The 144,179-nt window shown below is 41.9% G+C and overlaps 1 protein-coding gene across 1 annotated transcript; it reads right to left on the bottom strand.

The window, feature by feature from the left end:
• Window positions 1-24,563: 24,563 nt before the first annotated feature.
• On the bottom strand, window positions 24,564-124,959 carry LOC124719741. The gene is made up of 7 exons (XM_047244943.1): window positions 124,800-124,959; window positions 84,229-84,478; window positions 79,958-80,133; window positions 67,125-67,252; window positions 57,463-57,638; window positions 40,042-40,235; window positions 24,564-26,732 (listed from the first exon to the last, which is right to left on the bottom strand). The coding sequence occupies exons 1-7, from the start codon at window positions 124,957-124,959 to the stop codon at window positions 25,243-25,245; spliced, it is 2,574 nt and encodes an 857-aa protein (XP_047100899.1). The 3' UTR covers window positions 24,564-25,242.
• Between the last annotated feature and the right edge of the window lie 19,220 nt (window positions 124,960-144,179).

The following is a 144,179-nucleotide window of genomic DNA, read 5'->3' as shown; positions in this document are numbered from 1 at the left end:
ACGGATTTTGATGGGCTTCAAATATGTTGTAGAGGCACTTACCCTGAGTACCAGGCTATCCGGTTTTTTAGAGACGGGCCTTGGCTTCTGATAAAATTGGTTTTGAAGTTCTTTGCATGCTTTTTATACCTGTAACATAACTTGCATCCCCAGCAAGTCAGTGTAGCGCAGTGGTTAATGTGCATGGCTACCATGCTGGAGGCACCGTGTTCGAATCCTGCTCCCATACTTTTTTTTTATGTACGCAAGACCGTCCGGAAAATTTGATACTAATGTTCAAAAACGAGTAGACAAATTAACTGGGAAATACAGAAATGTAGTCGTGTCCTGAGTGAAATGCGGTAAGTTCACAAAACTGGTGTATGAAGAATTTTTGCATTCTGTAATTCTTCCATATGTGGGACAGAAAAAATTTTTGTACATTATCGATTCATGGGGAGGGCAAACCGATTCAACTTTATATGATATTCACTGATGAAAGGAAGGCCAGCACGTGCACCCTAAAAGTGGTCCCACCAAAGTGCACTCTTTATTGCCAGCCCAGCAATGTTTATTTTTAACAACAGGTGAAAATCTTCACGAAAATTATTCAGAATGCTCCTGACTTGATGAAAGACAATAGGACGATCGCTTCTAGGGAAGATTTGGTAAAATTATGTTCGCTAATCCTACTTCAATTCAGAGCATTTAATTTTAAAAGTATGATTAGATACACATGGTTTGCATCAAAATTTATTTATTTTATTTTATTTATTTATTTATTATCATCCCACATTAACAACTGTATAATATCTTCACAAAATTTTTATCTGTGCTGAATTCATATGAATCTATCTTATGTTTAATACAATGTACAACTAATAAGTGTTTTTATAAGATAATTTCTTATGCGCTTGACAAACATATTCACTGATTTAATTTCATTTGTCACATTAACTTAAACATATATTCTTATACAGTTGCGCAGAGATATTCACTTATGCTGTAACAACATTTGTCAAGCATGTCATTCTTTATAACAGTTTTAAACTTATCCTCATTTTTCAGCTCTTTGATATGTTTTGGTAGTGCATTAAAAGGTTTGATATCTTGATTACATACATATTTCTGACTTCGGGTCCTTGTTACAGCTTGTATGTGGAGATCTTTACATTTTTGTGTATCGTAATTATGGTAGTCTGTATTGGTTTTCATTTTGTCCTGATTTCTTTTGATCACCAACAGACATTTCAGAATGTATAATGATGGAATTGTTAAAATTTTCAATGCTTTAAAAAAGGGCCTACAATGTGTTTGAGGTGGGCTCTGGGTCATTATCTGAATAGCGTGTTTTTGTAATTTGAAAATTTCGTTTAGATGACAATTTGTTTTTCCCCAGAATACTATCCCATAGGATGCAATGGACTGAAAATAGTCAAAATATACTGATTTGGTACAGTCATTACTACAAACTCTTGAAATTATTCTAAGTACAAAACATGCTGAATTTAGTTTTAATGCTAAGCTCACCACATGGTCCTTCCAGTTAATCTTCTCATCAATGTGCATACCCATGAATTTTGCACACTGTACTCTTTCAAGTTGTTTGCCCTTCATGGTGGGATTTAGGTCATCATATTCACTTATTTTTCCATAATACACATAATTAGTTATCTTTGCATTCAGTGTTAGCTTGTTAGAACCAAACCATTTTTGTATATCTTGTAGGACATGGTCCACAGTACTGTGCCATGACTGCTACATATCACCAACTATTAAACTAGTATCATCAGCAAATAACATGATTCTAGCTTTTCTCTCTGACACCTGAATATCATTAATGTAAATGAGGAACAGCAAGGGGTCTAATACACTTCCTTGGGGTACTCCTACTGTGACCTCCCTTGGATATGATCTTAGTTTAATTTTTTGATTAATATTTGGTGCTGTAATTTCAACCACCTGCATCCTCTTTTCCAGATAAGACTCAAACAACTTTTTTACCGGTCCTCTGATACCTATAGCTTCAAGCTTTTCCAAAAGTATGCTGTGGTCAGAAGTGTCAAAGGCTTTTGACAAATCTAGATTTATCCCAACTACACTTTTTCCCTCTTCCAATTTAGTGATTATTTCTTTTGTGTATTCCAGTACAGCTGTTTTGGTACTTCTCCCAGCTTGAAATCCATGCTGATTACTGTTTATCAGATTGTGGATATTAAGATAATGTGTGACTCTATATTTCATTAGTATCTCTAAAACGTTAGAGAAAGTTTGTAGAAGTGAGACAGGTCTGTAGTTTTCTATTTTAAGCATATCACCCTTTTTCAACAGGGGAACGACTTTAGAAATTTTCAGTTTCTGTGGAAACACGCCCTCAGCCATTGACAAGTTCGCTATGTACGCCAATGGTTTTGCTATTTGATTAGCTGTTTTCTTTACCAGTATTTTTGGCACCTCATCTACTCCAGCTGACATCTTGGACTTGAGACTTTTAATCACTTTTAATACTTCCTTTTCATTTGTTGGAACTGCCATCATACTGCTGGCTGCCTTGGGTGCTGCTATCTTAATCTGCTCCCCAAAATTCCTGCTTAATGTCTAGGATATACTTAAAAAGTAATTATTTATATAATTAGGCATGGCATATTTATCTACCATTTTATTCTCTTCATCTTTTAGAATAATTTCCTTATCTTTTATAGGTACCCTGGTTTCTTTTATCACAATTTCCCATGCTATTTTAGTTATATTTCTGGACTGTTTTATTTCCATGTCATTACTTAGTAACTTTGCATTTTCAATTACTCTGCAGTATATTTTCCTATATCTTTTTACATATTCTATAGGATCAGTATCTGCACACTTCCTCAACTCTGAATTCAGTTTTTTCATGTTTTCACAAGTTTTCTTAATGCCAAGAGTTATCCAAGAACTTGACTTTATGTGTCCAGTAGACTTGATTCTGGTCAGTTTCTTTGGTAAACAATCTCAAAGTTCATTATATAAATCGATGCAAATACACTATATGCCTCATCTGTACTTGTTTGTTTCATAACATCTAACCAATTTTCATTTTCTAAGATACTTATGAACTGATGACAGCTATCCACAGATAAGTTTCTTTTTTAAATATTATTTACACCTTTATCTTCCTTTGACCTTAAAGGAATTTCAATGGTGAGAGCATTGTGGTCAGACAATCCTAAATCTATGTTTATTACCTGTATGTCTGACATATTTGAGAAAATGTTATTTATGAGGCTATTGGAGGTGTTTGTTATTCTAGTTGAATTGTTTATGTGTGGTGACATGTTAAAACTCTTTAATATGTCCAAACATTGCCTTTTTTTGTTGACTTTCAAGTAGAAGATTAATATTGAAATCACCACAAAGAATAATCACAGTTTCTTTTTTGTAAAAAGTATTTAGCAACAATTCTAATTTGTCAAAAAAGACTTCTATGTTTCCACATGGTGACCTATACACTGTTATAACTGTGACTTTTTTTGATCAGGCCATATAGCTGGACAGAACCTGCTTCAAAAAACTTTTCAATACTTAAGTTCTCTGCTTCATATCTCTTTTTAAATTCTAACTCTTGTCTAAGGTAAATACTGACTCCGCCATCTACTAATTTCATGGTCCTTACACCAATTTGTGCTGATGTCGCAGATAAACTGTGTGCCATTATGATGTTGCCCGCTACAGCAAATGTTGGCCTATGACAATTTTTTATAATTTACTCAATATGGCTGCCATGAATTCCATCACAGTCTACAGAGAAAATAACAAATGTGACAAAACACACGCGAAGCACCAAGATTTCATTAGTAATTTAGGTTTGAATCTCATAAATGAAAGTCAGACAAGAAAACATACATCTTCCAAGGGAAATTTGAAAGAGGATTGCTGATCAACTGGGAGAAACTTCATCACCAGTTCCAAAAAAAAAAAAATTGACTGGTAGTTATGTCAGGTGTGGAGAAAAAAGAGACAGGAAAACAAAAACATTGTTGTTCAAAGTGTGAGAAGCCAATATGTATGGAGCAGACGATTTTTATGCACGGAGAGTGTGTTGATTTATAGGTCTCATAAGACCTTTTATTTCCTTTTTCTCATTTATAATTAGAATATATCATTACGTTAATTATTCAAAGAAACTGTAATTTTGTTCACATTTTGTATGAAAAGATGTTAAACTTCTGAAACTTGTACTTTTTCTGAGAAAATATAGACACTTCATTATTTCACCCAGAGAAGGGGTTTTATACATTAAACATAATATTTTACTTACTCATCTTGTTTAATAGACACCATTATTAATATCCCAAGTGAAAAAATACTTATCACATGATTACATGATCAAAAATTCATCATCAGAGTTTCGGGTATCTCATACCCACCTCATAGCTGGTGTAAAAATTTCTCACCTCATTCATGCCAGGTTAATGGTGGTGATAATTTCTATGTAGGCTATGCATCCTTTCTAGGCTTCAGAGCAGAGTTTTCTATTTGGGTGCAAAAGGCTGTAATAGTTTGCCTCTGTACATCAGGCAGAAAATGGAAAATGCACAATTATTTGAAAACAACCTTGTTAGCCACTCCTTATACAATTTATCAGAATACTCAGGAATTTAAATTCTATCTAACTAAAATTTCTGCAAGATGGACCGATTCTAATTTCTTCCAGTATGCAGGGCGTCCCAGGAGGAATGGTCAATATTCACACACAACAGAAATGTACATTTGATGCAAAAAATGTCTAGTAAACATTTAGTTCTGAAATGGATACCTTACGAGCTATGGCCACTTTTTCATCTTCATTATTGCGAAACACTTCTTTTCTTTTGAACAAGTGCTTGTAGCTCTTACAGTATGACTTTGAGCCCATGTTCACAACACTTTTTCTCTTCTTATGGTCATTCCTGTCATAGCCCTGAATATTGGCCGTTTTTTCCTGGGACATACTATACAGGCAGCTAATAGTGGTTGTAAAATGTAAACTTTCATGGCTGGAATTGTCGCAACTAATAAAATATTCTGGGCTACTACGCTGTGGTCTAAAGGATTTCACTTCAAAACCTGACATTTCGCCCTCGTCTGCAGAGGACAATTTCAAGGGGGACTTTAGCTATGTTGAATGTCTGATTCACACCCTGGCTCGCTACTGTAGCGAATAGTCAGTAGCAAGCCAGGGTGTGAATCAGACAATCAACAAAGCTACGACTCCCCTTGAAAGTGTCCTCCATAAATGGGGATGAAACTTCGGGTTAGAGCACAGCATAATAGTCTGGAATATTTTATTAACTGGGCTAATAGTGGTCTCTGTACAGCTGAAACGCTTTTGTTTTGAAGTCTTAGATAATAACAGAACTGAGTGGTATAGGGTGGCTGCTTTCAAAGTGACTGTATTCTCCTATCATACATAGAAAATGTGATCACCATTTAATTACCAATGTGAATAGACAAGTACTTGCCATAATTTGTTGTTAGTATACATTACAAAAGTAAACAGAATTTCTTTATTCTGCCAGATAATATGTAACTTCATTCATTCCACTTACATGAAGGCTCTTGTTGTGATGGAACACAATGTGTGAAACAGTGAATGAATTACTGTTTGCAGTGTGTGGAACAGACACTACTGCAATCGACAGCCATAAGAAATCAAAAAATTGACAGTGTCAAACACAGGCACTGCAAAAATTTCCTGGCAGGTTGTGACAACAACAATAAAGTCTCTCCCTGTGTGGGAATCAGCAAATGTGGAAGTGCACGACATGGGCACTCAGTGACATATGGAGATTTTTTACAGGTTCTGGAGGCGTGCTCAGATATCAAAAGAGAATATGATGACTGCTTGTGTAAAGTGGGAAATCCAGGTTTGAGCACCTTGTCCAACACAAATTTTCATTTGTCACTAATAAATTGTGCAGCAACAGTCTAATTGTACTTGTAGTTTTGAGTACTAATCTTTCAATGAATGAACTGTTTCCCAAAATAGCAGTCATTAAAATTTCATTCAACAATAACAAACTGAACATATCACATGCTGCAGTGGAGAAAAGCAATCAAAGCAAATGATTTGGATCTAATGTTACAAAGGGCATATAGATATTGTATTATATGTTCACACACTTTAGAGCATATACAGTAGTTTAAAGTCACAGTATTCCGACCATAACACAAAAACCACTAAGACATGAATTACACTTGAATTAATAATTGATGTTGGATAATTGGAGACTGGCAAAAAGCCCCAGTAAGAAGATAGCAACAAAAACATTTCTATCAGGTTGATCCTTTGACACTGTTAAACAAGTAGCTGCCCCCATATGCCAGAACTATCCAACAAACAGATCTGTCTGTCGCTTGTGCCTTTATCCCAAGGTTGCACGGGATCAGCATGGTCAGGTATAGATTTGGCAATGTTAATGTTAAGGGGTTGCAAGATGCCTTCCTGCCGCCACCCCGTGAACGTGTTTCAAATGTGTACATATCCTGTAACTGAGGCGGGACATGGGGACTAGCCCAGTATTCACCTAGGGGGATGTGGAAAACTGCCTAAAAGCCACATCCGGGCTAGCCGGCACACCAGCCCTCATCGTTAATCCGGTGGGTGGATTCGATCTGGGGCCAGTGCACCTACCAGAGTCAGGAAGCAGCGCATTAGCGATCTTGGCTAACCTGGCAGGTTATCCAACAAATAGATATGGCAGTGTTAATCTGTCACACTATAGACCAAATGTAAATGTATATAAGGAAGACAAATTCGTCCATATCAAAGCAAAACACCTTACATTGGATTAAGAACAGTCTATGTGAAATGCCAAATAATGTAGGGGAGAGTTGCCTTTATTGCACTGGCTCCTAACTTGTGCTAGTGCTATATAGTTGACACCTCTTATATTGACCAAGATTTACTGTTGTCAGCATGGACTAAACACTTCTTGAAGTCATATTGTTAGCTATGAGCTCCGTGTGATGAGGAACAGATTGCCTGAAGGCAACATTTATTTTGTTGTAGTTTTCACCTAACTGTCAGTATGATGCAAAGAGAATTACTGTTATAATGTTAGTTGGCACACGGTGTTTTATTTATGAGTGAATAATAGATGAGATAGTCTTCAGATAGTCATGAATCTGTATTTGTTGTGGTTCATTTGAAAGAAACTGACAAAGAGAAAATGGCAACACTACCTACACTGTAACACTGCAAGTTTCTGACATTGTACCTGCACAATCAGAGAAACTTCCTTGTATAGTGAGCTTTAAGAATGCATTTAGTATTATTAGTGCAACATAATGTTTAGAAAGGATCTATTAATGAAATTATTGTTTTTTTATTGCAGTACACCAACAGAAAAGCTTTGTGGAAAGTGAGGCACAGAGGAATTGTATTTAGTTGTAATACTACAGCTGAATGACAATCATGGACAAAATGAATGTTCAAGAATAAAAAATGTGCCTAAGTCAACAACTATGAGGCTTGCTGAAAAGAAAAACGAGGAAGTTGACAACAAATTGAAAGAATATATTCTTGTATTTGAAGACATGATATTCAGATTATGCACATCAGAAAACCTGCATTCAACATTGCAGAATGAAATGGGTCACCCCATAATTTCAATGCAGAAGATGCCATGGCAAGCAAAAAGTGGCCTGACGGTGTCCATTCAAGAAATATCACTGAACCCAAGGGAAATGAAAGTCCCAGTCAAAACTTCCCAGATCTAACCAAGGAGATCATTGTCTAATGAACAGTCCATGCTAAAAAGAAAAAACTGACTGAAGCAATGGAGAAGAAACCTATAACTAGAGCATCACTGGTCAAAAGGAAGTGTTTTGGAGACTCTGTGAGAAAGCCACCACAAATTCATTCATAAAAGAGCAATTTTATAGCAAGTTGTGCAGAGAAGGTTCAATGAAGAAATGCTCAGTGACATGAAAAGCAAAATGTGGATTCATGCAAAATGTACAGTGGTGAAGAAAGAAGAGAGAAAAGATATTTTAATGTCTGCAAACAGTGATGCAATGTCTGCAAATAGTGATGCAAAGCTCAGTTGTTAGAGCACTTGCCCGCGAAAGGCAAAGGTCTCGAGTTCGAGTCTCGGTCCGGCACACAGTTTTAATCTGCCAGCAAGTTTAATATCAGTGCACATTCCACTGCGGAGTGAAAATCTCATTCTGAAATCATTCCCTAGGCTGTGGCTAAGCCATGTATCCACAGTATCCTTTCTTTCAGCAGTGCTAGTTGTGCAAGGTGCGCAGGAGAGCTTCTGTAAAGTTTGGGAAGTAGGAGACAAGGTACTGGCAGAAGTAAAGCTGTGAGGACGGGGCATGAGTTGTGCTTGGGTAGCTCAGTTGGTAGAGCACTTGCCCACGAAACGCAAAGGTCCCAAGTTCGAGTCTCGGTCTGGCACACAGTTTTAATCTGCCAGCAAGTTTCATATCAGTGCACACTCCGCTGCAGAGTGAAAATCTCATTCAGTGATGCAATAATTAAAATATGAAACACTTCCTGACTTGGATGAGTACATTTCTTTAAGCTCACTGACATAGTTTATAAGGGTAGTACAATTTATGCACCCACTGGTACAAATTAAAACCAGGTTCCCAATTTGTACCACATTCCGATGTTTAGTAAATTAAGAATTTTCAGTCAGATACTGAGAACAGAATCATGCAGTTGAGGATGGTATTGCTCAAATAATTTTGTAACTTACTGTTTAGGCTATGATAAATCATCGATAGTGCGCACACAAACTAGATACCTTTTGGATGAATCCTTTTCCAGCTAGAGTGAAAAAACACACACACACACACACACACACACACACACACACACACACACACACACACACGTGCTCACGTGCCTATTCAAATGCGAGCTCCTATATCTCTACATTGTGCTGGCTGGAAGAACAGTGACAGTCCCACATTTCAGAAGGTGGACTAACAAGGGGAGGCCATGGTGTTTGGAACATGGATTTACTGCAAACTTCGTACACTGGTAGTACTCCAGGAGGACAACAAAACGTGTAAGCAGTAGGGCGTACTCCTCAAGCGTTACTGAGAAAATCACAAGATAATTTCAGTCATCAAATATATTCCTGTGCGTGGCCATTTTTACCATGAAGCAGCTGCAGCCGAGTGGTGCCAGCACGGTCAGAGCATCAGCTTCCTTTTCTAATAAAAAGAACTGAGCGAACAGATCAACGAACAAACTGAATGGGTGTTATCAGACGTCTGCCCTGAACAAGTTCAACCAACAATATAGGACACAATGTTCTTATTTTAAAAAAAAAACGTGGTTGGCGTTCAAGCCGCTGGATTGAGTTCCGTTCGTCAGTTTGTTTTTTATTTTCAGCACAGTCATTTTCTTTACAATTTATATTACAATTGTTATAATGGGGAAAATACGTGTAATCAGATGAACTTTTATTAAATTTACAGTGTTATTTTGCAGTCTACTAATTTTTATTATCACAAATAATATAATATTCATAACTATTGACTAGTAAATGACCAAACGCATAACGTGATGCTGAAAATGTATGCTTGTCTGTGATTTGAGGAATCCCTCATACCTGGACGAAGCTCGAAATGACTTGTCACCTCCAAGTTTTGATCGGCACAGACGGCTTTCGAAAGATGTACAATTAATCGTCGCTTTCGACATTACGAGTACAAGTTGCAGGATGGTGTTTTCGTAAAATCATGGAAAACATGAAGTTAAACGGCACCAGCTGCATTGAATAAATGCTATTTTTCCACATACGCAAGGTCTTTTGACATTTTCCATGGAAAAACAAACCTCGGTAACATTTTCAAAAACCTCTCTTGTTTGGTAGCAAACAATGTATACCCCAATATTTCCTTGAAAATCAGCACTGATAATTGGTTATGCAGTATTGAGTGTATTTTAATAGCGTCTTCTGGGAAGCAATTTCTCATTCTCTTTTGATTAAATAAGAACAGTTTTGAAGACACAGACAAGCATACATTTTCAGCATCACTTTATGCGTTTGGTCGTTTACTAGTCGATAGTTATGAATATTATATTATTTGTGATAATAAAAATTAGTATACTGCCAAATAACATTGTAAATTTAATAAAAGTTCCTCAGATTACATGTATTTTTCTTATTATATCAATTGTAATATAAATAGTAAAGAAAATGACTGTGTTGAAAATAAAAAAGAAAAGGACGAATGGAACTCGAACCAGCGATCCAGCGGCTCAAACACCAACCACTTTCTTTTTTTTTTTTTAAAAAAAAAAAAAAAAAAACATTTTATTCTATATTGTTCACTGAATTTGTTCAAGGCAGACTCTGATAACACCCAATCAGTTTGTTCGTTGATCCGTTCACTGTTTTTTTTTTTTTTTTTTTTTTATTACAGAGGGCAGCTAACTCTGTGACCGAACACGCTGAGCTACTGTGCCAGCACCACTAGGCTGCAGCCGCTTCATGGTAAAAATGGCCACGCACAGGTATATAGTTGATGACCAAAATTATCTTGTGATTTTCTCAGTAACACTTGAGAAGTACGCGCTACTGCTTACACATTTTGTTGTCCTCGTGGAGTACTACGAGTGTACGAAGTTTACAGTAAATCCACGTTCCAAACGTTGTGGCCTCCCCTTATAAGTTGTGATGTGGACTGCATATTGGGTAGAGTGCAGGCGTGGCTCGTGGTTTCTATACTGGGGAAGGCTGCGATATTTATCGATCGGGTTACGCTACAGATTAGTCTGACAAACAACTAAGAATTCAGGGGGAGGGGGGGGGGGCATATCACTCTCTACCCATAATTTTACCTACTGTATCTTCTATAATCAGGTATTAAATATCATTAGAAGCTAACTTCGAGTTAAAATCTTTGGTTAGCGTTTTTAAACGTCATCATTACATTTTCTGACACTTTGCAGCAAATCATATGAAAAGACGCGTTTCGGAGAGATACATAATGCGATGAATGTTAACTTTGCGGCTGCTTAATATTTTAGGTGTTTTCAGTTCTAAACTTAAGGTGTTTATTGTGGTTTACCTCCAAAGTTCGAGGTTTACGAGTTTGCATGACGATACTGTGATGTTTTGGTGACGTCACATGTCTTGTGCAAGTAAAACTCACTAAAATCTTGCAAAATACACTCCGAACAAGAAACTTGCTAATATCACACGATATCAACAAAAGCAGTCAGCATCAGCAAGCAAGGAAAGTAAAGTAACGGGACAAATTTCGCGCGCTTTGTCCTCTAATCACTTATGAAGCTCTCACTAGATGGCAGTACTGTTATGTTACTGTAGTCTAGTGCACTCTGTCGGGATATTTGCGAACTTATTCTAAATGTAGATAAAATAGCCAATGGCAGAAACAAAACAACTACGTAAAACATTATCGAAACAATAATACTAAACGTCGATTAATGACACATCGAAGCGTAGTAGAGATTGGATAGCGAAGTTTCGGCCACTCTACATTCCTTTATTACATAGATAGTGGAACGTGAAAAACGTGTGGTGGTTGGTATAACACCCTTAGGCTGCAAGCTCTGAGCCTTCGGGTCGCCCATAAAGAGCAGTACTATGTAGAAGCCACGCCCCCAAACCGCTACTACATGCAGCTTACGGATGTTCCAAGGCGCAGCCTAAACACTACTAACCGTTCGGAAAACATCTATCCATACAAACAGTTCCAAAAACGTTGACCATCATTATTTTAATGGGAATGGGAATTATGCGAAATTCGTCCTGATAATTTAAATTATGTGATACGTTCTTGCGAAATTTACTTTAACATATATTTTGGGGCGGCTCCGCCTCAGAGCCTTTAATTACGAGCCGCACCTGGGGTGGTTGGAGGAAGAGAAGGCCGGGAGTCTATGAGAGATTGGGGTTGTGTGAGTAAAGGCTCAAAGGGAGGCAGCCATTTTGCCTGCTAGGAATGTAGTGAGGGAGGGCTGGTAGGTACACACACTAGGCATGTGATGCAGTTGTTGGAGCCAGTGGGGAGCATCACATCTGAAGGTGACAAGGGCAAATGAACTGGAACAGGGAGACAGGATGGAGAAAGAAGAAACTGTTGGGTAGAAGGGTGCTGGACAATGGCTTACTGCAGAATGAGGTGAGGACAATTATGGGACTGAAGGATGTATTACAAGAATAACTCTCATCTGCATAGGAGACTGAGGGAAAGATACCGATAGGCCAGATTGTGAAGCAGCCACTGAAATTAAACATGGGGTGCTCAGCTGCATGCTTTGCCACCAGTTGGTCAACTTAGTCCTTGGGCAGCAGTGGCCATTCATCATAGAGGACAGATGGTTGGTGGTCATACTGAGATAAAAGGATGTGCGATGTTTGCAACAGTACTGGTACGTGACACTGCTGGTGTCATAGCTGGCCTGGCCCAGCCACTAATGGGGTTGGGTACCACTTTGGGAGGGGTTGTGAGGACCTTGGGTAGGGTGTCTCAATTTAAGATATGATTAGAGAGAATGAATAAGCTGTTCTTGACCCACTACAGGCTATAGAGGCAGGCATCATTATCTATTCATTCATCATGTTTCATGTTCTGTAGATCGTACCCAGAAGAAAACCGTTCTGAGATATGGAATGAGTAAATATATACATTAATACAGGGTGAGTCAGGAGGAAAGTTCAGTGCTTTGAGGGGTGAAAGCATTAGTGATTCTGAAACCCACCAGGTTAGCTGAGAGCACTAATGCGCTGCTTCCTGGACTCGGGTAGGCGCACCGGCCCTGGATTGAATCCGCCCGGCGGATTACCGACGTCGACCAGTGTGTCGGACAGCCTGGATGTGGTTTTTAGGTGGCTTTGCACATCCCACTAGGTGAATACCGGGCTGGTCCCCACGTTCCGCCTCAGTTACATGACTCGCAGACATCTAAACATGCTCGCACTATTCCATGGATTACACTCGACGCAGACAGCTGGGTTACACTAATTCTGTCCCAGGGGGTACGGGGTGGCGGCAGGAAGAGCATCCGGCCACCTCTTATAACCAACCTTGCCAAATCCGTTCTTAACAGTGCCGACCCTGCGAAACTGCGGGACAAAGCACCAGCAAAAGAAAGTATTAGTGATTCTGAACAAAAAAACTTCATGAAAAATGCACCTCTCCCCCCCCCCCCCCCCCCCCCCCCAGCAAATACGTGTTGCAGTACAAAATTAAAAAACATTCAATTTCCTACAAAAAAGGTTCTAGTCATTTTTCTTTATGATCATCCGTTTGTGTGTGAGAGAGAGAGAGGATACTGAAGATCTTGCACGGAATGCATAAGCTGCAGCTTAGATAGATTTTGTATGCTAATTTTAGGTAATTTCCTGACTTGATAGCTCACAATTGTCCTATATCAAACTGTCTGTCTCAACTTTGTCTACATAATGTTGTAAACAATGACAATAGATTTATTTATAAATAAATAAATCTTCTGCTACCAGTCACAATTTTTCTTTATTTTAGGTTTTTGCACGACACGTTTCGAGAAATAATTCCCATTTTCAAGTGCGTTTTTTGTGTGTGTATTAAGCCATTTCTTTTGAAGTTGCCAGTGTGTGTGAGTCTGCTTCATTTTGTTGACTTTTACTGCAATTTCAAGTGCATTTTTTGTGTGTATTAAGCCATTTCTTTTTTTGAAGTTCTCAGTGTGTGTGAGTCTGCTTCATTTTGTTGACTTTTACTGCAATACATAAGAAGCACATGATTTTTTAGTTGGGTATCACTTCTTTTTGTGAAATTAGTGACAAAATTTAGAAGAATTTGTACTTACAGTTTTCTAATGGTCCATTTGTGCAGAGTCTCACACACACTAAACATCACACACAACTTGTTGTACACTTTACACATCTAAAATATCTTATATAAATAAAACAGTTACAAAGATCTTCTTACAAGTGGTCCACAGAGATAACATTATATGTCTTCAACAGATTATGATATGCTTTTGTACAGAGGTTATTTATCTTAACAATTTGGCTCATAAATTACTTTTATTGGTTTTACAATTGTGCTTATTTCTATGTTTTACTAATTTTATTTAATTATATTATCTGAAGAAATTCACTTTCAAGTTTTTCATTTAATATTTTATCTTCATATTTTCTGTAATGGGAATACATGCTCTATTTTTCCAAATGGGTGTTCTGTATTATGTATGTATATTGCTATTGCTGATGTAGTGTGTTTGTTGAGTGTGTATGCTCTAATGTGCTCTGTGTACCTGGTGTTAAAATTTCGGCCTGTTTGTCCTACATAGAACTTGGAGCACTCCTCAGCGCCATAGTATAGTTTGAAAACTTACATTTAGGGTGGAGCGCGCAGTTTATGAAGTAAAGCCACCATGGCCGCATGAACCCTTTTGCTGCTACAGAGATGTGCTCACCGCATTCCGCGATTTTGTCATCATTGCACTGCTCGCCTGTGCAGACTCATGATGTTTTCACTGTTTTGACACACTTTATCATTTGATTTCACAAAAACTATTTGTTCCAAAAATTTGATTTTTACACATCTTCTTGACTGATACCTTCCCCCCATAAATGACATAATTTTGTTTCGATGTTCAACGTAGTTATTGTGCAGCATTAGATGTAGTAAACCATTGCATGAAATTTTGAAGAGTTTGCAGAGGTAAAAGTCCACAGCATATACTTTCCGTATGGTTGATTTTAGTTGCCACTAGAAGTTCCAAAAAATTACATTCAAACGAATAAAATTCATGAAGTAAGACACTTCGATATTGTTTTTAAATAAAGAAAATATAAGCAGCAAACAAGGTTTGAACCCAGAACCTTTTGCTTAGTAGTCATAAGCTTTAACCATTACGCCATTTTTTATTTATTTATTTATTTTAATATCATTTTGTTCGTTATATTCGTTGTATCTGCTCAGGGCGGATGTCAAAAGACACCCATGTCAGTTCGTTGTTGATCCATTAACTGAGTTTTTTTTAGTACAGAGGGCAGCTAGCCCTCTGATCAAACATGCTTAGTTACCGCGCCGGCTAACGATAAGGCAGCTCGTCGTTCAATATATCCCCTGGAGGACTTTAAAATATCATGCAAAATATCAACAAACACTGTTGGTGTGACTATGAATTACTCACGTTTCATCAAAGTACAATAGGAAATAAACAATTACCGCTGTTCTTTATTGTGAAAAAGCAGTTAGTGAGAATGATACAAACACCTATCCTTGCTATCGCCTGAATTAGGAGGCTTATTGCTTGTTTGGTTTAATTAATTAATAGAATATGAAGCAATTGGCATAAAGAATGCTTTTTCCAAACTTTCTATAAAAGAAATTCTGCTATCAAGACGTTGCTTTCTTTCAGTTACTTTATTTCTGACTGAACGTTTCTAAAACTGAAGACACTCGTCCGTGCTCTGTACTGCAGTCGAGCTCTGGCAACGTCATTCTCTGTTCATTGGCTGACTGTGTTTTGTGGTGTCAGATGCACAGAACGAACCTAAACTCGGCCGCTGTCATAAATGATGAGCACTTTAATAGCAGTCACCACAGCTCTCCCTCATGCAAAGAGGGGCCCAGGTGATGGAGGATAGGCCAGTGGCGTGACAAGACACGTCCGTTGGATCCAAAGCTGTCGCAGCTGGTGCTGATGATGGGAGCGTGACAATGTGCCGGGCGGGCACCAGAATGTAGTGTCGGAAGGCACGCCAAAGAGCGGTGGATCCACGTGGTACCTGACAACAGCACTCAAGAGGAGGGTGCCACATCACCACCTCTGCTATGTCATCAACAGGCAGGTCGCGCTGTGGAGGAGATGGGGCTGGACCCCACTGGCAATTAAGTTTGAGGTGGTGACGATAAGGAAGCTGATGGAGGTGGCCTGACAGGCACAGCGGGCTGCAGCAATGGGCCTGAGCCCAGAGATGGACTAGCGCCTGGTGCTGTTCTTGAAATAAGATTGGTCAGGGCAGAAGCAGGAGAGTGAATGGCGTTAGCTAGTTCATAGTATCAAAACTCTGACGCAAACTCACACAGCTAAATGAAAGAATTCTGTGAATATTGAATCCGCAGCCTGGAATATTTGCGTGACCAACGGACTGAATTGCAGATTGTCTAGGAGTTGTGGAAGAAGCTTCCAGATGATTCCAAGAGGAACATAAGACAGTAGCTACAGAACAATTACTGCATTCTTAGAAAAGGTCATAGATGAATATAATTGGTGGAATAACCGTGAAAATTTTAAAAGTCGTGGTAAAAGCAACAATTACCACAACAACATCAATAATAACAACGACACTAATGGTAACCACCACCATGGTAATAACTCGCATCACTATAACAACAGTCATAGTGAGAACAACAACAGTAGAAATGACAGGCCAGTATCATGTGAATGTTATGCGGTTCTTAGCAGAATGTTAGCGGGCAGGAGCAAAATCAGCAATTTTGACTGACACATAGAAACGGGCCTGTCGTACTTAATCCGGGAAACCGTAAGCCATGCTGGTTTGGGAAGACCTTGGCAGCCCATAATAAAGCCTAGGCAACATTGCTGTGACAGATCCAAGTGGATAAATTGGCGATGGGAGAATTTGCAAGAAGACGAAGTGAGTAACGCACCCGCAGTAACAATATATGAATATGAAACGGCAGTCAACAAAGCGATCACTGTCCGTAATAAGAGTGAAAGTAGAGGCCGGTCATTAACGGAGAGGCTGCCACTGTTAAAGCAACAACGGTACCGCAGGCTCCCATACACTATGAGTCAATGGCAGAATTAAAGGAGCTGGTATCAAATGAAACTTCAGTTATCGCTCAGGGAAATGCGGAACGTGAGGAGGTGTGATTACGTCAGTTTGGGAGGATATACGATGAACTGAAGAACTACAGAGGATCAGATGGCAGGTGTACTAATGGGGAGAGCAGACAATAGCTCTGTAAGTAAGCTTAAAATGACTGTTTGTTGTTGCAAATACTTTTGATACGTGCTTTATTGCGAGCCATCTGTCATTACTGTGGTGAACTACTGCTGTGGTGACTTCATCTAAGAAACTGAATGTGACTAGATCACTGATGAGACAGTTATTTTAAGTAAATCACTATTTTTTGTTTGTTGGCATTGGGTGCACCTGCATGTAGTGATCTGTCTCCAGGTCTCCATATTGACACACTGTGCCTCTCTGTGCAGCTCGCCAGCCATTTCAGACAGCAGGCTCACTGCCAGCATCCACCGCCAGACCCACAGCTGCACCACCCACGACACCCACATTCACCCATCTGATGTTGCTGCTGTCTCTTGCATGTGCTGAGTTCCCTCACTACACACACACATACACACACACACATACACACACACATTTATTTATTTATTTATTTATATAACAAAAAGTTTTCGTACATTGTCAGGAAAATTTAGATTACATTACACATATACAGTAAAACAATTACACTCTTTCATAACAACACATGGATCAGATACATGTCCGTACACATTATTTTTCAAAAGGGCACTACAGGTAGATTCCTCTATTGTATAACACAATTTAGCTTATATTTATAATAGTACAGTACACATAATATGGTGTATAATTACATTCTTTCATACCACTGATAGATTGGAGACCTTGTCTATATACACTGTTTTCCAAGATGGCACTACAACTTAAAGCCCTCTATAGAGTAACAACACTTCTCTATTAATAATTGCTTCAGTCTACTCTTTAGCATATTTGGATTTACTTTCTTCAGTTCACAGGGTAGTGCACTGTAGAAAATTGCTCCCATTCTGTGTGGACTGTGGTCTGTTGCCTTTTTATTGGTCACAACTCTATTAAAATTTTCCCTTCCCCGTGTCATAGTTGTGTACATTACTGTTTCTCATATTAAATTCAGGATTTTGTTTCACGAGCATGACTGTCTGCAGTATATACATGGAGTACGCCGTAAGAATTTTATATTTTCCAAAGATGTCTCTACAAGGCTCTCTCTTATTTACCTTGGCTACCAATCTTACTGCCTTTTTTTGTAATCTAAAAAGTTTATCTATATGAACTGCTGATGCCCCACCCCATATCTCAATACCATACTGAAGGTGCAGATGAATTAACCCAAAATACATTTGCCTTAAAGTATCATGGTCCAAGAAGGCTGAGACCCGTTTCAGTAGATACACATTTCTACTGATTTTCTTGCAAATATTGTCTACATGGTCTTTCAATGATAAGTGTTCACCAACAGCAATGCCCTACATTACATGTAGGCAAGCTAAAATATCTGAAAGATAGATTTAATGCAGGTATAAAAAATGAAATCAAATGAAGATCGAGGTATATGGTCGGATGAAAAGTGGTGTGATATTCACAGGATGAGAAAATTGTATAACAAGAGAGAGGTTAGCTATGAATAAGGAGGTTGTGCAGATAGTGAGATATTATGAAGAGTTCGGTGATTTGTTCTCATCGGAATAAGCAAACCAGTGCCAACAATAATTCAGGCATATAAGCCAACGCCAAACCCAGAAAATCTAGTGACAGGAAGAGACAGTATGTGACAACAGCAAACAGGTAAATCGGCATGTGAAGCAAGATGAAGAGCTAATAATCATGGAGTACTGGAATCAGTTGTAGGAATGAGAGAAGAGAAATAATCTCAGAGTTCTTTATTAAACAACTATTAACAAGAAATACACTCTTCAAGAATAAAACAAGCAGAAATTGTCGATAGAGAAGGACTGTCCTACCTCAGGTCCTTGGGGTGTGAAACACTTTGGTCACCAAGCAAAGTGAAAACCATATCTCTGCCCACTGCAGATCAGTTTCAGTAACAGATTTACAATCTCATGTTGTCCTGCTGTATTTGCTTTCTTGTCAGCAGATTGGGTGGTGGGAGGTGGGGAGGCGGCAACCTCTTCACTTCACAGTAACACTTGCACACAGAGTTCTCAATTATTTGAAGGATGTATTCCTGTTTCCATCTTCTCCTACAGTTTTAACTCTCTCTCTCCCTCCAGTACTATGGAAGTTTTTTCCCTTATGTCATGACGCTTGTCCTATTATACTGCCTCTTCTCCTTCTCACAGTTATCCACATATTGCTATTCTTGCCAATTCTGCAGAGAACATCCACATTTCCTTTCCTCTGTTCACCTAATTTTCAACATAATTCTGTAGCAACACTTTTGGAACACCTCCATTCACTCCTTTTCCTGTTTTCCCACAATCCGTGACCCATTTTCCTACAATGCTGTGCTCCAAGCGTGCATTCTTAGATATTTATCCCTCAGGTTAGTAGATCATCAAATTGCTACTAGCCTTGTCTTGCAAGGGATAGCTTCTGTGCCTTTGCTAGTTTGCTTCTTATAACAATGTTGCTTCGTCCCTCATGCATAAGTTTGCTTGGGAGCAGAAGTCCTTAAACTGGTCTGCATAGTAGTCCCCAGTTTTTATGTTAAGCTCATTACCAATCTCATTTCTATTACTCCCCAATACTTTTGTCTTTCTTTTGTTTATAAATCTAAATTCTATGTGCATTAGGTAACTCATTCCATTCAACACCTCAGCTAATTCTTTTTCACTATCAGTGAGGCTAGCAGTGCCTTCAGCAAATCCTATTAATGAAATCCTCTCACTCTAAACTTTATTCCTATTTGTGAATGCTTCTATAGTTCCATCATCAGTTCTCCTATCTTCAGCTTGGAAGAATGACTGCATCTCTGTCTTAAACCTCTTGTAATCAGAGTACTTCTTTCTTCAATCTTACTATTCCTTGTTTATTATTGTACATTTTGTATACTACCTGCCTTTCCCTATATCATATGCATATTTTTTGTGAATTTCATTTCACTATTTCACGTCATCAAACACTTTTTAAAGGTAGCCTTATCTAACGAGGGTTCCTTCGTTTTTCTGTTTTTCTTAAATCCTGCCTCCACTATCAAATGCAAAGTCATAACGCTCTCTCCGGGGCCTTCAAATATCTGAAATACAAATTGATCATCCTCTAACAGATCTTCAACTTTCTTTTCCATTCTTCTGTATATTGTTCCCGTCACCAACTTGAATATAAGACATGCTGAGCTCTTTATGCAGAGTATCCTAGACTTATTTGCCCTAGCTTCTATCTCGAGATCCTGGATTATATTTTTCTGAAAGTGTGACTGTTAATTTTTAGTCTCATAGACGCTACAGACGAATATGAATAACTATTTGTTTGTCACCCTCTACAAGGATGATAGAAATTCTGAAGGAATATTATTATACCACCCTGCCTTGCTTGTGCAGAATTTTTCCAAAGCTTTGTTAAACTTTGGGTCTAGAACTGAATCCCCAATGTTTTCCAGTTCGACTTCCATTTCTTTGTCTGTCACATCATCTGCTATACTTCCATCCCTTCAGAATGGTCCTCAGGTCACCTTTTCCATCCATCCCTTCTTATCCTCTGCATTGAACTGAGAAATTCCCTTCAAGGTCCTTATGTTGCCACCCTTTATTTACTTTCACTGAAGGGAATTAACAGAGAAATTGATGCACAATTTAGTAAAATAGATGAAGAGAACAAATAAATCATGATAGTTAACAATAGCATTGGAGTCGTTAAGGAAGTAGATGAAATCAAGAAAGAAACAATTGCAATGAATTGTGTACTCGGTAATCTTGAGCAAGACATGACAGAGGTACAGTCGAAATAGGAAGCCTAAATAGGAAGACCGTTGGTCCATTATTGAAATGGTGGAATTAGTCAGGGAAAAGGTTACGAATTTGCATACTTTAGTATCAGACATAGATACTAGAGTGAAGAAACAGTTTATTACATGTGATGAGAAAAAGTGGGAAGTGGAAACATTAGCGATGACCACCTCCCAAGCTGTTACAAAAGTAACTGAACTAGAGAAGAGATTAGACAAAAAGCTGCGCTATGTCTCATGCCACGCACATAACATTGAAATCTTTGTGAATGAGGAGCATTTTGATCCCCTCAAAAAGCAGGGCTGACTTCATTAAAAACTGTAAAAGGGAATTGCCTGAACCGTGAACAGGTAAGAGAAAACTTAACGCGGTACTCGACGTGCTAGCAGGTGAGGCTAAGCGATGGGGCTTAAACCTCGATGCGAACTCGAGCTTTCAAGAATTTAAGAATTTGTTCTTGAAATAAGATTGGTCAGGGCAGAAGCAGGAGAGTGAATGACGCTAGCTAGTTCATAGTATCAAAACTCTATGATGCAAACTTGCACGGCTAAATGAAAGAATTCTGTGAATATTGGATCCGCAGCCTGGAATATTTGCATGACCGACGTACTGAATCGCAGATTGTCTAGGAGTTGGGGAAGAAGCTTCCAGATGATTCCAAGAGGAACATAGACAGTAGTTACAGAACAATTACTGCATTCTTAGAAAAGGTCATAGATGGAGATAATTGGTGGAATAACCGTAAAAATTTTAAAAGTTGTGGTAAAAGCAACAATTACCACAACAGTATCAATAATAACAACAATAACAATGGCACTAATGGTAGCCACCACCACGGTAATAACTCACATCAGTATAACGACAGGCATAGTGAGAACAATAATAGTAGAAATGACAGAGGTCAGTATCATGTGAATATTACACGGTTCTTAGCGGAATGTTAGAGAGTAGGAGCATAATAAGCAATTTTGACAGATGGGTAGAAACGGGCCTGTCGTACTTAATCAGGGTAACAATTAGCCGTGCTGGTCTGGAAAGACCTTGGTGGCCCATAATAAAGCCTAGGCAACATTGCTGTGACAGATCTGAGTGGATAAATTGGCAATGGGAGAATCTGCAAGAAGACAGAGTGAGTAACGCAGCCACAGTAACAATATATGAATATGAAACGGCAGCTGACAAAGTGATCACTGTCTGTAATAACAGTGAAAGTAGAGGCTGGTCACTAAGGAAGAGGCTGCTGATGTTAAAGCAACAACGGTACCTCAGGCTCCTGTACAGTATAATTCACTGGCATAATTAAAGAAGACGATATCAGATAAAACTTCCATTATCGCTCAGGGCAATTTTGAATGCGAGCAGGTGTGGTTAGGTCAGTTCGGGCAGATATACAACAGACTGAAGACTACAGAGGATTGGATGGCAGGTGTGCAAATGAGGAGAGCGGACGCTTCTCAATCCGCATGAAACTAGCGTTTATGAAGAAACAGTAAGCTCCGCACCGAAGTCGCAAGCTTGTCCAAATGTTCTAGTAATTGAAGCAGCAATCCCAAGGACACTGGTCCAAAAGAAAACCAAGGCAAAATTTCTGAAGAGGGGCAAGACGAGTTGGCTGATGATGACTGGGTACGAGTAATTGAAAGCCACGTAGATTTACATCTACGAGGTTAAGGCTGACGTCATACAGTCAGATGGGATTGGTGTGGGCTGCGTGAGTTTGAGAGAAGAATTAGAAGCAGAAACAGAGCACTTTTCTGCAAGCAATTTGGAAGATGACAGCCATCATTCTGAAGGAAATTTACCTGACTTGACAGTTAGCGAATTATTGGTAATACAAGGTTCGTTAACAGAAGAAATTGATGAAAAGTTTACAGTGTTGGGGTCAAAATTTAACAAACTCAGAACAGGAAGGAATTATAAATGTCCAATAATGGGAAATTAAAAAAACCACTAGATAAACTGCTTTCGGTGACAGAGCTGGACGAATTTTTCTCAAACGACTTTGATGTGGATGACGGTTTGTTATGAGAAAACGAATCTGAATGTGTACTGAAATTGTGCTACTTTCAAGATGCAGAAGGATGAAAGAAGATAGAATATTTGTAAAAGTACAAAGTGAGGAAATGTGCTTGAAAATAGTAAAGACCAAGTATGCCGAAAAGAATAAAGACAGAGTTATTATCAGTATTTAGAGTAGATTCTTCCTTCAGAAGGGCCTGTTGTACACTTTCCTCCTGCTAACTGGTATTATTTTCCTCCAGTAACTGTACCCTTACTGCCTGTCAAATTTCATTAGACATATGCGATCACGGCCAATTATATCGCACTCCAGTAGACCGATTAGGAAGGGGGAGTTTACAAGTGGCATCACAGTGATCGCATTCACACAAGACATACAGTGGCAACTCGAGGCCTTACAGTGTGGGGTGCCACTGGGTACATCCACAAACCTCAAACTACGGATGATGCATATCCAGGGCACTGATACCAGTGTGGCCTACGTGAATGACATTCTGCGACCTGTAGCCATACCCTTTCTGCACAAGACTCCAGAAGCCATTTTTCAGCAAGACAATGCACGACCACATGCAACACATGCCTTCTTGGTGTCACTGGATATCAGCCTTTTGCCGTCTCCCGCCAGATCACCAGATTTGTCGCCAGTCGCAAATGAGTGGGTTGTGTTGGAATGACAGCTGCAGTGCTATGATCCAGAACCAGGTGAATGGAGCATGGATTGCTATACCACAGGAAGCCTTTCACACCTTACATACATTGATCCCATCATGCATGGAACAAGTTATGAGGGCCAATGGCAGACCCTGTGCCTATCAGGGAATAGGACACATGCTGAACCGAGGTGACTGAATTGATAATCATTTCTGCAGAACATGTCCTGTGAATATGAAATTCCTATCTCCAGTCATTAACAGTGTTCTGTTTTTTCTGAACATGAGTATAGTTTGCACCTAGTGCTTGTCTGAGTAGTGTATTTGCTATAGTACCACCAAGTTAATACAACAACTGTGGAATTAATTTCTTCTAATATTACTTGCATCAGGAAACATGGGAGAGAAGTCTTTAATGTGTATAATCTTTCAAATATTCATGCATGCTACATTTGCTACGCACAAGTGATGTACATTGGTTGACTTGTACCATCAGTGTTTCTCTCTGATGAAAGACGTAGTCGAGCAGGCTTCACCTCTCACCCACCTCATGACATATGAGGATGGTGAGTGGTGACACAATCTGTGCTTCCGCTGTATCCAGTATGGCAACTCATGCTTCTTAAATATCACTAAATCGCTGTTGATATTACTACTGGCTGGCAAATGAGTGATGAGTGCTGTAATTAGACAATGCCTGAAAATCTAATCTATGTAGTAGCATTAATGGCAGGGTGTTCATTTGGTCTGGATATTAACATCACACAGACACCAGGTCCATTTGCATATATGTTAACATCTTCTGTACTTCCTTTTTGTGTCTCTCACTCACTCAACAAGCCACTGTCCCATCTCACAAACGACGCTACTTCAATCTGGTGTAACACTATCTTCAATACATTCACTTCAAAGAATATTTCACACTGACAGTTATTTTTTAGAGTTCTTTACTGTAAATATTTGTCCCATATTCTCAAATCAAACCACTAATCAGCATAGCAAAAGCTGTTACAAGTCCTTCCTCACACTGCTGCCCTTCAGTTGTCTCTTCCTGTTCCTCTAATTTTACGTTGCTGTTGATTTATGTTGCCATAGTACTTACATGAAAAATCATATACATGTATAATTTTATGCACATATCTATAATTTTCATATTTCACATACCATAAATAATAGTAATTAATGAAATATATAAATAAATAAACACGTAATGAAAACTTCCGTCTCAAGATGTAGTTTAATATGGTACAATCTGATAATTTTCAGGTACACGGAGTGTTGCCTGAGGTGAAACTCATTTAAAAGTTCCAGAAAAAGTGACAGCTTGTACAAGTCAAACATCACAACTCGTGCCGTTCCATTTACACCGAGACACAAGACGAGGCATAACTGTGCAGTTAATTGTGTACTAAATGATTATGCAGTTCTCAGTATAAGACAAATGCTGGTGTCTGCTAAAAGCTTCGTTTGAATCAGGAAATAACAAAAATTCCTGGAAATACTCTGTGAGAGTTCATTCTGCCAGTTTTGCTTTAGGAAACGATGGTTAAAATAATTTACAGAAGTCCTGTCATTGTTTTCGTCTTTCACCAATGTTAGATATATTAAATTGTTCTTAAACATATTCCGAGTAGAGGAAGTAGGACAAGAACTTTCTTCTTATTTTCATTCTGATTCAATTATAGTAATTAATTACTTGCTGTGCATAAAATATATAGAAAGAAGCTACCAAGTATAAATAAGCATGCAGTTATATATAAAGAACAAACTGGAAAACTGATGCACTTGTTGTACAATATCAGACGCAATTAATTTTGTCGTACTAGTTAGATACAATCCTTACAGCTGGTCACTCGCTTCAGTACGGTCTACAATGAAGACAGCCTTTTGAGAAGAATACTCGTGGACATTTTACAGTGAGGATTCTACAGTCAGAAACTGTTTGTTTCCCCTCAGCGCCAAATTTCTCTCAGCTGTCGAACACAGTTCTTGCTGCAGACTGATGATGTGTGGGTTCCAACACGCCAGTAGTCTGTTCTTGAGAAGGGGGAGCGTTGCTTTGTTACAAATGAAAAAAACGAACAGCAGTGGTCCCTGAACCATGGTAGCTATGTGCACGTAATATACGAACTGTGCTATGCCTTCAGCCTGGTGGAACCCAATTCTAATAATTATGCATACCCCACTTAAGATGATAGTCTTAACTGACACATAAAAAAGTTGTCTCTTGGAGCCAAATTTATCGTCACTATAAATTTTGAGTTGAGTCATGGATTTCTTATTACGTAGGTACATGTACCCCACTAGTCCGAGACAGGCCAAATTGTAACCTATAGACAGTGAAATGCCCACAAGAAATATTATCCGACTATGGACCAGGTAATATCTGCTCGTCTTTTCCAAAGCGATACTTGCTCCACATACTATGCTCCACGCTATTAATGCGTACAGCACCTGTCGGCGAAATGCCTTTCTCGCTTCAGCAGGTAGTAAGTCGTTAGGAAGCCTCAGGTGGCGAATGCATGCATACATTTGGTAGCAGAACGAGTTTAGCCAGATACAACTGAGGAGTGTGAGGGCACTATCGACCAGCACTGCCGTAGCCAAGTCGGGGACACCGGCCATGCGGTACATGACCTCAGAACACAGGATCTGGACTATACCCGTCACCTGGAATGACAAGAATATCATTCCGGGCAAATTACGTAACTGGGGAAGGTACGTGTACACTCCGGCAGTCAGAAAGCGGAAAATAATATTCACGGCTATAAATGAGATTTCTAAGGGTCTTAAGCTGTCAATTTTAAAATCCTTGTATTTCAAGGTGGCATTGCTTAGACTATCTTTGTAGATCAGTGTTCTTTCTGTTGCCTTTTCATACCTGTCTAGCCCCGATAACTTGTCCGTTGTAGAGTTCGATCCGTTTGTGTAAAGGTGGACACTGCATAGATCGAGACTCTTGTGGAAGGAAAAATCGTTACACTTCAACAACAGAATAGCTCTGGAAACGGAGCAGATGGCGTCTGTAGCATTCGACTCCAGACACGACCGGTCTTCAGGACTATCGAAATAGCAGCGAGCGTCGTGTACGGACTGCATCACACTGAAGGGGACGTCCTGACAAATGCCGAAAGAGTTCACTGTCATCCAGGCCAAGAGGCAGAGGTTGACGGTCACCCTCTGCGTGTAGGCCAGGTAGCTGGTGACGGGTATGTGGGGTGACCTCTGCACCATGTCATCCCACAGCTGTTCACGGCACTGCTGGCGCTGCTGGATGGTCTCTGGAGGCAGGTCTTCCAGTGGACACGTGGGGTGGTCCAGGGCGTTCGCCAACAGCTGCATGCAGTCGGTGTCCACAGAGAGCGTAGCGTTGCTTCTGTCCTCCAGCTGCCACTCCTCGTCTGCAAGATAGTCACAGCAAGTAGGCAGTGCTCACACAATGGAAGTAGCTGAAATCAGAGTCCCCTCTACACAATAAGACTAGGAGTTGTGGAACTGAATTATCGATGATCGATGGCTAGAGCAGGTCGCAACCAACAAACGCCCAGGAATTATTAACTCAAATGATGTAAGACGGGATGTTAACATAAATTCTAACATTTACAGAGTCATATAACAGATTTATTAAGGGGGGGTAGGATGTCAAATGGGCCGACTTGGAGCAGGAGAGGCACCACAGGACATTTTAATTTCCACTGTCTATACTTTTACAAATAAATTCATAAAACTTTAACAGCATGACCAGGAAGGATTCAGGATTCATGTTCATAGTAGTGGAAACTAAAAAATGTAACAAAACACTTTTTTTTTTTACATGTGAAATTTCATCATTTTTTCACTTACTACTGGCTGCATTTGTTGCTATAGGTACACTTTTCTTCCTAAGTAAAAGAGATTCTTCGATTACTTTTGCACAGCATACAAACCATAGTTACAGGTGTATGAAACTCTAGAAGTTATTTAGTTTATGAAAAAATGAATGAACTGTTACATTTTAAACTTCATGTTTAGAAAAAATTCAAGTTTTATAGTTAATTATCTCAATTTTTTCCATAGTTTTTTAATAGATCTGGAAAATTCTAGAGTTTCATATGCCTGTAACTACTGAAACTTCCTGGCAGATTAAAACTGTGTGCCTGACCGAAACTCAAACTCGGGATCTTTGCCTTTCACGGGAAAGTGCTCTACCGATGGTAGCTCAGATCTGCCAAGAAGTTTCATATCAGCACACACTCAGCTGCAGAGTGAAAATCTCATTCTGGAAACATCCCCCAGGCTGTGGCTAAGCCATGTCTCCGCAATATGCTTTCTTTCAGGAGTGCTAGTTCTGCAAGGTTCGCAGGAGAGCTTCTGTAAAGTTTGGAAGGTAGGAGATGAGATACTGGCAGAAGTAAAGCTGTGAGGATCGGGTGTGAGTCGTGTTTCAGTAGCTCAGATGGTAGAGCACTTGCCCGCGAAAGGCAAAGGTCCCGAGTTCGAGTCTTGGTCAGGCAGACAGTTTTAATCTGCCAGGAAGTTTCATATCAGCGCACACACCGCTGCAGAGAGAAAATCTCATTCTGGAAACCTGTAACTACTGTTTGTATGCTATGAAAAATTCATCGAAGAATCTCTCTTACTTAGGAAGAAAAGTGTACCTACAGCAACAAATGCTGCCAGTAATAAGAGGAAAAATGATGAAATTTCACAAAAAAAAAAAAGGTATTTTGCTACTTTTTTGAACTTCCACTGCGATGAGTGTGAGTCCTCAATCCTTCCTGGTCATAGTGACAAAGTCTTATGAATTTATTTGTAAAAGTATAGACAGTGGAAATTAAAATGTCCTGTGGTGACTCTCCTGCTCCAAGTCGGCCCATTTGACGTCCTACCCCCCTTAAATGAATGCTACACAAAATGATCATAAAGAGTTACAACTGCAAGAAACTTTTTTTAAGGTTACCAGTTTCAATCTGGTGCAGACCATCTTCAAGACCTCATACCATTATGGTAGGCAGTGCCGGTGCACGGAGCAGGTGCTACAGCTTCATGAACGCTAACTGCTCAAGTTGTAGCGCCTGCACCATTCACGGCCACCACCTACCACCATGGTGTGAGATCTGAAGATGGTCAAAAACAGACCGAAACCAGTAATCTCAAAAAAATGCATTGTTGGAGTTGTGTATCCATGGTGACAGAGTTACTCTGTAAATCTGCAAAGGTATGACGCAGTTAACAATGTTTAACCTCATTAAAACACACACTGAAATGAAAGGAGTTAGGCCAGTATTTGTGACTGATGTATCTAACAACAACATGGAGCAACGAGTTACATCTTGCTGCGCTTTGTTGGCAAATTTCTGTGTTGTCTCGCTCAAGAGTGTTAGCCACACAAAACTTAAAGTACCCTGACACATTGTTCTGCCTGTATGTGAATGTTAATCCCATGAACTACTGAGGGGACTTTGATACAGTAATACACCAATTCACGAGGAAGTCCACTGTATATGTAATTTACAAATATTTCTTGCATCATGGCTGAACTATAAACAATTAAAGTACCCTGCAGCTCGGAAAATGAAGCCATTGCCATCTTAAGGCGAATGGCAGAATTCCGTGAAATCATCCATAAATACATATTAGAAATGAAATTCTCCATTCTCATTTCCCTGTCTGTGTGCTAAGTCTAAGTTCAGAAACAGCAGTAGGCATTTGTTATGTGAATTCACTATTAGATAGACTTATTCTTGACCAATGTTGGTCTGTATAACTTGCAAATTGCTGGTCTGTAGATACATAGTGCTACCCATAAGAAGCTGTTGAGCAGATCGGTAGTAATGTAATAAATGTGTGGTACACTACTGGCCATTAAATCGTTACATCGCGAGGATGACGTGCTACAGACACAAAATTTAACCAACAGGAAGAAGATGCTGTGGTATTCCAATGATTTGCTTTTCAGAGCATTCACACAAGGTGGCGACACCTACAACGTGCTGACATGAGGAAAGTTTCCAACCGATTTCTCATACACAAACAGTAGTTGACCGGCGTTGCCTGGTGAAACGTTGTTGTGATGCCTTGTGTAAGGAGGAGAAATGTGTACCATCACGTTTCCGACTTTGATATAAGGTCGGATTGTAGCCTATCGTGATTGAGGTTTATCGTATCGCAACATTGCTGCTCACGTTCGTCGAGATCCAATGACTGTTAACAGAATATGGAATCGGTGGGTTCGGGAGGGTAATACGGAACATCGTGCTGGATCCCAACGGCCTCGTATCACTAGCAGTCGAGACGACAGGTATCTTATCCGCACGGCTGTAACAGATCGTGCAGCCACGTCTCGATCCCTGAGTCCACAGATGGGGACGTTTGCAAGACAACAACCATCTGCATGAACAGTTCGACAACGTTTGCAGCAGCATGGACTGTCAGCTTGGAGACGTTGACGCTGCATCCCAGACAGAAGCACCTGCGATGGTGTACTCGACGACCTGGGTGCACAAATGGAAAAACGTCATTCTGTTTACAGCATCACCATCGTCACATCCGTGTTTGGCGATATCTCGGTGAACGCGCATTGGAGCGTGTATTCGTCATTGCCATACTGGCATACCACCCGATGGTATGGGGTGCCATCGGTTACACGCCTCGGTCACCTCTTGTTTGCATTGATGCCACTTTGAACAGTGGACGTTACATTTCAGATGTGTTACGACCCGTGGCTCTACCCTTCATTCGATCCCTGCGAAACCCTACATTTCAGCAGGATAATGCACATTGCAGGTGCTGTACGGGCCTTTGAGGATACAGACAATGTTCGACTGATGCCCTGGCCAGCACATTCTCCAGATCTCTCACCAATTGAAAACGTCTGGCTCATCACAATATACCAGTCACTCATCTTGATGAACTGTGGTATCGTGTTGAAGCTGCATGGGCAGCTGTACCTGTACACGCCATCCAAGCTCTGTTTGACTCAATGCCCAGGCGTATCAAGGCCGTTATTACAGCCAGAGGTGGTAGTTCTGGGTACTGATTTGTCAGGATCTGTGCACCCAAATTGTGTGAAAATGTAATCACATGTCAGTTCTAGTATAATATATTTGTCCAATGAATACCCATTTATCATCCGCTTTTCTTCTTGGTGCAGCAATTTTAATGGCCAGTAGTGTATATCAAAGATCTCACAGGAAGAATATTATTTTCTGGACTAAGGAAAATGCCCATTACATGTAAGAGTTGGGAGGAAACCCTCACACATTATACATGTGTCACCACAGTAGCTGCTAGGACGGTAGTTTTTTGAACAGTGCATGAATGGAAACTGTTGTTAAACTGCTTCACAAACATGGTGTACACCTCAGCCTGAAGACAAGGTAATCATGAATCATGTATGGCTACAGTAGGATGGAGCTCCAGCACACTTTGGTATTAAGATGTGTCAGTTCCTTAATGACCAGTCTCACCCTGGATGGGGCATCATTCTGGAGCACCTCCAGTCCCATTAAAAAGAGTACAAGAAGTTCCAGTTCTTAGCATGTCAGCAACTCGTTATTAGGAATTATCAAGTCCTCAACAATTCAGTGTTAAAAAAACTGATGAAAACTTGTGTAAAAGTGCTGAAGAGTCCTTTTGAAGCTTAGAGTCAGGAACAATTTGCAGGATTCCAAGAAGACATGGAGGAACACTGTGCTCTATGTAACACAGGGGGTTCTATATACAAATCCCTTGAGTTGTTTGGCTATAGAGAACCTGGTGCAAAGTTCCAGTTTCTGCAATTAGTCAGCTCCAAAGTTGTGGTACTGTATGGCTTTCGGCAGGAAATTCAGAAATTGAATGTGGGTGGCAGTGAGAAATACAAAAAAATTGTAGGTAAATACAAATTAGACCTATCTCCCAATGCATAAAATAGTGGGAAATTTAAAAATTCGATTGGCAGATGACAAAAAATGCAAGAAATTGTGGAATAGCAGCAGTTTAAAAATTTGTAGGAAAAAGCCAACTTGCTTAGTTGTGATTTGTACCCCTTGCCTCGCTTCCTTCTATCTCCTCCTTCCTGTCTCCAGACAATAAGAAATGAAAGAATCAATCAAAAATTCCAAGATTTCATAACTGACACAATTTACTTAGTGGAAAATTAAAAGGCCTATCACTGACCCCCTCTTTCTGCCTCCAACAGATCGTGGCATGCTCTTTAAAATGAACAGCCAATTAAAAATACATTTGTGCTAGTAGAAAATTTGAAACATCTCTCCCCTTATCTTTCCAACAAATCACTGTGAACTATTAAAATGGGGCATCAGAATGTGCTTTAAATAAATAAATAAACCCAAGAAGACAGAACAAACCCAGTTGTGTTGATGGGGAAATAAAAAATCTCCCCTCCTCCCCTCTTCCCTTGATCAATTAAAAAAAATCCAAGATGAAGAAACTAACTCAATTGTGCTTTTGCCCCACCTTCTTCCTCCTCTTTCTAACCGACTGCAACAAAGTATTAAAATGAAATGATTCATCTGCTCAGAATGCGGTTAAAAAAAAGAGAGGAAGCTATCTAAATTGTACTTCATACAAAACACCCCCTCCCCCTGCTCTCCAGCCAATCAGAGTGCAGTATTTAAATAACGTGTAAAAATGAAGCCAAGTTGCATTATCTATGTTAAGTTGCATTATCTACACACACACACACACACACACACACACACACACACACACACACACACACACACACTGCATAATGAACCAGAAAGACGAAGTTAGACTGTAGCCCATCTGGCTTGTACTCAAAAGTATCCAAATGAAATGAATTATTTATCTAGAAATACATCAAACATTTAAAATGTGTGAATTGTGTAAAAATGTGGTCAATTATGATTTCATCACTTACTTACTCCCTGGCACTACACCCCATGCAGCACCTCGGCCTCCTAGACAATGCCTGCCATCTCTTCTCTGCTGGCTGCCTTAGCTCTCTATCTTCTAACCCCCATTCTTCTCAACTTGTCCTCCTCCTCGTTATCTAGCCATCTGGTCCTTGGTCTGCTCCTTATACGGTGTCCACCTGCTTTGCCATTGAATGCTCTCTTGTCTGTTTTGCTCTCCGTCATTTTTGTTTTATATGTCCCAACCAACGCATTCTATTAACCTTTATTTCTGTCACCATATCTGGTTTGTTATACAACACTCATATCTCCCTTACTATTTCTGATTCGCCAAAACCCACTATCATTCACTGGTCCATAGATTTTTCCTTAGTATCTTCCTTTCCACCTCTGCTAACAAATCCTCATCACTGTCCAAGTCTCTGAACCCTACATCACCACAGGTCTCACTAATGTGCAATACACAATCAACTTCAGATTCCTACTAAGGGTTCTTGATTTAAGTACTGCAATCGGTGCAAAGTAAATCCTGTTTCCAGCTGCAGTCCTTGCACATATTTCTTTTCTCGTATCATTATTCTCAGTTACCACTGACCCAAGATATTTAAAGCTCTCACAGTATTCGTGTTCTTTCCCATTCAAAGCCACACTTCTTTCTTCTTCGCCATACCTTTTTCTATATGTTAACATATACTCAGTCTCTGACTGATTAATCATCAGCCCTATCTCCACTCTATATCTTTCTACCTCCTGGATAACAAATCAGCATCGTATGCATATATGAGATCCTGCATTGCTCTATTACAGTGTTCCCTCAGGAACACATGTGAGTTTTTTAGGTTAGAGAATTCCCTCCTTAGGCTCGACAAGATGCCTCCTGAGACGCGACAAGGTAGTTGTAGGCAAAACGCAACAGGGAATAACAATATTAATGTGGTAATAGTAAACTGCAGGAGTGTCTATAGAAAGGTCCCAGAACTGCTCTCATTAAAAAACAGTCACAATGCCCACATAGTACTAGGGACAGAAAGTTGGCTGAAACCAGTTGTAAACACTAATGAAGTTCTAAACTCAGATTGGAATGTATACCGCACAGACAGGCTGGATAGTGAAGCGGGAGGCGTGTTTATAGCGATAAGAAGTGCAATAGTATCGAAGGAAATTGACAGAGATCTGAAATGTGAAATAATTTGGGTGAAGGTCACGGTTAAAGCAGGCTCAAACATGGTAATTGGATGTCTCTATAGGCCCCCTGGCTCAGCAGCTGTTGTGGCAAAGCACCTGAAGGAAAATTTGGAAAGTATTTTGAGTAGATTTCCTGACCATGTTGTAGTTCTGGGTGGAGATTTTAATTTGCCGGATATAGACTGGGAGACTAAAACATTTAGAACGAGTGGCAGGGACAAAGAATCCAGTGAAATTTTTTTAAGTGCATTATCTCAAACCTTCCTTGAGCAGTTATACAGAGAACTGACTCGTGGCGATAACATATTAGACCTTCTGGTGACAAACAGACCTGAACTATTTGAAACAGTTAACGCAGAACAGGGAATCAGTAATCATAAAGCGGTTACTGCATCGATGATTTATCATCTGCATTTCTTCAGTTTTAATGGCCAGTAGTGTAGTTTTTAGAGCAGGCATTTTGTAATGTTTCACAGAATGTCTTATCATGCCCACCACTAACAAAACTGTAATTTTCCCAATTATCTGTTGGATGATTAAAGCTTCTCCAGTGATTACAGTATGATTGGGGAACTAACATACAAGTGAACTGAGGTTTTCTTTCAAGTTACATCAGGAGATCAGTCTGGTGCATGATACATAATCCAATTATCATTTGATGCCCATGTCTCACGGTGAATCGTGGCCAAGCAGTCTCATACACAGCTCCAATTTCAGTCTCAGGGAATTTGAGTTCATGACTACTACAACAAATACACCACCCCTCCATTTCCCATTTGTCGAACCTCTTGATATACACTCAAATATTCCTCAAAAACTGCACTGCTATTGATTTCAGATTTCAGCCACCTTTCTGTACCTAGTATTATGTGAGCTTCATTGCTTTTCAGGGGCGCTACCTGCTCTGACACTTTGTTGCGAATGCCTCAGCGGCAGTTTATGATTTTAACACTCTTACCTGTGGGAGCCATTTCTTTTGATCTTTCACTGATACTTCTGAGTTTCTTACGGCTATCGGTATCTGGACTGGATAGAGTAACACCAATTCTAAGAAACCCTTGTGTGCACCCCACACACACAATCAGCTACTTGATTAGCAGCCTCTGATGTGTGGTGCACATCTGACCCATTTAGGGGGATCTTACAGTTCTCAACCCTATGGCGCAAATCCAGAAAGTTGCAGCCTAGCTCGTCACGGAACCTATGAAGTCTCTGGTTCAGTCCTTCCACTCAACTTAGATTCAAAGGGCCACAATCGGTTCTGGGAATAATGCTACAAAACATGAGCTCTACTGAAACTCCATGCACAAGGTTGGTCTTCTGAATCTGCTCTGCCAGCTGCTGGAATGACTCGAGAATGATCTCGGAGGTCAGATGACGAGCGTCATATGTCCCACCATGTGCCACAGTCTGCAGTTGGTTGCACTTTGTTCCCTGAATGGCTGGTGGAATAGCCTGTCCAGCATGCTGAATGAGGCCCACATGTGTACACGCTGAGTGCACCTGGTGCCCTTCCCTGTCCCTTGCTGCTATTTCCATAAGGGGTACCATGAGTCACCTTACATTTGAACTGCTGACGATTAATGAACCCCTACCTGTTGCGTTTGCCTCCTCTTGATACCAGACAACACAGTTTTCCCCAAAACAGGTGAAGTGAGTCCCACTAGCTCAGTTTCGTTTTCAATGAAAGAGCACCTAAGACTTGTTGGTTAGGGGGATTGGTATAACACCCTGAGTCCTCCCTGGTCCCCATCCACCCTACACAGGATGTGTAGATCTACCATCGACAAGCCACTCACAGGCAAGTGGATGATTAGTGACAGATTGTGTTCTTTCCTCATAGTAGTGAGGATCCGCATGATAGTACTAGAAGTACCTCTGGTAACAGTATCACTGGTACACGACTCTCGGAAGCTCTTCCGACACACCAGTTCGCAGCTGCCGCCAATTGTTTGACAGCAATCAGAGCAATTTCCAGCTGCTCAGAACGGCATCCCGTGTTGTATGTGTTATATGTAGCCTTCCATACACTTTTCATGCACAAAGGACCTTCAAATTAAATATTTCCACATCTAAGTTTTTCTATGATGATTGTCAAATGTTACAGTAGTATTTCCATTTCTAAAATACTTAAGGGATATTGTCATTTGAAGCTCAGAAAATATTATTGATGGTTCATAGAGCGACAAGTCATCTCCAATCGTGTCACCACATATACAGGGTGTTACAAAAAGTTATGGCCAAACTTTCAGGAAACATTCCTCACACACAAAGAAAGAAAATATGTTGTGTGGACATGTGTCCGCAAACGCTTACTTTCCATGTTAGAGCTCATTTTATTACTTCTCTTCAAATCACATTAATCATGGAATGGAAACTCACAGCAACAGAACATACCAGTGTGACTTCAAACACTTTGTTACAGGAAATGTTCAAAATGTCCTCCGTTAGCGAGGATACACGCATCCAGCCTCTGTCGCACGGAATCCCTGATGCGCTGTTGCAGCCCTGGAGAATGGCGTATTGTATCACAGCCTTCCACAATACGAGCATGAAGAGTCTCTACATTTGGTACCGGGGTTGCGTAGACAAGAGCTTTCAAATGCCCCCATAAATGAAAGTCGAGAGGGTTGAGGTCAGGAGAGCGTGGAGGCCACGGAATTGGTCCGCCTCTACCAATCCATCGGTCAGTGAATCTGTTGTTGAGAAGTGTACGAACACTTCAACTGAAATGTGCAGGAGCTCCATCATGCATGAACCACATGTTGTGTCGTACTTGTAAAGGCACATGTTCTAGCAGCACATGTAGAGTATCCCGTATGAAATCATGATAGCGTGCTCCATTGAGCATAGGTGGAAGAAACTAAAATGAGCTCTAACATGGAAATTAAGCATTTCCGGACACACGTCCACATAACATCTTTTCTTTATTTGTGTGTGAGGAATGTTTCCTGAAAGTTTGGCCGTACCTTTTTGTAACGCCCTGTATAATCACCACCACACACACTTGTTCAATTTTTTCATACTGAATTATGTATAGTTTCAAGTGTAATTCATATATGTGAATAACAAACCTGTTCATAAACGATTTTTGAATTTAGCAATGAAAAAATAGTTGACAGCATTTTTACACAATTCAGGTAAATTTTTAAGTGTGTGTTTATATATATATATATATATATATATAGGTAATTGAGATGTACAAGTACTTTTGAGCACAGTTTAGAAGAGGTTACATTGTAACTGGCTCTTTCAGTTTGATGGAGGCTAAATACTAACCTCTGATTGAAGGGGAGTTATGTCTTTATGCAATTTTATGTAAATAATGCAGCTTGTTGTCATTTTTATGCATCTTTTTAACATTCCACTCTGATTGGCTAGACAGGAGTGGAGAGGGTGTGGATGTATGAAGCACAATTGAGCTAGTTCCCTATCTTGGATTTTTTGAAATTTGTGTATTGAAGCTACGTTCTGATTGATTGCTCCACTCAAATTCTTCACTGTGGTTTGTTGGAAATAGGAATAGGAGGCTTTGGCATAAAGTACAGTTGAGGTAAGTCTCTTGTCTTGGATTTTTCAGATTGACTGGCAATAGCGAGGAGGGATGGATGTATCTGTCTGTGGGTGGAAGGGATGGAGTTTGTACAGGTCACACGGTTAGCACTTGACTTTCTTAAGATGAACGTTGATGAGGTGATGGTTCAACTCCCACTCAGTCTTAATTGTTAATCTGCATTTTTTCATCACTTGTCATATCATTTAATTTATATGGCATTTGAGATGTAATATCACTTTTAAAAAAACATGTATTTGCATGAAGTTTGACTACTTAATCTTTTTAATTAAATTAGAACAAACATATTTGGAGCCATCGACAAGTAAATGTAGAAAGCCATAGAGTTCTCCTGAAAATGTATCTCTGTTGCGACTTGCAAAATTCCTTATACATGCAGTCTGGTAAGGTACCCGGAACTACTTTGCACCTTGACGCTTCGAGCTGCAGACACAGAGGCAGGCCCCATTTGGCAGTTAAACAGCATAGGGGTGAGACATTGCTAATGTAAGAAGAACAAATAGTGTAGATTCAAATTTACTGAGTAACTTAGAATTTACCAAAATGAAGGCTTGAGCGGGAGATGAACCATCACCTCATACACTTTCACTTTACCCAGCTTGAGTGGTAACCACTTCACCACCATGAAGTCTTGCACTCAAGCACCTACATACAGGTATACCAGGTATATAATTAACATGTAAAACTTCTCTTGTGGTTTTCTTGGAATTGCCAGAGTACTGTATACTAAATGTGTGCAATGTTTGAAGTAAATTCATGATCTCAATGTCGTCGCTTTCCCTCGTGACTGACGGTGGAGAGTAGAGTGGACATCACTGTCGCCAGCAGTGAGCACCATGACCATGACTGAATGCAGTGAGATGTATTCAGCACATTGCAGCTACAGAGATAGAGGAGAGGTAAGAAACAAAATGAAAAGCAATTGCTCTGCAACGATCCACCAGAGGCCACATTGTACATTTGTGAGGTGGGAGGTTGTGTTTGTTGTTGGGCCTACCCTTGAGATGCAAAATTAAAATCTCCATAATCGGAAAATGAAGTAAAGCTCCCTATGCAATCAAGTGCATTTACTTTTGATAGGTAATGAAACAAGTCGTGTGGGATATAACGTCATATTAAATCAGAATTTAACAGGGGTAGACCCACCTCTGACATTCAATAGTCGTACACTAAATATACAGGTCAGCTACTACACGACACCACATATTAGTTGATGGAGGCATATAACAACTGAGTGAAAATGCATACTCATGTATTGAAATGCCAAAGAAACTGGTATAGGAATGTGTACTCATCAAATGCACAGATACGTTAACAGGCAGAATACGGCGCTGCGGTCGGCAACGCTTGTGTAAAACAACAAGTGTTTGGCGCAGTTGTTAGATCAGTTACTGCTAGTACAATGGCAGATTATCAAGACTTAAGTAAATTTGAACATGGTGCTATACTCGTCACATGAGCGATGGGACACAGCATCTCTGAGGTAGCGATGAAGTTGGGATTTTACCATCCAACCACTTTACGAGCGTACTGCGAATATCAAGAATCCGGTAAAACATCAAATCTGCAACATCACTGCGGCCGGAAAAGGATCTCGCAAAAGCAGGACCAATGACCATTCAACGTGACAGAAGAGCAACCCTTCCCCAAATTGCTGCAGATTTCAATGCTGGGCCATCAACAAGTGTCAGCACGCAAACCATACAACGAAACATCACCGATATGAGCTTTTGGAGCCGAAGGTCCACTCGTGGGCCCTTGACAACTGTGTGACACAAAGCTTTATGCCTCGCCTGGGCCTGTCAACAGCTACATTGTTGACCAAATCTGGGATGCCTTGCAATGTGCTGTTCAGAAGAGATCTCCACACCCTTGTACTTTTACGGATTTGTGGACAGCCCTGCAGGATTCACGGTGTCAGTCCCCTTGAGCACTACTTCAGACATTAGTCTGAGTCCATGTCATGTCGTGTTGCGGCACTTCTGAGTGCTCCCAAGGTCCTACAAGATAGCAGGCAGGTGTACCAGTTTCTTTGGCTCTTCAGCATAGAAGATGCTATTTGTTTCCCCTTTATGTCCGTTCAGGTGGGGAAACGTTCAACAAGATGACAAAAAATGCAAAGTCAAAGGAACAATAATGTTTCTATCTCCAATCTTGGCACCAAATTTGGGATCGCGTAATGCATATCACGATTGGTCAAGTGTAAAGCATATCAGAATGTGATAATCATAAGTGAGGAGCAAACACCGTTCAAAGATACGAAATGCATGCTGCAAATCATACAGCCAATTCGATCATCTAATGAAATGACGACTAACTCCGCAAAGTTACATACAGCGCTCAACCTGAACTATGTCATGGAAAACTATCACTGCCTGTATCTGACCAAGTAACTGCCGATACTCGTGTGTGCACGTGCGCCAGCTGTGTGCGGCAGTTAACACTGTTCAGAAGCCATCTTCGCTTGCGTGGTCCAAGAGGTTGCGGTAAGACTGCTGTTCTTGGAGGCAGAAGGCAGAGTGTGTCCTTACCAAAATTCTAAATTCAAATTTTAGGAAAGCTCCTAGTCATTCACCAATGACGGTAATGATTCCGAGTGCCATCCAATCTCCAGTCAAGTTTTGCCGAGATTGCGTCCGCCAGCCCAGTGAAATTTCAAGATTTCGACAGAGTGAGAGGGGGAATTTAGGTTTTATTTTTACGTGGAGTCAAGGGCAGAAACTAAGTCTTTCCAGCCATGTTCCTAAGTAGCCATTGAGGCAGTGTGTCACCATGCACCTGTGATATTTTTGTCACATAATTTTTTTTTCCTCCTCTAAACACTCCAAAATTTTGTATCTGTAGTTGTTTCGTATATTATATAGTATGGGTGTCGACGATACATTCTTATCTTATAACAGACCCAGATGGAAACTGTTGCAAAACTGACGATGGAAAGACGTAAGCAACTACTTTGCACGGCACTGTAAATCACGGGAGATCTATAACTGGATATACACAGAAGTTTTCAACCTGATTCCTCAAATTAGACTAGAGTCGATGTAGTCAGTACATAAACATGTAGTAGATGGGTCCCAGTATTAAACTTACCTACAATTCTGCCAACACCTGAAGTAAATATCTCGTAGAACAAGTTGAAACGATAGAGGGAGTGCAGTGCGTCCGCGAGGCCGAACATTTGTGATGCCTCCGGCTGTCGCTCCTCGCATAGCGCAGTGAAGCTGCTGCGAAAGGAGGGGTGCTCTTGGTGGAAGGTGAGAAGGTCTTCATTCAGTACAGGACGCCTGTAACATACAAGTGATTAGGTTCAAATTTTAAAAAAATTAAGTCGACGTGCTATATCGTGGACATTGTATGCTTTAATGTGAAAATACCCAGAATGAATTTACACTCAGCAGTGGAGTGTTCCCTGATTTGAAACTTCCTGGTAGGTAAAAACTATGTGCAAGATTGGGATTCGAACCCAGAACCTTTGCCTTTTTTTTTAGCTAAAAGTTTAGTGATGAATTGCACTAAAGAGCAATGTTATACAATTAGTAATGCAGAGCCTTACCTCCACTAACAGAAGCTTCAAAATATTTAGTTCATTCACAAATTTAAAAAGTTGACAGTACCAGTGTATATTCTGTATCAACAAGAAAATTGTGTGTATGTGAGGGAGAGGTGGGAGACAGAGAGAGAGAGAGAGAGAGAGAGAGAGAGAGAGAGAGAGAGAGAGAGAGAGAGAGAGAGAGAGACAGGGGTGGGGGGAGGGGGGGCAGAGAGAGGGAGAGAGAGAGAGGGAGGGAGAGAGAGACTTGTAGAACTTTTTTGACCTGCTGGAAGGGCAGTCAGCAGCAACCCACCTGCCATGCTGCAGCTGCACACACATCAGCAGAACGCGGCCCCAGCAGGGTTGCACCCGCTAGCAGTGTGGCTGACATGGGGGCACTCCCAAGTGTCACTGAGCAGTCTACATGAAATTGGGGGGCGGGAGGGAGGGGGGGGGGGGGGGGAAGTGTGTAGAGTAATCAAGATAATGCAATACATATCTTTTGTTTGTGCCCAATTTCACTTCTAAAGAGTAGTACACACCCCAGAAAGTAATTTGGGATATTACGTTTGGAGGAAATGTCTTCAAAACAACGACATATTAAAAATGTTTCCCTTATAAAAGTTGATATGTAATTAATATTCTTGAAAGATGCGTAATCGAATTTTGTAATAATTTCAACTTTCGCAAAATACTTCAACACCATTACACGCAATTTTGGTGCATAGATCCTGAGAAATCAGTACCCAGAACCACCACCTCTGGCCATAATAACGGCCTCGATACGCCTGGGCTTTGAGTCAAACAGAGCTTGGATGGTGTGTACAGGTACAGCTGCTGATGCAGCTTCAACACGATACCACAGTTCATTGAGAGTAGTGACTGGCGTATTGTGATGAGCCAGTTGCTCGGCCACCATTGACCAGACATTTTCAATTGGTGAGAGATCTGGAAAATGTGCTTGCCAGGGCAGCAGTTGAACATTTTCTGTATCCAGAAAGGCCCGTACAGGACCTGCAACATGCAATCGTCCATTATCCTGCTGAAATGTAGGATTTCACAGGGATCAAACGTAGGGTAGAGCCACGAGTCGTAACACATATGAAATGTAACATCCACTGTTCAAAGTACCGTCAATGCGAACAAGGGGTGACCGAGATGTGTAACCGATGGCACCCCATACCATTATGCCGGGTGATACGCCAGCATGGAGTGACGAATACACGTTTCCAATGTGTGTTAACCACGATGTTGCCAAGCACAGATGTGACCATCGTGATGCTGTAAACAGAACCTCAATTCATCCGAAAGAATGACGTTTTGCCATTCTTGCACCCAGGTTCGTCAATGAGTACACCATTGCAGGCGCTCCTGTCTGTGATGCAGCATCAAGGGTAACCGCAGCCACAGTCTCCGAGCTTATAGTCCTTGCTGCTGCAAACATTGTCGAACTGTTCATGCAGATGGTTGTTGTCTAGCAAACGTCCCCATCTATTGACTCAGGGATCGAGACGTGGCTGCACGATCCGTTACAGCCGTGCAGATAAGATGCCTGTCATCTCGACTGCTAGTGATACGAGGCCATTGGGATCCAGCACAGCATTCTGTATTACCCTCCTGAACCCACCGATTCCATATTCTGTTAACAGTCATTGGATCTCGACCAACGCGAGCAGCAATGTCGCGATAACATAAACCGAAATGGCGATAGGCTACAATCCGACCTTTATCAGAGTCAGAAACGTGATGGTACGCATTTCTCCTCCTTGAATGAGGCATCACAACAATGTTTCACCAGGCAACACCGGTCAACTGCTGTTTGTGTATGAGAAATCGGTTGGAAACTTTCCTCATGTCAGCACGTTGTAGGTGTCGCCACCAGTGCCAACCTTGTGTGACTGGTCTGAAAAGCTAATCATATGCATATCACAGCATCTTCTTCCTGTTGGTTAAATTTCACATCTGCAGCCCGTCATCTACATGGTGTAGCAATTTTAATGTCCAGTAGTGTATTTTGAAAAATGAAAATTTTTGCTACAGCATAAATTAAATCAAGCTACATACATTCAGGTGTAATAAAGCTGGTTTCTGAATTACCATTTTTGAAAAATAGACCGTACACAGTGTGCTGTCAGAGTATTTTCAACAAAGCTAGTTAAAATATCTGAACATTCATCATGTTGTTGTTGTGGTCTTCAGTCCAGAGACTGGTCTGATGCAGCACTCCATGCTACTCTATCCTGTGCAAGCTTCTTCATCTCCCAGTAACTACTGCAACCTACATCCTTCTGAATCTGCTGAGTGTATTCATCTCTTGGTCTCCCTCTACAATTTTTACCATCCACGCTACCCTCCAATACTAAATTGGTGATTCCTTGATGCCTCAGAGTATGCCCTACCAACCGATCTCTTCTTCTAGTCAAGTTGTGCTACAAATTTCTGTTCTCCCCAATTCTATTCAATACTTCCTCATTAATTATGTGGTCTACCCATCTAATCTTCAGCATTCTTCTGTAGCACCACATTTCAAAAGCTTCTATTCTCTTCTTGTCCAAACTATTTATCGTCCACTTTTCACTTCCATACATGGCTACACTCCATACAAATACTTTCAGAAATGGCTTCCTGACACTTAAATCTATACTCGATGTTAGCAAATTTCTTTTCTCCAGAAACATTCATCATTAGTCTAGTTATTTATTTTACTTACATTTGTTTTTTTTCTTTTCAATTGTTATTTTACATTCTCTTTTTTGTATTTTAGTTTTTTAGTCTACCATTTCATATACATGTATTTTGTTAACTGAAACATAGTAGTCACTACTATGCAAAAAATCTGCAAATAAATGCTTAAATTATAATCTTTTCTTACACCATGCACATAAAAAGAACAAAATTTCTTCACATGATATATACATCTGTGAACACAGTATCAGAAAAAAATTCAACAGGATTTCAAATTGTTACAGACGACCCTCTGAACATTCCAATTTGTATGAAGCATATCTCTTACATTGGTAAGCCTTGGTGAAGATGATTGATTATTTACTACTAAGTGCAGCTTCATTATATTGTTTCTCAAGTGGAGATTGAGATTATAATCATTCAACACAACTAGATACAAAAATCTTCTCACAAAAGTATTCGTTTTCCAAAATACATTAACGGTGGTGGGGTACTTTGCAAAATTTCAGATTATTACAAAAGTAGATTATACAGTTTCCACGTATCATTGTTTCAGAGGTATTCCCCCCCAAATCTAATAAGCTACATTAGCTGTTAGGGCATGTTTTAACACATAAAACTGAAACGGGGCACACAAAAAAATTGTGTGTTACTTTATTTTGCTCCCTCTACACACCCGCCAAGTTTCATCAAGATGGTTTACTGATGCTTGGAAATGTTGCCTTGTGAGAGTCAGCAGGTCTGTGACCAGACAGAGCCCAGCGCATATGAGCATTACATATCTCAGTTGCCTCCTAGTGGTAACCGTGCTCATCTTGTATAATTTATTTATAAATTTCAACAAGAAGTGTCATGTATTAATGTCAAATGCTTTGTATGTTTCGCTTATTAATGACATATTAATTATATTAGGTCTTTTAGACACTTCTTTACTGTTTTTTAATAATGCACAATATCAGTGTTTTCTCTCTCCCATCCCTCCTTTCTCCATTCCCTACCTGTCATTTATGGTGCACAGCTCCACATTTTGCATACTGGGTTCGACAGAATGCTAGATGCCACAGAATGCCTTCGAAAGCATACTTTTCTACTGTTATCATCGTTATGCAAATTTGGCTATGTTCTTCTGTTTGATGAATTATTATTTTTCATTACTTGTGGTTAGCTGGGTACTATTACATTTGAACTAATGGCAATCTATACAGTCAGAAAAATTGCAACACCCTCAGGGACAAGGTCATGTTATTGGCAAGCGAGGTGACACGTACGTCTTCTTATTGGCAAGTTAGATGACACGTACGTCGTCATTGTAGGAGTACATGAAAACAAATTAAGACCAAATTAAACACACATGTCACAGTAAAAGGCACCCAAACAATGTCATCATCATATTGCTTACACTCCTACCCGTTTGGTATGTATTTACACACACACTCACAAAGGTGCCGAATGGCATCTTGCGCTAAATTGTTCCAATTATCTTGCACCTTTTTGTTCAAATTCGTTAACAGTTCTGGCTAGCCATGGAGAACGAGCAAGTTCCCTCCTCAACAGGCCACATACACAGGGTGTATACGCGGACAAGGAAAAAAAATTCCCAGATTTTTCCTGGGTTTCCGGGTCAAAAACAAACTTTCTCCCAGGTAATAATACACTTTTTTCATGTTAAGTGACAGTATACTTTTCCTTGGAACTGTAAAACTTATCAAACCATTGAATCATGGTTTTATATACCAGGGTAGAATTTCTCATCACTTTAAAAAACGTAATTTAAGGGGGAAAAAAACACATTTTGAAAAGATCTGCAATGTGCAGCAATGTGTACGCTGCATATTTTTGTATTAAGAAAGTATAAATTTGAATTCCATCGAACACTGCGTGTTACTTTCCGAAGCATTGAAATCGATATTGCCAGCCACTCATAGCTCATGTCACGCGATCTCACCAGGTGATGACGGCGGATATTCAGAGCATAAGATCCGTGATGTAGTCAGTGAATAGCAACATCACTGTTTAGTAGCACGAACACACAAACAGGAAGAAGTTAATGGTTTCATCGTACATTCTCGCAAATAGTTCATCTTTTGTAAGAGGAAAAGGAAACTTACTTTGAAAGTAACGCTTTTTAATCCACCATTCGTAATATTTTCCCACGACCTGTTAGAAACGGGTTCATTTCAGCAGTTGGTACAGAATGCCAGATAACAGGCATCACCGCATTTGCGCACCTGCGAGGATGCGGGAAGCCCGTATGTTCATACGAGTAAAACATTAAAAGATCTTACATTATGTCATAAAAGAAACAAGACATAAGAGGATACTTCAGGAGCATCGAAATTTCGTGAATCATACTAAAATGCATAATTCAGCTTAAAGTGCACATTCGTACATCTGGATTCGGATGAATATTTTCTTGGAGCACCTGTACTGTATTATTCTCAAGTCTGGTTCTTTATTATGGCATAATGCGAGACAAGCTATAAGATGAAAATGTGCACTTGAAATGCAACAAACAGTTGAAACTAGGCCAACAGTGAGGAATTAAACATTTCATTTCAAATAAATGGACTGCCTCAGCGCAAAAGACTAATAAAACCTCAATTTCTATAGCAAACTGATAAAAATAGCTTCATAGTTCTGCAAGGCTATTTATACTAGACTGTCAGAGAGATGAAAATAAAATAAAATCTGAAACTAGTAACTTATTTAATCCTTGCATAATTATGTAAATGTATTTTAATTCATTTGATAGCTCCCGCCCACAGAAAACCGTTTTGTTTTCATTTGACGTGAGAGCAATAAACAAAGAGTGGAAACAGAAAAATCACTAAACGTAAACACGTGTCATGTGGAGACTACCCACCTCCCCATTACAACTCAAGATCAGTGTGTATCAGTCCAGGATCTACGATATTTCCGAACCGGAACAATTGTAGTCAGTAGCGCCTCCCTCCCGCCAGCGTTTGACGTAGGACGCCAACAATTAAATTGACTTTTCAAAAAATGTTCATCTTGTAACACATCTGTTTCTAAAGAGTCTAATACATAAAACATGTGTCTTTGAGGAAATGTAAGACATGTTATTTAGTCTTAAATGTGCCAAAGTGCAGTGCCACACCTCTTCACATAGCACCTTTCTATCGCACGTCACTGTATTTCGCTCTGTCGAATTCAAACGTGTGTATTTTGTAATGGGTGCCATTAAACTATATTCAAAACAGTGGAAATTAAAATGTTCTGTGGTGCCTTTCCTGCTCCCAGTCGACCCGCTTTCATCCCGCCCCTCTTAAAAGGAAAAACTTGCAATTGATACTGGATGGGATTATTTGTAACCGGAAAAACAAGAACTTTTCAGAAAATTTGCACTCTTTATTGCCTATTAGCTAGTAACTTGCTGTTTTGTGTGAGACAAAATTAGATATAAGATACATAAAACCAATAAAGATAAAGAGACAAGCAAGGCCGTGCACATTTCTTCAATCCTTAAGCATACCATTTTTTTCTCTATATCTTGCTGCAGCTTTACATGGCATGCTTTCCTTTCTGCGAAATAATCTATTACCTCATCAAAGTTTATCAAACGTTTTGCTACATGAAGAAAACGAAATGTCATTGAGAGAGCCAGTCCTGACAAAACTCTACCATCTGGTGAGCAAGATGTATGATACAGGCGAAATACCCTCAGACTTCAAGAAGAATATAATAATTCCAATCGCAAAGAAAGCAGGTGTTGACACATGTGAAAATTACCAAACCATCAGTTTAATAAGTCACAGCTGCAAAATAATAATGCGAATTCTTTACAGACGAATGGAAAAACTGGTAGAAGCCGACCTTGGAAAAATGAGTGTGGATTCCGTAGAAATGTTGGAAAATGTGAGGCAATACTGACCCTACGACTTGTCTTAGAAGAAAGATTAAGGAAAGGCAAACCTACGTTTCTAGCATTTGTAGACTTTGAAAAAGTTTTTGACAATATTGACTGGAATACTTACTTTCAAATTCTGAAGGTGGCAGGGGTAAAATACAGGGAGCGAAAGGCTATTTACAATTTGTACAGAAAACAGGTGGCAGTTATAAGAGTCGAGGGGCACAAAAGGGAAGCAGTGGTTGGGAAGGGAGTGTTACAGGGTTGTAGCCAATCCCCGATGCTATTCAATCTGTATATTGAGCAAGCAATAAAGGAAACAAAAGAAAAGTTCGGAGTAGGTATTAAAATCCATGGAGAAGAAATAAAAACTTTGAGGTTCGCCGATTACATTGTAATTCTGTCAGAGACAGCAAAGGACTTGGAAGAGCAGCTGAACGGAATGGACAGTGTCTTGAAAGGAGGATATAAGGTGAACATCAACAAAAACAAAATGAGAATAATGGAATGTTGTTGAATTAATTTGGGTAATGCTGAGGGAATTAGATTAGGAAATGAGACACTTAAAGTAGTGAAGGAGTTTTGCTATTTGAGGAGTAAAATAACTGACGATGGTCAAAGTAGAGAGGATAGAAGATGTAGACTGGCAATGACAAGGAAAGTGTTTCTGAAGAAGAGAAATTTGTTAACAACGAGTATAGATTTAAGTGTCAGGAAGTCGTTTCTGAATGTATGGAGTGTAGCCATGTATGGAAGTGAAACATGGACGATAAATAGTATAGACAAGAAAAGAATAGAAGCTTTCGAAATGTGGTACTACAGAAGAATGCTGAAGATTAGAGGGGTAGATCACATAACTAATGAGGAGGTATTGAATAGAATTGGGGAGAAGAGAAGTTTGTGGCACAACTTGACTAGAAGAAGGGACCGGCTGGTAGGACATGTTCTGAGACATCGAGGGATCACCAATTTGGAGGGCAGCGTGGAGGGCAAAAATCGTAGAGGGAGACCAAGAGATGAATACACTAAGCAGATTCAGAAGGATGTAGGCTGCAGTAGGTACTGGGAGATGAAGAAGCTTGCGCACGATAGAGTAGCATGGAGAGCTGCATCAAACCAGTCTCAGGACTGAAGACCACAACAACAACAACAACAACAACAACTCAAAACTTGTGGTTTCTCGAGCTGATTATGTGTATTGCGTCACTGTCTGCTCGATAAAACGAAATAGGCCTGTCTAACATTGCAGAAATTGCAATACACACTAAATAAACTAGACTGTTTTGGAACTAATGGTCATTTTTATGACATGACAGGATATAATTCATGAAGTACCAATATCAAATGTCTATTAGGCCTACTACAAGCAAAAAGCTTTATGTTAGGAAATGGTTTCAAGGATGAGATTGAAAAGTAGTAGCACGAAATTTTTATATAAATTTGGAATTGTCATATTCTTCCATAATTTGTGTGATGTCCCCATTTCTTCTCCTTCCTCGTTCTAACAAACAATCTTGTCATCACTAATTCTGTAACTATTCCTGCCGGTGTCAAAACTTATTCTCCGGTTAACTTCACTAACCGTGCCACAATCGCCTGTTTAGTTATTCCGCGTTTATTCTCTGGTTAGGCATTATTACATGTCCGTACAACATGTTTTCTGAGCGACTCCCAGAACAGAAACTAAGTGTGGACTGTACAACTGGCCCTTACCAGTAAAGCACTCTAGACAGAACTTTTCTGTCAAAATTTAATTTTCTTGGGTACACCGAGAAGATAACACGTAATCTTTCTTACCTGTTAGTCATTTATTTCTACTCTGTTAGTCTGAATCTATGGCTTTTGCTGGTAATTATAACAACACTGATCATTTGCACAGCCAGTCGGCGTTATTCTGCTCAGCTCGTATAGCCCCGTCCCCTCTCGTCTACAGGGAAGTTTATTTCTAGATGCAACGGGGTTCCCCTGGCAGACACCTTCACGCATTCAAAAATCAACTTATGATTCATTCATAAATCAACAGAATGCGCCCAAAAAATGTTCAAAAACCAACAGGGATGGGTTCCAGAATCATACAAATAATCGTTAGACCAACGTACGCTGGATGCTAGGCACTTTGTGAAACAAGGTTTTTCCTGTAAGAACATGAATTTGGCACTCCTCCCCCCTCCCCCTGAAACTGCCACCCAGGACTGATTATTGTCCACCCCCCCCCCCCCTTCCCGTCCCCTCCCGCCAAGATCCGGGCCTGTTGCACGATGTGTGAATCTGACTGCCTGGGTGTGCCACTAAAATCTTTCTGGGTAACGTCTCGCTGCTTGCTGCTACTGCTCATCCAGCTGACAGCCTCGCTTCTGTAGCCAGAAGTGGGAGAAGGTACTACACATACGCGACTCAAACACGCATGTGCATGAGTCCGCTCGCTACTGCTCATACATCTACATCTACATACATACTCCGCAATCCACCATACTGTGCATGGCAGAGGGTACCTCGTACCACAACTAGCATCTTCTCTCCCTGTTCCACTCCCAAACAGAACGAGGATAAAAATGACTGCCTATATGGCTCTGTACGAGCCCTAATCTCTCTTATCTTATCTTTGTGGTCTTTCTGAGAAATGTAAGTTGGCGGCAGTAAAATTGCACTGCAGTCAGCCTCAAATGCTGGTTCTCTAAATTTCCTCAGTAGCAATTCACGAAAAGAACGCCTCCTTTCCTCTAGAGACTCCCACCCGAGTTCATGAAGCATTTTCATAACACTCGCGTGATGATCAAACCTACCAGTAACAAATCTAGCATCCCGCCTCTGAATTGCTTCTATGTCCTCCCTCAATCCGACCTGATAGGGATCCCAAACACTCGAGCAGTACTCAAGAATAAGTCGTATTAGTGTTTTATATCCTCCCAAAATTCTACCAATGAACCGAAGACGACTATCCACCTTCCCCACAACTGTCATTACATGCTTGTCCCACTTCATATCGCTCTGCAATATTATGCCCAAATATTTAATCGACATGACTGTGTCAAGCGCTACACGACTATTGGAGTATTCAAACATTACGGGATTCTTTTTCCTATTCATCTGCATTAATTTACATTTATCTATATTTTGAGTTAGCTTCCATTCTTTATACCAATCACAAATCCTGTCCAAGTCATCTTGTATCATCCAACAGTCACTCAACGATGACACCTTCCCGTACACTACAGCATCATCAGCAAACAGCCGCACATTGCTATCCACTCTATCCAAAAGATCATTTATGTAGATAGAAAACAACAGCGGACCTACCACACTTCCCTGGGGCACTCCAGACGATACCCTCATCTCCGATGAACACTCACCATCGAGGACAATGTACTGGGTTCTATTACTTAATATGTCTTCGAGCCACTCACATACTTGGGAACCAATCCCACATGCTCGTACCTTAGTTAGGAGTCTGCAGTGGGGCACCGAGTCAAACACTCTCAGAAGTCAATGAATATGGCATCCGTCTGATACCCTTCATCCACAGTTCGCAAGATATCACGTGAAAAAAGGTCAAGTTGCATTTCGCAGGAGCGATGCTTTCTAAAGCCGTGCTGATGCTTGGACAGCAACATCTCTGTCTCAAGGAAATTCATTATACTTGAACTGAGAATATGTTCAAGAATCCTGCAACAAACCAATGTTAAGGATATTGGTCTGTAATTTTGTGGATCCGTCCTTCTACCCTTCTTATATACAGGGATCACGTGCACTTTTTTCCTGTCGCTCAGGACTTTACGTTGGGCAAGAGATTTGCGATAAATGCAAGCTAAGTAACGAGCCAGTGCAGTAGAGTACTCTATGTAAAATACGAATCTAATGTAAACAGTTTATTTCCTTTGTTAGAATATTGGTTCTTACGAGTCAAAATTAGAAAAATCTAACTGAAAACAAAAACAATGAAAAATTCCAGGATTTTCCCGGTTTTCTCCCAGATGAAAAAATTCCCAGGTTGTTCCCAAATTCCCCGGTTGTCCCGCGTCGTATACACCCTGCATACATGTCCAAATGTAGAGACATCTGGTGGTCTTGTTGGACAGTGGCTGCACACTAAAAACAGCATGTTAGTGGCAGCATCCGTATGTGGACATGTATCGTCTTGCTTGCCAATGGCCTCGGCGCATTAATAACACCGGTTCCCGTCAGATTACCGAAGGTAAACACTGTCGGGCTCAGCTAGCACTCGGATGGATCTCCGTTCAGGTCTGCCGAGTGCTGTCAGCAAGCAGAGGGCACTCAGCTCTTGTGCAGCCAATCGAGGAGCTATTCGATTCAGAAGTAGTGGCACTAGTCACAAAAACTGATAATGGCCAGGAGAGCAATGTGCTGACCACATGCCCCTCCATACCCACATCCGGTGATGCCTAAGGGCTGAGGATGACACAGCGGCTGATTGGTACTGTTGGACTTTCAGAAGCTGTTCGGGCAGTGGTTTTGGGGTTGTCTTTATATACATATGTAAACAAAGATGATGTAACTTACCAAACGAATTTTGTGTATGTGTTTGTGTTTGTTTGTGTGTCTATCATGATAGACACACAAACAAACACAAACACATACACAAAATTCAAGCTTTCGCAACCAACGGTTGCTTCGTCAGGAAAGAGGGAAGGAGAGGGAAAGACAAAAGGATGTTGGTTTTCAGGGAGAGGGTAAGGAGCAGAAAGAGTTACTTTAGGGGGAAAAAAGGACAGGTATACACTCGCACACACAAACATATCCATCCGCACATATACAGACACAAGCAGACATTTGTAAAGACAAAGAGATCTCTGCCTAAACTCTTTGACTTTACAAATGTCTGCTTGTGTCCATATATGTGTGGATGGATGTGTGTGTGTGTGTGTGTGTGTGTGTGTGTGTGTGTGTGTGTGTGTGTGTGTGTGCGCGAGTGTATACCTGTCCTTTTTTCCCCCAAGGTAAGTCTTTCCACTCCCGGGGTTGGAATGACTCTTACCCTCTCCCTTAAAACCCACATCCTTTCATCTTTCCCTCTCCTTTCCTCTTTCCTGACGAAGCAACCATTGGTTGCAAAAGCTTGAATTTTGTGTATGTGTTTGTGTTTGTTTGTGTGTCTATCAACATGCCAATGCTTTCGTTTGGTAAGTTACATCATCTTTGTTTTTAGATATATTTTTCCCAAGTGGAATGTTTCCCCCTGTCAAGGAAATGGAAATGGCAGTAGTATTGCACAACAGCATGTGCAACGTAGCAGACACTGGTTATTTTACATACAGGAACACCTAATGTGACAGTGAGTTGTAACACATGCCCCCACCCCTGTTTCACAACCCCTCATTCCCCCCCCAGAATGAACACTGAGTTGAGACCCATTGCCGTGGGCGAATCCACACTGGAGCAGGCAGTGCACGAGGTCTACGCTATAGGTGTGCAAGTCCATCACTTGCATGCAGACAAAACATACTCACATCAGTAAAGGCCACAGAATGCAATCTCACTCTCCACTCATCTCTTTCAGGCCACCAGAGAAGCCGTGCCTGGTGGTGTCGTGATGTCTGTGGTAGCCTGGCCAGATTCACATGTATTCTTAGTCCTGCTGCAAGCAGAATATTCCCTGTGGTCCCTGATGAGACAGCTGGTGCAACACGTGCCCAGATTTCGTCCCTGGATGATCCCGAGTCAGCCGCCACAGTTGGCACAGTGGTCTGATGTGCATCTGTACTACACGGATGTACAGAACCCGGTCTACAAATATAGGAATGTTCCATAGACCTCTGTTGAAAGCAGCAACACACCAGTGAGGTATTGTACCCGACACGGCAGCAGTGAGTCAGTACGTCCATCTGGCTTCCCGCACATCCACAGTGTGTCCCTAAACAAGTCTCTGAAACTGTGCAATGGTGGTCATTGGCGGAGCATGGTAATTATTATGTAATATTCTAAGTAGTGGCAGGTCTGTGTCTTCGTACGGAGAATTTCTGATTCCACTGTTCCCTGTCTTCAGCTTCTTCCTTCAGTCTGTTGTATCTCCTTCCATCTTTCATGTCGTCCAGATGTTGAATTCTTCTTCTTCCTCCTCCTGCGTTTCCTCTGAGTTTCCCTTCGATGACATCATGTATGAGTCCCTCATGTGTAAGTACATGTCCAATCCGGATGGCCTTTCTCTGAAGAATTGCATGCAGAATACTTCACTTCTCTCCTACTCTTCGCAGTACATCGTCATTTTTTATGTGATCTGTCCACTTGATCTTTTCCATTCTCCTCCAGCACCACATTTCAAAGCTCTCTAAGTATTTTTTCTCCTTCTTTCTCACGGTCCATGTCTCTGCTCCATACAGTGCAATGCCCCAAATGTAGCACTTTATCAGTTTTTTCCTCAATGCCATACTCAACTTGCTGGTCAGCAGAGATCTCTTCTTGTTGAAAGCAGCTTTGGCCATGGCGATTCTTGCTCGGATTTCGTTGGTGCAGTGGGCATCCTTCATGATAAAACTTCTAGGTACTTGAACTGATTCACATCTTCCAGTTCCCAATTGTCAACAGTTATCTTCAAGTGTTTCTCATGTTTTGATATGCACATCACTTTCGATTTTTCGATGTTACACCCTTGAATGAATGTTGCAAACACTGTTCACTTCTAATCTCAGCACAGTAACTGCCTGCAGAGTGAAAACACATCACCTCCTGAGCAACACCTCATGGCTGATGTCCCTCACAGATGAATTAATAACACTTCGACCGCTCAACATGCACATGTTATACCCTGGTACCACTGAATACAGTCCTAGTCAGTTGGCAAAAGTAGCCCCAACAAGAAGGTTGCTTCCCAACAATTAGTGGAATTCTTGAAACTGTTTTATCATTCAAGTAGGCCTCTGATACCAGTAGCTGAATTTGTGCAAATTTCAAATGGAACTTCAGCCTTAACAAAAAGAAAACCCCTAAAATTTCAGACTTTTCCTGTTTCTTTTCTTTTTTTTTTTTAATTCCTTAGAAACTGAACGTTTAATCAAAAAAAGCCAAGGTTGTCAGAAGGTAGAGAATTGAATTTAGATCGATAGAGTACCAAAACTTGGGTATTTGATTAATTTTTTCTACTTTCATTTCGAATAACACTCATGTCATTGCTATAAAACATGCAACCAATCTGACGTATAATTTTACAGTGGAGATGGTGTAGAAGTTTGAATTGTGTTTTCAAAAAGTCAAATAAGGCAATAATAAAACAAGCTGGCATGTAAGTTTTGTCATTATTCAATTATAAGCAAATCTCATGATTAACAACCAATGTCAGCTTTGTACTTTCATCTGAATGTTTTCTTCCAGAGTTCACAGCTCACTCTTGTTAATTTACTTTTCAGTACACTTTGTCTCTGCCTACGAAAGTATGCAAAAGACACAGAAACCCGTGTTTTGCAAGTTGTTTGATGCCTTTAAAGACTCAGTTCACTTCAAAAAGGCATAGTTCATAGTAGATGGAGGATTTCTGTTGCATAGAGTGGCATGTGATCAAAGGGAACTGTTTTCTTCCACAATTACAAAGCTCGTCAATGACTGGCTGGGCAGTTACCAAAAGAACTGTGCCGACCATTACATTTATGGAAACAATGTGAGCGACCGTGGCAAAAGGTTCATTTCCATCGAACGAATAAAATAAACAGTGCCTCATTTGTTTATTGATTGCACAACTTCAGGGTGAGCGCTTCAGTGTTAAGCAAGCCGCTGAGTACACCAACACTGCAGGTGTGGCCGCGACTGCTGACCCTGCCCAGTCGTTCGGGAGCATGCCGCCCTTATGACTGCTTCAGCCCCATTGTCCCCCAACAGGTTTTAGCTTCGCCCAGGTAAAGGCAGACGAAGTGACGCAGTCTACAGCCTCCTAAATTTCAAGTTGTCTCAAGTATCAAAAGACAACATTCTGCTCCTACACGCCATCAGTGGCTGAGAAACGAGTTCATCATTTTTCGACAAAGGTAAACTGAAACTCCTCAAGACACTGGAGACGAAAAGCCACCAGCGGAAAACAGCAGAGGTATTCAGCATTTCCACTGCTACTGCTGCTGACATTGATGAGGCTGGACAAAAGTTCATAGCAGCCCTGTACTGAGAAGATGACGCAACACTATTGAAAGTGTTTCGCTCTCGTATCTTGGAAAACTGTGTGTCAAGAATGTCTTTCAATCTCACCTTATTGTCTCCTAAACAAGCAACAGCTCAACCGAATTCCCCGAGAACGTATTTGAGGGTGGAAGATTGGGGAAAAAAAAAAAAACCACACACACACTAGGTACTCTGCAATGGGGCTGGACGGCTTCAGAATTCGGCCTCTTGCCAGTTCCCACCTGTGAAACTGTTGAAAGCAATTTGCAGAACATGCAATGGGGTACCCTGGAAGTTGTTGTTGCAGGAAAAACATCATTGCAAAGTCGAACATGCCACCCATCTTCCAACTGACATCCCTATTACTGACCTTGATGTCTGCGACACAGACAACAACATTTTGAAAGAAGGAAGGAGAGATCCCACCAAAGATATGAATATGGAACAAAGGGAAGAATTAGAGTTAACGCTATTTGGACCAAGATTTTAAACATGGCTGAAACAGTAAATGTTGAAATTCTTCACAGTAAATGATGACAGCCAAAACAGTTGCATGATAAAGATTTATTAAAATTCTTGACCACGGTTTCAATATATCTAAATATACCTTCATCAGAAGTAAAATACATAGAGTTCATAGGCAAAGTACTGATGCTGAGCTGTGTTCACATCGACCCTCTGTCCATAATCATGTTGTATAAATGGAGATGATGTTTTAACTACTGATGATGCCTTTGGCACAATTGTTTTATGAATCTCCATTGCAGGATGTGATTTTAGTGTATTTTACTTCTGATGAAGATATATTTAGATATACCAAAACTGTGGTCAATAATTTTAATAAATCTTTATCCTGCAACTGTTCTGGCTGTCATCATTTACCGTGAAGCTATTTGGACCCTTATTCTCCAAACATTTGGAGAAGTAACGCCATAAATTTTAGACAAAATTATTGTACTTAGGCAATGATAGAAGCTGAAGAAATGAATTAAAATTTGTGCCAGGGCCAGGACTAGAAACAGGTCTCCTACCTACAAAGCAGATATTCTAATAATTACAACACTGTAGCAGGATGACGAACACAGTTCTACGCAGTACGCTAGTACAGTGCTACCCCTAATGTGAACTTCAGTTCATGCCTTCACCCCATTTTTCCCTTCTTCAGTCATCAGTATTACACAGGCTCTCAGTTGGAATAGCACCCCAGCCTGTACCTCAGGCCTAGGGGATCTATTGATCTGTTGGGATTACATTTTGCTTGAGACACTGCTATGGTGGTGTAATGGTTAGCACATCGGTGTAGTGAGCAGGAAGCCTGGGTTTAATTCCTCGCTGTGGCACTAATCGTAATTCATTTCTTCAGCTTGTGTCATTACTGAAGATAATACTGAGACTCCTAAATCTCAAGGAAAATGTAATTACATCAGACTGTACTTAGTGACACAGTAATCTTTTACTCTAAGGTGTTTTGATTCACTGTATTACTTTAATATAATTTTAAACAATAATATTTAACCCAAATTATTGTTAACTAACTTAACCTTCTCTATTCCCAATAAAACAATAACAAACCTATCTTATTTCTTTTCAGTAATACACCTGTAAACAAATCTTTTGCCCTATCTATAATATTGAAATATTATATTACTGGGCTAATTTTACAGTATTTAGCACTATTACTTCAACAGCTTTATTTTAAGAACTATTTACCAGTGACAAAAATAGAAACTGAATGACAGAAAAATTCACTGAACAGAAAGCAGAAATCACTCAATGACTATTTTTGGACCCATTTTCAAATCATCATAACATTGTCAATAATAGTATTTCCCAAAAATGGAAAAAAGACATGTCAAACCACAGTTACAGCACATCCAGAGTTTTTTCAGTCATGTGTGCTCAGTTGCCTAGTTTTGTACCGTAGCACTGTGGTGGCGTCATGCCCAGTTTTAGTGTCAGGTACCACATTTTTTCCCAACTTATGAGTGTTACCACAAATTGAGAAATCTTGTATAGTAACTATCAACATCTGTATTTTATGTAGTCATTGTAGTAACACTGTTCACTGTAAAGGTTTGCTTTGATCATCTGCTGTCTAATATGTTAAGACAAAGGGCCAACCAAAGAACTGAAAAGTATACGTAATTCGAGCACTTTGTCATGAGCAGTTGTTGTAATATCTACTTCACTTTGACCCATAAGTCACATTTTTATACTCCAACCTGAATTAAACAATTGAAGTAGCTTTTATAATACTAAACAATATTTTCTAGCGAGAAATTAAAATGTAATGAGTTCGACAAGAGTTTGAAAGCACACAGGCTTATACCTGAGTATATACTTCCCAGGATTCTTCTGGTCTGCTTCCACCTTGTAGTTCGGTATCTGCTCGCTGAGTGAGCTCACATCGCGCACCCAACCCCTTAACTTGGTGAGCAGCATGTCTCTCACATGCTCCATGTCCTTAATCCACACATGGAGCTGCTGATCATTCGTGTGATCACCCTGAGACACACAGAAAATAGTTCAGATTACTTTCATGATATTCACAAACAGCAGGAAAAATTTTTGGTAGGTTCCTATGGGACTAAACTGCAGAGGTAATCTGTCCCTCGGCTTACACAGTACTTAATTTAACTAATTTATGCTAAGGACAACACACACACCCACGCCCCTGGGAGGACTGAAACCTCCTATGAGCAGGAGCCATGCGAACCGTGGCAAGGCACCTCGGACTACACTGCAAACAGCAGGTATTCTTAACTTAACACTTACAGCTACCGCTATTACATAACATTTATTGTCGGTGCATGACTACACTTTAAATTTTGTGCAGTTATTACAACATACACACAAAGAAAGTGTGTAGCAATGTGTTATCAAACATAAACAATTCTCTCCCTACAACGGCATTTACACAGCCGTGCACCTAAACGGGCTGCATTGTTAGCATTACCTTCACCCTCATAGTGCAACTGATCCATAAATGAGAGATAGCTCAAAATTCTTACACACAATTAGGGTCATTAGTCAAAGCGTTTCCCAAAAAATCATTGAGATATTTATAATATTTTGTTACTGACAATAATATTTATAATAGTATAAAAAACGGAACACTATTTCACTGTGGTACCATTTTCTTTGGACTCACTGACTGAACAGCTTAGAAAAAAAGTCAGAGAACAGACCACATTCACATAAGTGTTTTATGCCTCCAATTTCCTTCCCTGATGCTGATCTGTAAAAAATACGAGTAATTTATTTTACTACAACAAAAATATTTAAAAATGTAGATCAAATATCACTGACATCATCATCAAATTATAAATTTTTTTAGGAAATAGTAGGCAAGCGAGGTAGAGGAGATCATTTTAAACATCTGTACCAATTTTTATAAGTTTAACTTCAGTCATTTTGGAGAAAAGTGTACCTGAATGATAAAATTCAAGTATTTGGTAAATCGATAAAGAAGATTTACAGATATATTAACTTACCACTATGCTCATTTAGAACATTCCAGTTATATACTCCACTTGTCCTCCTGTTTCCTTATCCTCCATACTCTTTCACTTCATTCTTTTCTTTATCCTTGACTCCTTGGTAGCAGCTTCTGCAGCTTTCTCTGCATCGGTTACCCGCCGCTCATCAATAGCAGCTAGAGCTGAAGCCATATTGCTTCCATTCTGGCTGTTCAGTTTCTTCATACCATCGATCCTTGAAATTGTACCAACAGTGAATGTTGTTATTGCATCCACTGCACCAATCTTCCGCACTGTCAGCCCAATAAATACAGTTTTGGGTATTCTCTCCCACATACAGCTGTTGAAGTTTTCATTTGCATTCTGAGAGACACCACGAATACCTTTCCTAAGTAGATTTTTATTTACCAGATTATATATAGGCCTAGTTGCCTCCATTACAGCAAGTGGTAAGGAATGCTTGTGGGCATATTGTATGCCTGTAGCATTGCTCAGCCAGTACTTGCACCACGAATATTTCACTTTTGGACACAAACCATGTTGTGGGGTTTCATCTGTTGACACTCTGTGAAACCATATTGCCCAAACAGCTTGTCTCATGTTCTCCAAATCTCCTTATTGCTAGTCCTTAACATTGAGTCAAAGAATCAGTTTCATTTTTTGTAAGACGACCTGGAACACCTACGTGTTATCCATCTAGTTTTTTTTCCACTGAAGTCTTTACATAATTTTCTCAGCTGAGCACCCATTCTTTTTTGTACATGCCCAGCACACTTGAGCTTTGCTATCAGTGTGTCCCCATATGGTCTGTCATTAATAACAGTAGAGTGTCCTTTACAGTCTCCATCCCCAAGGTAGCTTCATATCTCACACGACGACTGACCTCTGATCTTCTAAAAATGTTTGGAACTCCTTTTGTTTCTATGTTTCCACTTGAGCCATTGAAGTTCTTTACTCAAACAAGGGTGCCAATAAATTTACTTGAACACCCCTGACAGTGCTTTGTTCAACATTCGCAATTTAGTATCTTACCAGTTCCAATAAGTGTGGCAGTTACAACCCCATTCAGAGAAGTATGACCTCTCTTCTGCCAAGATTCATCAAATGCTGCTACAATGTTTGTATTTTCAGACAAGGCTACTGCTTCTTCTGCTGCTCTTTACACTGAATGTTCACTTACACCACATAAAGCATTATGTATTCATTTATTGTATCTGTCAAACCTCAGTGGAGGTGGAGGCAAATCCATTACTGCACAAAAAGTCTGGGCAGCTCTCCTTCCCCTTCCAATACATCGCATTGCATAAGCAAGCTGAATATTTACACCGTAATGTCGACTATCAGTTACCTGCGACATCATAGGATCACTGTGTATCTTACACGAGTTCCAGCCAATCACTAACTGACTTGAAAGATCCTTCCTTGCTGAAATGTCCTCAGAGATGTCAATACTATCTTCACAATTGCAGTACTTACATTTCACAGCACTCTTCAAAAGTCTTTACAGCATATTTAGGTTCACAATAACATTTCCATCATTATTGCTACTCACAATACTACTAGGCTTGTTCTTATTACATTCAGAAAGCCAGAAAGTGTAAGTTTATGTTTAGAAACATTGCCTGTAGACACAGTTTCTGCAGGCGACTTTTGAAGCAACTGATGTGTATTATTCGGTTGAGTTTGGAACTGATTGCTGTGAAACTTTCATTTGGGGCTTAATTTTTTTACTCTTTACATTTGTAGCGTGCGCGTGCGTACGTGCACGCACACACACACACACACACACACACACACACACACACACACACACACACACAGAACAAAACAACACACAATAACTACAAAACCACACACATATGAAATTACGAAATCATATATTCTCAGATCTTTGTTTAAATTCGAGCTATAGCCTTCTAGACATGCTTGTACTCTGGTTCCAGGAGTCAGTACCTTCTAGAATACACTTATCTTAAAAATCCGTAACTAACAACAGAAAAAACAGAAGAACAAAATAATGCATACATATTCTGACGCACTTCAAACAGACAGATGGGCATGGCCTTTGTGCAACATTACATTCAACATCAATTTTAGAATGAACGGAAAATGATAATGAACATAAACGATACATTTTTGAAATCAGCATGAAATGCTCTTTTCTATAGTCCAAATTTTTGGTCATTTTCATGAGCATGTCCCCTCAGGAGAGCTGCAGTTTTTTTTCTAAGTGGTTACAGTACATACTTTTGGGTGTAATATGCATTCTGTAGTGGCAATATGTGTGGATGAAATGTCCTAAAATTGCCAGCCAAGTCAAGCATTTTTAGATGCTATCAATTTTTCACCTTAAAGGAACCACAAAATTAAGGGTTCAGATATTACCTCAAGCCTGTAGCACATCAAAACAGTATTCGTATACCACTCAAATTTCCCTTCCTTTCCAAGTAACAATGAGAATGTTCTTTTCTTATATGATGTTGCAAATTTGTTGAGCCCCTCCTGTTTTAATCATTCAAAGGAAATGGACCACTGTATTTCATTACTACAGCATTTCGTAAAATACTTCCAACCTCTGGGTGGTGGCATTCTGTAATACACCCAATGCCCGAGGACCACAGTGAGGAACTTCCACACGTTACATACACTCTTACCATCCAATAGCCACACCATGCAGCAATAGGAACATTAATGTCTCAGCAATGCTGGACCGATTCTTACGTTATGTGTTTGCTGCTAGCTTCTGAAGTCATCCTTGTTAAAATAGCACTGGTCGCTTTCCAAATTTTCTATAAGAACCCAGTATTTCAAAGCAACAGATTTTTTACAAATGAACATTATTCACGTGTGAAAAATGTTTTACTAAAAACTAAAATTTTAGTACTGCTGCTACAGCAAATTTCTATCTCAGTGTTTCATTCTGTTGTCAGTAAAAAATGGAAAAAAAAAATCTGTTATCATCGAGACCAAACAAATAACAAAAACTACTGGTTATTCAGAGTTAAAATACCTGTATCAGTTTGAACTGGTCAGTTTTTCCCATTCTTTGTGTGATCTACATCTCTAAATTTTGTGCCAAGTACACATCATTGGAAGTAAAACTGCTACAGTAACTAAGACGTTGAGAATAGTCTTGAAGATCGGTGAAACTCAAGAAAGTGTTAGTAAAGCTGTTAACATATTCTAAAAAGCAACTACCGTCTACTAAAAGATAGTTTTTTGCCAAATAGTTTCCTACCCATTTTAAGAGAATCTGTTAGTCTTCCTTTTTCGGAGACTTTTTTCCTCAGTAGCCAAGTCCTGAGTTATTTAATATCAATAGAATGTCCACTACCCATAAGTCAGGTGTGTTAATAAATTTAGGCTATTTGTTGGCAGTTAAACTAAAAAAAAAAAGCTGTGATGATGCCTTGTGTTTGCGATAGCAGCTGAATTTTCATTAAATTACATAAGCTCGTCAGAGCTGTGGTCTACAAGAATGTTCTTTACAGCATTTATACCAGCGCACAAAAATATATTCATCTCATACAGTATTACACATGCTAGGTAATCTCTGAGCCCTTTCCTCCTTTCCACTCCCTTGCAAGTAACAGATTACACATAAGGAAATTCACAGATGGTGAGATAAAATTTGATGTAGTGGAATCTAGACCTGTAAAATGTAACCTTTCACAGCCAGAGATGTCACAATTAATAAAATGTTCCAGACTATTATGCCACGGTTGAAGGGATGCCACCGTAAAACTCAGCGTTTTGTCCCCATCTGCGGAGGACATTTTCAAGGGGAACTGTAGCTACTTTGATCGTCGGTGATTCACACCCTGGCTCGCTACCCACTGCAGCAAAATTCTGCTTCCGTGAAGTGGCGTGACATCACCTGTTTTGAATGCACGTGCGGAATTGGCTGTTGTCGACTTCTGTTACACGCTGCTGCCATCACCCCACAGTTGAAGACCGGGACACGTCTTCTCCGGCACCAGAATCCAGATGTCATTACATTTCATGACCTCCTCCTTCTTACTGAAATTCCTGGGTCTTTTACAATTCTCTATGGACCCCCCCCCCCCCCCCCCCCCCCCCCCCCCCCCCCCCCCCCCCCCCCCCACTGTATAGCCATTCATGTTATCCATTTATGGTTGCCACAACTTGAGTCCCATCAAAGCGGATGTGTGGGTCTCCTGGCTGTAAAGCATGTTCCTCAACTGCTGATCCATCAGTATCCCCTCTCCTGCAACTGCCTTTGTTCTCTTCTAGTTTTCTTTGGCCATTCTTTTTGTAGTACCCACATACACCTCAGCACAACTACACAGCATCCTATAAATTGCAGCTTTTTACAGCCACTGGGGATCATCCTTGTCCGATTTTGGATGATCTTGTATCTTCCGTGAGGGAGTGTAGATTACGGCGCTGGCCGCGGTGGTCTCGCGGTTCTAGGCACGCAGTCCGGAACCGTGCGACTGCTACGGTCGCAGATTTGAATCCTGCCTTGGGCATGGATGTGTGTGGTGTCCTTAGGTTAGTTAGGTTTAAGTAGTTCTAAGTTCTAGGGGACTGATGACCACAGCAGTTGAGTCCCATAGTGCTCAGAGCCATTTGAACCATTTTTATAGATTACGGCGACGTTCCGCTTTTCCAGGATTTTCGCTATGCAGTCAGTAACACTGTTAATGAATGGCAGGAAAACTACTGATTTCACTGGCACTTGAGCATCGCTATGACATGAACCATGGACCTTGCCATTGGTGGGGAGGCTTGCATGCCTCAGCGATAGATAGCCGTACCGTAGGTGCAACCACAATGGAGAGGTATCTGTGGAGAGGCCAAACAAACGTGTGGTTCCTGAAGAGGGGCAGCAGCCTTTTCAGTAGTTGCAGGGGCAGCAGTCTGGATGACTGACTGATCTGGTCTTGTAACACAACCAAAACGGCCTTGCTGCGCTGGTACTGCGAACGGCTTAAAGCAATGGGAAACTACAGCCGTAATTTTTCCTGAGGGCATACAGCTTTACTGTATGGTTAAATGACGATGGCGTCCTTTTGGGTTATATTCTGTAGGTAAAATAGTCCCCCATTTGGATCTCTGGGTGGGGACTACTCAGGAGGACATTATCAGGAGAAAGAAAAAGCGTTCTATGGGTCAGAGTGTGGAATGTCAGATCCCTTAATCGGGCAGGTGGGTTAGAAAATTTAAGAAGGGAAATGGACAGGTTAATGTTAGATATAGTGGGAATTAGTGAAGTTCAGTGGCAGGAGGAACAAGACTTTTGGTCAGGTGAATAGAGGGTTATAAATACAAAATTTAATAGGAGTAATGCAGGAATAGTTTTAACAATGAATAAAAAAAATAGGAGTGCGAGTAAGCTACTAAAAACGGCATAGTGAATGCATTATTGTGGCCAAGATAGACATGAAGCCCATGTCTACTACAGTAGTACAAGTCTATATGCCAACTAGCTCTGCAGATGACATAGGAATTGAAGAAATGTATGATGAGATAAACAAAATTATTCAGATAGTGAAGGGAAACGAAAATTTAATCGTCATGGGTGACTGGAATTCAATAGTAAGGAAATGAAGAGAAGGAAACGTGGTAGGTGAATATGGAATAGGGTTAAGGAATGAAAGAGGAAGCCGCCTGGTAGAATTTTGCACAGAGCATAACTTAATCATAGCTAACACTTGGTTCAAGAATCATAAAACAAGGTTGTATACTTGGAACAAGCCTGGAGATACTGACAGGTTTCAGATAGATTATATAATTGTAAGACATGGGATTTAGGAACCAGGTTTTAAACTGTAAGACATTTCCAGGGGCAGATGTGGACTCTGACCACAAGCTATTGGTTATAACTGTAGATTAAAACTGAAGAAAATGCAAAAAGATGGGAATTTAAGGAGATGGGACCTGGATAAACTGAAAGAACCAGAGGTTGTACAGAGTTTCAGGAAGAGCATAAGGGAACAATTGACAGGAATTGGGGAAAGAAATACAGTAGAAGAAGAATGAGTAGCTTTGAGGAATGAAATAGTGAAGGCAGCAGAGGATCAAGTAGGTAAAAAGACGAGGGCTAGTAGAAATCCTTGGGTGACAGAAGAAATATTGAATTTAATTGATGAAAGGAGAAAATATAAAAATGCAGTAAATGAAGCAGGCAAAAAGGAATACAAACGTCTCAAAAATGAGATCGACAGGAAGTGCAAAATGGCTAAGCAGGGATGGCTAGAGGACAAATGTAAGGATGTAGAGGCTTACCTCATGAGGGGTAAGATAGATACTGCCTACAGGAAAATTAAAGACACCTTTGGAGAAAAGAGAACCACTTGTATGAATATCAAGAGCTCAGATGGAAACCCAGTTCTAAGCAAAGAAGGGAAAACTGAAAGGTGGAAGGAGTATATAAAGGGTCTATACAAGTGCGAAGTACTTGGGGACAATATTATGGAAATGAACGAGGATATAGATGAAGATGATACCGGAGATGTGTTACTACGTAAAGAGTTTGACAGAGCACTGAAAGACGTAAGTCGAAACAAGGCCCCGGGAATAGACAACATTCCATTAGAACTACTGATAGCCTTGGGAGAGCCAGCCATGACAAAACTCTACCATCTGGTGAGCAGGATGTATGAGACGGGTGAAATAACCTCAGACTTCAAGAAGAATATAATAATTCCATTCCCAAAGAAAGCAGGTGCTGACAGATGTGAAAATTGCCAAACTATCAGTTTAATAAGCCACAGCTGCAAAATACGAACACGAATTCTTTACAGACAAACGGAAAAAGTAATAGAAGTCGACCTCAGGGAAGATCAGTTTGGATTCTGTAGAAATGTTGGAACATGTGAGGCAATGCTGACCCTATGACTTATCTTAGAGAAAGCTTTTGACAATGTTGACTGGAATACTCTCTTTCAAATTCTGAAGGTGGCAGGGGTAAAATACAGGCAGCGAAAGGCTATTTACAATTTGTACCAGATCGCAGTTACAAGAGTCGAGGGGCATGAAAGGGAAGCAGTGGTTGGGAAGGGAGTGAGACAGGGTCGTAGCCTATCCCTGATGTTATTCAATCTGTATATTGAGCAAGCAATAAAGGAAACAAAAGAAAAATCCGGAGTAAGAATTAAAATTCATGGAGAAGAAATAAAAACTTTGAGGTTTGCCGATGACATTGTAATTCTGTCAGAGGCAGCAAAGGACCTGGAAGAGCAGCTAAATGGAATGGACAGTGTCTTGAAAGTAGGAAACAAGATGAACATCAACAAAAGCAAAATGAGGATAATGGAATGTAGTCGAGCTAACTCGGGTGATGCTGAGCGAATTAGATTAGGAAATGAGACACTTAAAGTAGTAAAGGAGTTATGCTATTTGGGGAGCAAAATAACTGATGATGGTCAAAGTAGAGAGGATATAAAATGTAGACTGACTATGGCAAGGAATGCGTTTCTGAAGAAGAGAATGTTGTTAACATCGAGTGTAGATTTAAGTGTCAGGAAGTCGTTTCTAAAAGTATTTGTATGGAGTGTAGCCATGTATGGAAGTGAAACGTGGATGATAAACAGTTTGGATGAGAAGAGAATAGAAGCTTTCAAAATGTGGTGCTAGAGAAGAATGCTGAAGATTAGATGGGTAGACCACATAACTATTGAGGAGGTATTGAACAGAATTGGGGAGAAGAGGAGTTTGTGGCACAGCTTGACTGGAAGAAGGGATCGGTTGGTAGGACATATTGTAAGGCATCAAGGGATCACCAAGTTAGTATTGGAGGGCGGTGTGGAGGGTAAAAATTGTAGAGGGAGACCAAAAGATGAATACACTAAACAGATTCAGAAGGATGTAGGTTGCAGTAGGTACTGGGAGATGAAGAAGCTTGCACAGGATAGAGTAGCATGGAGAGCTGCATCAAATCAGTCTCTGGACTGAAGACCACAACAACAACGATCTTAATACTCTCTTTCCACCACAGCGAACAAATAACTATTCTTGAGCAATGCATTAGTGAGGTGTATTAATCCTGCATCAAGGAGCTCTAAGTTTTAAGGTGAAATCAATTTGACAATGACATAACAGCCTGCAACGTTTTATTCATAGTGAGATAGTGAGAATCTAGACCTGCCCCCATGAAATACGAGTATGTAGCCAAGAGGCTCAGACTTCTAAAGCACGATGTTAAGCCAAATGTTTCCCAAATGTATTAAAGAAATCCGAGGGGGGGGGGGGGGGAAGGGGAAAGGTAATTAATTTCGACTATGTTCTCAATCCTAATCTGTTGTGAACTTGCACCCTTTGTCTAGAGACCCCACAAGATGACAGACGTGGAGGTGAGCTGGTTCAGGAGCCTCGGAGGGAGTCCGAGAGGGAGGCAGTGGTGGCGACAGTGTGGGTCAGCTGAACCAGGAAACAGGAGCCGAGAGCTGGCACTCAGGTGCGGCTTTTCCTGAGATTCTCTCACACCTCTTACACACGACATGCCTGAAAAGATGAAAAAAATAAAATAAAATAAAACGCCACTCACCGAGTGTTCAAATGCGAGGGGGACCAACAGCTGCGAGAGGTTCTCCACGCTGAGCGACAGCAGCTGCGCCGAGTCCCGCCAGTAGCTGGAGAGGCGTTCCAGGTAGGTCGCCACCTCGGCCTGGAGTTCTGGACAAAAAGACAGGTGACTTACTAGTGATCAGATTTCTGTAGAAGCACAGCTTTCACTTTCCGCCTTCACCCCAGCTTACAGGGTGTACGCAAGTATAACACACTTTTTGAAACTAGAACAATATACGCCGCCACTAATGGTTAGAGTCGCAGCAGGGACACCTCGATCGAACACTACCAAACTCGTACTCTAGTATTTTTACCTCGGCGGCATACGTCGATCAAAATTTCATCCCCATGCGTCTGTATTTTCTGTACACAAAAAAAACATTCCTACAGATGAAGAATGGTGTGAATGCACTAGCTGTTGTGGTTTTCGAATGCTACTGGAACTACTCAAGCCACACCACTACTATTCAGACCAGTTCATAACATTATACGATGAGTAAAGGATGTGTACACACTGTTTTGTCACCGTCTTTCTGCCTCTGGCAAAGGTCAGGTCTTTGGCAATGGGGACTCATCTACATCTACATACATACTCCGCAATCCACCATACGGTGCGTGGCGGAGGGTACCTCGTACCACAACTAGCATCTTCTCTCCCTGTTCCACTCCCAAACAGAACGAGGGAAAAATGACTGCCTATATGTCTCTGTATGAGCCCTAATCTCTCTTATCTTATCTTTGTGGTCTTTCCGCAAAATGTAAGTTGGCGGCAGTAAAATTGCACTGCAGTCAGCCTCAAATGCTGGTTCTCTAAATTTCCTCAGTAGCGATTCACGAAAAGAACACCTCCTTTCCTCCAGAGACTCCCACCTGAGTTCCTGAAGCATTTCCGTAACACTCGCGTGATGATCAAACCTACAAGTAACAAATCTAGCAGCCCGCCTCTGAATTGCTTCTATGTCCTCCCTCAATCCGACCAGATAGGGATCCCAAACGCTCCAGCACTACTCAAGAATAGGTCGTATTAGTGTTTTATAAGTGGTCTCCTTTACAGATGAACCACATCTTCCCAAAATTCTACCAATGAACCGAGGACGACTATCCGCCTTCCCCACAACTGCCATTATATGCTTGTCCCACCTCATATCGCTCTGCAATGTTACGCCCAAATATTTAATCGACGTGACTGTGCCAAGCGCTACACTACTAATGGAATATTCAAACATTACGGGATTCTTTTTTCTATTCATCTGCATTAATTTACATTTATCTATATTTAGAGTTAGCTGCCATTCTTTACACCAATCGCAAATCCTGTCCAAGTCATCTTGTATCCACCTACAGTCACTCAACGACGACACCTTCCCATACTTCACAGCATCATCAGCAAACAGCTGCACATTGCTATCCACCCTATCCAAAACATCATTTATGTAGACAGAAAACAACAGCGGACCTACCACACTTCCCTGGTGCACTCCAGATGATACCCTCACCTCCGATGAACACTCACCATCGAGGACAACGTACTGGGTTCAATTACGTAAGAAGTCTTCGAGGCACTCACATACTTGGGAACCAATCCCATATGCTCATACCTTAGTTAGGAGTCTGCAGTGGGGCACTGAGTCAAACATTTTCTGGAAGTCAACGAATATGGCATCCGTCTGATACCTTCATCCATGGTTCGCAAGATATGAGAAGAGAAGACCGTACTGACAGACGGCACAGACAGCTGGCTGCAGAAAGTGTGGTGAGAAGATGGGCTCAGGACAGGAATGTGGCAGGGGGAACACTGACAGTCAGGAAGAGGTTAATACAAGCTGAGTTGAGATGTGGATTTACCATGCGACGGTTACCACCGGCACCGTATTTGTGTGTGGTAGAATTGGAGTCAACTGCAGCAAGGAGAGGCATTCTGCACTGTTCAGCAGTTGATATCACTTCTCTCTGTGGTGGTCAGGTTGATGCTGCTTCGTGCCGGTCAATGTTTAAGGGAAGCAGTGATGCTGGCAATGCAAACCTCTACAACTAATGAAATCACAGTGTGAGGAGCTGTTGGACTGGCAAGAGAAATGAACTGTTGAAGGGGGACTGAACACTCAACAGTATATGCTAAGACTTTTGTCAAACCATTCATGCCCATGGTACCAGTAGGCATATTCCAGCAGACTAATGCACAACTTGACACACCATAATGCTGAGGAACATATGGATCAATGAGTGGCCAGCCCTGTTCCAAGATCTGTCAACCGTAGAGCATGTCTGGGAGACAATAGGAAGACGTATAGCAGCCTCCAGACAGCATCCGCCATGAACTGACACACCACGTATCAAGCATCAGAAGAAATTTTTCAAGACGACCTTCTGAGATCGTTTATTATGATGTACATAGCTTCTGAATGAAATGTAAACTTTGATTGTTTACCAGGTGTACCGGTATGAAATAAGCGTTCATTTCTTTTTCCTTCTTTTTTTTGTTAAAATGAAACACTAATTTTGAATTGAAAATTAAAAACATTTTATTCAAAGTACTGACCAATGCTTTCTATACATTTTGACCCCCTTTCTGGCAATTTGTGGACACCACGCCAATATAAATGTTCGTCTTTTGAAGCGAACCAATCAGACACCCAATTTTCGACTTCTTCGTAGGAATCGAAGTGTTCCTCAGCCAATGCGTGTCCCATTGATGAAAAAAAAAATGGTAGTCGGAAAGGGCCAAGTCTGGTGAATACGGCAGGTGGGGTAGCAGCTCCCAGCCAAGTGTTTTGATTGTATCCTGAACCAGTTTTGCTTTGTGTGCATGTGCACTGTCGTGTAAAAAAATTACTTTGCCATGTCTCCTAGCCCATTCTGTTCTTTTTTCGATCAATGCATAGTTCAAATTGATCATTTGTTGTCTGTAGCAATTAGTATTCACAGTTTCACCAGGTTTTAGAAGCTCGTGATACACCACACCTTTGATGCAAAACTGATTTTCTTTCATGTTTTTGAAGCAAAATTTGACAAATGGTTTTTCGGTTTTCCATCTGTCTTTCATTCAATTCATGTGGCACCCATTTTCCACACTTCTGGATCTTTCCCATAGCTTTCAAATGGTCAGAAATTGTTTCTTGCGCAACATTTAGCATTGCTGCCATTTGCTTCTGACTCAACGTATCATCTTCATCCAATATTGCTTGCAATTCGGCGTCTTCGAACTTTTTTGGTGGTCTTCCACGTTCTTCATTTCTTCCATCAAAAACATTATTTCTGAACTGTTGAAACCATCTTTGCATGTTGCTTCTGATAGAGCACGATCACCATATGCCTCGACAAGCATTCAATGCGACTCTGCAGGTTTTTTTTTTCTTTTTTTTTTCCCAAATGAAAACAAAAAATTAATGCTTTCCGCAAATTGTCACTTTCTGGTACAAAATTCGACATTGTTAACACGATGAAAACATATGATGTTGTTTGTTCCATGACTTGATGTATACTAAACACCTTTGACAGATGTTATACCAACCAAACAAAAAAAAATTAAGGCTCGTTCACAACAAATGTTCCCTATCGACACATTTGTATCTTAATGCTCATTTCATACCGGTACACCTGGTAATACCCGTCATTTGATGAACACCTCCACAAACTTTGCTAGACATACAAGGGTAATCCCAAAAGTAAGGTCTCTTACTTTTTTTATAAGTACATAGACCTGTTACTTTCTACATTGTTACACTTAAGGCCATCACGAGCAAGATAGTAAATCAGAGACATAGTGCAGAGAGCAGGCAAAAGCATTGACATTTAGGTTACCAGAGATAAATAGTAACACTAGAACTGTGCAAACTGCAGATGCTCTGAGAAGCTGTCTCAGGGGAAAGTTTCGCTTCAGAGAATTATGTGGTAACTCAGTCCATCACCTAGATGCTGTTTTAAGGAATCAAAGTGGAGGATGTCCACGAAAGGCACTTTTTAGCAGAGGCAGCAAGCTCAATACTTGCTCTTGACAGCTGCAATGTCAGTGGGTTGAAACAGGCTAGAGTGCTTCTACAACAGTCCCTACCCACAGAAGGACAGAGGGCGTGGCCAAGTGACATGAAACACTGTTGTTGCTGGCCATAAAAGGAGTGGTAGTGACGTTCAGCTGTTGGCAACAAACTTGGAGTTTGTTAATGTAAAATCCAGAAGCATCCCTACCTACCGAGGAAAAGGAGGCGAGGAATTTAAATGTGTTCAGCCAGAGGAGCCCTGGAGGTGCAGAGCGACTCGCCAAATTGGCCGAAGCTTTTTAAGCACCAGTGGAGTGGTGGGTCGACTATAGGAAGGAAGAAGTAGTGGGCTCTCAGGTTTGTAATTAACATGTTGCTAGTGTTCACTACTTCTGTTTAACACATACCCCGGTGACTACAGACACTGGCTTCTGCTGTGCACCAAAGTCCATCCTTTGTTCTTTCTAACATTTATAATCAGCCTTCAGTGTAGTAGTTAGTCTGATTGCAAATAAATAGCGTCAGTCAGACCCCTGAATTCGAGTCTCCTGTCGAGTCCCAGAATCCGCGCCTCTCGTAGTGCCCTGTGACAGAGTTTGGCGCTGATCCATGTCATCAGCCTGCTTCCAATGGGGATCTGTCTTCCTGCGTTTTCTCCTCACCTCTGCTAAATTGCAGTCTGACCCCAAACCCTTCAACTTCCCTCTATCCTGTGTCAGGACACGACATAAGTGCTTTTCCATCACTAGTATTGTGTGCACATTGGAAATTCAACTTTAATAACCATATCTCAGTATTCCTGCCTTGATGTAAGAGGTGGACATAAAACCCTCACCTGCTTAAATGCAAGCACTGTGGCCAAAGAATTAGTCACCTCTTGCTCTCCTGAAATGACCTCAATTTGGAGAGGAACAGAGTGCACAACATTCTCCAGGTAAGGCATAGTATGCTGTATCCCCACATTAATGATCATCATCATCATCATAAGACTTCAAGGGCTAGGCCTTTTGCTCTGTTCTGCATCGGAATCGTTCAGACCATCCTTTTAAGTGACTTCAGACATTTCTCTTTCCTTTTGATTTGTACTCCATTGCAGCTTTAATTAGCCTATCATTAGACGTAAGTTGGATGTACAGTCTGTAACATGAATTTAGCAGACTTATTCCTCGGTAATTTATGATTTGTCACCTTACTTGTACATAGGGCATACCAAAGCTTTATTTCATTTGTCTGTCACAAGTCTGCTCAACCAGCAAATAAAATTTAAAAGTCTATGCTTCAGTTCGTTAGTTGCATATTTAATCAGCTCCTTTTTCATATCATCAGCTGCCAGTAACATTTTGTTTATTAAAATGCTTTTTTATTTCAGTCTCTGATCACAATATGAATTCTTTAGACGATGACCGGTTTCAGTCTGTATTGACCATCCCCAGATCTTTTTTACACCATGTCCTAAAGTGATACGGCCATAATGGCATCATATTTTAGATCCATGTGACGATGCTACGCTGATTATATTTATATGTTTTGATGATGCCATTATGGCCATATCACTTTAGGACATGGTGTAAAAAAGATCTGAGGATGGTCAATACAGACTGTAACCAGTCATCATCTAAATAATTCATATTGTGATCAGAGACCGAAATAAAAAAGCATTTTACAGTATTGGGTCACTGTTTGTATATGCGATTATGTCGCAGTTGGTGATTTTGTTTATTGTTTCTTGGACCACATTTTGCAGTTCCATTGTTATTAAAACTACAGTCACTGGTATTCGTGTTTATTTTTGGTTCTTCTACATTATCAGTCCATAAATATTCAAAGTATTTTAAGCATTTGGATTTACATATAGTTGTAAAGTACATCTTTCTTGTTGACTGAAGTGCTTCATATTTTTGTATACGCTGCCTTGCCTTACGTTAGTATCGTGTTCTGTTTCACTCACAGATTGATTCCAACTTTCATGTTTAAGTTTTCGCATTCCTTTCTTTCCTACAGCAGATTTACTTTCACAAACCTCTCTGTATTTCGTAGCACTCCCCTTTTGTCTTTTATTAGTTTGCTAATACAGTTGTTCAAAAGCATTAATCCCCTTTTAGAATATTTCTTTTTGCTCGTTACTAATGCTTCAGCAGCTCCTTACACTGTACTTTCTTTAGTAGTATCCTGTTCTCCATTTATGTTGTTACTAACTGGTTTCATGTGACATTTCTCATTTAGTCCTTTTTTTATACTAGTTTCTTACTATATTCTTACAAGGGGTACCCTCAGTAGGTTGCTCCCTGACAAAGAGGAAACTCCTTTTGGTGAAAGAGGGGTTAAAATTAAGGAACACTTATTTTGTCTTAGGTGCCAACATTGAATAGTTTCTGAGTAAGTGACAAAGTTTTGACTCTACTTGATCAGTTAGGGCGAGCAGCATTCAACCAAACACGTCAGCAGTGTAGCAGCTAACAGAAAAGTTTCCAATTTATGTGCTCTCTGTTCTAATTCAATCCTATAACACTTTTTATCAAAGAAGTATGTGACATGAATGACATCAATATTTTTGTGACCTTGAGAAATAAAATATAATTATTTACAAATGAAATCAAATTGGCAAAAATTCCCTTCTGTACTGGAGACCAAGGTCCAAAATATAAAATCAGTTCCAGAACCGTATGACCAGTTTAACAAGGCTGTTAAGTAGAGTTCCAGTAACTATTACCCAGGGATGCCACACAAATTACATAGAGGGTCTCAATTCAGAAGTGACCTTGCAACTACAACATTACTACAATCTATTCGAACAGAGTCCACCGGGCAAGGAAATCATTGAAACAACACATGAACTAATTTCCTTAATAGATTCATCAGAAGGAGAGAGAGAGAGAGAGAGAGAGAGAGAGAGAGAGTTGGTCCAAACTGATGGAAGTATTGAATATGACACAGAGTAGCAAGGCCTAGAGACTGTTAAAGAAACTGATGTGACAGCCAATCGTATTGCCCATCAGCTTCTCATGAATGGCAGAATGAAACAAGAGGCTAAGCACAGGCAACCTATGTGGAAGATATCTGCACATGAAAATGTAGAAAGATCTGAATTCACGCAAAATTTTAACATGACGAAAAACAGTGCTGGTTTGGGATGGTACGTGGGTGGAACAAATAAAAAATTTTGGAAGCTCTACTAATTAATAGTTGCTACAGCTTGTGGTAACTGTCTAAGGTCATCCAAGATTCAAAAATTGTGAATGAGTGCTTATGAAATAGCTGTTTGCAAACCTGGAGAGGACAATAGAGAATGGAGGAACTGTAGACCAATATCTCTCCTGTGCCTGGTATATAAGATTTTCGAATCAGTGCTACTCAACAATTGCATTCAGACGTTTGGCCAACAACTCATTCAGTAGCAGGTAGACTAGACCATGCAAAAGTGTTCAATACATTCGGCAAAAATGTTCAACACATTTGGGATAGATTTGAAAACTGAGAGATCACAGAAGTAGCTTCCATTGAAATCAATGATTGACCAACTGTATACTGTTACAGAATATTTCTGAGGTCACGAAGGACTTCAAACTTACCAGATAGATGCCAATCAAGCTATGTAGTTGCACAGTTTACATTGATATTCAACAAAGTAAACGTATGTTAGAGGAATGGATTGCCACAACTTTTCAGTATTTACAGTAATGACTAATTACTCCACATCAACATAAGAAGTTTTATAGTTGCAGACAACATTGCACCAGCTTGCTGAAGAAGTAGAACTCACCTCTGAAGCTGCTCTGAAGGAATTTGACACATACTATGTGGCTCACCACTTAAAACCAAATCCATTAGAATACTAACATTGTGCTTTTTCACCTCAGGAATAGAGAGGCTTCATGGATAATACATGTCTCTTGGAATGAAACCCTGTTAGAAGATTCTTTCACCCTGAACTTACTAGGGATAGCACTGGATTGCAATTTCACTTTTAGAACACACTGCTCCAATATCACTCACAAAGTCAGTGCTAGAAATAACATCCTGAGGAAGTTAAGACATAAATTGGAGTGCAAAACCACATGTTCTTACAACCAAAACATTGACTCTATGCTACTCTGCTGGAGTGTTGTACAGGTCAACCCATGCCAAAACTGTGGATGTTGCCTTCAATGAAGCATGCACATCAACCAACAGATGCCTAAAACCAAACTCTGTTGAAAAGAGATACTGTCTTGCTGCTATTGCAACTACCAAGTGTTTGTTGAGATGGCGCTGCTGATTGAGAACAACTGAATGTTGAAGCTCATGCACCAACAGTCTCAGCCTAGGCTGAAATGAAGGAAAAGCTACTTCCAGACAGCAAAGCCTTAGGAAGTAACTCCAGATAAGACAAGACTTTCACTGAGAAAATCTAAGAACCAGAAATGGGTGGAGCATTGTGAACAACTCCCAGCTGGCTGCAAAGAAGACTGGACTGTTTGGTGGTCTGTAAACTGAGGAAAAATTAGTATCAGCACGGCAGGGTCATCACTTAAGTAACGGGGCTTCACATCAGATGACCGGAATTGCGAGTATGGTCAAGAACAAAGCCAACCATATGACCTCTCTCTGCATTTTCCCTCTCAGAAAAAGAACAACTGTTTGCCAGTGACAATGCTCTACTTGGGGCTCAGCTTTGGAGAAACATTATCTGAATGTAGATTTCGTCAAGTCCTTTATCTCATTATTTTATTCCTTGCAAACTATGTACATATGAGTATATCTATAATTGTTATATGCTCATGTATACACTTAACTGTATGTATTTGTCATTCGTCTGACAAGAGTAGATGAATAATAAATCTGTTTCACTCACTTGTGTCACCAGTAGCTCTCCTCCCACATAAAAATACCATCATTCCATAACAGCAATATTGGATCGACTATGTGCATCATCTTGGCTGTAACTTTGGACAACACTAATGCTTTCTCTGTTGATCTCTCCATTCCAGCCACACTGCTCTAGCAGAAACCACTCTGTAAACTACCTCTTATCCGAAATCACTCCGTCTTCAAGAGACGATTAAGGTGCATCAGTAATCATCAAATTATCCTGCCCGTCAGAATATTGCAGCTGTCTTCAGCCTATCCAACAGCGAACTAGTATTTCCACCTTACCTTCCATTTCCATCTACTAATCTTACCCTATCATTTCTAGCTCTTTCTCTAAACAGCTAGAATTATCATTATGTACACATGTTATGATGCTTAATCATTAAGGATGTGTGGTTAGATACAAGAAAGGGAATAAGCACTCTAATTTTACCAGGTGAAATAAATACATAAATAAATAAAACGTGCCAAATTCTGTTACGATTTGTAATCCACATTCACGTGGTCTATTCTCACTTTCCTTTGACTCACTGTGTATGTTACGCAGGGGTTGGCAGATCCTCGTGCCCTCAGTAACAAGTGTGTATCAGCGGGTCTCGATAAATTCCAGACGGGCCACTCAGGACACCAGATGGCCTCAAAACTCCAGAAATTTGGAAGAAACAGACGGCACTTCCCCGCATTTTCTCTGTTATGATAATGACAATTGGCAAAAGTCTTAAAAGGTAATATGTTGGAGCTTCGCGCAGATGTTTTGTGTACATGCAGCCAGGATTGGTTGAAGAAAGTTTTGCAAACAAGTGATTTATTATTTGGTGCCCCCTCCCCCCTTACACCCTTATGCTCATACATTTTCACCCACATTAGTATTCCATACTAATTGTAAAATGCACTGGTGCACGTGGGTGCTACTGGTGGCTGGTAGTATTGTGATACGTCACATATACAGAAATGTTCCAGTTGAAGCACAAACTGACATGTTTCGTCACTTGGGCCTTAAAATGGTCCTGCACGCAATCTAGACCGACATGTGGATATGTTCTACACATTCATTCTGAGTGTGCTTTGGACACTGCCGCCTCCAAGGGCAACTGCCACGTTCACAAGGCTGCATGGATATGGCTCCGGCCTAACCTCCGCTTAGGCACTGTTTCACGCCTTGACTATCCGACCTTTGCTGTTGTTGTTGTGGTCTTCAGTCCACAGACTGGTTTGTTGCAGCTCTCCATGCTACTCTATCCTGTGCAAGCCGCTTCATCTCCAAATAACCACTGCAACCTACATCCTTCTTAATCTGCTTAGTGTTTTCATCTCTCGGTCTCCCTCTTTGATTTTTGCCCTACACATTTCCCTCCAATACTAAACTGGTAATCCCTTGATGCCTCAGAACGTGTCCTACCAACCAATCCCTTCTTCTAATCAAGTTGTACCACAAATACCTCTTCTCCCCAATTCTATTCAGTACCTCTTCATTAGTTACGTGATCTACCCAACTAATCTTCAGCTATCTTCTGTAACACCACAGTTCAAAAGCTTCTGTTCTCTTCTTGTCTGAACTATTTATCATCCATGTTTCACTTCCATACATGGCTACGCTCCATACAAATACTTTCAGAAAAGACTTCCTGAGACTTAAATCTATACTCAATCTTAACAAATTTCACTTCTTCAGAAATGCTTTCCTTGCCATAGTCACTCTACATTTTACATCCACTCTACTACACCAATTATTTTGCTCCCCAAATAGCAAAACTCATCTACTCATTTCCCAATCTAATTGCCTCAGCATCACCTAATTTAATTTGACTACACCCCAATATCCTCATTTTGCTTTTGTTGATGTTCATCTTATATCCTCCTTTCAAGACACTGCCCATGCTGTTCAAGTGTTGTTCCAAGTCCTTTGCAGTGTCTGACAGAATTACAATGTCATCAGCAATCCTCAAGCCTATTATTTTTTCTCCCTGGATTCTTTCTCTAAGTCCACAAATGCTAGAAATGTGTCTTTTTACTAATAGAACCTTTTTCTCATAGAACCTCTATCTCATAGAAAATGTGTGAGACCAGTGTCTAAAACAGTTCAGTCAAACCCATACCACAGCCCCCTCCCCCCCCCCCCCCCCCCCCCTAGTCTTATACCTGTACACGATCTGATGAGTGACTTCAACTGGACATGTGAGGATGCTTGGCTAGCCGTCTGCTCCTTGCTGAACATGGCTATTACCAAGGCAAAGTGTGGTGTGTTTTACTGCACTGTGCTGTGTCAGCCTCTTCTCTCTCCTGGGTGGGCCCTAGCGGTGGTGCAGAGGTGGCCAGTAGTTCGTGTCACGAGCTTATCTGACATCAGATGAAACATTCACGATTCTCATTAAGTGAAATACATACCATAGCTGCAATCTGGTTATCAGTGGATACTGCTTTTTTCTTCTGTTATGGTTACTACGAGGGCCGTTCAGAAAGTAACCTCCGGTTGATTTAAAAAAATACACCAAGTTAAATAAAAATATTTTAATATATACATCTTACAACTACATCTTTGTACTATTTTTCTACATAGTCTCCATATGCGATTGAGGCACTTATCGTATCTCTTCACAAGCTTTGAAATTCCTTCTGCATAAAAATCACCCGCTTGTGCCTGGAGCCAGCCTGTGACCGCATCTTTGAGCTCCTCGTCGTCATCAAACCGCTGTGACCCGAGCCATTTCTTCAAATGCATGAAGAGGTGATAATCACTTGGCGCCAGGTCTGGGCTGTAAGGTGGATGGTTGATAACGTCCCACTTGAAGGACTCAAGAAGGGCCGTTGTTCTGCGAGCAGACTGAGGACGGGCGTTATCGTGCAAAAAAACGATACCGGAAGTCAGCATACCACGGCGTTTGTTGTGTATAGCCCGTCGTAACTTTTTTATTGTTTCACAGTACATGTCTTGATTAATGGTCGTACCACGTTCCATAAATTCAACCAACAACACCCCTTTGGCATCCCAAAACACCGTTGCCATCAGTTTTCTGGCAGAAAAATCTTGCGAGGCTTTTCTTGGTTTGGTAGGCGAATTTGAATGTGCCCACATCTTTGATTGTTCTTTTGTCTCAGGGTTCACGTACTTAATCCAGGTTTCATCACCGGTCACGATTCTGTTTAACAATGGTTCTCCTTCGCCCTCATAACGTGACAGAAAGTCTAATGCAGAGGCCATTCTTTGAGTTTTGTGGTGGTCGGTAAGAATTTTGGGCACCCTTCGTGCACAGAACTTACGGTAACCCAATCTTGCTGTCACTATCTCGTACAAGAGAGTCTTAGAAATCTGTGGAAAACCAGTAGACAACTCCAACATTGAGAAACGTCGATTTTCATGAACTTTTGCATCAACTGTCTGAACGAGTTCGTCAGTCACCAATGATGGTCTACCCCTCCTCTCTTCATCATGAACGTTTTCTCGTCCACTTTTAAATAAACGTACCCATTCACGGACAACTCCTTCACTCATAACTCTTGGTCTGTACACGGCACAAAGCTCACGATGCATAGCTGCTGCAGAATATCCTTTGGCTGTAAAAAACCTTATGACAGCACGCACTTCACATTTGGCGGGGTTTTCTATTGCAGCACACATTTCAAACTGCCACAAAAACTAAACTAGTGCAGGTACGACGTTCACTCGACCACGGCTTGATGCCGACTGACCTGTTGAGTGCGTGAACGCACAGATGGCGTCGCTACTCCCCCCCACAACCCGCACTATGACCAATCGGAGGTTACTTTCTGAACCGCCCTCGTATTTACTTCGACGTTTGTTGTTTGCCAAATACTTTGATCACGACACTGTTGTAAGCTTAAAAACAGCCAATCAGCTATGTTTTCATTATCGTAAAGATTTTCTCATTCGCATAAGTTAATGAGCAAATTATGCTTCATTTAATAACATACTTCTTCATTTAATAACATATTCTTCATTTAATAACATACTTCTAAGTAAGATACTCACCTGTTTCATTCAACCCTGATGACCGAACGAAAGACAATGTATTTCGCAAGGCGCATGGAAATCTGGCAGTTATGGCTCTTGTTATGCGCCGAGCAGCGTGCAGTAGCTCAGAGAGGATGGGATGCCTCACATGATCCATTGCCAGCACTTCCGCATTCCATTCCGTGTCGTTCAACCTTTAAAAATGAAATGGAGTCACCAACAGTAACAAATGATAGTCTGAAACTTGATAGTATTGTCTAGAACAGAATTATGAAAGCTAAACTCATGTTGCCGCTTATCCAGTTTCTATCTTTCCCTTTGACAGAGGTAGACAGGTCATAAGGGATCAGTCAAGGTATTAGTCTGAGATACTCTTGAGTAAATTACGAATGCGAGTCTGCTAACACATTTAGATCACATTTTGATTGCCAGTTTAACATTGCGGAAATGTATATCAGATAACAAAAAGCATAGGAAGTGTCAATCAATAGGTCCTAGTATCTCTGGGATGTGGTTGCTCAGAAGTAATGGTATCGTTCCCCACCACCATGTCAGCCACGCAGCTGTTTCGACACTCTTGCAGTGGTTTGGCCAGTCAACGGACATATTCTCTCAATCAGACTTGTTTGGTTCAGGTTACAGGTATTTCAATGTGGGAATGTAGCTTGTGTGTAATCTATTTTATTTCACCTTCGTTATTTCAAGCAAATGTTCATGAACCTCTTTTTGATTCTTTTACATAATTTTGTGTATTTATTGTAACTTGGTTGTGTGTCCTTTGTTCGATTTTGAACCACTATCACACATCTACTTGTAGCACCTATTTTTGACCTGTTTTGTACCTGTATTGATATTTCTATGTTAATTTGTAGTGTTGCTTATGTAGAGTGTTGTATCTGTCATGGAAATTCTTTGACTATGTATACATATTTCAGGAATGTGAACTTTTTGAACAATATTGTTTAAACTTTGCCTACGGATTTAAATAACTACTGGAGTGTTTGAAATTGAATTTAATGTTGTGTTGGCATTTGCAGAGTCAACTATATTTTGAGTAGATTAAAAGCACAATTGTTATTTTATGAGCTATAGTTTGTTGTGCTTTACTTAATTAATAATTATTCATGAGAATACTTGTCATTTCTCATACATCATTGTGTAGTTTTGTTGATGAGCATGGTTCTTCAACCATAAAAGTTTAAGGACCCTCATGTCCAAGGCTAGTTGGTTGATGAAGCAAAGCCAAGGCTGCTTCACAGCCAGTGTAGTTAGATTTGCATTCTGTTTAATTGCTTCAAACTGAGCTTAAGAGACAAATATTTACTGTGTTAGCCATTCCATTGCAAGTTCGTTAATGCACAGACATAGATACCCTGTACTAAGCAATGATGTTGAAGAGTATGATCATTAATAGACTCCTGTTTTAAGTCAGAATCATTTCATGCATTTCCCTGTTTAGTATTGCTATTAGTTTCATGTGTTTTGGTGACTGGTTCTATAAACTGCTGCATCTAGTTCATTTAAAGTATGTGTTGTTGAGAGGCATATGCTACTGTTTGCTGTCTCATTGGCCACTTGTTTGTCTGACTTCCAAGTTAGAAGACATTTATCTGCAAGGTTAGGTTATTGTGTTGTAGTGTGAACAGATATAAAAAATAAGTTTAGTGTGTGTGTCAAGGAAGGTTAGGTTAGCCTTAGCACTGCCTTCTGCTTTATTATATTGCTTGACACAAGAATGCCTAATTAGGCTGGCGAGAGATATTGATGCATAATATTAGAGCTTGTTTTTGTGCAGGGAAAACATCTTTTCCTGAGCCACCTGTTTACTGTTGGTTGTACTCGCTGGAGTGTTTCAGAAATGAATCCTAGTCTGATTGTTCTGTTCCCATTAGGTTATCTTACGGTCACAATTTTCTCACAGAGGTTTAACGTTAGCATTGATTGTCATTTAAGGTGGTCTGTGTTACTGTTACATACTTTGTCCAGTCAATAGGCACTGTGAGCTGTAATTTTTATTAACTTGTTTATATTACAGTTCACGAACCATATGATGAATATCATACACTCAATACTATTTTAAGTGGTAAATCTTTGTGTTCACTATCACCACCTTTGTCTGCTAGACCCTCACATGTTTGTAATTCCATAGTTTCCAGTTAAAGTTGTTAGGCATGCAACAGAGTGGGACCATATGCACTCAATAATTACCTGCATGCATTGAGACCTATCTTTCATTAAGTCCTTAATCCTTTCAACAAATTTTTGCAGCCACCTGTTTCTGACATGACTGATCCCCCTGTTCATTCTTTGATTTCCTTGGTGTGTGTAGATTGCACGACCAAATGTTGTCCTTTCTCTCCAACCATGAGAGTCATTCCACTCACAATAGTCAATCTTTCCTCTGAACCATGCAGTGATGTGTGTCGAGGGAGCCTCTTTTTAATAAACAGTTACAGAGTGCAATTGGACATTAGTTTGTGTTCGCCTGTTTGTGTCTTGAGAACCTTGTTTTATGAATGTTTTTTAAAGTGCTTTCGATGGCAGCTTTGTGTGATGTTGACACGCATTCTTTTTCCCATCCAATCAGAAGTACCTACCCATGCAAGATCAGTGTAAACTGGATGTGAATGAGCCTTCAAAGAAAATAGTATGCATATTGAGAGATGGGCAGTAAAATAAATCATCACCTTCTGTTACATGTTTGCTTAGGTTCGAGTAATCCGTTTCATGAAACCATTAATTGCATCTTTTTTGGGCCATATTCATTTATATAGTTATTTAGTGGTAAAAGCATAAGAAGCACTGAACATGACGTAGATGGAAGTGCATATCAATCACTTTTTCATTAATGGAGGCACATCAAGCGTAGCTTGAGAATAAATGACCCCTAAGCATCACCTGTTTTGTGGAAAGCCTGCATAGAGATCTTATTTCATTTAAACATCCTCTTTGTTGGTATTATGACAGAAATGAGGAGTGTAAAAACAGAAAACATTTACAGACACTACCTGGTTAGAGCATAATCGTTCATTTAACTCTTAAAGGTCCATATGTAGTCAGAAATTATAGCTCTGAAACACAGTACCTCATACACACCAAATTATTTTTTTTTTTACATTTCTCAATGTTATTTTCAGATTATAAGTACATATAGATTTTATTATTTTCTTGAAAGTCTAGTCCACTGAAATATTACAAAGTAAACTTATTAGAATTATTTCAAAGCAATGTCTTAAGGAATGTGATAAACACACTGGCAAAGTCAGGGTCTTTGCACTGTGTAATAATGACCTCGAACCAAAGATACTATTGGAATGGCAAACACTGATGGTATGTGAGAGTGCAGAAAGAGCCACAAGTTAACATCTGTCATCTGCCAGAGTGTGCAGTGCCAACAGTAAAATTTAGAAGCAGTGCTGTTGCGGTGTGGTCATGTTTTTCATTGATGGGGCTGCACCCCTTGTTGTTTTGAGTGGCATTATCACAGCACAGTTCTACACTGATGTTTTAAGCACCTTCTTGCTTCCCACTGTTGAAGAGCAATTTGGGGATGGTGACTGCATCTTTCAACACGCTCGAGCACCTGTTCATAACGCGCGGCCTGTGGCGGAATGGTTACACAACAATAACACCCCTGTAATGGAGTGGCCTACACAGAGTCCTGAGCTGAATCCTATAGAACACACATTTTGGAACGCTGTGCCAGGCCTCACTGACTCACATCGACACCTCTCCTCAGTGCAGCATTCCGTGAAGAATGGGCTACCATTCCCCAGCATTTGACTGAACGTATGCCTGCAAGAGTGGAAACTGTCATCGAGGCTAAGGGTGAGCCAACACTATACTGAATTCCAGCATTACCGATGGAGGCCAGGTGTCCAGATACTTTTGATCTCATAGTGGTATTGAGGACATTGCACATGCTCCGTTTGTGGTCAAATTCGACAGCACAACAATCCAGGGTAGCTAGCATCTGCATTCTGGTTCGAGCATGCGCTTCTCTCGGTGTTTCCGTACCTTCGACCAGCCCCTGTACATGAGGAAAGTTGTGGACTTCCTTCCTCACAGAATAGAGGCCATTATCACAGATAAAGGTGGTGCTGCAAGGCACCAGTTCGCTGTCTCCTACGGAGGGGGGGAGGGGCAGGTGGACCAGAGTCTTGTGTGGTGCACTTTGTAACAGATGATAGTCTCGGAAAGTAGGAAAGATAGGTGATAGTGCATAGAGGAAACTTAGGAAGGGAAGAACATGAACGGTTAATGGCCTGGGCCTCCAGTGGCGTACATACCCCCGTGCAGAGCACGAGCGGAAGCAACGGTCAGCGATGATGGAACACAGGTGCCAGGTTTGCAGCTGGTCTGGTGTGGACCTGGCGAGGCCGCGGACCACCTCCACGGCGCCCCCGCACCCCTCCTCCTCGTCGCCTACCGGCGGCCCGCAGGGGCTGCTACTGCTGCTCGGCACCAGCGCCGCCACTGCCGACACTACAGCGAACGGCGGCGCCAGCTCGTCGCACTTCACGTACACGTCGTAGCTTTCTGCAAAACACAAGAGGGCTGTACACTGACTGTGCTGTGCAGACAGGGTTTCATTGGCTACATCTACATCTACATTTATACTCCGCAAGCCACCCAACGGTGTGTGGCGGAGGGCACTTTACGTGCCACTGTCATTACCTCCCTTTCCTGTTCCAGTTGCGTATGGTTCGCGGGAAGAACGACTGCCGGAAAGCCTCCGTGCGCGCTATAATCTCTCTAATTTTACATTCGTGATCTCCTCGGGAGGTATAAGTAGGGGGAAGCAATATATTCGATACCTCATCCAGAAACGCACCCTCTCGAAACCTGGAGAGCAAGCTACACCGCGATGCAGAGTGCCTCTCTTGCAGAGTCTGCCACTTGAGTTTATTAAACATCTCCGTAACGCTATCATGGTTACCAAATAACCCTGTGACGAAACGCGCCGCTCTTCTTTGGATCTTCTCTATCTCCTCCGTCAACCCGATCTGGTACGGATCCCACACTGATGAGCAATACTCAAGTATAGGTCGAACGAGTGTTTTGTAAGCCACCTGCTTTGTTGATGGACTACATTTTCTAAGCACTCTCCCAATGAATCTCAACCTGGTACCCACCTTAACAACAATTAATTTTATATGATCATTCCACTTCAAATCGTTCCGCACGCATACTCCCAGATATTTTACAGAAGTAACTGCTACCAGTGTTTGTTCCGCTATCATATAATCATACCATAAAGGATCCTTCTTTCTATGTATTCGCAATACATTACATTTGTCTATGTTAAGGGTCAGTTGCTACTCCCTACACCAAGTGCCTATCCGCTGCAGATCTTCCTGCATTTCGCTGCAATTTTCTAATGCTGCAACTTCTCTGTATACTACAGCATCATCCGCGAAAAGCCGCATGGAACTTCCGACACTATCTACTAGGTCATTTATATATATTGTGAAAAGCAATGATCCCATAACACTCCCCTGAGGCACGTCTGTAGACGTCTCTCCATTGATAACAACATGCTGTGTTCTGTTTGCTAAAAACTCTCCAATCCAGCCACGCAGCTGGTCTGATATTCTGTAGGCTCTTACTTTGTTTATCAGGCGACAGTGTGGAACTGTATCGAACGCCTTCCGGAAGTCAAGAAAAATAGCATCTACCTGGGAGCCTGTATCTAATATTTTCTGGCTCTCATGAACAAATAAAGCGAGTTGGGTCTCACACGATCGCTGTTTCCGGAATCCATGTTGATTCCTACATAGTAGATTCTGGGTTTCCAAAAACGACATGATACTCGAGCAAAAAACATGTTCTAAAATTCTACAACAGATCGACGTCAGAGATATAGGTCTATAGTTTTGCGCATCTGCTCGATGACCCTTCTTGAAGACTGGGACTACCTGTGCTCTTTTCCAATTATTTGGAACCCTCCGTTCCTCTAGAGACTTGCGGTACACGGCTGTTAGAAGGGGGGCAAGCTCTTTCGCGTACTCTGTGTAGAATCGAATTGGTATCCCGTCAGGTCCAGTGGACTTTCCTCTGTTGAGTGATTCCAGTTGCTTTTCTATTCCTTGGACACTTATTTCGATGTCAGCCATTTTTTCGTTTGTGTGAGGATTTAGAGAAGGAACTGCAGTGCGGTCTGTGTCTGTGACGAAAGAATGACGAACTTTATGACTACTATAAGGAGGATGATGTGATTGAGTTCATAAAGCTGTGTGGATCGCGTTCATAAAGCTGTGTGGACTGAGATGGACTGGACACGTAATGTGACTCGATGAGACAGATCCCCCAAGGAAAGCCTGCTGCAGTGAACCTGGAGGAAGAAGAGGTCGAGTCGGAGTGGCGAGGTCGGAGAGGACGCTGTCCGAGTCAGTTGCCGTAATTGGGGGTCCACGGCAAAGTCCAGAGAGGAATGGCAGAAAATTATTGAGGAGGCCAAGTCTCACCCTTGATGTAGTGCCAATGGAACAAGATCTACATCCACACATCTCGCCACTGAAATGCCGACAATACGAAAGCAGCAATCCGTAAAGTCAACATGCTGACAAATGTAATACGGGCTTCAACAGGCAGATTGCCAGCATTTCAAATGGCTTTAAGCACTGTGGGACTTAACATGTGAGGTAATCAGTACCCTACACTTAGAACTACTTAAACCTAAGGACACCACACACATCCATGCCCGAGGCAGGATTCAAACCAGCCGTTCTGGACTGAAACGCCTAGAACCACTCAGCCACCGCGGCCAGCTGCCAGCATTTCAGCTATCGGCAAAAACTAATGCTGTGGGCTCCATTGATGTTGAAGCTGTAGTAACCAAAACCAACCACACGAACGCCTTGGGCTGTGGATCGGAGCCGCCAGGCGGGGAAGCCGCCAGCGGTGGAGCACGCACCACCGGGTAAACACAAGGACGAGTCGGACGACAGACCGACAACAACCGTCAACGACTATGACCGACACAACAAGGAAGAGATAAACAATGGGGCTTGTAGAAACCACGACACCAAACACCAACAGTAAATCCACTCAGAACCAGAGCCAGGCAAATGGCAACAACGAGCAACGACCAGAACGCAGGACCGCCGAGATAGAGACGCAATCCAGAGTGAGTACCAGACTGACTGGACTAGGGTTTTTTTTTTTTTTCTTTATTGATTTTCAATTCCCCCCGAAGGGGGCGGGCTGGCAGCAGCTTAGTACGCTGCTCTACAGCCTACAGACTTTTTTTTTAAAAAAAGGAAGAAGAAAGAAACAAGAAAAAACAGGCGATAAAATGGTGATTTAAAGTGGAAAATGGCGTAAGAATGCGGAAAGTTAAAGCAGAAAGCAAAAGGGGATGGCAATGTTGATAAAATACACAGGAATCTGACAAGTAGCATAGTAGACACACCATTAAAAAACATGGCGACAGTCTGGTTTCTGTTCGCAAGTGATAAAAAAAAAAAAAAAACAAAAAAAAGGCTCACCCAGCGGCAGTATGATGGCTGTTCGCTACACTTCCCAAAAGACACAACACGGAGCACGCACTGGAAAAACACACTGTAAAACACTGCACGAAAAAGGCAGCACAAAGATGGCACTCCCGATCCAAGGCAGATGGGGGGGGGGGGGGGGGGGGACACCTGGAGTAGGGGGGAAAAACAAGGAGGGAGGAGAGGAAAAAACGAAAAGGGGGAGGGAACCAAGGAGGGAGAGGACTAATAAAGGGGGAGAAGGGCAGGCACGAGACGGAATGAGAGGAGGCAGAGGAGGGAAATGTAAAAGGACTCGGAGGAGAGAAGGAGGCAAAGAGAGGGGAGGTGTGGAAGAAGGAGGGCGGAAGGGGGGAGAGGGAGCCCGGGAAAAGGACACAGGAAAGGAGGGGGCTGGACTAGGTCAGAGCGGGTCCCTATATACGAAACCGGAGGGAGCGGCTATTGGCTGTGGTCTGCACATGGTGTAGCAGTGGTGCCCTCGCTGCGTGAGAGCCGCTGCGCGGAATAGCCGCCGCAGATGCGGAGCCCTCTATGGGCTGACCACGTCCATTTGTTCTGGCGCGTGTTCGACTTCCGCGGCGGGAGGTACTAGAGAAGCAGAGAGAGGCGTGCCAGCAGTGGGGCACCCGATGAAGGTGCTGGACACAGGACTGGCAGAACATCACCTTCTGAGTCCCAGTTCCCATTACAACCTCGCGGTGGATAGATGCATTGTGGAGGCTCCAGATAGAGTGAAGGTTGCCAGGTTGCATTCGTCATTCTCACACACGGCCAGCATCTGACATCATAGAAAAGTGCACCATTTGGTACACAGTACATAGATGGTACTTCGCACAGCAGCCTTTATACAGGGCGATTATAAGTGAGTTAAACTTTCAAAGCGTTATAGATATAACACCACTGGTCAGAATGACGTCAAATTGCAGCGGAATATTATCAGAGAAGGGGAAAACATATGGCAGAAGAAGAAAAAAATACTATGAAAATTCCAGAATGAGATTTTCACTCTGCAGCGGAGTGTGTGCTGATATGAAACTTCTTGGCAGATTAAAACTGTGTGCCGGACCGAGACTCGAACTCGGGACCTTTGCCTTTCGCGGGCAAGTGCTCTACCAACTGAGCTACCCAAGCACGACTCATGCCCCATCCTCACAGCTTTACTTCTGCCAGTACCTCGTCTCCTACCTTCCAAACTTTACAGAAGCTCTCCTGCAAACCTTGCAGAACTAGCACTCCTGAAAGAAAGGATATTGCGGAGACATGGTTTAGCCACTTGCCCGCGAAAGGAAAAAGGTCCCGAGTTCGAGTCTCGGCCTGGCACACAGTTTTAATCTGCCAGGAAGTTTCATATCAGCGCACACTCCACTGCAGAGTGAAAATCTCATTCTGGAAACATCATCCACGCTGTGGCTAAGCCTTGTCTCCGCAATATCCTTTCTTTCAGGAGTGCTAGTTCTGCATGGTTCGCAGGAGAGCTTCTGTAAAGTTTGGAAGGTAGGAGACGAGGTACTGGCAGAAGTAAAGCAGTGAGGATGGGGCGTGAGGCGTGCTTGGGTAGCTCAGTTGATAGAGCACTTGCCCGCGAAAGGCAAAGGTCCCGAGTTCGAGTCTCGGTCGGGCACACAGTTTTAATCTGCCAGTAAGTACCACTATGAAAACTGATCAACATATGGAGCTATATGTCTCAGAATACGTGAATGAAAACACCTGTCATTCACATGACCCACTGACGGTATAATGATGTCGGGCACACAGGTTTTCCTCCTTTCGCATGTGCGACATTCACCATGACTGTCTCAATGCAGGATCGCACTCCATTTTTAAAGCTGTGTTACAAGCATGATGACTGTGCACACGTCGCTCTGCAGAAGTTCAGGACATTGAAGAGTTTGAAAAAAGGTGTCAGTCCGATAACTGCCGTGGGTCTGGAGTAAATGAATCGGAAATTTGAAAAGACGGGTTCTTCTGGTGCACAACCTGGCAGAGGGAGGAAAGGAATTGGTTCGACGTCAGTGGAAGCAGAAGCCACAGCAGTGCAAGAGGAGGCGAGTGGTGGAGTGCAAACGTGTGGTGCACGGAGAACTGTCCCAACGTTGGACATACCCGTGAGCACGGTGCGTAAAATCCTACGAAACATCCTTCTTTCCTATCCATTCAAAATTTCCCGTACGCACGAGTTGCACCCTGTTGACCTGCCAGCAAGAGAGACCTTTGCTGTAGAATTTCTTGCTCGCATGGAAGTGGACAACGACTGGCCGTGGAAGATTTTGCGGACAGATGAAGCCAACTTCCATCTGACAGGATACGTAAATTCACAGAATTGTTGAATATGAGCAACGAAAAATCCACAGGTAAATCAACTAGTACCACTTCATCCTGAAAAGGTTACTGTTTGGTGCAGGTTTACGGCATCATTTACCATAGGGTCATATTTTTTCGAAGAGACTGGTGCATCTGGTCCTGTTACCTGTACCGTCACTGGTAAGCGCTATGAGAGACTTTCACGCAACGTCATTCCAGCTCTCTAACAGCATGGATGGGATCATTTTTATGCAAGATGGTGCACCTCCGCACATTGAACATCCAGTTAAGCAGCTGCTGAAGTGACATTTCAGAAATGCTAGAATTATCAGCCGCCATTTCCCTACAGCCTGGCCGTGCCAATCACCTGACCTTAATTCTTGAGACTTTTGGCTGTGGGGCTATTTGAAAGATGTTGCATTAAGTGTTCCAATTGTAAACATAACTGCATTGAAGGCACACATTGCACAACACATTCTGAACATGACCCTGGAAACACTTCGATCAGTTGTGGAACGTGCCGTTTCTCGATTTCAACTTGCAGAAAACGATAGACAGCATATGGAACACGTTTTGCGCCAGTCACAAAGAAATTAATAATCTGATTTGATTTTGATTGATGCTTTTTATGCGGTTTTTGGCTTCAGGACAATCAAAAAGCCCATGTGAGTGATGCTTTTTTGTGGTTTTTGGCCTGAGGACAATTAAAAACTGATTTTTCCCATCTGATGTGATGTGACCTTGCTGTGGGGAATGGGCTTACATAACTAACAATATCATACTTGTACACCCATGCACACTGAGTAATACAATTTGTTTAACATCAAATGTAAACCTTAGACATTGTTGCTGCCACTAAAGTCTTTGGTCACTTACCAAATAGTATCAAAGGTCTAGCAGATAACCAACAAGTATTTAAGAAGAAATTAAAAGAATTTCTGAATGACAATTCCTTCTACACCATAGAGGAATTTTTAGATATAAATTAAGGGGGAAAAAAATTATTAAAAAAAAATAAAAAATAAACAAAAAGCAAAAAAAATCAAAAGTTGTTATATTAACTTAAGTATGTTGTTAAATTAACTTAATTATGTCATGTATTGGAAAATTTGACTCGTTCCACATCATTACAAAATATCGTATTCATGATCCATGGAACTAGTATTAATCTAATCTAATCTGATTCATTTGTCATTTGTAGTTGACCACTATTAAATTATGATGCTTACAGCGGCATCTATTGCTACATTTTGTAATTATTTATTTTTCTTTTGCCATACATCTTCCTCCTCCTCTGATAATATTCCATTGCAATTTTATGTCATTCTGACCAGTGATATTATTTCTACATGGTTTGAAAGTTTAATTATAATCACCCTGTATTTGTAATGTATTGAAACCTGTGGTTCTGCCTACCTCTGTAATCCCCGTGGCATCATCTTTCAACAAAATAATTCAAAACCACGCATTGTTCTAATGTACTCTGATATAGAGGGTTTTAACTGTCACCATCAACAGAACGTTCTCCAACTATATCATGCACTGTAAACATCTGGTTGGGGGTTGTCAAAAACCTGGCACACATCACTCTGTTGCCACTGAACTCTGGCACGTACTCGCAGCAGTACGGGATGACATAGCTGTATTGGCTGTCCGAGTTTAGTTCAGCTCGAAGCCCTGTCGGGTTAGAGCCATTGTTAAGGCCACAAATATGAGCAGCATCAGATGTGGCAGTGTGCTGTCATAACTGTGCACATGCTCAGTTTCATAATTGAATGAATTAAGCAATTTAGTGTAATAAACAGAGGTAAATAGCTGGAGAACGTGTTAACTGATGTGATATTTCATTACATTAAGACTGGTGAAAGCAGCATAACAACCAGAGTGTACATAGTGGAGATATTTGAGTTTGAACGAGCCTATCAGGATTTATTCGGAAGTGGCTGGGGTGCAAGGAGGCTGGATACCACATTCAGGGCCAGGGCAGCTGGCAGGCCCAAAATACTGCCAGTCAGCATTGCGGACTGAGGCAGTGGGATCTGGGATGTGTAGGAGCAGGTGCAGGGAATACAAAAACAAGACAAGGTAAAAGTTAATGCTTCTCTTCCCCTTCTCTTTGGTTCCTGCAGACAACTCCAACACCGGAGACAGCCCAAAGGAAAAAATAATCTGCTTCACATTTTGTTCTGGTGGACAGTAGAGAATTCACAGTGTTTATGAAAGTAGACTTGACCTGTGCGTCAGTAAATTGTAGAGAATGATATAATTACAAGCAGAGTTTATATTTGGTGAACTGTAGTGTCTGACCCCATTACCATCAAGAATCAACAGAGTGGGCAACACACCATAGTCAGAAGAGACGTGACTCAGAAGTCGAATTGGAAAGACATTTACTGAGTCACTGTGTCATGATTCCACAGTAAGCTTTGTTTGAGCACAGTCCGTGCTAATAAAGTTGTCCATGTAAAGTCACGCAGGCAGTGAACTTTATGACTGTGTTTTGAGTATATTTCTGCTGATAACAAAAGCTGAGGCTTAGATACGAGTAGTTAATGAGGCAAGCCTATTGTGTGTGTGTGTGTGTGTGTGTGTGTGTGTGTGTGTGTGTGATGCATCACTCTTGAGTGTAATGATAGGTCGCATCCAGCATGCTGGCCTGCAGTTGGGAACGAGTATTAACTGCATCTCCACAACATAGACTAGCTGAGTTTTGGCATTTATAAACCATAAACCCCTATGAAAACAAAGTTTCGTGTGTGCCTTTGTGCCACCAGTATCAGCACAATTTCAGTGAGCAAGCTCTGTGAATTCTGATAAGCGTCGTCTTTGATGTTTTTTATGTAATTTTAAATATCCAGCAGCTTATTCTGAGGACACTGGCCCTCTACAAGTTACCTAAGAAATCCCAATTTTAATATGAAGAATGGGCGCTTGACATCGAGGTCATCGGCATTTTAATATGACAAATAGTATTAATATGATTACAATGTCCATAGTGACAATGTAAGACTCACTAAGAACTAATAAAGTTAATACTTGCTGTACTTGTTTCTCTGTTGGTGCTGCCACTAATAGACATGATCATAACAACAATAATAATAATAATGTCAATCATCACTGGGAGATGTAAGAAGGATTTATAGGAGCACAAAATACATGTTTCATTACATAGTAAGTTCTGGGAAAAGGAAATTTAAGGAGACTACATGAGCTCAGAATACTGGAAAATTAGGAAGATCTGGTCAGAAAGAATGCATATGGCAACAATGCTAATCATTGTTTTTCCTTTAGTAGACATGTAATTAAATGTCTTCTGAAGCTGGAGATGTTATTCAGTTCCTTAATATACTACAGGAGGTTATTCAAGAGTGCTGCTACTGAGAAGGACTTTCAGAAAGTAATTAAACGATGGAGTGGGACAGAGAGGAGTTTCATCTGATGGGGATGTTGTTCCCACAAGACCATTAAGGCCAAGGGAGATGTAAGATACAGTGTATGTTGATAAGATGGAAGGTATCGAAATTTCTTCACTTGTATGCAGGCATACAGGTCAGCTGCAATGAAACTGAGGCTTCAGTTTGCACACAAGAGATGCTTTCATTGAACTGGAGCGTCCACGTGCTGCAGCAGAGTACAAGCTACTAACTCCGTGGGTATGAAACACAAATTAGATGGTAAAATTTAACACAAGCAGTTCACAAAGTCCTCAACACATTCATATATGATACACAAAACTAACTAAAACTGTACATCAATGCGACAGCATCACTCATCCGTGTCCACGCCAAGTTGCAGTTGCACAAAAGATATCGAATAAACTGAATCAATGAAATTACACTACTAGCCATTAAAATTGCTACACCGAGAGGAAATGCAGATGATGAACGGGTATTCATTGGACAAATATATTATACTAGAACTGACATGTGATTACATTTTCACGCAATTTGGGTGCATAGATCCTGAGAAATCAGTACCCAGAATGACCACCTCTGGCCATAATAACGGCCTTCATACACCTGGGCATTGAGTCAAACAGAGCTTGGATGGCGTGTTCAGGTACAGCTGTCCATGCAGCTTCAGCACGATACCACAGTTCATCAAGAGTAGTGACTGGCGTATTGTGACGAGCCAGTTGTTCGGCCACCATTGACCGGATGTTTTCAATTGGTGAGAGATCTGTAGAATGTGCTGGCCAGGGCAGCAGTTGAACATTTTCTGTATCCAGAAAGGCCCGTATAGGACCTGCAACATGCGGTTGTGCATTATCCTGCTGAAATGTAGGGTTTCGCAGGGATCGAATGAAGGGTAGGGCCACAGGTCGTAACACATCTGAAATGTAACGTCCACTGTTCAAAGTGCCGTCAATGCGAACAAGAGGTGACCGAGACGTGCAAGCAATGGCACCCCATACCATCACGCTGGGTGATACGCCAGTATGGCACACTTCCTATGTTCGTTTACCGCGATGTCATCAAACACGGATGTGCCCATCATGATGCTGAAAACAGAACCTGGATTCATCTGAAAAAATGACGTTTTGCCATTCGTGCACCCAGGTTCGTTGTCAGGTACACCATTGCAGACGCTCATGTCTGTGATGCGGCGTCAAGGCTAACCACAGTCACAGTCTCCAAACTGATACTCCATGCTGCTGTAAACATCGTCGAACTGTTTGTGCAGGTGGTTGTTGTCTTGCAAACGTCCCCATCTGTTGACTCAGGGATTGAGACGTGGCTGCACGATCCATTACAGCCATACAGATAAGATGCCTGTCATCTCGACTGCTAGTGAAGCGAGGCCGTTGGGATCCAGCACAGCGTTCTGTATTACCCTCCTGAACCCACCGATTCCATATTCTGCTAACAGTCATTGGATCTCAACCAACGCGAGCCGCAATGTCGTGATATGCTAAACCGCAATCGCGATAGGGTACAATCTGACCTTATCATAATTGGAAACGTGACGGTATGCATTCCTCCTCCTTACACAAGGCATCAGAATAACGTTTCACGAGGCAATGCCGGTCAACTGCTGTTTGTGTATGAGAAATCGGCTGGAAACTTTCCTCATGTCAGCACGTTGTAGGTGCCGCCACCGGCGCCAACCTTGGGTGAATGCTCTGTAAAGCTAATCATTTGCATATCAAAGCATTTTCTTCTTGTTGGTTAAATTTCGCGTCTGTAGCACGTCATCTTCATGGTGTAGCAATTTTAATGGCCAGTAGTGTAATACCGTTCCCTGACTTAAATAGCTGGTGTGGCACAATCATCAATGCCACACACCAGAGCAAATACCGGAAACTCAAGCAAAGCTAACTACTACACACTTCAGCTTAGCAACTAGAGCTACTACTCAGAGAATCCTTACTCACCGGCGTCCTAGGGGAGAGTAAAACTAACCTGCCCTGTCACCAGGGTCTACAAAGCAATGCAGAAGGGCCCAGAGCATAAGCGGTTTCAACCTGTACCAACCTCACAGTGGATAAGGTTGCCTAACCAGTCCTTAACAAAGGCAACCTCTTGGTGACTAAGGAAACTCAGTCAGCTACAGACAGACCACACATTCATACTAGCAGATGACAGTGGCAACAGGACAGATATGACGTGAATACATGATAATGGGTTACACAGACACATACTGAACATAGCTTTGAATTTGAAATTGGAAAAGACATTCTCCTTTGATGTTGAAATGTCGCTGTAATATCACACATTGTCTTGTATATCTTTCTCTCCAGGCATAGTCGTGCCAAACATTCGAGTCACTGAGAATTGTAGCAAAAGTGAAGGTGGCTTCCCAAGATTAATGGAACGACTCACATGGGGACATTTCAAGAAATTCTTGAAAATTCGGGCTAATCAGCTTAGAACGGTCAACCAGTACTATTTGGGTTTTTACGTAGGTCGAGCTTTAGCCCCGTATTCTGGTTCCATTTTGATAGTGCACATAAGTCACTACTGAGATTCTCGATAGCTCTCTTGAGGTTTATTGGTTTTGCACTTGGCTACAACTGAAGGTCATCTGTGTACATGTGGCTTTTGCAGTAGGACAAAACTGATGACACATCGTAGACGTACAAAATGTAGTGTACAAGACCCAACGCTGAACCCAGGGGATTGCCTGATACGACCTGCCTCCACTGTGATTTTAGGTGCGAGACATGACACACTGCTGGCGAGACGTCAGGTATGAGCAAAACCACTGCAAAGCACCTGGAAAGGCACTTGGGTTGCTAAATTTGACAAGCAAAATGTTGAAGTCTGAAACGTCAAAAGCTTTACTTAGGTCTAAGGCCATGTCCTACGTGTGCGACAAAAGCGAGCGACAGCTTCAGGCGACAAAACACAACCGCAGGTGTAGTTATGGAAGTGCCCTAAGTGAGCAACATCTGTGTCACTGCCTGTCTCTCGCTGCAACTGGCGACGTTTGAATTCAAACGTGTCTGAATCTTGTCGCTGCAGCACGCACACCACAGAGCGACAGCCACGTGTCTTCTTGGCAAAGCAGTGGAGCGGATATGATGGCAGCTATGAATTACTTAACACCAGATTTTAAGAAAACTATTCAGTGAAAAAATTTGATTCTTCTGCAACCTATAGCTTGATATCCATATCTGTAAAATTTCATGGTTCATTGTAATTTATTAGGAATTAAATGTGTGTGATATACTGGAATAGGTGTGAAGCTCAAGATCTTTGACAAGACCTTAAAAATATACTTAGCAATGCAGTGTAGACAGTATACATAAAACTTGGTAGACAGGGTTGTAGCCTCTCCCCGATGTTATTCTATCTGTATATTGAGCAAGCAGTGAAGGAAACAAAAGAAAAATTTGGAGTAGGTATTAAAATCCATGGAGAAGAAATAAAAACTTTGAGGTCGCCGATGACATTGTAATTCTGTCAGAGATTGCAAAGGACTTGGAATAGCAGTTGAACGGAATGGACAGTGTCTTGAAAGGAGGATATAAGATGAATATCAACAAAAGCAAAACGAGGATAATGGAATGTAGTCGAATTAAGTCAGGTGATGCTGAGGGAATTAGATTAGGAAATGAGACACTTAAAGTAGTAAATGAGTTTTGCTATTTAGGGAGCAAAATAACTGATGATGGTCGAAGTAGAGAGGATATAAAATGTAGACTGGCAATGGCAAGGAAAGCGTTTCTGAAGAAGAGAAATTTGTTAACATCGAGTATTGATTTAAGTGTCAGGAAGTCATTTCTGAAAGTATTTGTATGGAGTGTAGCCATGTATGGAAGTGAAATGTGGACGATAAATAGTTTAGACAAGAAGGGAATAAAAGCTTTCGAAATTTGGTGCTACAGAAGAATGCTGAAGATTAGGGATTGGTTGGTAGGGCATATTCTGTGGCATCAAGGGATCACCAATTTAGTATTGGAGGGCAGCGTGGAGGGTAAAAATCGTAGAGGGAGACCAAGAGATGAATACACTAAGCAGATTCAGAAGGATGTAGACTGCAGTAGGTACTGGGAGATGAAGAAGCTTGCACAGGATAGAGTAGCATGGAGAGCTGCATCAAACCAGTCTCAGGACTGAAGACCACAACAACAACAACAACTGTAAGTACCAAAACACAATTAACTAATATTCTTAATATTGTCAAATTAAAATTTAGCAACAGAGAAGCTCAGGAACCTAATAACCACTATTTTGAATAATTTATCTGAAAAGTTGCCAGATAAACATAAAATTATAAACTTTACAAAAGAACGGGTTTCATTGCTAAAATACAAGAAGAATAGTGCTAGATATTCATGGGATATTTTAGTTTTGTGGTCATTAGTTCACTCTATTTCTCCTCACTGTTACAAGTTTTTAAGAAGCCGTGGTAGAATAACTACGCTTAGCCATGCTACTCTGACTAGAATATGTGGTGGATTTGATAGTAATCCTGCCCTTGAACAAGTTCCTGCCCATTTTCTTGGATATATAACTAAGAAAGTGAGATTTTTAACTGAAGAAGACCGGACAGTTCTCCTCTTGATGGATTAAATTCATTTAAAGTCACAGATGGACTACAAAAGGGGGAAACATAGTTGGCCAGGCCTATAATAGTAGTGAATGTGCATCTGCAGCCTACGTATTCATGGCGCGTAGTTTGGATACACAGTACACTGATGTAGCTCATATTCTGCTGGTCAGAGTCATGCAGGCCCCTACTCTTTTCACCTTCCTTAAGGATATTGTGTTGAAGTTAGAAAGCACAGGGTTTGAAGTTGTTGGTATTGTATCTGATAATAATGCCATCAATAAGAAAGCTGTATCTTACTTCAGTGATCCACCCAAACTTAAAATTAAATACCGACACCCTTCTCCAGGTGCTGGAAGTAGGACTTTTTATTTTCTATTTGATAGTGTGCACCTATTAAAATGCATAAATAACAATTGGCTGAATCAGAAAGAAGAAATTAGAGTTTCCACATTTTAATAATGAGCTGGATGGTGCATCTTTCAATAGTTTGAAATCTCTTCATTTGCTGGAAAAGGCAAATTTACTAAAATTTGCAAACAAGCTATGTCTTAAATTACTATATCCCTCAACCATAGAAAGGCAGAATGTAAAACTTGCTCTCCATATTTTTGACCATACAACGGCAATTGCTCTCAGGGAATTAGGCTCTAAACACAATATTGAATACTGCAACGATACTGCAACTTTTACTGCGATCATTTGCAAGTGGTGGGATGCAGTTAATGTAAGAACATTGATAAAAGGTCAAAGGTTATTAAATAAGTTTCAGGAACCAATAACCAGGAATTCTGAGCACATACTAGAGTTCCTACATCCGTTTGCATATTGGTTAATAAAGGAAAATTCTCAGGGTTTAATTGGTCTTAGCAGACAAACACATTTAGCTCTTAGGCATACCACTCTTGCATTAGTGGATCTGGCTAGGTATTGGCTCAATGAGAAAAAGAGGCAATACTTTCTAACAGGCAAGGTTCAAACTGATGACCTGGAAAGCAGGTTTGGTAAATTTTGTCAGATGAGTGGTGGTAATCACCATGTGTCAATCAGACGGATTTTTGGGACAGAAAGTAAACTGAGGGTACAAAGCTATGTATGATTAACATTAAAGTCCCAAAAAATGAGTGATGTTTTAATTGCCAAGGATGATATTTTTTTCTAATGAGACAGACATAAATGACCTTCCAAAAGTGACATATAATGAAGAGTTAAATGTTATTGTGGAAGATATTGATATACAGGAATTAGATGAGGATGTGTGGCCTGTACTTCACTACACAAGTGGTTACTGCTCATATGCAGTCATTAAGAAATTTAAATGTGATTATCGTAAAATTATCTAACAGGAGATGATGAGAATGTGAAAGATGACAGAAATAATTTAACAACTGTGACCAGTAGAGATGGTCTCTGCTATCCTAATCAGGATGTTATAATATGTGTAGCATGTGTATATGTTACTGCACAGAAACTGCTTGCAGAAAAAGAAGAGTTATTTCTTTGGGAAAAGTGTCAAAGAAATGTATTGTTTTGTGTATGTCATAGCAACTTGCTTGATGACATATTTGTTGGGTTTGCTTGCAATGCAAATCACTCTGTACATGAAATCATTGACAATATAATTGGTGCTGCTGTCAATATTCTTTTGAATAATTATACAAAGAGGGCCAACGACATTGTAAATACAAATAATGTTACAACCCTCAAGAGAAAGAGAAAAATGGACTGAAAATTTGGCTCTGTTTATTTTCTTGTGCTTTTAGATAATAAACAAATATTTTAACAGGTAAACACAAATACTAATTCATTGTTTATTGATTTCCCAAACATTTCCTTGATTTCTGTAAACAGATATTTATACAGATAATTCATAATTTCACTTAACTTGAAAATTACCCAAGTTTAAAGGTGAATTTACGAAAAGAAGTTTATCATAAAAAAATAAGGAAACATAATTGAAAGTATTAGAATATCTTTTTATTTTAGATAAATGAATTATTTGATAAATGTGAAGTCCAATATATATTTGCAGCTACTAGTCTCTCTCCTCTCAACTCGTAGCGTAGTGGTATTACTCTTATGCTGACGTCACACACGCAGTGTAGCGGCCTTGTTCCTAGGTGGCACTGCTTTGGCTCGTTCCAGCGGCGACCGTTGGTCTAAGCATCGCTGTCGCCAGTTGCCCGGTGTGATGTGTGCAGACCTTCGACCGTAAATATAATAGACTGTCCCTGACATCATTTTCGTGGCTCCAACATCTTTGACCTAAAGTCATGTGAATGTTGGAAAAACACGGTTGTATCGTGTTGCGCTTATGGCTGTACTCAGAGTTTTGTCGGGGAAAATGGCATTACATTTCACATGTAACTGTTTCTATGATAGTGCAGATGCGTTTATTGAAATCTGCTGAAGTGACTTTTATATGTTTTTTACACTTGAAATAGAGTATCACGTAAATTAAAGTGTTGGAAGTGGTGCCTGTAAAGTCAGACTCATACTACATTTTGGAAAGTATCTGTGATAATTCGGTTACAGAAGTAAGTATAACTGTTCCTCGTTCCTACTCATAGGTTCCCTAAGGATGAAAACTGAAGGCAGCTTTGGATACAGGCCCTGAAATGGAAAAACTTTAAGCCATCTGCACATATGCGCCTTTGCTCGAAGCACTTCGAGGAGAGGTGTTTTGATAGGTTAGTTATTAGTTACAATGTATATTTATAATTTGTATTTACAGTGTCTGTCATTTTTAAACCTGATGTTTTTTAGGGCTAAGACTGAAAGGAATTGACTAAGTAGTGATGCTATCCCGACACTTTTCGTTTTTTCAGAGCATATGAAATCGAAGAGGCCTAAGCTCCGTAAATCACACACTAGAAGGCATTCATTACATGATGCCTTGTCTTCTTAAATCTGTGCTTCCAATGCCTGTAAGTCTGAATGTTGTTAGAATGTGTGTGATAACTGCGAGTTAGTAAAATATGGTATTAGAATAGAACTGTAGCATGTTACATTAAGTGCCATTTCGGACATGCTTCACCCACAAATTATACCTCAAAACATGCATTTTTGTTTTGTTCACAGTGATGTTATGCGATATGGAAACGAACACCCCGAAAAACAAAACAAAAGTTTCTGGTATATTGGGGACTTTTCGAATAGTGATTTGTGTACTCCTGGCATAGCGGAAAAAGTGGTGGATGTGGCAAGAGCAGATTAGCACCAAAGCCAGAAAGTTAAAGAACTTGCAGTGGTCATCTCGAGGGATGAAGAAGAAAGTCTTGTCTTTGAAATCTTTGATAAATAATCTTGAAAATAATCATGTTATAAATGAATCCCTGGCTAATTTACTAAAGGCTAGTATATTTACAATGCCTGTCATTTTTAAAATGTATGACTGATTGCAGGCTGGAACACTTATGCTTAAATGATGTGGCTTTTTGCTATCGGATGCTGCCACCTGGTACTTCGGAGTTGCTCCAACATGTCAGTAAAGGTAAAGAAGCAAATGTGTATCCAGCAGCTCTTCGGACCTTTGATCTAACACTAAATTTTTACAGTAGCAAGGCATATAGCTATGTAAGGAAAAATTTTAAAACATCACTGCCACATCCACGAACATTAAGAAAGTGGTACAGTGTTGTTGATGGGGGTCGTGGTTTCAGTAAAGAAGCAGCAATAGCACTTAGAATAAAGAGTGAGGAACTCATTAACAAAGGTAAGAAATTGCTTTGTGCCATGTCAGTTGATGAGATTGCCATAAGGAAGCGTGTTGAATTTCGTGGAAATAAGTTTATTGGTTACATAGATTATGGTGCAGATCTTGACATTGACAAGCTGCCTGTGGCAAATGAGGCATTAACATTCATGTTGACTGCTGTTAATGGTTCATGGAAAATTCCAATTGGCTACTTTTTAGTCAATGGCCTAGGTGCTGCTGAAAAATCAAACCTACTTAAGGAGGCATTGAAATTTACATATGATGCTGGAGCAGAAGTAATTTCTGTTACTTTTGAAAGTGCTCACGTAAACACTGCAATGGTAGACAAGCTAGGGGCCTGTCTTTGAACGTGCAGAATGAAATCTTTTTCTAAACACCCTCTATGTAAGGATGATGTTTGCATATTCCTTGATCCATGTCACAAGTTCAAGTTAATACGCAATACATTAGCTGGTAAAGGTGTCTTTTTCTATGGAAACAGAAATCCAATAAAATGGGATTATGTATTAAAATTACATGAGCTGCAAAAAGTGGAGAAACTTCTGGCTGCTACAAAAGTAAGAACACGTTGAGTGGTATTGTCATAAAATGAATGTAAGGATTGCTGTGCAAACATTTAGTGGTGGTGTAGCTAATGCTCTAGTATTCCTTGACAAAGATTTGCAGCTAGCTGACTTTAAAGGCTGTGTATTTTAACATACAGTTAAATTTATAAGGACAATGAACAACCTTTTTGATTGTTTCAATAGTAGAAATCTCCTGTCAAAAGGATATAAATCACCTCAGTCAATGCAGACAGCTGGCCACATTTTACAATTTCTTGATGAAGTGGAAACATATATTCAGAAGCTGAGACTTGAGGCTAATGGGCCATCTATTTTGTATACTAACAGAAAGACTAGTTTCCTTGGCTTTCTTGTATGTATACAGAGCCTAAGAAAATTATATCTTTCCCTCACAGACAGCTCTCAACCAAAACTAAATTTCTTGCTTACATATAAATTGCTACAGGACCACATAGAGACATTTTTCAGCTTAATCAGAAGATATGGTGGTGGTTACAACAATCCCACAGCAGCTCGATTCAAAGCAGCCTACAAACGTTATTCAAAGCAGTCTACAAACGTTTGCTTATCAATTAGCAGGTAAGAGGGTCAGAATTTGGATCAACTTTGGATACTGCAGATTGTTCCATTCTCAGTGTATCTTCTGGACTGGATGCAATGCAATCTAACCCATTTACATCCGTTATCAATTGTAATTCAGAAAAGTTAGGCCTAGATGTTGCATCAGTCTCTCATGATCACTCATACAGCATTCCTGCTGTCTCATTTGAACAGCTGTCAAATTATGTACGGAATGTTGTTGCATACATAGCAGGATAAATTGTGTGCAAATTGACTAGGCAGTGGACAGTGACACTGAACTAATCAAAAGAAAGAATGTGGGAGGTTTAGTTACGCCTTCTGCTGATGTTATTAACATTTGCAGAGCAAGCTTATTGGTTGCAACAGGCGAAGGGAATGTTGCTAAAGAAAAATGTCATGTTTGTTCTTGTTTCATGTGCTATGGCAGAAGTTGATTGTAGCGTTTTTGAATCCATCAATGAACATATTATGGACTTTGAGCCCACAGAAAATCACATAAATGCTCTAATTAAATCAATTTTATTTGAGTATTTTAAAATTAGAAATCACCATTTTGGAAAGACTGTGACAGAAACATTCCAGAAAGGTTGTGGGAGGAATTTATACATAAAAACTGTGTTGTTTAAGGGACATTAAATATTCTATGCCTGATCCCTATTAGATTAGAGTTAATAATTGCCAAGGTGATGATGTTTATTATTATTCATGTTTGAACCTTGATGTCTACACAAAGTACAGACAGAGGTATCTGGAGTTCTTAGCCTTTTTCAATATACGTTTGGACTTCACATCTGTTTTCAGACCAATTGGATTCATTTGTTTTATGTAAACCTAGATATTCTTTTGCTCTTAACAGAATATATATTTATGTACTCTTCTTTTTTTTATTTTTTGTTCCTTCTAGGTCTGTATGTTGTGTTGTTAATTTGTTTAGGCCCTTATATTTTTACTAGACTTATTCTCTTGTCAGTGTCTTCTATACCTTTTTATCTGTTAAACATTGTTCTGCCCTCTTAGAATATGGGCTTAAGAAATAAATCTGTTGGAAAATATTGTGTTGTAAGAAAGAAAATGTGAAATAAAATTTTGTAGGAAATAAAATAATGTTGTGAAATAAAGTATTGAGTTAATTTATTCTGAATATCTATTTTTTCCCAAGAGATGTTAGTTTGCTTTGAATACTTGCAGCAACTGAGAAAAAAGTATAATAAATTTAAAATGAGAAAAAGCACTTGAAAGAATCAACATGTATTTCTTTTCTTGTTATCTATAGAAACTTAAACCCCCAAAAGTTGTTTCACATAAAAGTTTAAACCAGTTTCTTGATTCTTAGTCAACTGTAGTTGGTGCAATGTATTGTGTTCACTTCGGTAAAATGTATCTGCTATAGATACGTAATAGCCTCCAGGTAGTAAGGATTTGTCAGATGAGATTGTAATACAAAATTCAGTAGGCTCTGAGTGAAGCATGTACAGATACATATATTTCGTTCATATGCAACAGCTTTCAAAATTTGCTACACAACTTAGAGAAAATGTGAGATTGTGCATGGTGTTGGCAGTGCATGTTTGCAAATATCATTGGAGTGTCAAGCACAAAAGTATTTCTATTACCTCACTTGTTAGTGCAATGGATAGTGTTCACCTCTGGCAAAATGCATCCACTACAGACACCAGGTACTAAGGATTTGTCGCATGAGCTTGCAATAAAAAATTCAGAATGCTGTTTGAGTGAAGCAAGTACAGGTATGAATATTTCATTCATATGCAACAGTTTCCAAAATTTGGTACAAAACTTCATGAAAATGTGGCATTGTGCATGGCATTGGCAGTTTATGAACTCTGCAGGCAACAGACCTCATTTTTCAGTGTAAGAACAACTTTTCCTATCTTTAAAGATTACTCCTAAGGTAAGCCTAAAATTTCTGTTGAAAAAGTGAATTTTTAAGCTCTAGATTGACTAATTGTCTTCTGCTGCATTTGTAGTAAGCTATTCAAATTGTTCGATTAGGAGTGACCGTAGTTTTACTTTAAAATCCTTCACTTGTGTAATGTTCTTCACTGCTATTGGGAGATGATTGTAGAGGTTTATTCCCGTATATTTTACACCTTTACTGCATAGTTTTGTTGAATGGGGAATTACTCGTAGATGGTTCTTTGACCCTGTACCATGTTGGTGTCAGTCTGAGTTTATATCTAAGTTGCTAATATTTTTCTTGGTGAAACATAGTAGGTCCAGTATGTACTGACATGGGAGGGGTAACATGTTCAGATTCTGGAACAGTGGTTTACAAGATTCTTCTTCTGTTTGAATAATATTATTCTATCTTTTTTTTTTTTTTTGTTTAAATAGCCTCACTGCTTCTGCACTGTGGCCCCAAAAGGTAATTCTGTAGCTTAATATAGAGTGGAAAAGAGCATAGTACATTGATGTGAGGGTGCTGGTATTAACAATGTTCCTTATTTGTCTAATCTTGATACATGATTTACTCAATTTGATGTAGGTTATATCAAGATGGCTTTTCCTTGTAAGTGTGTAATGGTAACCCCCCAAAATTTGGCTTCCTTTACATAGTTGATTTTATCATCACTCAGTGGTATATTTGGTACTGGTGGGTTTTTATTTTGCACTTTGTGGAAAGTAATACCCGCTGTCATTTTTATACAATGTGAAACACAGAGACAGACAGTTTTGAACTGCATAGTACTGAGGGCGCGGTGGTGGGATGTGGTAGTGGTGGGGATATTTCTGATCCACACAAGACGCCATTTCATTTACTCACTCACTATGGAGCAGTGTTTATCTATGACAGTTTCGTGAAAAGTGGTGAGTCTATTATTGCTACACAGCGATTGTTTCATGCGCGGTTTCATGTCAGTAGACACAGAGCTGTTCCGAGCCGTAACACAATCCTCAGATGGGAGGAAAACTTCAGATCAAGTGGAAACATACTGGATAAGAAGCATCCTGGCCCGAGACGCAGAGTAACGACACCAAAAAACGTTGCAAGGGTAAGGCAAGCGGCAGTCAGAAGCCGAGGACGATGAGCTAGATGTCATGCTAGTGAGTTACGAATCAATGTGAATTGGTTAGACGAATTTTGCATAAAGAATGAAAATTCCATCCCTAAAAAATGCTCATTGTCCAACAACTTAAGGAAACCGATTTTGCTGTACGAGAAGACTTCACTTACAGAATGCAAGTGATTTTGGGATCGAAAGAAAATGAAATTTTATTGATGAGCAATGAAGCTAATTTTCATTTAAACGGGACTGTGAATAAGCAAAACCTACGTTACTGGTATCCAGAGCATCCACACCTTATCCACCAGTGTCCTCTGCACTCAGAAAAAGTAACAATCTGGCGTGCTCTTGGCTCTGTTGGCATTAATGGACCTTATTCTTTTTTAAGAGAACGGGGCCACAATTACTGTTAATTCAGTTCGTTGCATTCGTATGCTTGAAACATTCTTGAAACCGGAACTAAGAAGATGACGAATCCCTTTAAAACGTGTTTGGTTCCAGCAGGATGGGGCAACATCGCACACTGCAAACACTTCAATGACAGTTCTTAGATGCATGTATCCTGGGAGGATTATCTCACATTTTGGCAATGTTCCTTGGGCTTCCAGGTCTCCCAACTTGTCAGTATGTGATTTTTTTTTCTGTGGGGGTACCTTAAGAACTGTGTCTATAGCCACAAACCACGAAATTTGGACGAGTTGAAGAATGCAATCGTTCAAGAAATTGCTGCCATCCCTGCAGAGATTTTAGTCTGTGAGATGGAGGGTTTTGAGATAGGACTCGAGTCCTGCCTCGATATGATGGACATCACCTTGATGACATTATTTTTCACAATAACTTTGTTAACTAAAATGGCAAATAATGAGCTTTGATTTTATGTAAATAAACATGCATTAATTTTAAAGTTGGCTGAGTATTATTTCATTAAAAACTGTCCATCTCCTGTGTGTCACTCTCTATTTAGGAGTAGTCTGTTTGGATTAAGCCATGAGTTTAGTTGTTATGTGCTCCTGTTTATTACGGCATGTTCATCTGAGTTGGATATCATAATCGTGGTATCATCATCAAAGAGGAAGGTTCTGTTATTGTGTAAATTTATATAAAGTAAGAATAATAAGAGTCCCAACACTGTGCCTTGGGGAAGTCCATGTTCTGTGATTTGGGCAGATGACTGTACAGTATTAGCAATTCCTGGTCGATTGGTTACATTCATTTGGATATATTGGTTTCTGTCTTTGAGGTAGCTTTTAAACCAGTCATGGCCAGTGCCCCTTATTCCACGGGAATAAATTTTTTGGACCAGTATATTGTGACTGACCATATCAAATGCCTTTGTTAGGTCAAGAAAAATGCCTATGGCTGGAAGTTTCTTGTCTACTAGTGTTAAGGTGTAATCTAGGAGTTGCTGAATTGCATCAGTTGTCGTTTTTACTCCTTGGAAACTGCGACCTGTGTGAAGCAAAGATATATTATTCTCAATACGCAAGGAACGGTTGACCCATTACAGATGCCATTGTGTCTAATAAATTCTATGTGACATACTTAATGACTTTTTGATCGTATTGCAAATAATATGCTTTAGATAAACTTCTTTGTGACTACAGTTGTCTAGCCACATGAAGCAGTCAGCGAGTCTCTGTTTCGTTCTTGGTTCAATTGTGGTTGCATTTAATGTAAACTGCTCGTTCAGTTCTTCAGCTGGGACAGTTGAATCAGCTGCAGCTTGTCCTTTGCCTATACCAAGATTAGAAAGGTTTTTCCATTGGACAGATGGTCTATTTCTATTGTCAGGTAATGTATGGGCCTACCTGAGTTTTGCATTTCTCTCAGCTTGCCTGACTCTGTTCCATTTCTGCTTGTAAGCAAACGATTTTCAAGCTTGGAGCCCAGTTTGGATACCCAGTATGCAGCGCCTCTTAGATTCATTACCTCTTTTAGTTCTTCAGCTAGACAAGCTACAAGTTTCCTTCTTATTTTTCTGGTCTTTAAGTGAGTGTATTTGTGATATAGTCGAGTAAGTTTGTTAGTAAATCCATGAAATTCTTCATTTATATCTGAGAAGGGATAAGAAGACATCCTCCAAATAATTTCCTGCGCCTCAGTTGCAAAGTTGAGATAAATTACTGAGTTTGAAGCCTCGGCACATAGTCAGTTGTGGTTTATTTCCGGGTCATTCCAGTGAGTACCTCATGAAATGAGGCAGACATGCCAGGTGGAGATATTTGAGAGATACTAATTACACTACTGGCCATTAAAATTGCTACACCAAGAAGAAATGCAGATGATAAACGGGTATTCATTGGACAAATATATTATACTAGAGCTGACATGTGATTACATTTTCACGCAATTTGGGTGCATAGATCCTGAGAAAGCAGTACCTAGAACAACCATCTCTGGCCGTAATAACGGCCTTGATGCGACTGGGTATTGAGTCAAACAGAGATTGGATGGTGTGTACCAGTATAGCTGCCGGTGCAGCTTCAACACGATACCACGGTTCATCAAGAGTAGTGACTGGCGTATTGTGACGAGACAGATGCTCGGCCACCAGTGACCAGACATTTTCAATTGGTGAGAGATCTGGAGAATGTGCTGGCCAGGGCAGCAGTCGAACATTTTCTGTATCCAGAAAGGCCCGTACAGGACCTGCAACATGCGGTCGTGCATTATCCTGCTGAAATGTAGGGTTTCGCAGGGATTGGATGAAGGGTAGAGCCACGGGTCGTAACACATCTGAAATGTAACGTCCACTGTTCAAAGTGCTGTCAATGCGTACAAGAGGTGACCGAGAAATGTAACCAATGGCACCCCATACTATCACGCTGTGTGATATGCCCGTATGGCGATGACGAATACACGCTTCCGATGTGCGTTCACCGCTATGTCGCCAAAAACGGATGCGACCATCATGATGCTGTAAACAGAACCTGGATTAATCCGAAAAAATGACGTTTTGCCATTCGTGCACCTAGGGTCATCGTCGAGTACACCATTGCGGGCGCTCCTGTCTGCGCTGCAGCGTCAAGGGTAACTGCAGCCACGGTCTCCGAGCTGATAGTCCATGCTGCTGCAAACGTCGTCGAACTGTTCGTGCAGATGGTTGTCGTCTTGCAAACGTCCCCATCTGTTGACTCAGGGATCGAGACGTGGCTGGACGATCCGTTACAGCCATGCGGATAAGATGCCTGTCATCTCGACTGCTACTGATACGAGGCCATTGGGATCCAGCACGGCGTTCCGTATTACCCTCCTGAACCCACCGATTCCATATTCTGTTAACAGTCATTGGATCTCGACCAACGCGAGCAACAATGTCGCGATACGATAAACCGCAATCGAATTGGCTAGAATCCGAGCTTTATCAAAGTCGGAATCGTGATGGTGCGCATTGCTCCTCCTTCCACGAGGCATCAGAATAACGTTTCTCCAGGCAACGCCGGCCAACTGCTGTCTGTGTATGCGAAATCGGTTGGAAACTTTCCTCATGTCAGCACGTTGTAGGTCTCGCCACCGGCGCCAACCTCATGTGAATGCTCTGAACAGCTGATCATTTGAATATCACAGCATCTTCTTCCTGTCGGCTAAATTTCGCGGTGGTGGTTTTGGGGAAGGAGACCAGACAGCGTGGTCATCGGTCTCATCGGATTAGGGAAGGATGGGGAAGGAAGTCGGCCGTGCCCTTTCGGAGGAACCATCCCGGAATTTGCCTGGAGTGATTTAGGGAAATCACGGAAAACCTAAATCAGGATGGCCGGACGCGGGATTGAACCGTCGTCCTCCCGAATGCGAGTCCAGTGTCTAACCACTGCGCCACCTCGCTCGGTCTAAATTTCGCGTCTCTAGTACGTCATCTTCGTGGTGTAGCAACTTTAATGGCCAGTAGTGTACTTTGTCTGGGGATTTCGTTGTAAATGCACTCCAAGACAAAAAAGAACGAAAAAGCCGTGTACTATGAAGCAGTTATGAAAATTAGTCACTAACTGATATGCATACAGGTTTCATCGGAAAATGGAAAATTGTAAACTTGGCAGCCGATGGCACTGCAGCTCAATATCGCCACGTAGCTGGCAAGGATAGTAAACACACATGTCGACAGCATGACATAAATTCTTTGCGAATTTAATTCTGTGTACTCATTTGAGCAGTAACCATGCATTGCCAATAGGCATGTGAAAAATATTTGCAGATGTCAGCTTTTGAAAGAGGACATGTGGTTGGACTCAGAGTTGCCAGCTGGAGCAATCAGCGAATTGTTCGACATTTGAACAGAAGTGACGCCACTACGCGATGATTCTGGCAGGAATGGTGGACCATGGTCAAACACAGCTTCAAGAAGAAAGTGGTCTACACAGAGAGATGACAGAGCGTGAGGAGTGAGCAACCATCAGAGAGGCACTCAGAGCACCAGATTGATCACCGCCATTGATCTGACTTCCAGCAGGTGCTTCTGCTACCACAGGGATAATTAATTAACAGGTAGCTCATGGAAATGGAAGGCAACGGCCTTGCCACAGTGCATACACCAGTTCCCATCAGATCACCGAAGTTAAGCGCTTTTGGGTGTGGCCGGCATTTGGATGGGTGACCATCCGGGCTGTCCTGCGCTGTTGCCATTTTTCGGGGTGCACCGAGCCTCGTGATGCCAATTGAGGAGCTACTCGACCGAATAGTAGCGGCTCCGGTCAAAGAAAACCATCATAACCACTGGGAGAGCGGTGTGCTTACCACACACCACTCCTATCCGTGTCCACAGCTGAGGATGACACGGCGGTCGGATGGTCCCGATGGGCCACTTGTGGCCTGAAGGAGTGCTTTCTTTTTCTTCACAGAAAGGGGTCTGACAGAGCAACTCGCACCAACTACTGTTGACGTCTGTACACCAACAAGTCCGTTTGCAGTGGTCTCAGGCTTTATTTAGCCTTGAAGCTGATTGACGGGAGTAGAACTGTCTTCAATGATGGGTTTCGCCTCGAACTGAACCCAATTATCAGTGAAGACATGTCTGGAGAGTCACCAGATAGCGGTGGGATGCCAACCTCATTGTCACCCACCATACAAGCTGACAACAAGGAGTGGTACTCTGCGCTGCCATGTCATTTTGTAGCAGGATCTCTTTGCTTGTCATCCACAGCATCCTTTCAGCACAGCGGTATGTAGACAATATTCTAAACCCCGTTTTGTAACCTTTCATGGCAAGCCATCCTACACTTCCATTTCAGCAAGATAACGCCCATCCACACACGGAAAGAGTTTCTACTGTGTAAACTTTTAGATGGCAGACCTCTCCCTAGTCCTGAATCGGTAGAAGTCGGTAAACGTCGGGAGGCTTCGGTAGGCACGCAGTTTCGACTGCTGCCAACATTACGTAGCTGACTGTGTTGTACAAGGTAGCCATTGTCGTCTGCTTCGTTATTGTTATGCGCTGTACTGTTCTGCGTGTTTTTATTGTGCAATTGTGCTAAACATTATCAAAATGAGTGAAGAGGCAGTTGCTGGCCCATCTGCTGTACGCTCGTGCTTCGCAACGGAAGAAATCTCGGAAAGTTGGTGACCGATTGATTTATAATTTTGGCACAACGTTTTTTAGGAATACGCCCGTGGTTTTATATACTTTTTTTAACACGTTTGCGAAACGTGTTGCGAATAGTGTTAGTAGTGAAGAAATAATAGAACAAAACGTCATGCCTGACGCGGCACTTTTTCACTCATCACGATGTTTACCGCGTCATATTTCCTGAATTATATGTCGTAAAGACACATAAATTTGCCGGCGCATTTACTGATATATGTGAATACTGTATGCGAAATATGTTGCGATTAGAGTTAATAGTAACGAAATAATACATTAAAACGTCATGCCTACTGCGGCAGATTTACGGTATGTACTGAGAAAATGTAGTAAGCGACAAACCTTTTTTTCTTTCATTATTTTGTGGGGGGTGTCAGCGAGAAAAATTTTCGTAAAGGTTTGAAATTGTATGTAACGTTTGTTGCTACTCGCTAAGTGCTCTCATTCTCAAATAGTGGATGCATAAATCTGGGTATTTTCCCGCGGAGGCATCTCATTGTTTATGACGTCATATCTCCTCAAGAATGTGTCTTATTTCTTTTTTTCTTGGCTAGGAACCTTCGTGGGCGCACGGAGAACAAATCACCAAAATTTCATCGCAATCGGATGAATGGTTTGGGAACGCACAGAGGTCGCCGGCACGGTAGCTCAGCGTGTTCGGTCAGAGGATAACATGCCCTCTGTAATAAAAAAAAAAACTGACTTAACAGATCGACAAAGAACTTAAATGGATGTCTTACGACGTCCGCCCCAAACAGATGCAACGAACTAAAGCGAACAAAAAGAAAATTTAAAAAAAAAAAAAAGGGCAGGCAGACAGACATTCATACATACATTTTTATATATAGAGATTGACAGTTACGTTATACTATATGACCTGTTTAAGTATATTTAAATTTTATAATTATTAGTTTAACATTGCGGGGAATGAAATAAAATTGCGAGTTGAGGGAATCAAATCCGGATCATCCGCACGACAAGCCTTTACCTAATCAATTGCGCTATGCATGATACAATAACCAAACCGTTGACACATTGTCCATTACTCTTTTCGGGCGTTCAGAGAACAGCTCACCAAAGTTTCATTGCAATCGGATGAATGGTTTGTGAGCGCATAGTAGACAACCATATATATATATATATATTAATGTACATGACGATTACAGTTTCGTTTACAAACAACATTTAAAGCGAGTTTTACTTCCAAGCCTTTCGTCTGCTTTCGTGTAAGCATGACGTGCAATTTGTGGTGCCAGCACTGCAGATGGTAGTCGTGCCTTGCCCCCCCCCCCCCCCCCCCAACGACTCCTCTCCCCTCCCCTCGCCAGCCAATGCTTGCTTCCTCCTCTCCCCGCACTCCCCTCACAACTCTGCCGTCTTACAGTTAACACACTGTACTGCCTGTCTTCACGCTTGCTAGCAAGATCGCCATATTTCTCCCCAATAGAGGACGTTTGGAACATTATGGGGATGGCCATGTAATCAGCTCGGGAATTTGACGAGCTAACTGGCCAATTGGAGAGGATTTGGCACGATATATCTTATGAGGACTTGCAGCAACTCTATCAGTCAATGACAGCTGCTTGCGTAAGGGCCAGAGGAGGACCAATGCATTATTGACTTGCTCCGTTTGCAAGCTCTTTCTCTTGAATAAATCACACAATTTTTTCTGAAATTGTAATTATTTGTTTATTTGTGTATCTACATGACATCTACTGAATTCCTTGCCGGCCAGTGTGGCCAAGCGCTTCTAGGCGCTTCAGTCTGGGACCGTGCGACCGCTACAGTCGCAGGTTCGAATCCTGCGTTGGGCATGGATGTGTGTGATGTTCTTAGGTTAGTTAGGTTTAAGTAGTTCTAAGTTCTAGGGGACTGATGACCTCAGAAGTAAGTCCCATAGTGCTCAGAGCCATTTGACCATACTGAATTCCTTCATCGTGTGTCCTTTTTTTGTCTTAGATCTGTGAAGGTGTGCCTACTGTTTGTATAATGGGTAGGTGCAGACTGAAGCAGCGACATGTTTTAAGAAGAAAACATGCTCTTAAATTTTACACTGGTACAGAAAATTTATACTAGTGTCACCAGCTGTAATTATGTGCTTGTAAGTCGAGTCTTGAGAGGAGGAGATTGTGTTTAACGTCCTGCTGATAACGAGATCATTAGAGATGGAGCACAAGCTCGGATTAGGGAAGGGTGGAGAAGGAAATCGGCCGTGCCCTTTGAAAGGAACCTCCACAGCGTTTGCCTGAAATGATTTAGTGAAATCACAGAAAACCTAAATCAGGGTGGCCGGAGACGGGTTTGAACTGTTGTCCTCCCGAATGTGAGTCCAGTGTGCCAACCACTGGGCCACGTCGCTCGGTGAGTCTTGAGAGAGCGGTTTCATAACAGGTAACCAGCCTACTTCAGGAGGTTTGCAGAGGACACGTATCAGTCACTTTCTGAATGGACATACATTATGCTTGTATATCTTCATTATTATTGTATGTGTGTAACAAAGTTAGTAATAAATCAGCGGGTATGTATGCCCTTACTCCACTGCCTCTGCTGTCACAGCTGTCTTATCTTTGCACCCATCTATACTTACTGAAGTTGTGGGAATGCTTGTTTTCAGCCAGGTCTGCAATGGAAGTGTTACTGGGTGTCTAGCCGCGCAGGATTAGCCGAGCGGTCTAACGCGCTGCAGTGATGGACTGTGTGGCTGATCCTGGTGGAGATTCGAGTCCTCCATAGGGCATGGGTGTGTGTGTTTCTCCTTAGGATAATTTAGGTTAAGTAGTTTGTAAGCTTAGGGACTGATGACCTTAGCAGTTAAGTCCTATAAGATATCACACACATTTGAACATCTGAACTGGGTGTCTACATCTTGAAATACACGATTAAACTCATCGAGATGAGCTGGCAGAGACTGGACGTTTGCGTGTGCATTGTGGGGGCTAGGTATGTTCTGGTGCAAAGGTCACTAGAGTGCCGCTGCTGGAGATTACTGACTCTCTGTCAGCGCTGGCGAGGGGACAGAATATAGCAAAGAAGTATGCTAAGGTAGCGTGAGGGTTCCTGGACGTGAACGCAGGATGTATCTCCAGGCAGGTTTAGTGACCAAGGCGAGGGAGCTTTGGAGTGTTCATTAAACAGCCGACTGGTGACAGGAAAAGAAACTCGCAACAGTAATGAAAGCGAGATAACTTGAACAGAAACAGAGTGTTACTGACGAGTAACAACAGTAACATTATAATAAATTGCTAAATAAAAATGGAGCACAAGTGGGTTGGTGCAGCAATTAGCGAAATAAATAAGAAACAATACAGATAGGAATTAAATCAAACAATGGAAAACCAGGATGGAATGTAATAATACCAGAGAAGGGAAGTTGCTACTCACCATATAGCAGAGATGCTGAGTCGCGATGGGCACAACAAAAAGATTCACACAATTATAGCTCTTGGCCATTAAGACCTTTGTCAAAAATGTTCAAATGTGTGTGAAATCTTATGGGACTTGACTGTTAAGGTCATCAGTCCCTAAGCTTACACACTACTTAACCTAAATTATCCTAAGGTCAAACACACGCACCCATGCCTGAGGGTGGACTCGAACCTCCACCGGAACCAGCCGCACAGTCCATGACTGCAGCGCCTCAGACCGCTCGGCTAATTCCTCGTGGCTAAGGCCTTTGTCAGTAGTAGACTCACATACACACATGCACACACACACACTCACACACTCACGCAAATGCAACTTGCACGCACAACTACGGTCTTGGAGAACTGAAACCACACTGCGAGCAGCAGCACAAGTGCATGATGGGAGTGGCGACTGGGTGGGGATAAGGAGGAGGCTGGTGTGGAGAGGGGGAGGGATTGTGGTGTCACCGCCAGACACCACACTTGCTAGGTGGTAGCTTAAATTGGCCGCGGTCCATTAGTACATGTCGGACCCACGTGTCGCCACTGTGTGATCGCAGACCGAGCGCCACCACAAGGCAGGTCTCCAGATACGGCCGAGGACTCGCCCTAGTTGTACGACGACCTTGCTAGTGACTACACTGCCGAAGCCTTTCTCTCATTTGCCGAGAGACAGTTAGAATAGCCTTCAGCTAAGTCCATGGCTACGACCTAGCAAGGCGCCATTAGCCTTACATAGTTTGAGAGTTATCGTGTAAATGTCTCAAGAAGAACGTTGTAAACCAACAAAGAATAAAGTTAAGTATTCGAGGAGCTGCATACTTTTCTTATTAGAAGTCAATACTTATCCTGTTCCAGACTTCACGCCAGTCGGCGTGTGTGTACGCGTGCCTTTCTTTCGGCTACCCGTCACTGTGGACTGGCTGCATTGTCAGTCCACATCAGGGATAGTATGGTGGGAAGTGGCAGACAGTAAAGTGTTGCAGTTTAGATGGAGGGCGGTAGAGAAGGTGCCGAGGGGGAGATGGTAAGTAGTGGAAAGGAGAGAAATAAAAAGAAATTAAAAGACTGGGTGTGGCGGTGAAATGACGGCTGTGTAGTGCAGGAATGGGAACAGGGAGGGGGCCGGATGGGTGAGGACAGTGACTAAGGAAGGTTGAGGTCAGGAGGGTTACGGGAACGTAGGATGTATTGCAGGGAAAGTTCCCACCCGTGCAATTCAGAAAAGCTGGTGTTGGTGGGAAGGATCCGTATGGCACAGGTTGTGAAGCAGTCATTGAGACGAGGGATATCTTGTTGGGCAAGGTGTTCAGCAACAGGGTGGTCCTCTTGTTTTTTGGCCACAGTTTGTCAGTGGCCGTTCATGTGGACAGACAGCTTGTTGGTTGTCATGCCTACATAGAATGCAGCACGGAGGTTGCAGCTTAGCTTGTAAATCACGTGTCTGGACTTACAGGTAGCCCTGCCTTTGATGGGATAGGTGATGTTAGTGACCTGACTGGAGTAGTGGTGGTAGGAGGATGTATGGGACATATAGGAATTAGCAATAAAGTAAAACAAAATAGTGCAGACATTGGTCAAGTTATGGTTAACTATAACCACAATAACAATATAAAATGGTTCAAATGGCTCTGAGCACTATGGGACTCAACTTCTGAGGTCATCAGTTCCCTAGAACTTAGAACTACTTAAACCTAACTAACCTAAGGACATCACACACATCCATGCCCGAAGCAGGATTCGAACCTGTGACCGTAGCGGTCTCACGGTGCCAGACTGCAGCGCCTACAACCGCATGGCCACTTCGGCCTGCAATAACAATATAGACACACAACTAGCGCCACCAAGAGTTGACATGTTCTCAGCTCCTAAACCATAGGCTTCTGAGTTCATTTGCACTGCTAAATGATCTTTTACCATTGACCATTACCCTGCCTTCATTTGTTCATACATTTTGTAACCCACGTCTCGAAATAGCCTTGCTCAAAATGCTTAATCTTTTAGAGGTAAGATCCTCTCATATTGTGAGACTTGAAGATTTCGAATCTCTTCCTATACGACGCGAACTTCAGTCTTATTAGTCTAAGTTTTCTACATCCTGGCGATACGGTCGACTCTATGACATCTGTCAATGTCATTCAGTCCAACTTCTAAGGGATTTCCTAGAAACCTGAACAGTCTAAGGTTATTGCGTCTCTGACGTCGTTCGAGTTTGTCAGACTTCTAGACCAGTTTCTGTTCGAGTGCCCAGTCCTCAGTTTATTTTAATGACTTATCCAAAGCACGGATCTTGCTCACGGTAGTATTGTAAATCTGTTGTAGCACAGTAAGAGTTTGTGCAGTGGTAGGGTTTAACGCTATTTCCTCCAGTGGTTCACGAAATTGTCAAATTTTAAACAGAGCCACAGCTTATTGCTGTGCTTTATTCGTAGTTTCTTGCGTATCTCTCGCACTCGCGCCGCGCCAGTCAAATGTCACGCGACTGTTCGAAATAGCTCCATACTATAACGGACGCTGCGCCGTATCGCGAATTCTCGAGCCCATTAGGACGCGAGTATCCTTTCCCACGAGCTAAATAGAAAAGTTAGATATCAGGTGTTATAGACTAGCTTCATTTTAGTGTAGAGTTATAACGGAAAAAGGAGGAGTTTCAACACACATAAAAACTGGACGCAAAGTCAAAAATGTTCAGACGAGCAGTTCTTATGTAGATCAGAACCTAGAAGCATGTGCTCGTTGAGTTGTTACTGCAGAATAGTTCTCTTGCAATTGTAACAGTCTACAGATTCCGTCTACGGAACTTTCAGCTTGTAATGAGAGATCTGGATGATTTACTGGGCAACCTGCCAGCTAAGAAGAAACGCTCACAAGGGGAGGCCGCCAATTGTGAAATTCAGATTCGATTCATACTGCGCATAATAAAAGCTCATGGCCAGAAGTGTAATGTGGCAAAGCACCAAGATGCACTTCTGAGCCGTTGTTGAGAAAATCGACAGTTAAAAGAAACCGTTGCGGTGAAATACTCTCTACGATTAATAGTTTTCTATAGCGTCGTGGCGCAGCGGTAAGCGCTCGGGTTCGTAATCCGAAAGTCACCGGATCGAATCTCGCGCCATGCAGTTTTGTTTTTATTATTAGTTTTTTGTAATTCAAATATATATATATATATATATATATATATATATATATATATATATATATATAAAGTATTAATGAATTGCTTATGCATGTTGGTGAAGGCGGATCGCTCTCCAATTGTACCGCCTCCATTTTTCCGTTTGTTTAACAGGGTGTACCAAAGCTCTCCCGTCCGCACTGATTTTCGACGATGTTATAAGTTGCGCTAGGGACCGCATCTACCGTCTTTCGAAGTTAGCACGCAACTACGCTGTTATGCGGCGGCCCGTTTCGGCCCATTCAACATCTGTCCTTCAAGTGTAACGAGAGAGTAACGGAGTTTATATTTCATACCTGCCACAGCAAATTTGTGTTCGTGGTGTCTCTATTCTAATTCGAACGTTTGACTTACGCTATACGTATTCGTTTCGGAATATCGTTTCTACGTCTTCCATTAACTATACGTGGATAACATTATGAAGATAATTAATAACATTTGTGAAATACAACTTTGTTTGCGGAAAACATAATGATGTTCGAAGTCGCCAGTTTTTCCACGAGAAACGACTTTCAACAACTTTTTATATGCATAATTGTTGAAACTGATTGCCGGTTATTTTTTATATATATATATATATATATATATATATATATATATATATATATATATATATATATTTGAATTACAAAAAACAAATACTAAAAAAAAAAGGTTGCATGGCGCGAGATTCGACCCGGCGACCTTCGGATTACGAACCCGAGCGCTTACCGCTGCGCCACGACGCTGTAGAATGTTGCTAATCGTAGAGAGTAATTCACTGCAACGGTTTCTTTTAACTGTCGATTTTCTCGACAACGGCTGAGAAGTGCATCTTGGTGCTTTGCCACATTACACCTCTGACCATGAGCTTTTATTATGGGCAGTATGAATCGAATCTGAATTTCACAATTGGCGGCCTCCCCTTGTCAGTACAAGTTGTTTATGCAGATTCATATGTAAATGTCTTCAAACATCCTGATAACAAAAATGACCTGCAGTCACTAGTTGGGTGTTTAGTCTGGTTTCAGTAGTGAATTTTCCAACATGCGTGCAGCAAGATAACAGGATACTGACTGACAACATTTTTACAGATAGTTGTCAGGTGTAATCAAGTAATATGTACACAGTTCTTAATGAACTAATGTACATTATGTACAATGAGGCTATCTGATCTTTATATACAATTGATGGATATAAAAAATATAGCACCCTACAGCTCTGAAGCATGTTCATACAAAGCGGTGAGACTTATTAATGTGTACACCGTACGGTGTTTCAGGAATAACTTGAAAGAGGTGGTGACGGATAAGGTACTCTACCGGCCATTAAAAGTGCAACACCATGAAGATGACGTGCTACAGACGCGAAATTTAACCGACAGGAAGAAGATGCTGTGATATGCAAATGATGAGCTTTTCAGAGCATTCACACAAGGTTGGCGCCGGTGGCGACACCTACAACGTGCTGTAGTGTAAGATGTTCTCAGCCCGACAGTAAAGTTCTACGTCTATTACCCAGAAACTGCTTTGTAAATCCTCGTCGCCAAATTTGTAAAGGCCTCGTCACTACAGCTGTGGAAGACGAGTTGCCACTGTTGTTGCTGTAGGCCGATTCTGTGAAACGGTTTCAGCTGCAGTACACCGCTAACACAATTTCTCGCTGCCACTGTTGCACGGCTATGCCCCAGGGTCAGGTAACGGGGTAGGAGGATGAAGGTTCTCCAACATTCCAACAAATTAGCAAGAAAGTCACACAAATGAGGTAAAAAGTTAAATTATCTTTGGATGATTAAGTCTGCAACACTGCATGTAATGCAACACAAACAAGGCCCCCAATGGCCAAGTGCAAGTAATAGTAGGTAAACTCCACAGTGCACAGCTAATGAAATTTACACCAGCTATCTGCTCATCTCTAAGACTTTACTAATTTACGTTCACTGTCTAAGTCAGCCCTGGACGATGATCTACCTGTTCTACCTTCCGGCTTCTGTTCATTGTCGTCCGGCCATTGGCGGATTTTACTCGGCCGACAATTGGCCGAGGCAAAGTCGATGTCTTTCGTCCTCAACGCCCCCCCCCCCCCCCCCCCCCCGGGGCACTGCTACCGGTCAACATGCGACGATACGGCAAACTGCACTTAATTCACTTAATTTTTCAACGGTTCATCTCAATGAACATTTTGCAGCTGTCTGAAAGTCAGAATATAGCAAAAAGTATGATTTGGAAAAGCTGTAAATTATCCCTGTACATCTCTTCATGGAGTGCAAAACAATTCCCAGTCATGTGAGAGTAGAGTTTTTAGCTATTTACACGATCCGTAGATCATTTGAACTATTCTTTTATCGAAGTAATATCAAATCTGTCAGTCTACAGGGTACGTATACACTATTAGTTTGAGCACAAGTGGGAACATTATTTCTCAGTTCTACTCATACATCGACTGCACATTTAAAAACGGTCTCTGTTCGGGCTAATACTCTTTAAATAAAAAAATCGTTCGTCGAATAGAGGCGCTGTCCAGGAGAAATGATTTCAGATTATGTGTAATACTTGCTTTGCCACCTGTCGGAATTTCGTCGTTTTTTAACATACAGTTTATCTCAGTGGTCAAATGATCAAAACTTTTTCGTGTTCCACGTTGATCTCCTTTCCAAGTCACTGATTGGTCTAATAATGGAAAATAAACACTATATTCTCCACTCATGTTGTAGGACGTTACTATTGTACAGATTAATTATGACGGATCTCACAAGTGAATATACTGTGAAGGTGCAACTATAATGCCTAACTCGATGAAAAGCCTACGTCACGACTACGGATGAACATCACATATTATTCTTACAGCTCGCTTCTGTCCAGACAGTGTTGAGTTACCCCAGACAATTATTCCATAACACGTTACTGGGTGCAGATGTACAAAATATGTCTAGAGGTTGATTAGTCTGCTTCCAGATCTAGCAAAAAATAATACGAAGAGAAAAAAGTAGCTGAATTTATCTCTTTGAACAGCTCAGCAATACGCTTCTTCCAGTGCAAGTTTTCATTAATACCTACACCCAAAAATTTGCGGCATTCCACCTTGTTTACTGAATCCTATTCGTATGCTATAACACCTGTTACTGTGACTCTACTTTCTGAACTGAATACAATGTGTTTAGTAAAAATTTAGGCGTAGTCCGTTTTCGCAAAACCTCCCAAAAATTCCCCAAAAAAACCATTACCAGATTCTTCTGTTCCTTCCTCTCTAATCGTATTTATTATAACACTGCAAAAAGTATCAATTCTGCTTCAGGAATGTGGAATACAAGGTCACTCACACATGTACTGGGGATACGAGTCGACCCAAAATTTAAAATTGTGGGACTGCCTTCATGATTTCTCCCCAGTCGCTAAAATTTTCTCTTCTTCCAACACTGTTTGAATTATTCATCACAACTTCTTGCTTCGGTTTGTTAAGCATGATTGCGACAAGTGGAGTGAAAATCCGTTAATTGCTTAAAGCTCTCGTTTTACAATGATATACGTAATCAAACACTTTGGAAGGATCACAAAAATACTAACATGATATTTTATTATTTAAGGTTTGTAATATTTGGCGAGTGAATGTACGAATAGCATTCTGAGTCAAGCAACCCTTGTGGAATCGAAAGTGTGATGTGAACGTAAAGTGTTTCTACTTAAATGAGAAACTACCCGTCAGTAATCTCCTTTCTTGAATATGTCTGTAGCTCGTGGTCTAGTGATTAGCATTGGTACCTCGGGATCACGGGGTCCCCGGTTCCATTCCCGGCCAAGTTGGGAATTTTCTCTGCCCGGGGACTAGGAGTTTGTGTTATCCTCATCATCATCATCATTAATGACCGTGACTGGATTGGATTGTAAATAAAAAATGGACTGCGTAAAAATTGGGACTTTGTATGGGCGCTGATGACCATGCAGTTGAGCGTCCCACAAATCAAACATCATCATTTCTTGAATATTTTGCAAATAGACGACTATAAAGAAATTGAGCAATAATTATTTAAGTCTTTCTTATGAAGAGGTTTAACAATCGCGTATTTTTCCGTCTGAAAAATTGTCTGTGCCAGTGAGGCATTACATGTATCGCTAAGAGCATTCCTTAACTAACACAGTAGAAGTTTTCAGAATTTTGTTTAAATTTCGATGAACAACACATGAGCTTTTCACTTTCAGAATTTTTAGAGTTCTGATCATTTCAATGACGGATGCTGGTGCTATTACTAGTTTTTCAAGTTTTGAGGAATAAAACTTTTGATTTGTTCCCTTGCTTCTTCAGCTGAGCCATTTCATCCTACAGGGTGATTAAAAAAGAATACCACAACTTTAGGAATTTAAAACTCTGCAACGACAAAAGGCAGAGCTAAGCACTATCTGTCGGCGAATTAAGGGAGCTATAAAGTTTCATTTAGTTGTACATTTGTTCGCCATTTCAGCCAATAAAGTTTTTGGTCCCTTTTTCTTCGAAGGTGCTACTGTAACTGGACTACAGTATCTGGAGATGTTAGAGAATTGGCTGTTCCCTCAGCTCGAACAAGAAGCACAACAATTCATATTTCAGCAGGATGGAGCGTCACCACATTGGCACTTATCTGTCCGTAACTACCTGAACGTCAACTACCCGGGGCGATGGATCGGCCGCCAGGCAGCCCGTGACAGAGCACTTCATCACTGGCCTCCAAGAAGCCCTGATCTTACCCCCTGCGATTTTTTCTTATGGGGGTATGTTAAGGATATGGTGTTTCGGCCACCTCTCCCAGCCACCATTGATGATTTGAAACGAGAAATAACAGCACCTATCCAAACTGTTACGCCTGATATGCTACAGAGAGTGTGGAACGAGTTGGCGTATCGGGTTGATATTGCTCGTGTGTCTGGAGGAGGATATATTGAACATCTCTGAACTTGTTTTTGAGTGAAAAAAAACCTTTTTAAATACTCTTTGTAATGATGTATAACAGAAGGTTATATTATGTTTCTTTCATTAAATACATATTTTTAAAGTTGTGGTATTCTTTTTGAATCACCCTGCATTTTTGCTGCTAGATTTAGAAAGCGATTATTAAGAATACTTGCATCTTGTGAATTATCAGTCACAGCACCGTCATTTAGTGTTGCTGTGATAGTACCTTGTATGCTGACGGGCTGCACTTTCTCCCATTTCACGACCTCCCACACACTTTTAGTCTTACTACCTGCATTATTGACTTCTGTCAGGACGAACATGTTTCTGGACATCGTAATAACTTCCCTTTATTAAATGTTACAGCATTTTATGCACAAGGTGGGCGGATAGTAACTCCGTACTTTTAATATTTTCCCTCCTGAAGTATTGCACATATACACTACTGGCCATTAAAATTGCTACACCAAGAAGAAATGCAGATGGTAAACGGGTATTCATTGGACAAATATATTATACTAGAACTGACATGTGATTACATTTTCACGCAATTTGGGTGCATAGATCCTGAGAAATCAGTACCCAGAAAAACCACCTCTGGACGTAATAACGGCCTCGATACGCCTGGGTATTGAGTCAAACAGAGCTCGGATGGCGTGTACAGGTACAGCTGCCCATGCAGCTTCAACACGGTACCACAGTTCATCAAGATTAGTTCAAATGGTTCAAATGGCTCTGAGCACTATGGAACTTAACATCTTAGGTCATTAGTCCCCTAGAACGTAGAACTACTTAAAGCTAACTAACCTAAGGGCAGCACACAGATCCATGTCCGAGGCCGGATTCGAAACTACGACCGGAGCAGTCACGCAGTTCCAGACTGTAGCGCCTAGAACCGCACGGCCACTCCGGCCGGCCATCAAGATTAGTGACTGGCGTATTGTGACGAGCCAGTTGCTCGGCCACCATTGACCAGACGTTTTGAATTGGTGAGAGATCTGGAGAATGTGCTGGCCAGGGCAGCAGTCGAACATTTTCTGTATCCAGAAAGGCCCGTACAGGACCTGCAACATGCGGTCGTGCATTATCCTGCTGAAATGTAGGGTTTCGCAGGGATCGAATGAAGGGTAGAGCCACGGGTCGTAACACATCTGAAATGTAACATCCACTGTTCAAAGTGCCGTCAATGCGAACAAGAGGTGACCGAGACGTGTAACCGATGGCACCCCATAGCATCACGCCGGGTGATACGCCAGTATGGCGATGACGAATACACGCTTCCAATGTGCGTTCACGGCGATGTCGCCAAACACGGATGCGACAATCGTGATGCTGAAAAACAGAACCTGGATTGATCCGAAAAAATGACGTTTTGCCATTCGTGCTCCCAGGTTCGTCGTCAAGTACACCATCGCAGACGCTCCTGTCTGTGATGCAGCGTCTAGGGTAACCGCAGCCACGGTCTCCGAGCTGATAGTCCGTGCTGCCGCAAACGTCGTCGAACTGTTCGTGCAGATGGTTGTTGTCTTGCAAACGTCCCCATCTGTTGACTCGGAGATCGAGACGTGGCTGCACGATGCGTTACAGCCGTGCGGATAAGATGCCTGTCATGTCGACTGCTAGTGATACGAGGCCGTTGGGATCCAGCACGGCGTTCCGTATTACCCTCCTGAACTCACCGATTTCATATTCTGCTAGCAGTCATTGGATCTCGACCAACGCAAGCAGGAATGTCGCGATATGATAAACCGCAATCGCGATAGGCTACAATCCGACCTTTATCAAAGTCGGAAACGTGATGGTACGCATTTCTCCTCCTTACACGAGGCATCACAACAACGTTTCAACCGGCAACGCCGGTCAACTGCTGTTCGTGTATGAGAAATCGGTTGGAAACTTTCCTCGTGTCAGCACGTTGTAGGTGTCGCCAACGGCGCCAACCTTGTGTGAATGCTCTGAAAAGCTAATCATTTGCATATCACAGCATCTTCTTCCTGTCGGTTAAATTTCGCGTCTCTAGCTGGTTATCATAGTGGTGTAGCAATTTTAATGGCCAGTAGTGTATGTCGTTCCGCACGGCGGGTGACGCGGCGTTAATCCGCGATGTGCGGAGAAGTACTTACGCGGGTAGCGGCAGTAGCTCCACCACAGCCGCTTCTCGCCGTAGCTGCCCCCGGGCGCCCCCGTGACGCGGTTGATGTGGTCGCAGACGCAGTCGAGCACCGAGGTGCCGTTGGCGGCCAGCAGCGCCAGCAGGGTCGCGGCCGCGCCTGCTGGCTGCATCCCGGCTGTTCTCGCTGAGGAGCGAAAGTGAGCAGTGCGCGGCGCGCGGCAGAGGCTTCCCGCCGGATGAGCGGACAGCGGGGACTCAATACCACGTCCGCGGTCCTTTCCGCTGTGGCGGGGGGACCAGCTGCCAGCACACAAGCGCCACAGATTTTTTTTTCCTTTATTGCTTTTCAATGCCCCCCGAAGGGGGTGGGCTGGCAGCAGCTTAGTATGCTGCTCTACAGCCTACAAACTTTTATTTTAAAAAATGGGAGAAGAAAAGAAACAAGAAAAACAGGCGACAGAACGGTGACAGAAAGTGTAAAATGGCGGAAAAAAGCGGAAAGTTAAAACAGAAAGCAAAAGGGGTTGGCAATGTTAATAAAAGACACAGGAATCAGACATGTAACATAGTACACACACAATTAAAAAACACGGCAACAGTATGGTTTCTGTTCGCAAGAGATAAAAAGCACACGCAGTGACAGTATGATGGCCGTTCGCAACACTGCCCAAAAAAAACACAACACAGAACACTCACTGTAAAACACTGCACGAAAAGGGCGGCACAAAGACGACACTCCCGAGCCAAAGGCAGATGGGGGGGCGGGGGGACCTGGAGGAGGGGGAAAAAAAGGGGGGGAACCGAGGAGGGAGAGGACTAATAAAGGGGGGGAGGAGAAGGGCAGATGCGAGAGGGGAGGCAGAGGAGGGAAATGCAAAAGGACTTGGGGGAGAGAAGGGGGCAAAGAGAGGGGAGGTGGGGAAGAAAGAGGATGGAAGGGGGGGGAGAGGGAGCCCGGGAAAAGGACAGAGGAAAGGAGGGGGAGTGAGGATCAGAGTTGATAGGAAGGATAAATGGAGGGAGAGAGGGCATCATCCGGGAGGGGGAGTTGACGGAAGCCACCTTGGGAAAGGAGATGTAGGGTGGAGAGATGGAGGGTAGGGGGGACACAACAGTGAAGGCGTGGCAGGGGGTGGGGATGGGAGAGGAGAGGAGCAACCAGCGGGTGAGGGGGTTCAAGGCGGCGGGAGGTGTAGAGGATGCGGATATGTTCGAGGAATAGGGGAAAGGAATGAGATCGTAGAGGATCCGCGTGGGGGACGGGAGGCGTATACGGTAGGCGAGGCGGTGTGCATGATGCTCGAGGATCTGGAGGGATTTACAGAATTTGGGGGCCGCCACCGATCGTCGTTCTTTCGTTTTATAGTCTGTCTGTAAACTCAAGAGCGAGCAGCGCTTTTGGTGGGGGAAGTGGCCTTTCCCCGGAAGAACGCTGACACCGGCCTCCAGGGGCACCCAAAATGTGTTGCCCGTTACCTGTCTAGCGGTGTAGACCGCCGTGCAGTGATATACATCGTTCCTGTTCGTGGGATCTTAGTTGCCAGTGTCAGTGAGTTAACTATGTATAAATACTGATGTACTTTGATACCCGGAAGTGATGGATAATCGTCTAGCATTGCAATAAAATGTGCAGAATACGAAGAAGAGGAAGTATTTTGGGAGCAACGAGCGTTCTATCGTCTCTAACGTTGAAACTTCCTGGCAGATTAAAACTGTGTGCCCAACCGAGACTCGAACTCGGGACCTTTGCCTTGCGCGGGCAAGTGCTCTACCATCTGACCTACCGAAGCACGACTCACGCCCGGTACTCACAGCTTTACCTCTCCCAGGTAGAGCACTTGCCCGCAAAAGGTAAAGCTCCCGAGTTCGAGTCTCGGTTCTGCACACAGTTTTAATCTGCCAGGAAGTTTCATATCAGCGCGCACTCCGCTGCAGAGTGAAAATCTCATTTTGGAAACATCCCCCAGGCTGTGGCTAAGCCATGTCTCTGCAGTATCCTTTCTTTCAGGAGTGCTATCTCTGCAAGGTTCGCAGGAGAGCTTCTGTAAAGTTTATAAGGTAGGAGGCGAGGTACTGGCGGAAGTAAAGCTGTGAGGACGAGGCGTGAGTCGTGCTTGGGTAGCTCAGTCGGTATAGCACTTGCCCGCGAAAGGCAAAGGTCCCGAGTTCGAGTCTCGGTCGGGCACACAGTTTTAATCTGCCAGGAAGTTTCATATCAGGGCACACCCCGCTGCAGAGTGAAAATTTCATTTTGGAAACATCCCCCAGGCTGTGGCTAAACCACGTCTCCGCAATATCCTTTCTTTCAGGACTGCTAGTTCTGCAAGGTTCGCAGGAGAGCTTCTGTAAAGTTTGGAAGGTAGGAGGCGAGGTACTGGCAGAAGTAAAGCTGTGAGGACGGGGCGTGAGTCGTGCTTCAGTAGCTCAGTTGGTAGAGCACTTGCCCACGAAAGGCAAAGGTCCCGAGTTCGAGTCTCGGTCGGGCACACAGTTTTAATGTGCCAGGAAGTTTCATATCAGGGCACACTCCGCTGCAGAGTGAAAATCTCATTCTGGTCTCTAATGTTATTACAGCGTGTATTAAAGAGCCGACCCAAAAAAGAAATGTTGGCTAATATTACCAGTTCCAATCAAAGGGTTGCAAACTCTATAATGTTGTGACGTCAGCGTCACGTAATAGGACACGTGAGTAAGGAATGGAAAAATAACCCGCATGGTTTACTGGAATCGCCACGAAGGAAAACTAATAATTTTGGGAGGAAACCCATCGTTATAGACAGTTTCAAAATCACGTAAAACCTTTGATGTTTATGGAACACTAAATCTCTATCTCGGTCACTATTCACCTGATTCTAAGACATATTGCTTAAAACGTGCGCAATAGCTATTCTAAACACTGCTGAAATTCCCTGCGAAACATGCACACCAATTCTGGACTTCTAAGCAAAAAGCTTGACATAGGAGGTGTGTTCACATATTAATTTTTTAATTTTTGGTAAGAACTTTATTTGTTAATCTACAGCAATGTTATACTCTTCAAAATATTGTCCATTACATACTATACACTTATGCCAGTGCTTTTTCCAATTCCCGAAACACTTTAGGAACTGTTCCCTCGGGATACTTTATAGGTCTCTTATCTGTGCATCTTTAATCTCATCCATGCTTGTAAAACCGCTGTCCTTTAAGGCCTGCTTTGAAATGTTTATACCACTTGTCTGCCCTGGGGTTACTCGTAACAGGTTCAACAAGAGCAATATTTACCATTTCTAAAAGTTTCATACACTTTATGCCATTGTTATAACAAAATTTAATACAGATTCTCTAATTTGTTTTTATACAAAACAAATAATCGTTGATGCTACGAAAACACATGTAACCTTTCTGACAGCTGACAACAGAGTAAATACGTAATATGCACAACACTGATCACATACTTTCAGGGCATGTTTACGAAGACAGTGACAAAAAGTAGTGCAAATCGGACTAAAACAACGCACAAAATTATAAATCTCTGCTTACTTCTTAAACACTCTTTGTGTTGCAAGAATTGTTAAGTTTCAATGCAGTCCTTCAAAGAAAACTTCTGCCTTTTAGCAGAAACACAAAATAAGAACAAGCCTTCAATTCTACAGACTGATTGCATTATATGGGGTTCGTTTTACGAATAGCAATAGAGGAACATATATTCTTATGAACAGGTCCTTGGTTCTATGTTTCTAGTAGAATCCATACTTCCGTTCTTATGTAATTATTTACTTTATAATGTTGTGTTTCGGAAGAAGCTTTCGTTTTTTGTATTCGTTATGGTCTTAATGCGTTTGTCTAAAAGTAAACGCAGCCGAGACGGTTCTGTACACGGCTTCGCCAGTAATTTGAAGCGCACGCCGCGGCAGGGCCGGTACTGAGTTGTGAAACAGCCTGTAGAAGCTACTTGTGACGTAGTTGGGATGGCAGAGTGGGGAGTCGCTCGCTCGCTCTTCAGTTTACCGACAGACTATGTGCGTACGTGTGCCACAAATTTTTACTGTGGCAGTGACTTCCACTAAGAGACTTGTGGATGATGTCCAGAAGTGCTGCTTTGTCGTTCCGACACAAAAATCGGCGTGAAATGATAATTAAATCAAGAGCCTATGCTGTCGAGACGCGTTGATATGCGATGGTCACCCCAAAAGAAATGCACACTATTTTTGTAAAAACTCAGTTTTCATTCTGCATGTGTGAAAGTTTTCCAGTGTGTAGATACGTCGTTCCCGCTTATTTTCAAACTTAGTTCGACCTGTTCCCGTGAGTGGCGCCGTCACAGCATGTTTTCAAGATGGCTGCTACACTTGACGTTCGTCAGAAGCAACGTGCTGTCATAGAATTCCTGTGCTGTGAAAACGAGACAGTGGGAAACATCCACAAGAGGTTGAAAAAGGTGTACGGAGATGCTGCTGTCGATCGCAGTACAGTTAGTCGGTGGGCGAGCAGGTTACGGGATGAAAGCGGGCACGGCAATATTGAGGATTGTCCTCGCAGCGGCAGGCCTCGTACTGCACACACTCCAGACAATGTGCAGAGAGTTAACGAATTGGTGACTGCTGACAGACGCATCACCGTGAACGAATTGTCACGCTACGTTGGGATAGGGGAAGGAAGTGTTTGCAGAATACTGAAAGTGTTGGCGTTAAAAGAGGTTTGTGCCAGGTGGGTTCCCAGGTTGTTGACAGTGGCTCAAAAAGAAACAAGAAAAACGGTATGCAGCGAACTTTTGGAACAGTATGAGAATGGTGGAGATGAATTTCTTGGAAGAATTGCGACAGGTGATGAAACGTGGCTCCATCATTTTTCACCAGAGACGAAGAGGCAATCTATGGAGTGGCATCATGCAAATTCACCCGAGAAAAAAAATTCAAAACCACACCTTCTGCTGAAAAAGTTACGGCTATGATGTTTTTCGATTCTGAAGGACTCTTGCTTGTGGATATCAAGCCAAGTGGAACCACCATAAATTCTGATGCATTCGTGACGACACTGAAGAAACTTCCAGCTCGACTGAGTCGTGTTCGACCATATCAGCAACAGCAGGATGTTTTGCTGTTGTACGACAATGCACAGCCACATGTCAGTCAAAAAACTGTGGAAGCGATCACAAAACTCGGATGGACAACACTGAAACACCCACCTTACACTCCTGACCTGGCTCCATGTGACTACCATCTCTTTGGGAAACTGAAAGACTCTCTTCATGGAACAAGGTTTGAAGATGATGACTTCCTTGTGCACGCTGCCAAACACTGACTCCAACAAGTTGGTCCAGAATATTACCGTGCGGGTATACAGGCGCTGGTTCCAAGATGGCGTAAGGCAGTTGAGAGGGATAGAAATTATGTGGAGAAATGAAAGTATTGTTCCTAAAGGATGTATCTACACACTGTAAAACTTCCAAACATGTAGAATAAAAGATGGATTTTAAAAAAATAGTGTGCATTTCTTTTCGAGTGTCCCTCATACATCAACAGAGACAGGTGAAAATGTGTGCCCCAACTGGGACTGCAACTGGGGATCTCCTGCTTACGTGGTGGACGCTCTATCCATCTGAGCCATCGAGGGCACAGAGGATAGTGGGACTGCACGGATTTATCCCTTGCACACTCCACATGAGACCCACATTCCCAACGTAATGTCCACACACTACATTCTTTGTGCCTCTAGCCTTTACACTGATTACTCGCGGCACACAATCTGACCGAGTCCCGTGAGAGTTCGGGCAATGCGTGTGCATCGAGCAGAGACCAAGAAGGTCAATGGTCGGTTAGCCTTAAGTGTATGAAGATGATACCTGTTCTTTCGGACATCTCTGAAAGAACGGATACCATCTTCATGCAAAAATCGGCAGCTTGCTCTTCTTTAAAATTGGCAACTAACAAGGGAAACTCCTCATTGTACCCCCTCCCCCCCCCCCCCGCCCCCCTCTCAGATCTAGTGGTGAAACGGCTCATTGGATAGCCTGTCAAAAAGTGAACACACATTGGGAATGAAAATAGGAAGGAACGGTACTTAACAGCAATAAAAAAAAAAGAGGAATAATCACGATAGTGAACGGTCCAAACTCGAGAAGTAAAACTTCGAGCGAACACAATGCTGCTGTGGTCATGTTGTTGGATGGCGAAGGAGGAGATGTGTGAACTGTCCGTCCATCCGCCCATCGGTGTGTCTGTCCGCTGAATTCAGATCTGTGCCCGTATTGCAGTTTAATTTCTGTTCGCAACAGCAAGGTGTGAGGAAGGGGCAGCCAGATGTACGTACCTCCTGTTTGTTCTACCCAACTACCACACATTACGAGTCTTGCGTTCCATTTCGGAAGTTTTGACTCTCGAATTCCTTTGTTGTAACATAATTCACACCCATTACTTTGCTGTTTTCTGTTGTGTGAGAGGTCTATGTGGCACCTCGCCTGCTCTCGCTATTCGCCGCTGCTGTATCTTCCTTAGCCACATTTATGTCGTCTCGTTGTCTCTGTAGAGCTGTACCGTGGGAAGCAAGGAAACGATGTTGGTCGGTGGCTGCTTTCCTCATTCTATAACAGAAACTGCACGCAGTTAATAACTTCGTTCTTTATTCATAAAAAAAGGAACTGCTTAACGTAAGTTTCCACGTGTTGTGGTACAAGCTTTCTTCTGTGTAGTCAACATAGCCTCAATGCTGTTGAGGTCTGCTATGTTCACTATGCTGGGGGCTAAGTCTGCGGATCTGTCTCGGTGAGAGGCTGGAACTCCACAGCGTACAGAGCCAAACTAACTGACACAACAAGCTCGAATGAACTTGCTAAACTGACTGGCCTTCAGGTCCGCGGTGGTGATCCTAAATAATGGCGGCTGAGAGGGCGTAGGCGGCGCATTTCCAGCGAGTCTTGCTGTTGGCCTCTATCGATAGTCTCGTGACCCTTATGCCACACGGTGTGCTGGTGCCAGCGTACATCAGCTCAAGCCCATCTACTTGCAACAGTTATTATATTCTTATCAGATGACTCATATTCTACAACCAATGTATAGTACACTACTGACCATTAAAATTGTTACACCAAAAAGATAATAAACGAGTATTCATTAGACAAATATGTTACACTAGAACTGACACGTGATTACATTTTCACGCAACTTGGGTGCACAGATCCTGAGAAATCAGTACCCACAACAACCACCTCTGGCCGTAATAACGGCCTTGATACGCCTGGGCATTGAGTGACACAGTGCTCGGATGGCGTGTACAGGTACAGCTGCCCACGCAGCTTCAACACGATACCACAGTTCATCTAGAGTAGTGACTGGCGTATTGTGACGAGCCAGTTGCTTGGCCACCATTCACCAGACGTTTTCAATTGGTGAGAGATCTGGAGAGTCTGCTGGCAAGGGCAGCAGTCGAACATTTTCTGTATCCAGAAAGGCCCTTACAGGACCTGCAACGTGTGGTCGTGCATTATCCTGCTGAAATGTAGGGTTTCGCTGGGATCGAATGAAGGGTAGAGCCACGGGTCGTAACACATCTGAAATGTAACGTCCACTGTTCAAACTGCCGTCAATGCGAACAAGAGGTGACCGAGATGTGTGACCGATGGCACCCCATACAGTCACGCCGGCTGATACGGCAGTATGGCGATCATGAATAGATGCTTCCAATGTGCGTTCATCGCGATGTCGCTAAAGACAGATGCGGCCATCCTGATGCTGTAAACAGAACTGGGGTTTCGTCTGGAAAATGACGTTTTGCCATTCGTGCACCCAGGTTCGTCGTCAAGTACACCATCGCAGCAGCTCGCGTCTGTGATGCAGCATCAAAGGTAACCGCAGCCACAGTCTCCGAGCTGGTAATCCGTGATGCTGCAAACGTCGTCGAACTGTTCGTGCAGATGGTTCTTGTCTTGCAAACATCCCCATCTGTTGTCTCAGGGATCGAGACGTGGTTACACGATCCGTTACAGCCGTGCGGATAAGATGCCTGTCATCTCGACTGCTAGTGATACGAGGCCGTCGGGATCCAACATAGCGTTTCGTATTACCCTCCCGAACCCACCGATTCCATATTCTGCCAACAGTCATTGGATCTCGACCAACGCGAGCACAAATGTCGCGATACCATAAACCGCAATCGCGATGGGCTACATTCCGACCTTTATCAAAGTCGGAAACGTGATGGTACGCATTTGTCCACCTTACACGAGACATCACAACAATGTTCCACCAGGCAACGCCGGTCAACTGCTGTTTGTGTATGAGAAATCGGTTGGAAACTTTCCTCATGTCAGCACGTTGTAGGTGTCGCCACCGGCGTCAACCTTGTGTGAATGCTCTGAAAAGCTAATTATTTGCATATCACAGCATCTTCTTCCTGTCGGTTAAATTTCGGGTCTGTAGCACGTCATCTTCGTGGTGTGGCAGTTTTAATGGCCAGTACTGTATGACAGCTGCCAAGACTACAGAAGGAGAACAGATATGTCCATAAACAGATGGGAAGTTCGTAACTTTTTAAGAAAGGAAATATAACGTGCATGAGTGAGATTTGAACATGGATCACAGATCTCCCTCTTTGGAGTCCAGTACTGTGACCAGACAACCACAACAACATGATTCTTTCAGTTTGCCCGATGCTGCACATGTTATGCTTGGACGGTTTACTGTTTCTATTCTGCTTCTTTTCACAGTTCAGTACACTTTCTTCCAGTTTTCATGCTCGATCGGTGTTCCGTTGTTGGCAGGCTATCCATTGGACCATTTTATCACTAAATCTGAGGCGGTTATGCTGGTGAGTACCCCTCCTAAGAGAGACTGTGGTAACTGCATTTATAGAAAAAATAAATTTGTCCGGCAAAGTGACTGATGTTGAAAATATTATGTAGACATCATTACCACCATTGCCCATTGTGGGACTGGATGCCAGCAGGTAGCGTTGCGGACATGTGACGCACTAACAGAGATTTAGGAACCAGGTTTTCAATTATAAGACATTTGCATGGGCAGATGTGGACTCTGACCACAATCTATTGGTTATAACTGTAGATTAAAACTGAAAAAACTGCAAAAAGGTGGGAATATAAGGAGATGGGACCTGGATAAACTGACTAAACCAGAGGTTGTACAGAGTTTCAGGGAGAGCATAAGGGAACAATTGACAGGAATGGGGGAAAGAAATACAGTAGAAGAAGAATGGGTAGCTTTGAGGGATGAAGTACTGAAGGCAGCAGAGGATCAAATAGGTAAAAAGACGAGGTCTAGTAGAAACCCTTGGGTAACAGAAGAAATATTGAATTTAATTGATGAAAGGAGAAAATATAAAAATGCAGTAAATGAAACAGGCAAAAAGGAATACAAACGTCTCAAAAATGAGATCGACAGGAAGTGCAAAATGGCTAAGCAGGGATGGTTAGAGGACAAATGTAAGGATCTAGAGGCTTATCTCACTAGGGGTAAGATAGATACTGCCTACAGGAAAATTAAAGAGACCTTTGGAGAAAGGAGAACCACTTGCATGAATATCAAGAGCTCAGAAGGAAACCCAGTTCTAAGCAAAGAAGGGAAAGCAGAAAGGTGGAAGGAGTATATAGGTGGTCTATACAGGGGCAATGTACTTGAGGACTATATTATGGAAATGGAAGAGGATGTAGATGAAGATGAAGTGGGAGATACGATACTGTGTGAAGAGTTTGACAGAACACTGAAAGACCTGGGTCGAAACAAGGCCCTGGGAGTAGACAACATTCCATTAGAACTACTGACAGCCTTGGGAGAGCCAGTATTGACAAAACTCCATAGAAATGTTGGAACACGTGAGGCAATACTGACCCTACGACTTATCTTAGAAGAGAGATTAAGGAAAGGTAAACCTACGTTTCTAGCATTTGTAGACTTAGAAAAAGCTTTTGACAATGTTGACTGGAATACTCTCTTTCAAATTCTGAAGGTGGCAGGGGTAAAATACAGGGAGCGAAAGGCTATTTACAATTTGTACAGAAACCAGATGGCAGTTATAAGAGTCGAGGGGTATGAAAGGGAAGCAGCGGTTGGGAAGGGAGTGAGACAGGGCTGTAGCCTATCCCCGATGTTATTCAATCTGTATATTGAGCAAGAAGTAAAGGAAACAAAAGAAAAGTTCGGAGTAGGTATTCAAATCCATGGGGAAGAAACTAAAACTTTGAGGTTCGCCGATGACATTGTAATTCTGTTAGAGACAGTAAAGGACTTGGAAGAGCAGTTAAACGGAATGGACAGTGTCTTGAAAGGAGGATATAAGATGAACATCAACAAAAGCAAAACGAGGATAATGGAATGTAGTCGAATTAAGTCGGGTGATGCTGAGCGAATTAGATTAGGAAAGTAGTAAAGGAGTTTGGCTGTTTGCGGAGCAAAAAACTGATGATGGTCGAAGTAGAGAGGATATAAAATGTAGACTGGCAATGGCAAGGAAAGCGTTTCTGAAGAAGAGAAATTTGTTAACATCGAGTATAGATTTAAATGTCAGGAAGTCGTTTCTGAAAGTATTTGTATGGAGTGTAGCCATGTATGGAAGTGAAACATGGACGATAAATAGTTTAGACAAGAAGAGAATAGAAGCTTTCGAAATGTGGTGCTACAGAAGAACGCTGAAGATTAGATGGGTAGATCACATAACTAATGAGGCGGTATTGAATAGAGTTGGGGAGAAGAGAAGTTTGTGGCACAACTTGACCAGAAGAAGGTTGGTAGGACATGTTCTGAGGCATCAAGGGATCACCAATTTAGTATTGGAGGGCAGCGGGGAGGCTAAAAATCGTAGAGGGAGACCAAGACATGCATACACTAAGCAGATTCAGAAGGATGTAGGCTGCAGTAGGTTCTGGGAGATGAAGAAGCTCGCACAGGATAGAGTAGCATGGAGAGCTGTATCAAACCAGTCTCAGGACTGAAGACTACAACAACAACAACAGAATTACGTAAGCGGTGCGGAGATGAATGGGAAATTGTTCGAGCTGTGGTAAGGGCAGCAAATGGGGAATCCACAGACGTAAGGGACTTTGATGAGGGGCAGAGTGCTGTGACCCACGTGCATAGGAACTAGTATGTCGGAGACAGCGAACCTGGTCCGCTGTTATCGTGCTGCTGTCGCGACTGTCTGTGTGCAGTGGAGGACGGCGAACCAGAGAGAGGGAGGGGACGTGCTGGACGAGCGCTCCCCATCACAACACAGAGCTAGCAGGTCAGAGGCTCGCCCACTCCGTGGTGCAGGGCTGGTGGAGATCAGTCGCAGACCTCACGCTGGGGCACAGTTGTGCCGCAGGCGCCAGTGTTTCGCAGCACGCGCAGTCGAATGTGGAGCTCCGCAGCAGATGATCCGTACCTGTTGCCCTGTTCACCAGATGACGACACTGTCAATCACGACTGCAATGGCCATGGGATCGTAGGGATTGGACTGTGGATCGGTGCAAACGTGTCACCTGATCAGATTTATCAATTCTCTTGTTACGCCAGGAAAGAAATAATACCAGAGGAATGGATAACTGCTGCTGTCTGTCCCATCTACAAGAAGTGAGACAAAATGTTGACACAGAACTATACAGTGGTGTCTCTGCTATGCATGTGTTGTAAAATAGCATCAAGATTCAAACTGAACAGCCTCAAGCGATACGTGAAGAAATACACTATGTGATCAAAAGTATCCGGACGCCCCCAAAGACATACGTTTTTGACATTAGGGGCACTGTGCTGCCACCTACTGCCAGGTACTCGTTATCAGCGACCTCAGTAGTCATTAGACATCGTGAGAGAGCAGAATGGGGTGCTCCACAGAACTTACGGACTTCGAATATGGTCAGGTGATTGGGTGTCCCTTGTGTCATACGTCTCTATGTGAAATTTCAATACTCCTAAACCTCCTTAGGTCCACTGTTTCTGATGTGATAGTGGAGTGGAAACGTGAAGGGACACGTACAGCACAAAAGCGTACAGGCCGACCTCATCTGTTGACTGACAGAGACCACTGCCAGTTGCAGAGGGTCGTAATGTGCAATAGGCAGACATCTGTCACACAGGAATTCGAAACTGCATCAGGATTCACTACAAGTAATATGACAGTTAGGCGGGAGGTGAGAAAACTTGGATCTCATGGTGGAGCGGGTGCTCATAAGCCAAACGACAACTGGCTTGGTGTAAGGAGCTTAAACATTGGACGATTGAAGAGTGGAAAAACGTTGTGTGGAGTGACGAATCATGGTGCACAATGTGGCGATCTGATGGCAGAGTGTGGGTATGGCGAATGACCGGTGAACGTCATCTGCCAGCGTGTGTAGTGCCAACAGTAAAATTCGAAGGCGGTGGTGTTATGGTGTGGTCCTATTTTTCATGGAGGTGGCTTACATCCCTTGTTGTTTAGCGTGGCACTATCACAGCACAGGCCTACATTAATGTTTTAAGCACCTTCTTGCTTCGCACTGTTGAAGAGCAATTCGGGAACTGCGACTGCATTTTTCAACACGATCCGGCACCGGATCATAATGTACGGCCTGTGGTGGAGTAGTTACACAACCATAACATCCCTGTAATGGGCTGGCCTGCACAGTCCTGACCTGAGTGCTATAGAACACCTTTGGGATGTTTTGGAACTCCGACTTCGTGCCAGGCCTCACCGACCGACATCGATACCTCTCCTCAGTGCAGCACTCCATGAAGAATGGGCTGCCATTCTCCAAGAAACCTTCCAGCATCTGATTGAACGTATGCCTGCGAGAGTGGAAGCTGTGATCAAGGTTAAGGGTGGGCCAACACCATACGGAATTCCAGCATTACCGATGGAGGGCACCACGAACTTTCAAGTGATTTTCGGCCAGGTGTCCGGATACTTTTGATCACATGGTGTATTGGACACAACAAAAGTGGGCTTCTGGAAGAGTAGGTCAACAACTAACCAAATATACACACGAAGACAAATAGTGGAGCACGATCAGGATGCTTCCTGTGTGACTGAATGAGGTGACGCACTGGACTCGCATTCGGGAGGACGACAGCTCAAACCTGAATCTGGCCATCCTGATTTAGGTTGTCCATGATTTCCATAAATCACTTCAGTGAAATACCGGGATGGTTCCTTTGAAAGAGCAAGGGAGATTTCCTTCCCCATCTTTCCCTAATGCCATAGGACCGATGACCCTCCCACAAATCAAATATGATGATCCAACCAACTTTCTGTATGTTTATAGACTTGAACAAAGCATGTGACAACATAATTAGAGAGGAGACGTGGAGCATAGTGGCAGAGTGTGGTATACCGGTCAACCTGATAAAGCTAACTGAAATGTGTGTAACGGAATCCAAGTGTAGGGGGAGTTCTCAGAAATATTTGAGGTAAAAACAGGAGTGAGACAGGGAGATATTATATCAGCAACCCTGATATTTAGCACTAAACAACACCCTGAGGAGAGTAACACAAGAATGTGCAGGAGTCACTACAGGGAAAAAGATACATACTCTAGCTTTCATAGATGATATTGTGGTGACAGGAAAGAGCTTGGAAAACGTGGAGAAAGTGGGAACTGTACTGATGGAAGCACAAATAAAAGTAAAACATAGTTTGTGGTAATAGGAAGAAGAGTTCAGTCAGGACAAAACCATCAGGAAGTTAACACTACAGAAGGCAGACACATTCACGTACCTCGGTGTCAACATCAGTCAGTGAAACCTTATAGAAGAAGAGATCGTAACGAGAATTCAGGGTGGGGGAAGGTGTCTAGGAGCCATTCATAACATCATAAGATCTAAGTTAATATTTTGGCAGGCAAAAATAACAACATATCAGACCATCATCAAACCAGTAATGTGCTACGTAAATGAGATATTTCGCGGAAAAACCACAAAGATAAGATAAAAGAGATTAGGGCTCGTACAGAGACATATAGGCAGTCATTTTTCCCTCGTTCTGTTTCGGAGTGGAACAGGGAGAGAAGATGCTAGTTGTGGTACGAGGTACCCTCCGCCACGCACCGTATGGTGGATTGCGGAGTATGTATGCAGATTTAGATGTAGAGTTGGATCCTGAAAACAAAGAAGAGAAAAAACTCATCACTTTTGTAAGAAAAGTACTGAGAAGAATATATGGGCCCCTGAAAGAAATGAATGCGGACAAGTATAAGGAAATACAGACAAGTCAGGCAGTTATACACAATACCTGATATCGTAGAAATTGTGAAAAGTAAAACACTCATGTGGTACGGCGAGGTGAGGAGGATAGGGGAGGATTTGGTATTGAAGGCAGTGATGGATGGAGAAGCAGAAGAAAGGAGACCACTAGGACGACCGAGAACGAGAGGGAAGGATAACACCGTGCAGATACCACTGGTAGGTGTGGGAGGTGGAGATGGAGCTGACAGGAACGTGTGGAAGGCTGGACTGAGTGAGGCCAGGGACCTGCTGCTGTTTATGTGGCCAGTATGAGTAAGTAAGTTGTTACAGCAGAACGAGTCATTCGAACGTCTGCTTGAAACATGCAGCACGCCAAGGACGCAATTCAATGGGGGAAGTCACTACTGGCCATTAAAATTGCTGCACCAAGAAGAAATGCAGATGATAAACGGGTATTCATTGGACAAATATATTATACTAGAACTGACATGTGATTACATTTTCACGCAATTGGGGTGTATAGATCCTGAGGCATCACCTCTGGTCGTAATAACGGCCTTGATACGCCTGGGCATTGAGTCAAACAGAGCTTGGATGGAGTGTACAGGTACAGCAGCACAAGGAGCTTCAACACGATACCACAGTTTATCAAGAGTAGTGACTGGCGTTTTGTGACGAGCCAGTTGCTCGGCCACCATTGACCAGACGTTTTCAATTGGTGAGAGATCGAACACTTTCCGTATCCAGAAAGGCCCGTACAGGATCTGCATCATGCGGTCGTGCATTATCCTGCTGAAATGTAGGGTTTCGCAGGGATTGAATGAAGGGTAGAGTCACGGGTCGTAACACATCTCAAATGTAACGTCCACTGTTTAAAGTGCCGTCAATGCGAACAAGAGGTGACCGAGACGTGTAACCGATGGCACCCCATACCATCACACCAGTTGATACGCCCTGCTGAACCCAGTGATTCCATATTCTGCTAACAGTCATTGGATCTCCACCAACGCGAGCAGCAATGTCGCAATACGATAATCCGCAATCGCGGTAGGCTACAATCCGATCTTTATCAAAGTCGGAAACGTGATGGTACGCATTTCTCCTCCTTACACGAGGCATCACAACACCGTTTCACCAGGCAACGCCGGTCATTTGCATATCACAGCATCTTCTTCCTGTCGGTTAAATTTCGCGTGAGGGTAATAGGGAACACCGTGCTGGATCCCAACGGACTCGTATCACTAGCAGTAGAGATAACAGGTATCTTATCCGCATGGCTGTAAGAGATCGTGCAGCCACGTCTCGATCCCTGAGTCGACAGATGGGGACGTTTGGAAGACAACAACCATCTGCACGAACAGTTCGACGACGTTTGCAGCAGCACGGTCTATCAGCTCAGAGACTGCAGCTGCGATTAGCTTGACGCTGCATCACAGACAGGAGCGCCTGCGATGGTGAACTCGACGACGAATCTGGGTGCACGAATGGGAAAACGTCATTTTTTCGGATGAATCCAGCCTCTGTCTACAGCATCGTGATGGTCGCATCCGTGTTTGGCGACATCGCGGTGAACGCACCTTGGAAGCCTGTATTCGTCATTGCCATACTGGCGAATAACCCGGGGTGACGGTATGGGATGCCATTGTTTACACGTCTCGGTCACCTCTTGTTCGCATTGACGGCGCTTTGAACACTGGACGTTACATCTGAGATGTGTTACGACCTGTGGCCCTACCCTTCATTCGATCCCTGCGTAACCCTACATTTCAGCAGGATAATGCACGACCGCATGTTGCAGGTCCTGCACAGACCTTTCTGGATACAGAAAATGTTCGACTGCTGCCCTGGCCAGAACATTGTCCAGATCTCTCGCCAACTGAAAACGTCTGGTCAATGGTGGCCGAGCAACTGTCTCGTCACAATACGCCTGTCACTACTCTTGATGAACTGTGGCATCGTGTTGAAGCTGCATGCGCAGCTGTACCTGTAGACGCCATTCAAGTTCTGTTTGACTCGATGCTCAGGCGTATCAAGGCCGTTATTACGGCCAGAGGTGGTTGTTCTGGGTACTGATTTCTCAGGATCTAAGCACCCAAATTGGGTGAAAATGTAATCACATGTCAGTTCTAGTATAATACATCTGTCCAATGAATACCCGTTTATCATCTGCATTTCTTCGTGGTGTAGCAATTTTAATGGCCAGTAGTGCACTACTGGCCCAATTACAGCTTTTCCAGTGTAGATGCTTTATTCGTTTGTGACAGGGCAGGCATATGACCGGGCTGCAGAAGAAGTGATCACTGCTAGGTTAGTGAATATTACTCTGAAGAGCCAAATCAACTGGTACAGTTATATAATATCGTATAGGGCCCCCACAAGCCCGCAGAAGTGCCGCAACACGACGTACCATGGACTCGACTAACGTCTGAAGTAGTGCTGGAGGGAACTGACACTATGAATCCTGCAGGGATGTCCATAAATCCATAAGAGTACGAGGGGGTGGGAATCTCTTCTGAACTGCACATTGCAAGGCATCCCACATATGTTCAATAATGTTCACGTCTTGGGAGTTTGGTGGCCAGCGAAAGTGTTTAAACTTAGATCAGTGTTCCTGTAGCCACTGCATGTGCGGGGTGTCGCATTGTCCTGCTGGAATTGCCCAAGCCCGTCAGAATACACAATAGACATGAATGGATGCAGGTGATCAGACAGGATGCTTATGTAGGTGTCACCTATCAGAGCCGTGTCTAGACGTATCAGGGGTCCCATTACATACGCCCCACGCCATTACAGAGCCTCCATCGTCAAGTGTACTAGAGACACTGGCCAACGCATATGTGCAAAGCCCCATCGGTTTTTCACTATGGTTTTCATTTCGCTTCTAACCGAACCTTACTTTCCAAATAGTATTGATTTAAGTGTCAAAATGAAATGGTTCAAATGGCTCTGAGCACTATTGGACTTAACTTCTAAGGTCGTCAGTCCCCTAGATTTAGAAGTACTTAAACCTAACTAACTTAAGGACATCACACACATCCATGCCCGAGGCAGGATTCGAACCTGCGACCATAGCGTTCGCACGGTTGCAGACTGTAGCGTCTAGAACCGATCGGTCACCCCGGCCGGCGACTAGCAAATAATACGATATGTAGTACCTGCTGTAGAGGGGTATTAAGTGCCCGAAACCAGCAAAGAAATTAAATTTCTTTTATGCAGATGGTTGCTTATTATTTCGTTATATCATCAATGGAGTTCCGCCTCAGAGGATGACCGACAGCAAAAAGCTCAAGACCCTGCCTTCAGTAGGCAAAGTCATAGTGTTCTGGGATGTTCAGGGTGTGGTGCATTTGTAATTTGTACCTAAAGGCACCACTGTAAACTCTAGAAGATTACTGTGAGGCCCTCAGGAAAGCCGGAGCACAAAGTCGAATTGTTCGTCCATGTACAGAACACGCTCTTCTTCAGCATGACAATGCCTGATCACAGTCGAGGGCTGCGACATCTGCAACAATCCGACACCTTGGGTTAACGTCCATCCACCATATATACACGACTTGGCTCGATTCCAGTTTCAGCTGTTTTCAAGAATTGAACACCTTCATTGCAGTGATGATGTAGCGCAAGCTGAGGTTGTGTCTCCAGCAACAAAACCAGACACTCTACAGTGGCGATATCAGCAAACTGGTCTCTCGTTGGGAGAACTTCGTTCGTTGCCAGGGCCACCATGTTGAGAAATATACACTACTGGCCATTAAAATTGCTACACCAAGAAGAAAATGCTTCAAATGGCTCTGAGCACTATGGGACTCAACTGCTGAGGTCATTAGTCCCCTAGAACTTAGAACTAGTTAAACCTAACTAACCTAAGGACATCACAAACATCCATGCCCGAGGCAGGATTCGAACCTGCGACCCTAGCGGTCTGGCGGTTCCAGACTGCAGCGCCTTTAACCGCAAGGCCACTTCAGCCGGCCACCAAGAAGAAATGCAGATTATAAACGGGTATTCATTGGACAAATATATTATACTAGAACTGACATGTGATTACATTTCAGCCGGCTGGAATGGCCGTGCGGTTCTAGGCGCTACAGTCAGGAACCGAGCGGCTGCTACGGTCGCAGGTTCGAATCCTGCCTCGGGCATGGATGTGTGTGATGTCTTTAGGTTAGTTAGGTTTAATTACTTCTAAGTTCTAGGAGACTGATGACCTCAGAAGTTGTCGCATAGTGCTCAGAGCCATTTGAACCATTTGATTACATTTTCACGCAATTTGGGTGCATAGATCCTGAGAAATCAGTACCCATAACACTCACCTCTGGCCGTAATAACAGCGTCGATACGCCTGGGCATTGAGTCAAACAGAGCTTGGATGGCGTGTACAGGTACAGCTGCCCATGCAGCTTCAACACGATACCACAGTTCATCAAGAGTAGTGACTGGCGTATTGTGACGAGCCAGTTGCTCGGCCACCATTGACCAGACGATTTCAGTTGGTGAGAGATCTGGAGAATGTGCTGGCCAGGGCAGCAGTCGAACACTTTCTGTATCCAGAAAGGCCTGTACAGGACCTGCAACATGTGGTCGTGGATTATGCTGCTGAAATGTAGGGTTTCGCAGGGATCGAATGAAGGGTAGAGCCACGGGTCGTAACACATCTGAAATGTAACGCCCACTCTTCAAAGTGCCGTCAATGCGAACAAGAGGTGTCCGAGACGTGTAACCAATGGCACCCCATACCATCACGCCGGGTGATACGCCAGTATGGCGACAACAAATACACGCTTCCAATGTGCGTTCACCGCGATGTCGCTAAACACGGATGTGACCGTCGTGATGCTGTAGACAGAACCTGGATTCATCTGAAAAATGACGTTTTGCCATTCGTGCACCCAGGTTCGTCGTCGAGTACACCATCGCAGGCGCTCCTGTCTGTGATGCAGCGTCAAGGGTAACCGCAGCCACGGTCTCCGAGCTGATAGTCCGTGCTGCTGAAAAACGCCGTCGAACTGTTCGTGCAGATGGTTGTTGTCTTGCAAACGCCCCATCTGTCGACTCAGGGATCGAGACGTGGCTGCACGATCCGTTACAGCCGTGCGGATAAGATGCCTGTCATCTCGACTGATGGTGATACGAGGCCGTCGGGATCCAGCACGGCGTTCCGTATTACCCTCCTGAACCCAGCGATTCTATATTCTGCACACAGTCATTGGATCTCGACCAACGCGAGCAGCAATGTCGCGATACGATAAACCGCAATCGCGATG

The sequence above is a fragment of the Schistocerca piceifrons genome, chromosome 11 (assembly GCF_021461385.2).
Source record: "Schistocerca piceifrons isolate TAMUIC-IGC-003096 chromosome 11, iqSchPice1.1, whole genome shotgun sequence".
NCBI classification, from domain to species: Eukaryota; Metazoa; Arthropoda; class Insecta; order Orthoptera; family Acrididae; genus Schistocerca; species Schistocerca piceifrons.
This window is presented reverse-complemented; position numbering and strand designations above follow the sequence as displayed.

Coding starts and splice junctions, on each gene's coding strand:
- LOC124719741 (XM_047244943.1), bottom strand. CDS start 124,959: ATGCAGCCAGCAGGCGCGGCCGCGACCCTGCTGGCGCTGCTGGCCGCC. Junction 84,479..124,799: donor GAGCTACTGCCGCTACCCGC/GTAAGTACTTCT, acceptor TGTGTTTTGCAG/AAAGCTACGACGTGTACGTG. Junction 26,733..40,041: donor AGGTGTTGGCAGAATTGTAG/GTAAGTTTAATA, acceptor ACTATCTTGCAG/ACGAGGAGTGGCAGCTGGAG.